This window comes from Embiotoca jacksoni, unplaced genomic scaffold (assembly GCF_022577435.1).
Source record: "Embiotoca jacksoni isolate LCO1_2020_lvr unplaced genomic scaffold, fEmbJac1.0.p SCAF_66, whole genome shotgun sequence".
Lineage (NCBI taxonomy): Eukaryota > Metazoa > Chordata > Actinopteri > Embiotocidae > Embiotoca > Embiotoca jacksoni.
In genome coordinates, this window is record NW_027185421.1 from 1,166,319 (window position 1) to 1,310,497 (window position 144,179).

The 144,179-nt window shown below is 45.4% G+C and overlaps 4 protein-coding genes across 4 annotated transcripts; all 4 read left to right on the plus strand.

Annotated features, from left to right (window-relative positions):
- Positions 1 to 2,773: 2,773 nt before the first annotated feature.
- Positions 2,774 to 28,364, plus strand: mtmr11 (myotubularin related protein 11). Its single transcript, XM_069175331.1, has 17 exons — positions 2,774 to 3,314; positions 9,978 to 10,047; positions 15,526 to 15,662; positions 15,774 to 15,843; positions 16,182 to 16,321; positions 16,422 to 16,506; positions 18,709 to 18,856; positions 19,161 to 19,248; positions 19,685 to 19,773; positions 20,881 to 21,008; positions 21,741 to 21,819; positions 22,038 to 22,108; positions 23,618 to 23,790; positions 24,846 to 25,016; positions 25,164 to 25,382; positions 26,339 to 26,656; positions 27,804 to 28,364. The coding sequence occupies exons 1-17, from the start codon at positions 3,258 to 3,260 to the stop codon at positions 28,263 to 28,265; spliced, it is 2,505 nt and encodes an 834-aa protein (XP_069031432.1). The 5' UTR covers positions 2,774 to 3,257; the 3' UTR covers positions 28,266 to 28,364.
- A 6,541-nt stretch (positions 28,365 to 34,905) lies between these two features.
- On the plus strand, positions 34,906 to 70,892 carry sv2a (synaptic vesicle glycoprotein 2A). Its single transcript, XM_069175367.1, has 13 exons — positions 34,906 to 35,043; positions 48,847 to 49,640; positions 57,731 to 57,911; positions 58,980 to 59,131; positions 59,374 to 59,507; positions 60,285 to 60,374; positions 60,833 to 60,940; positions 61,952 to 62,040; positions 62,519 to 62,683; positions 63,008 to 63,141; positions 64,564 to 64,770; positions 65,328 to 65,487; positions 66,713 to 70,892. Exons 2-13 carry the CDS (start codon positions 49,013 to 49,015, stop codon positions 66,894 to 66,896), a joined length of 2,232 nt encoding a protein of 743 aa, XP_069031468.1. The 5' UTR covers positions 34,906 to 35,043; positions 48,847 to 49,012; the 3' UTR covers positions 66,897 to 70,892.
- A 471-nt stretch (positions 70,893 to 71,363) lies between these two features.
- On the plus strand, positions 71,364 to 73,474 carry bola1 (bolA family member 1). Its single transcript, XM_069175369.1, has 2 exons — positions 71,364 to 71,470; positions 72,010 to 73,474. Exon 2 carries the CDS (start codon positions 72,036 to 72,038, stop codon positions 72,486 to 72,488), a length of 453 nt encoding a protein of 150 aa, XP_069031470.1. The 5' UTR covers positions 71,364 to 71,470; positions 72,010 to 72,035; the 3' UTR covers positions 72,489 to 73,474.
- A 37,091-nt stretch (positions 73,475 to 110,565) lies between these two features.
- Positions 110,566 to 130,563, plus strand: nr2f5 (nuclear receptor subfamily 2, group F, member 5). The gene is made up of 4 exons (XM_069175359.1): positions 110,566 to 111,879; positions 120,705 to 120,985; positions 123,559 to 123,805; positions 128,158 to 130,563. Exons 1-4 carry the CDS (start codon positions 111,513 to 111,515, stop codon positions 128,475 to 128,477), a joined length of 1,215 nt encoding a protein of 404 aa, XP_069031460.1. The 5' UTR covers positions 110,566 to 111,512; the 3' UTR covers positions 128,478 to 130,563.
- Positions 130,564 to 144,179: the final 13,616 nt, after the last annotated feature.

Below are 144,179 nucleotides of genomic sequence, written 5' to 3' on the forward strand. Positions count from 1 at the left end.
CTGTCGAAGGGCGAAACCCCCACGTGGGCCTTTTGATACTTGAGGCTCTCTCATTTGCAAACTAATTTCCTCAATGCTGACCTAATAATTTGAGAATATATATTTATAGTGAGATTTTTTTAATAGGTTTCCTTGTGGAATGTTTAGTTGAGATGATTCTAGGATGTTCTTTCTCACGCGGCTAATTGTCTCGCAGTCTGGCTTTTATTTGTTTGTTGCTTTTTCTTTTTTTTCTTTGTACATTTTGTTTACTTTGTATTTTCTACAGCCACCGATCCGTGCTGTGCTAAAAAAAACAACAACAAACAAACAAACACACACGACAGAAACGTTCTCGTTGACCAGAAGAAGAAATGGCTCAGAATGATTTATTTTTTTTGCGACACAACCGACCCGATATATATTTTTATATCTTGTACGACGCTGTCATTTCTGTGCGAACAGAAAACTCATCATCAGAAACATTAACATGGAATATTTCGAGTTGCATGAGACTGGAACTGTTGCACGTAAATGGAAAAAACATTTTACCAAATTTGTGCATTATTTTGGTTCTGTCTTTATTTTTTATGCTTTTAATGTTTTTGTTTTGTTTTCTGGAGAGGAGAGCCCTAAGGCTGTGTGACAGTGCAATCTGGATAGAAAGAACATCAGATTTTATGTTAGGTTATTATTATTATTATTATAATTTTTGTTTTTGTTTTTTGCACCGTTTGAATAAATTCTCATTGTATTTCAAGAACGTTTCCTTTCTCTATTTGTCATCAACAAACTTTTTGTTATCTGCAGCCATAAAATCAGGTTTAAGGAATACTTTACTATATTTATTTTTTTTTAACAAAAAGGCTTTTACACATTTTATTAAGAGCACATAAATAATATCCGAGCGCTGTCTGCAATAGTAGAAATAGCTTTGAATTATGGTCAGTCGACAAAACTTTTTCAAGTAAAAACTAGTTTAAAGTGACATTTTTCACACTTTCCTGCCATTTTATGGACTAAACACAAAATATCCGACATAATACGATCATTAGAATAATCATCAGTGGCGATCCCTCTTAAAATGTGCATTTTTTTGTAGTTTGCTCCTTAAACTGGGCTCATTTGATGCATTCATGTGGAGGTTGTTCCTGTAACTGGACAGAAAACATCTGTCATGCAGGAGTGTCCTAAAAATAAATCCCTCTTAACTCCGTGTAAAGCGAGAGAGAAAGAGAATTTCCTTTAATTATTATTAAAGCGGCACCACGGAGACATAAAAAAACATGGAAACATCTAACTGGAAGGGAAATAAACTGGATGAATAAAGAGGAAGAGAGATGGATTATATTCTTCGTATTTCTTTTTTTTTGTGTCGCTCTGTATTACATTAACCTTGTTGCATTATACATCGTTGAATAACTGCAGCTCGGATGATGCAAGGTTCCTGTGTCTGCGACTGTTTTATGTATCAGAGAAATCGGAGACCCTTATGTAATATTGAACAGTTTCCCAGGTGGTCAAAAATCCAGACCTTTCTCTTTTATAGTTCACGAGGACAGCGTCTCCCCACCTGCTCGGCGGGGCAAACTACCACTCGGGACTGTTCAAACATTTTCCCTGATCTCGCTGGGAAGGAATTTTCCTTCTGAATCAACCTCCTGTGTTTGTCTGAAGAAAAAAAAAAAAAAAAAAAGAGTTACCGCTGGTTTTTTTCTTTTCCACAAGTTTGGATGAGAGAGGCGAGGCGTCTGTCGCCGCACGGATCTGCTGAAGGATCAGAGAAAGGTAGAAGCTGGAGGTGGTCGACCGGCGGGATCGATTTCTTCTTCCTTTGTGTTTTTGCAGGTTTGAGACACCAGCTGGTCGAGAGTTGACGGGTTTTTATAGCTGTCGTCTCTCTGGCTCAGCTTCAGGAGCACTCGTTCATTTTATGAACTGACGTGTGCATCACAGAAGCTGCTGCGTTCCTCGCACGTCATTTAAGCCCCAAACAAGTCATGTGAGAAACAACCACTGAATTTAAGTTTACTCTACTCTGTATGTGAAGCACTTTAAAAGAAACAAAATTGGCACATGTACAAAAGAAGGACAGAGACAGAACAAATTTACGCTCATCTACATGATCTTATCTAAATTTGTATTCCTGTATGTTTATTTCAAAGGTATAGTTAACAATTTGCATATTTATTCATGCATCTTGTCTATTTTTTTTCATCTTACAGTCAGGCACCATGTAGATCCATTGTTACACACAGCTGCAGGGCATCTGTCTTAAACTAATTTAAAATTTAAGTTTAAAATCGGAATTAAAAACAGCAGCGGCGGGACTAATTTAAACAGATTGTGTGTGCGGGACATCTGATGAATTTAAACAATGTGATGCACTAAAGATAACAGCATTACAAAGTAAATGAAATCAGCTTTACAACAGACAGATCAGCAACAATCCATTCATATAATAATATTATAACATAACTAGTACTTTTCCTGTCTTTTTGTACTCTTGATGCATGTTGCAGATAGTACATCTGTGTTTTTACTTCTTTAAATGCAGTATTCTTACTCGTAACGGAGTATAATGGTTTTTTTTTAACTATTCAACTGTATTGAGTGGTGGTGAGTTCACGGGACCTGAGTAAAATCAGGGAAAACTGAATTCCAGCTTTGGGCTTCAAACTGTTGTCGGTGTGGGCGGTCCCAGAGGTACTGTCTCTTTAAGAGCCCCGCCCCCCTCCCCCCATGCCCCACACACACACACACACACACACACACACCGCTGCACTTTTCCACCAGTGTGTGTTTCACTATGGCAGAAGGGATAAACAAACAGACGGCGACGGGCAGCGGAGCGGCGGTTAACGGCGTCTCTCCGGTTTAGTGAGTGACTGAAAAACACCGGAGGGAGCGAGGAGGGTTCCCCTGAAAACGGAGTGGACACACACACACACACACACACACACACACACACACACACACAGATGCTTGTCAGCGCCATGAAAGCAGTTCGGGTCCTTCCGTGAACACCTCAGCTGGAGCAGCCGGTGACACCGAGACGAACCGAGACGAACCGTTACTCGGTTATTTATTTATTTTTATTTATTTTTTTGTGTCGTTTTAACGGTTTTCCGAGGACACCTCTAACCCCTCGCGCGGCCGGTCGAGTAAAACGACACCGTTATTAATTATTTCGTCTTCTACATTTTCGTTTTTTTTTTGTTGTTGTTTTTTTTTTTTTTTTTTAAGTCGAGTTGGAAGAAGAAGAAAAACCCGTAAAGATGTTGACGGGATCTAAAACCACGTTCAAAGTGAGACAGATGCTCCCCGACATCAAGGTAAGAACTGACGCTAACCAGCACTGCTGACACTGTTTCACACTATAAACCCGGTCTGACCCATTTTAATCATTTATTATTATTATTTTAATCTTCTCATCAACACCTGGTTTTTTTGTGGGGAAACGTGGTTCTGCATAGTTTTGCTTTTTCTGTCTTTTTATTATTATTTTTTAAATAATATCTTCATGTGTTTGGTGGTTTTGCCACTCTGATAAGAGCACGTAGTTGAATGATGATTTGAGATAATAATCAACTTTATTTGTCGAGCAGCTTTCCGACAAAGAAATGCGGCTCGAAGTGCTTCAAGGAACATTTCAACAATTCATAGAAAAGAAGACCGGATGCTGTGAGATGTTTGTTTCATCTTTTCTCGGTGCTGGAACTCATCAGAACTTCTTGGAGGTTTTGATTTAAGAAAAAAATAAACACAGGAAGCAGTCATGATCGCAGGAAACAGGGCCATCGTTCACCGGGCCATCGTTCACCGGGCCGGGCCATCGTTCACCGGGCCATCGTTCACCGGGCCGGGCCATCGTTCACCGGGGTCATCGTTCACCGGGCCATGGTTCACCGGGCCGGGCCATCGTTCACCGGGGCCATCGTTTAATGGGCCACCGGGCCATCGTTCACCAGGCCGCCGGGCCGGGCCATCGTTCACCGGGTCATCGTTCACCGGGCCATCGTTTAATGGGCCATCGTTCACCGGGCTGCCGGGCCGGGCCATCGTTCACCGGGCCATCGTTTAATGGGCTGGGCCATCGTTCACCAGGCCGAGCCATCGTTTAATGGGCCACCGGGCCATCGTTCACCGGGCTGCCGGGCCGGGCCATCGTTCACCGGGCCATCATTCACCAGGCCGGGCCATCGTTTAATGGGCCACCGGGCCATCGTTCACCGGGCTGCCGGGCCGGGCCATCGTTCACCAGGCCATCGTTCACCGGGCCATCATTCACCAGGCCGGGCCATCGTTTAATGGGCCACCGGGCCATCGTTCACCAGGCCATCGTTCACCGGGCCATCATTCACCAGGCCGGGCCATCGTTTAATGGGCCACCGGGCCATCGTTCACCAGGCCGGGCCATCGTTTAATGGGCCACCGGGCCATCGTTCACCGGGCCATCGTTCACCAGGCCGGGCCATCGTTTAATGGGCCACCGGGCCATCATTCACCGGGCCGCCGGGCCGGGCCATCGTTCACCGGGCCGGGATATTAAAACATCAGCCAGGTCGTCTCCATCTGCAGCGCCACCAAGAGGAACCTTTAGTGTACAGCTGCCGTTTCCTTCAGTGTGGGTTAAACAGGGAAGCTGCATAATTACAGGAGATGTCCAATCTCTGGTTCCGGCCTGATTAAAGGTCAGTGAGTCAGAGTTTCATTCTGGGATTAAATGATGCTCTTTTTTTAGTCCGTCCCGTCGCTACAACGAAGTTCCTCGACACGCCGAAGCTTAAATCCTCCTGCTGCGTTTCAGACGATCGATGAGGAGGCTCGGCCTTTAATCGGCCCCCCGGGAGGACTGAGGGCTGGAAGGACTCGGGACGGGGTGATGTCCTGAATATGTCCAGAACCAGAACCGACTCTCCGTCTTTGTGTTGCCTGACTTTTTCTTTTTTTTTTCTCTGTCTGGTTGTTTTCAGCAGCCGCAGGGGAAAATGGTAACAGATGCTTCTTTGCTTCACCCTCGGGGGCGAGGCTTACAATGTGTAGATTGGGGGGGGGGGGTGCTGCTGCTGCTGCTGTGCTACTGCACAACATCTGGCATCTGGCTGTCGCCATGGAGACAACGGTTGGATGGGTCCAGGACTTTCTTTTGAATTTGATTTCCTCAGATTCAGATTCTCATGTGTCCCGAGAAGGCTGTGAGCTTGAGATATGATGGAGTCGTAGTGGGACGGGTGGAGGAGACCAGGGGGGAGGAGACCAGGGGGGAGGAGACAAGGGGGGAGGAGACCAGGGGGGAGGCGACAAGGGGGGAGGAGACCAGGGGGAGACCAGGGGGAGACCAGGGGGGAGGAGACCAGGGAGGAGGAGACCAGGGTGGATGATATGAGATAGGGTGGAGGAGACGAGGGGGAAGGAGACGAGGTCAGGTGGAGGAGACGAGGGGGAGGAGACGAGGCCGCCCACTCACTCCTCTGGTTCACCTCCACCAGCATGTGTTGAGACTGAATCCAGTCCAGCGATCATTTCTGACCAGATGGTTTTGCAGTTTTTTTTCTCCAGTTGATTCTTTCTTCTTCTTCTTCTTCTTCTTCTTCTTCTTCTTCTTCTTCTTCTAACTTCTATCTTCAATCTTCAGTTTCTCAAATCTGAAATCTTCAAGTTGCTTTTGTTTGCACGCCCAAAAAACAAATCCAAAGAGAGATAGTTTATAATCACACGAGGTCACGAAGCAGCAAATCCTCACATTACAGAAGCTTTGAAATGTTCTGGATTTCTGCCCCCCCCCCCCCCCCCCCCGGCCCAGCTCACTATATCTGAATCTCCCGGCCTTTGAAGCATGAAAGGAGCGAGCAGCACAAAGCTGAACAGAAGCAGAAATGCCAGCGGAGGTTTCGTCTGAGCGCCATTCAGACGGGGCTGAAGATCCGAGGCCGATATCACCCGACCCCCCCCCCCCCCAGGACCGGGACGTACCCGTCCACCACACCCGCCCCCCTGGGAGCGGGACGTCCCCGTCCACCACCCGGACAACAAAAGGCTCTCTTCTTAACACCGGGGCAGATTTACGGTCTCTGCCGGGAGGCTGCATCGACATGGCGTTCGCTGATAATTAAACCAGCAGCGCGTGGGGGGGTGGGGGGGGGGGCTTTTGGTCATTTCACTGTAACATGGTTTTGTAGCGTCTCTTTCACACTCGGCGAACATACCGGTTCCTTCTTTCCAACACGAGTACGACAGTAAAATAAAAGATGTTTTTCCACAACGCTCCGCTTCGTAGCCGCGACGGCGACCATTGAGGTTTCGAAGTGTCTAATTAGTGGACTGATGTAATTCCTCCATTTTATTACTCATTTTATTACTCCGTGTTTCCGTGTAAATACAGTGATTGAGGCTAAAGTCCTTCTATGGAAAACAAACAGTTTTATTTGGCTTCATTTGACCTTTGAACCCTCCTGCTATAAACATGACGTGAGGTTTCACGATGAAACGTCACAACAGGCTGCAGCAGAGAAATTAGGTTAAAAGATGGATATTCGTGGCGATGCAGCACATTTCACATTAAATATTAACCAGGAGAATTCCCAATTCATGAAACATTGATTTATTACTTTATTCTCTATTTCACAACCGGTTACTGTGATTCCTGTTCGTTCTCTTGTTTTTCTTTGCGCAGTATTTTGGTTCACTTCCACCGCTGATCACTACTGAAGGCAGGTTTTTGTTCTTTTTTGTTTTGCCTTGTTTTCTCTCTCGGTGTATAAATATATTTAAATGTCAGGTCTCATGTTTCATGTGAGGAAATGAAACGCACAACACTAACGAAGCGTCGGCAGCGAAACGCTAGAAGCTGATGTGGATCTTCAGAGCGCCGAGCTCAGCATTATTCAGGAGGAGCAGCTTCCACTGAACACTCGGATCGGTTCGTGTTAAGAAGAGATGCAAACATTTACATTTGGGTTTTTTGGGATGTGGCAAAGATATCAGTTATTCAGTAACTCTGAACATCATGTTCTGGGGTCTCGTCTCTGCAGATGTTTGAGGTGGCAGCGTTTAGAGAGGTAGAAACAAGATCTTATCACACCATAAAGGGTTTTAATTTAGTCTAAACGGGTTTTAATTTATTCTAAAGGGGTTTAATTTAGTCTAAGGGGTTTAATTTAGTCTAAAGGGGTTTAATTTAGTCTAAGGGGTTTAATTTAGTCTGAAGGGTTTTAATTTAGTCTAAGGGTTTTAATTTATTCTAAAGGGGTTTAATTTAGTCTAAAGGGGTTTTAATTTATTCTAAAGGGGTTTAATTTAGTCTAAAGGGTTTAATTTAGTCTAGAGGGTTTTAATTTAGTCTAAGGGTTTTAATTTATTCTAAAGGGGTTTAATTTAGTCTAAAGGGGTTTTAATTTATTCTAAAGGGGTTTAATTTAGTCTAAAGGGGTTTTAATTTAGTCTAAAGGGGTTTAATTTAGTCTAAAGGGGTTTTAATTTAGTCTAAGGGGTTTAATTTAGTCTAAAGGGTTTTATTTAGTCTAAGGGGTTTAATTTACTCTAAAGGGTTTTAATTTAGTCTAAAGGGGTTTAATTTAGTCTAGAGGGGTTTAATTTATTCTAAAGGGTTTTAATTTATTCTAAAGGGTTTTAATTTAGTCTAAAGGGGTTTTAATTTATTCTAAAGGGGTTTAATTTATTCTAAAGGGTTTTAATTTAGTCTAGAGGGGTTTAATTTAGTCTAGAGGGGTTTAATTTACTCTAAAGGGTTTTAATTTATTCTAAAGGGTTTTAATTTAGTCTAAAGTTGTTGTTTTTTAGAGCCCCGCCCACAATCTGGTGAGTTTGTCCTCTCTTTGGCGGAAACAAAAGTTTTGTTCCCGACAGCAGGAACCAGCAGGAGTCTGTAGTCTGGCTGCAGCGACCGGGCGAAGCAACGGAAACGCAGAAAACCTCGGCCACCGTCTCCGAGGATGAAAGGAGGCAGCCGTGATAGTGAGATAGTGGTATAGTGAGATCGTGGTATAGTGATATAGTGATATAGTGAGCTAGTGAGCTAGTGGTTTAGTGAGATAGTGAGATAGTGATATAATGAGATAGTGGTATAGTGAGATAGTGATATGATATAGTGGTATAGTGGTATAGTGATAGTGGTTTAGTGATATAGTGGTTTAGTGATATAGTGGTTTAGTGATATAGTGAGCTAGTGGTTTAGTGAGATAGTGAGATAGTGATATAATGAGATAGTGGTATAGTGAGATAGTGATATGATATAGTGGTATAGTGGTATAGTGATAGTGGTTTAGTGATATAGTGGTTTAGTGATATAGTGGTTTAGTGATATAGTGATATAGTGATATAGTGGTTTAGTGATATAGTGAGATAGTGGGTTAGTGAGATAGTAGTGGGGACTCAGCAGCCACACAATGAAATCAGAAGTGAACAGTCAGCAGAAACACGGCCCTGGAAATGTGGTTTCTGAGTGCTGTGTGACTCAGAGACTCGAGGCTCCGCCCACTCCGGTCCGCTGGGTCTTTAAGTTTGTGCCTCGACGTGATCTGATGCTCCTTTTCCTGATCTTACTTCTGAAGTGAAGGTGAACTTCCTGCAATTCACATTTCAGTTTTTGCTTTATGGTCTGTTATTTTCAGTTGTTTGCCAGTTGAAGCGAGAGCCTGCAGCTCAGACGCACATTTATGACTTATGAAATGAATAACTAAACTAGATTTGAGTCTCTTTTGTCGGACTTGAGAGGAATTCAGCTGCGGCTTGTCTGAGAGACAGCACGGCAGCACCGACCATGTTAAAGCCAGATGGAGAAAAAAAAGAAGAAATTAAACAATGCTCTGGCTGAAACTCAGACTTGTAAAATATTTTAGTGTCCTGCCTCATAATCCAAAAAAAACTTGTTTTTCTCAGTGGGTTTGCGAACAGAAATCTTTCTGCCTCTTAATTTGGTCTCTAAAAGTGCTGAAACTGTGATCTTGTTTTGGAATAAACACAGCAGAAAAAAAAAAATCCCTCCAGGCTTATTTCAGACTTTATTGTTTTTATAATCATTTTTAAAGCAACAGCTTTTTTTCCCCTGGTTTTTATTTCGTTTTTAAAGACTTTAAAAAGTCACATATCTAGATATTTCCCAGATATCTCACTGCTGGAACAACCAGACTATGAAGAAGTGTGATTTTACAACCTTTTCAGGGAGCAAAGCTTCTCTTTGTTAAATGTTTTTTTTTTTTTTTTTAAAGAGCTCCGGCTTCTCTAACGTGGCGTTCTCTCAGACGTCGTTAACTTAAAGGCCTTTCCTTTTCTTTTTTCTCTGTTTCTCCACTATTTTAAAGCTGGTTTTCCACCTGTGTAATCACACCGCTGCAGACCTCGGCATATTATGGGATTTCAAGCCGATAAATGTAAATGGACTTCACAGAGGGGGGGGGGGGGGGGGGGGGGGTTCAGTAGTAGAGTTAAGTGGAAGCATATGTGCTGGAGAGCCCTGTTGTAGAAAACCTCTGCAGCGTTGAATCATGACTGAAGTTTGATTATCAGACAGAAAGTAAAGAAGGAGGAGGAAACCCAAACGGAGACGTGGAAACGAAGAATCCCAGAAGAACCGGCGCGATCGTTTTTCTCGGCGTTTGTTTCTCGGTCTTTTGTAAACGAGTCAAGAGTTTGATGAGAGAAGAAGGCGTGGCCGTAATCTGAATATAACGAAGCTGTTTAGTCGGCATGTGGACGGCCGGCGTTACACAGGACACGGTTACTCTTTACTCACTACAACACAACTTTACATTCTCAAACACAAAGTTATTTGTCATTTGCTTTCTAAAGGGAATTAGATGAAGAGATGGATTCAGGTCAGGAGCTGCTAACTGACCACAAAAGATCAGAAATCAGGGTTTCTGTCCAAAAGTAAAATCACAATAAATACACAAGATATAACACGGTGGTGTTTTGATATTTGATAACTTTCTGCTGACGATGAACGAGTGACGATGTCCGCTGTGTTTCTGTTGAAGGAGAGGATGCTGAGTCAGACCGGGGTGAACGCACGGAGTCGAGACGTGTTCGGGCTGCGCTGTCTGCCAGGTGAGATTATCAGGTCGTGTGTGTGTGTGTGTGTGTGTGTGTGTGTGTGTGTGTGTGTGTGTGTGTGTGTGTGTGTGTGTGTGTGTGTGTGTAAAGATGTCTGAATACATAAAAGATATCGTAGTTGTTAACAAATCAACACATTTTCTTGCTTTAAGCAGTGATTCAAGCTGATATAACAAAAACAAGTTGGAACTGAACATCGTGAATAACAAACTCTCAATTCAGATCAGATTTATTTGGCCTGATAACTCTGAAAAAGAACCTGCAGCGTATTTCCTCCTCCATCATATCGTAACGACGTCGTCGTACCCGGAGAGAAGACGTCCCTCACTTCTGGTTCCTGCAGTTTCTAACAGCCTCCAAAGTTTGGGTTCGGGAGGCTTCTCTTGCTTTCAGGATTTGGCCTTAAACTTAATATTTTTATTAAGTTAGAGGTCTCTGAATGAGTCTCTGTGTGCCGATTTCACACTTAAGATTCAATTTGAACCAAAATCCAAAGCAGACGACGGTGCTGTGCGTCGTCAGGTGTTGTTATTCATCGTGTACCTTCTTGATTACACTTTATTTAATAAAAAAAAAAAAAAAGACTATTGTAGTAAAAAAAAAAGCTGAGATTCTGCAGGATGAAGCATCACCGGCGCTTTGATTAAGCTGCGACTCCGTTTGTTTATATATCAGCTGTTTTTACAAGATTAGGATCCTCCAGGTGTGAATCCTCTTCTACATGCTGGCATCACACAATTCAGCCCGACGGCACACAAGAGGGGAAGAGTGGCAGCAGACAGGAGATAACACTCACTACACGGCAGATTAAATGTGTGAGTGTGTGTGTGTGTGTGTGTGTGTGTGAGGATGCTTCCTGTACTGTTTGAAGGTTTTTCATTTTTTAATCTTCTTTGTGATGAATCTGGAGTTTTATTGAGATGCAGTTAGTAGGAGACTGTTCTTCCACTGACTTTACACACACACACACACACACACACACACACACACACACACACACACACGCACACACACACGCACACACGCACACACTTCCTTCCCTATGTTCCTTCAGTTAGTCAGTCCTAATTTGTTTTCCAGCAGTGTGTTTTCATCAAATACTTTCCAGACTCTGCAAGTGGCCCACAATATTCACACACACACACACACACACACACACACACACACACACACACACACACACACACACAGACTTCTATTCTTAGCGGTCCACATTTCTCTGTAAAGTGTTTACGGCACATTGTTCCCTCCCTGCTGGCGTTGAGCGTCCTCCTCATCTCACTGTTCTCTGAACCTTCATTCCAGCCAGATTAGAAACACAGCTGGTCACAAGAAGCCGTCTTACATTAAGACAGATGTGCACCAGCAGCACCGTCCTGTTCACGATCCTCCTTCTCTTCTTCTTCTCTTTTTTGTTTTTCTTTCTCCCGTGTGCTGAAATGATTGTAAATGTCTCACGTCTTTCACGAGCGGCTTCAGATTTCAGTCGGAGAGAATCGTTCGCTCTCCGCGGAGGACGTGTTGAGACAATTTGTGAGAACAAGTTCACTTTCAGACACAAAGGAGGCGAGTCGGTGTGAAAGGGCTCACGTTGCACCTGCAAACTCTCTCTTCTCCCCCCCCCTCCCTCCGCCCTCCCTCCCTCCTCCGCCCCATCCAGGTAGACACCCTGCAGGAGGACGGCTCATTGATCAGTGATGCTGTCAAAAAAAGTGCCTGAAACGTTTGCGGTCTGAAACGCCGACGAGCGTTCTGGGTCAAAGAATCAGAAATATGCGTGCAGCAGTCGTCCCGTCCCGTCAGTAGTTAACGGGAGCGCCGGCGCTCTCACGTGACACCGGGGGACACAGGACCTCAGAAACCGAGCCGGGCCGCGGGAGGGCGAACGGGTCAGGACGGCTCCAGCAGCCATAGGGTGGATCATGTCCCGTTTCAATGCTTGCGAGTGGGAGGGGGGAAGGGGGGGAGGGAGTTATACTGTCCAGTCACACACAATGCCAAGAGGCCAGGACCCCCTTCAGAGCCACTTCACAGTCCCCCTTTCTCTCCACGGTCTAATGTTACCGAGGGATTTACGGCCCGTCAATCAGCCTCATGCCTCGCTGAGTGATGGACAAGAGACCGCCGCCTCCATATTTGTAGACTTGGGTTTCCATCTTGACACCGAAAACGGTTTTAAATTCTCTCGTTACTTCGGGTGGATGTTTTAAAGGTCCCACGTTTGACACTTTGCTGGTGTTTTTTTATTTGCAGTCTCAATACCAAACGGCCTCCGTTTAGTTTTACACCTCTGTTGTTGTTAAAATGAATATTATATCACATGGAGGTCTGAGAGGTCTTTGTGGGGAAGACTCCCGACATTGAGGACTTTATTTATTTATTTTTTTTCTCCCTCTCGCTCATGGGGATATTTTCCGCCTCTGATATTTTCTTCTCGGTCAGTACAATGCTTCTGTTTCCATAGATTGAAACTATTCCTGGAGCTTCCTCTTCCTCCCTGTGAGCCGAGGAGGGCAGGAACCTTTTGGCTCCGCACGCGTCTGCAGCTGAAAACGAGGAACAAATGTGGATGAAAACAAATAAAAAGTCGAGGCTGAGAGCGTTCGGCTCGGATGTCCGTCAGCCGTGTTTTCTCAGGCCGAGCCTTCGTATCTCCATGTGGAGGAAAAGTCCTGCGTATGTTGATCCCGGTTCTGCCGGGCGGTCGGGTTCCTGAGATCTTATTGTTCAAAGATAACGCTGCTTTTTTTCCCCTTTTGCTCCTCCGCTGGTCAAAAACTCCAACCGAGCGTTTTATTTGTTGAGCTGCTGTCAGATGCTGATTTAGCTGCAATCTGAGGAAACAGAAAATGCAGAATAATATTTGTCTGCTTCATGACACATTTACTCGGGATGGGGCATGAATTTTAAATAGTCAAATAGTCATTATGATATAAATAAATCCATTAGGGCGTGCGACTATCGTTCTTCCGTATTTATTTTACCGGCGCCTGGTTGTAATGTGTTCCTCCTTTCAGAAGGTGGCGGTAAAGAACTGTCTGACAGCCGCCATTGAACAACATAAGGAGAAGAAGAACGCGTTGCTTTCAGGCTTTGCAGGTTCAGGGCGAATATCGGATTAATAATCTAATAGTTACCAATTTCAAATAGTCCTTTTGCTTAATATGCCCATCACCAACCTGTAATGTGTCTTTTCGTTAGTTTGAAGTGGCTGACTCAGCAAATACCCCCAAACCTCTAATAACGACAGTCTAATTTGTTATTTTCATGAGTTAGAGGAGCTGCAGGTGCAGTACTACTGTTTTCCAGCGTAGCTGCAGGGAGAACATAAAAGACTTTACTGGATTACAGACCATAAACACCTTGGTCCATCCGGCTGACCCACGCTGCGATGAATCACCTGCTTTCACAACGTGTTTAAACCTCCAGACGGAGAGTGCGAACAGGACGGCGGGCTCTTCCTTCCTCCTGTCGGCTCTGCAGGAATGTTTTTTTGGGCTCGGCTGCACCCGGGGCGACGCTAACGACGAGGCACGCTAAACCACAGCTCCTCTTTAACAGACGCCTAACAAAGGCTCCCTTGTGTTGCCGAGTGTCCTAAATCTCTGTCACCGCCTCGTGTGCTCAGGTTTAATCCATTCAAGTCCGGCCTTGTTTTTTTTTTTTTATTTATTTTTTTTTTTTTTAACGTGTGGTTTTTAAATGCGTGAGTATATTCATTAAAACCTGCTCGAAGGTTTTAAACTCCTCCGGTGAAATCAGAGAAATGATCTGCTTCTCCCTCACGGAGTAAACATGTGGAGAAATGGCCCGTTTCCTGTTTGTGCGTCGTTACATCCCCCAAAACATCCATTGAGCTGAGGGCGAGCAGCTGAGAAAGACTGCTGTCATCTTTAATTTAAGGGCCGTGCTCGTTCCTTCCACATGTTCACTGGAGGAATTCTGCTGTTTCCTCACTGTTTATTTTTATTTCTTTTCTTTTTTTTTCTTTTTTTTACCAGAGGAACCAGAAAGTCTTTTTTTTTTTTGTTTGTTTGTTTTTTTGTGCCCTTTATTTTTATTTTTAAACATTTGCCTCGTCATGTGTCCGCCCAAACACTCCCGTTGTCGCGGACAAAAAAAGACCATTTTCCACCACGTCCAACCCAAATCCTGGACTCTGTTGCCATGGAAACCCACAGTCTAGCTGGCAGAGGCTTTTGTATTCCAGCGGGAGACTGTTATAAATGTGCTGCCTCACTGCTCTCTGTGTGTGTGTGTGTGTGTGTGTGTGTGTGTGTGTGTGTGTGTGTGTGTGTGTGTGTGTGTGTGCGTGCGTGCGTGTGTGTGTGTGTGTGTGTGTGTGTGTGTGTGTGTGTGTGAAATAGTTGTTCCCTTTTTTTTCTCTGAGAGTGTTTGTGTACATCTGTGTTTGTGTGTTAAGAGATTATTTTGGGGGAAAGTTTTGTTTTTGGAAGCCTTGTGCTGGAATTTCAGAAGCTTCTTCAACTCTCCCTCCAACCAAAGATGAAGATCCATCACGGCTTCACAAATAACGTACATGTTTCATCAGATATCACCAACGTTGAACGAATGCTTCATTTTCTCTGAAGTTATTTCTGAAAATGTAGAAATAAAGAGATTTAAACTACATTGGATCATGTGAATTATCACCTCCTGCCCGTTACTGAATGAACAGCGCTATTAGCTCGGCTCTCATTGGTCTTTGATTATAATATAGATGACAGGTTATTAAATGATTCCCAAATAATCCAAAGGGATTAAATTTCTAAATCTTTGTTCCTGAGCAAACAGCTGGATTGATTATGAATCCTCAATTTAGAACAGATTTGAATCTACTCATCAGTTTAATGTTCATATTTTCTAATTTATTATTATTTGTGTATTTTTCCCAATAACTTTTATGTATGTGTATTATCTACACTGTGTACTTTTAAGTTATTTTGCTTTATATTTTTCCCTTTTCACCCTTGTTAAAATGGGAACATCATGTCAACTTTAATTTGGTCATTTATTTAGTATTTAGTTAAAAAAACAAATCTGTCTGATGTAACTCGGGACAAACGGAGTCGCCTCCATCTTTAAAGTTTCTTTGTTGACTCGCAACAATTCGAGGACATGCGTTGTTGTTTGAGGATGTTGTCACGCCCACGCGCAGCCGCCTGCTCTCTGTCATGCTGCTGTTGGTCTGTCTCTGCACTTCCTGTTATGTGTCCTCTCCAGAAACACACACACACACACACACACACACACACACACACACACACACACACACTCACACACACACACTCACACACTCACACTCACACTCACACACACACACACTCACACACTCACACTCACACACACTCACTCTGTCAGTCACTGCTTACTCAAGTCACTCTCAGTGGTCTGAAGCTTGTTTAAAACGGTGTATCACCCACGGAAACCTGTGTAATCTGTTGTCCTGTCCCCCCCCCTTGTCCTCTCCAGGTGAGTGTGTCCTCCAGAGAGCTGTGATGGTGAGGAAGAAGCTCACCGCCAGGGAAGGGAGAGGTTGGCTGTCCGGGACCCTCTTCTGCACCCACTTCAGAGTGGCCTTCGTGCCCCAGGACAGTCCCAAACTGGACGTGAGTCTCTTTTTTTTTTTTCTCTCTCTCTCTCACACACATTTTTTTTTTACAAACATAAATAATGCAAAATAAATTGGGAATATTTATTGAATGACCTTGGTGATGCAGGACAACGCCGATCCGGTGCTTCTAGGAGATCACGACGTGGCTTTGGCGTCGATAGAGAAGGTTGTCGTTGGTAAGTGAAACCTCGCACTCACCTTTTTACTCAGAGATCAGCATAAGTATTTTTAAATTAATGCCATGAATTAACCGATATCATTTTTCTTCATACTAATGATGCCACAGCTGGTACAGTGATCTGATCCCTAGTAACCCAAACTTCACACTAAGTTCTGGTTTTAACATTAAATTGGATTCAAAAGGGGCTTTAAAAGTGAATATATGAACGCAAACATGCTGCATGTACAAAATAAGAAGTTTAAAATCTTCTTTTTTACAATGTGCAGGTTAATTAACACCAAAATACTTCTGCTAGTCTGTGCTTTGTCTGTTTAATATTTAATTCTGTTGCAGTGGGCCCGAACAGGACCAAGCTGGTGACCCCGAACTCATCGCTGAAGTTCACCCCAGAGGAGCTGGTGCTTTACTGTCGGGACATGCGAGTCATCTGCTTCCTGTTCGACCGCCTCACCCCGGACGCGCAGGTCATAGAGGTGCGTCCCATCGTTTCATTCGCTGCTCTGACTCTGCGGTGCCTCGGCGCTGAAAGCAGACGATCATGTTGATGGGTTCACTGTGGTTTTCCCGTCTCAGATGACCTACACCATCGCCAAGACCTACCAGCCTCCCAAGCCGGGCTCCGTCCTCTCCTTCCAGAACGCTGCTCTCGGGAGCGTCGGTGAGTCGGTGAACGTGTTCGACCGTCTTCTGACTTCCTGTCAGTCGGGTCCGAAGCTCTGTGGCTCTCTGAGGACGCACGAGGACAGTTTATTAAAGCTCGTGTTTTACATTTATATGTATATATAACGTCATTAATTGGCACACCCTCAAGTATTATTGCGATGATGCAACAAGTTGCCAACTATATAGAATATGTTTTCATATTGTGGAGCAATTCACTCTCAAAATATAAAACCTTTTTGTTAGCATGATCTCTGTTTCCATGGCAACACACGGGGTATGACTAACAACTGGAAAACAATCCGTCCCGTCAGTAGTCTCGTACGTATGTCATGTTTACCACTCCAGGAAGTAGTCCGACCCTTAGCAACCACCCTAGCAACAGAGGATTTCTAGTCTCCAACTGAATAAATACAGAACATAGAAACACTAAACTGATCAGCTAGCTCAGTCTGGTTGGAACAAAGATATCTGATGAACAAAGATATCTGATGAACAAAGATATCTGATGAACAAAGATATCTGATGAACAAAGATATCTGTGATGTCATGATGATTTGACCACGTTTCAAATGTACAGTTGACCAATCAGATCTCTGAGTTCATACTTGTTGTATAATCAGTAATCTAAAGTGTTCATCACAATCTGTCCATCATCCTGTTTTTTGTTTTTTTTTCATGCATATTTTAACTAATGAATATTCATGAACATCACAGCTCAGTTAAAGTGAGAAAAAAAAAACAAGTCTGAAACACGGATGTGTTAGTCATGTGCTGCACTTCAAAGTTTCCTCCTCTCATCTCCAGGGACAAAATGTACCCAGAACCGTGATCACAGTTTGTCATCTTTGCCACAACTTCAGCTCAAAGTCGGTCCTTTATCTTTGTTCCTGTCTATTTTGTCGTAGCATCCGAATGTGATGCAGCAACTCTTAAAACACGATGACTTCTGTGCAGGATGTTAATGTCAAACAAAGCTCACATCCTCTCTGATTGGCCAGATTAGAAACATCCTCCTCTGTGATGATGCAATAAAAATAACTGTCTTTGAAACTGTAAGTGAGAAAATCTCTGCCGTCTGTGACGTCGCCCATTTTTTTCATTGACTGCTGTTCTGAGGTCTCGAGTCGCCATCTTGTTTTAGTTTTTTCAAGCCAGAAGTAACCATATTTGGAAAAGAGGGTGGAGCTAGTGAAGGGTGAATCTGACCTCAAGACACTATGTCCCGCCCACTTTGACCTGATCGCACACCAGGCATGTCAATCAAACCAGACACGCCCCCAAACATACCTCACTTTGAGGACTAATATTAAAAACAAATTATTGACTTTGTATTTCATGACAGTTGATGCTTTTTCGAATGGGAGTTTATTGGAGTCAGAATTTTTTTTGGCGCCAGCCCCTAGTGGCCATCAGTGGTGTTGCACTTTAAGGCTCTTATGCATTGGCTTCACTTTTCAGACCCGGAGACGACGTCCACTTTTATACACAGTCAATGTTTCAAACAGACGCTCACAAAAGGTTTCATCTTCACAGTGATTGAAAGGCTCAGTTTGGGAAAGATGAAACTTCCTAAATTAAATGTATAATTGAACTATCAGAGTAGCAATCCGTTTTTGTATTTTTATGGCAACTCTTCAGCTATAAAAGCAAATAAACCACAATTCACACATCACTGACAAAACAATAATGCCCCGTTTACAGTTATTCCCTCTCCATTCACGCGACCATATAGAGAAACATGAGCCTGTGTGTTCAACTCTGCCCCGGGGGTCAAGTGTGTCCGGTGTGCGGTCAGTGCTGTCTGCTCTGAGTATCCGACAATGTCACAGCGAAAAAAATCAATAGAATAACACGTCACAGTCAGTCAGTTATTCTCTCTCTGACTGCATCTATAGAATATCATTAAATGAGGTTGCAGTGTTTATTACAAGCCTTTTAAATTCAGTATCACATCTTTAAATGGTTTGTTTTGTCCAGTCAGCCATCCAGATCTTAAATATATGGAGTTAGCAATAATATCAAAGAGAGACAACATCAGAGAAGCTGGAAACAGAATTTTTATAATCATCTTTGCTGCAAAATGACCTCAACAGTTCAATCATTCCTCCACAGTAGCTGCTTTAAATACCACAGCTGAATGCATTCTGTAATGATCCAAACTTTCATTTGAAGTGCTTGAATCACTTTCCACCTCCAGAGATGAAGCAGTTTCTAAGCAACCGTCGCCGAGACGCCCACATGAACTGGTTCGAGTCAACCTCGGACTGGGAGCAGGAGCTGGAGAGGTGCGGAGCCGCGAGCTGGAGGGTGAGCTCCGTCAACGACCGCTTCGAAATGTCCACCAGGTAAACTCACCAGGTTGTGTTGGATCGGTTCCTCCTCGCCCGCAGCGTCCATAATCAATGAAATGTTGCTGTGCCATATTAAATCAGCAGAAACACACATTTCAGGAGTTCTTGAATACATTTCCTCGCAAGTCTTTGACAAAAAGAATGTTATTCGAGAAGCAAATCCAAGGATGAAATCATATAAAAGACCCAGAGAATCGCACTCTGAAAGCTCCATGGATGTGTTGTGTATGTTCTTATTATGAAATGATTAACTATTTGTACTCAGGTCAATAAAACCTTCTTCTCTGGTTCCTTTCAGCCTGTCGAGGTTCATCGTGGTTCCACAGAAGGTTTTAGACACCGAGCTGAAGAAAAGTTTCGCCCACTTCAACGAAGGTCGAATCCCTGTGAGTGTTCTCGGTGCTTTCATTTAAATCACCAGCGTTCATATTCAGACTGATTCATCTATTCAAAGGGAAACTCAGAGCCTCGATTTACTGTGTTTGTAACCTCTGATGGCGTTTGCTTTAAAGCGCCGCTGCTTCAGAATAAACTACATTTATGTGTAAATATTTCAGAAAACACTCTTTTCTTCCTTCGTGTTTACTTTCGAAACAATTGTAAAAAAGAAAAAGAAAAGGCCTCCTTCTTCCCTGATTGTACATTATGTAGCACGACAGAAGGACCTCTCAGCTACAGCCATGTATTATATGTGCGTTCTCCCTGCTTATTAACATTCCTCTGACGCAGATCAGAAGATGAACACAGACCACAGCCAGCTTCTTCTTTTCCAGCGTGGAACGTGTTATTAAAGAGGATGAAACTGTGTTTGGTGTGTTGCAGCGCTGGTGTTGGCGACATCCCCGAGGCAGCGATCTGCTGCGGATGGCCAGCTTCCAGAACAACATCTACCACGAGAAGGACGACATCAGGTGTGTGTGTGTGTGTGTGTGTGTGTGTGTGTGTGTGTGTGTGTGTACACATTAGCATTTGACCACCCATACTTCAGTCTGGGCTGCAGGGTGTCACGGTCGCTCTCTCACGCGGCAAATCACGGCTTCCAGTTAACTAATAACAGGTTGGTTGTTCAGATTTAAAGCTTTTCACGTGTAAACAAATCTCTAAATCGAGAGTCTGTTTCTGGGAACTCGGCGTCCCTTTAACAGAAAATAGACTTGATGTGCACATAGTTTATTAAATCAGTTACATTTCAGGATCATATTTTTCAAACTATTTACCTTTTCTTTTAGCTGAGCTCCAAAGGTAACTATTTTTACCGCCGACCTCCTCTCTGAGTCTGAGCCACCTTTTGGCTTCAGTCGATTTTCATCCTCCTGCAGAGAACACACACACCGGAGTGTTTTGAAGTTGTCTGAACACAGGAAGCAAATCAGACCAGCAGCAGCCCACAGGATTAAAACTGCAGCTTCTTACAGAAACAGAATCATGCAGCAATAATCAGCTTTTACCTTTTTTATATTGAATGAGAAACTTCGATCATCACCATCGACGGGTCGTTTGCTGCTCTGTCTTTTATTTTCCTCCCATGTAAAACATTTGATCTTCACTGTGGGGAAATATTAGTCTGCTATAACTGTTCTCAGAGAAGTGACCATATTTGGACGAGCTGGGGGAGGAGCCAGCGGTGGATCTGACCGATCTGATCGGAAACCTGACGATACTACGTCCCGCCCACCGATAGCTGTAACCTGACTGCACCACAGGCCTGTCAATCAAACAGACACGCCCCCCCCCCAAAACACATCTTTTAGAGGTTTATTTTCTAATGAATGAGGGATTATTTTCAGATGGACCTCCAGAAAACTAATAAGAAGGAGTGACTTTAGCTAACAACACCGAGATAACTGATGGACACATTTTATTCACTTTGGATTTGATGAGAGAAGTTGAATGGGAGTCTATGGAGCCTCAAGGCACTTTGAGTTTCTATACCTGGAAGCTCCGAACACTTTTTATCCGCAGTCTGTGATCCATCCACGTTTATCAGCGTGCTAACAGCAGCATGCGGTGCTCTGCAGGAACCTGGAGATGGTCCTGTTCGGCTGCCAGTCCTCTCTGTGTGTGGTGGTGGAGCTGGGCGAGGAGCTGCCCTCGCCGGCCGACATCCAGCTGGCTCACAGCCGCCTGCGCGCCCTTTGTTTAGGAGGTGAGAGAAGACACGAGCACACATCCACACCTCCGCAAATATGTATTCACACAGCACGCACAAAAAAAACAAGAGCACGCAGAGGGTTGTGACGAAAGGAGCGTCCACATCTGAGGGTTAAAGTTACAGCATGTGTTGACATCATGTTTCCTCACATCATAAATGTGCCGCTGATCCAAACGGGCTTCGTGAGACTCTTTATCGAGGTTTTTTGTCGTGTGAGCGCAGGCAGCACATTCCTCGGCTGAGACGACAAAACCTGCGGTCGTCTGCGGCTGAAACGCTGACCTATCTCACACACACACACGCACACGCACACGCACACACACACACGCACACGCACACGCACACGCACACGCACACACACACACACGCACGCACACACACACATGCACACACACACACACACGCACGCACACGCACACACACACGCACGCACACACACACACACACACACACACACGCGCACACACACACACACACACACACACACACACACACACACACGGTTATCGCGGTTCACACAGTCATCAGCTGTGTTTTGTCTCCTGTGAGAGTTTCACAGCTCAGAGGATCGTCTCATAAAAAACACTCGTGTTTGGTTTGTTGAGTTTGTGGTTTTTACTCATTTCAGATTTATATGGATGATTCATTTGTTTCGTGTTTTTTCTTTTGACATTAAAATGGTTTATAAATGTTGAACTTTGCTCCGTTTTATTGTTTGCTTTGCAGATATCTCCACATCTGTGTCAGTGCCTGATGACAAATGGTTGTCCACCCTGGAAGGGACCCACTGGCTCGACTACACCAGGTAACACCACGTCCTGTCGGACGTCCTGTCGGAGCGTCACGTTCTTCCTACTCGTGACTTCTGTTATTTCTAAACTTGTGTCTGCTCAGAAATTCAAAGAACTGCGATCAGTGTCCTTAAAAAAACCTGTGTGTGTGTGCGTGTGTGTGTGTGTGCGTGTGTGTGTGTGTGTGTGCGCGTGTGTGTGTGTGTGTGTGTGTGTGTGTGTGTGTGTGCAGGTCGTGCCTGAGGAAAGCCTGTGAGGTCGCCTGCCTGCTCCGCGGCGGTCACCTGACCGTGGCGCTGCAAGGTGAGTCACGTGACGCCCGACCCCGGCTCGTATTATTGGATCCATCCATTATTCACAGCGCCTCCGTCTCATTAATGCCACATTAGGGCTTTTACCTTGAAGGAGTCGTACCGACGACACCGCCACACTCCACCGAGCCTACGAGCACAATAGAGCCTCCGTCCTAACACGCTTTTAAAGGACACCATTACAATATCTCAGTAGGTCAGAGGTCAGCTGTTGGTTTGTTCTACGTCAGATGTGTTAATGAGCCGTGTGTTATTCTATGATGACGTGGTGTCAGCGTGTTGTTGTGTGATTCTCTTCTTAAAAACGAGAGCTTCACCTCCACCCACCTGCGCGCTCGCAGGAGGAAAGTGCCGAGTGGTTGTTTTTGTCGCGGACTCTGAGGTGTCAGCTGATCACCAGCTGGCCGTGAGTCGGATCAGGTGACGGATGTGTAAACCCGAACACGCTCGCGAGGGTGACCTCGGCGTCTGTCTGGGATCTCCTGTTTGTCTCGAGTCTTTCACGTCACCTCCAGAGGTCTCTAAAGCTTCGTTAGCCTCCAGCGAGCTGCGTCTCTAAAAGTGATTAAAGTGACTCGTTTCCCAGACAGTCGGCCGCTGTTGATTTCTGATTATCTGGTTTAGCGACACGCCGTCACTCAAACTGCTCGTTTGAGGTTTCACTTCGCTGCTGCTGTTTGACTTTCTCCGGCAAACTTCTCTGACGTCATCGGTTTTGGCTGAAAGACGCCGCTGCAGATCTGAGACCGACTCCATCAGCAGAAAAACGACCCGCTGCAGAAAAGAGTCGCAGCACGAAGACTTTCAAGGTTTCTCTCTGCTGTTCTCTCATTGGCGGTTTCTTCCTCTCTGTTTTGTATTCAGAGGAATAAGAGAGAAATTAAATGTTGGTTGTTCATAAAAGATTTGTGTTTCCCTCCAGTGCTCTAAAACTCACAAGTCTGGGGTGTGGTAATGAAAATGAAGTGACTCGTCATATATTATAAGAGATGTCAAACTCTCAGTCAGATTTAACACTCGCTGCAAACAGGCAGCATGAATTTATGAATATTATTCATGAGTTGAAAGAACTACAGAGTTGGTTCACTGAACATCTGATGTGGTGTGAACATTCAAACAGTCAAACTTTATTTGTTCCAGTTCAGGATTAACAAACGGAGCGATGGATGAAAGAAAGAAAGAAGACAAAATAAATACGTTAAATCAAAAGTCAGCATTAACAAATCGCTGAATGAGGAAGTAAATAAGCAAACATCAGGGTCTGACGTCAGAATACAGACACGTAGGAAACATAAAGCACACGTGGAATATTAAACAAAGAAAATGAAACAACAGGTGGAATTAAAGGTTCATTGTTTGTTTGGAGGGAAAAGAGGCTGTGCAGGCTAAAAGGGGCGGAGTCATATAGCGCCCACGTGTCAGGTGAGGTTCTTTTAGCGTATGAATTATGAAACTAAATGCCGGCAGTAACGAGCTCTTTATTTGTGTTTCGCCACCACAGAGGTGGAGGACCGGGACCTGAGCTGCGTGGTGTCCAGCCTGGTGCAGGTGATGTGTGACCCCCACTGCCGGACCCAGCCGGGCTTCCAGGGCCTGGTGCAGAAGGAGTGGGTGATGGCCGGCCACCGCTTCTGCAGCCGCGTCAACTACCACCGCGACAACGACAAGGAGGAGGTGAGAGGTCAAAGGTCATGAGTTTGACACCGGAGCGGCAGGCTGGTGTCTGATGGCCGGCGACGGTGTCCTCCTCCTCCGACACTTCACTGAATACCGAACCGACAACAAAATGTCACTGCAGCATGTTGCAGTTTAAAGTGTCAATCAGGACTTATTTCATTTCATGTTTTATTTATTCCGCTCATTATAATGCGACAAAATTCTCCAGAAAAATATTAACAAAACAAAAAAAAGCGATTCACAATCTTCTTCACACATCCGGTGACTGAAAACGGTTGCTCCATCCATTTTCCACCGCTCCTCCGGGGTCGGGTCGTCATGGCAGCAGGTTAAATCAAAGTCAGCCCAGATGTCTCTCTCTCCTCCAACGTTTCCCGACTCCTCCCGGGGGATCCCGAGGCCCTCCCAGATCAGACCAGATGTTTCACCCCTCCAGCATGTTGTGGGTCTGCTCTCCGGTCTCCCACCAGCTGGACGTGTCCACAAAAAACCCTCCAAAGGAAGACAGCCGGGAGGAATCCTGATCAGATGAAGACATGAGGCAGCAGCGTCTCCGAGCTCCCTCCAGGAATCTCATTTCAGCCGCTCGTATCCTCCATCTCAGATGAAGGTCGGAACGAAGGTCGACCGGTCGATCGAAGGTTCTGCTTCCTGGCCCCGCCCCCTTGTCACAGAAACGCCTCACAAATCCACCTTTAAAATCAACTTGTCAGCAGTTGACCTCATAACCGCCTGAAACCGATGATCCAACAATCACACGCAGGTCATGCAGTGATTGGTCGAATGTTTGGAGGAGACATGAAGGACGATTTGTTTTAACTTCTATCTCAAACTTTTCTTTATTTGTACCAAAGAAGTCGATGCTGTTATTCACATTTTAATGTTTCAGCTCCTTCACTGTGATACGACCGTCTTCATTCTTTCTCCTCCACCTCTCCCTCCACCTCTCCCTCCACCTGTCCTCCACCTCTCCCTCCACCTGTCCTCCACCTCTCCCTCCACCTGTCCTCCACCTATCCCTCCACCTGTCCTCCACCTCTCCCTCCCTCCAGGCTCCGATCTTCCTGCTCTTCCTGGACTGCGTCTGGCAGCTGTGGTCTCAGTATCCGTCTCGCTTCCAGCTGACGGAGGACTTCCTGTTGGCGCTCCACGACAGCATCCACCTGCCGCTCTTCTCCAGCTTCCTGGCGAACTGCCAGCGAGAGCGATGCAAACGCTCGCAGGTACCGAACACGAGGAACAGCTGAGAGGAACCTTTCATCACACTCTACAGTCACTGCAGACACTAACTGTTCACCTGTTTCTGGATCCGTGCATGAAAACAAGACTTCAGAACAGAAGTTTCTGACCCGGTTTCTTCCTCCACCCAGAACCTCGGCCAGTCCTACACCCCCGTCAACGGCTGGAGAGACACGCTGCATCCCGACTCTTCCTCGGATCCCTCCGACCCCCCTCTGCCCGCCGTGTGGGACTGGGCCCTGCAGTACAGCAAACCCAAACAGGACCGCTTCACCCAGCCCGTCCCCCCGACCCCCCCGCTGCAACCGCTGCTCAACGGCAACCTCAACACCAACCCGGACACACACCGGGTAGGTGGTGCGGCTTCCTTCACGTGGTGCAACATGCCCTCTGGTGGCCAACACGGGACGTCTCGTCAGCTGATACCTGAAAGTCTCAGTAGAGCTGAAAAACAATGGTGCGTTCAGGGCAGCTGGGACGTGGGAAAGTTCTGATTTGGGAACGTCTGACTTCCCAGTTGAGAGTGTTTATATGACAACAACAAAGGCAACATAGCAACATCTGGGAAATGTCACAGTCGTTGTCTCTCAGTTTAGTAATTAGTATTGTTTATTAAAATGACCTAAATTATCCACAAGGTGACTTATATTTGAGTTGAACGTTTGTATTTCTACTTTTCACCACAAACGTGTCGACCGACTTCTCTGAGCTCTCAAAAACGTTCCCAGTTCAACAGACGTTCTGGTGTTTTTTTCCCAGTCTGAGCTGTGAACTTTCCCACTTTCACAGCTGCTCATGAACGCACCAAAAAGCTGGTGTTTTTTTCTTTGCAGCTTCTGGCTGGTCAGTTAATTATAATTATATCATCAAGCGACAGAGATGATCAGAGACAGATATCAGATTGGATTCTAGAATGCAGCTGATTTTTCACACATATATCTATATATATCTATATATAAGTATATATATATAGATATATAGGTACAGATTAACAGTTTAATGAGCGTCAGCATCAGTTTGTTGCTGGTAAATTGTCTGATCTCAGTAAACTGTCATCCTTCAGTGCACAGCGCCCCCTCGTGGTCATAAAACACATTGAATTCACTCTGACCTCTTTGCATCCCGTTGACCATCAGCTGACGTGTTTCTCCTCTTTGGTCGATGAGTGCAAATCAGAGACATAAACAAGTGAAGTCAGTATGTTTGAACAAAAACCTGCAGAACCACCATCAAGTTATTCTGAGTTATTCTGCTCCTCCTGAAAGTGTTTTTGTCCGACTGGATCTTCACCTTTGTGCCCCCTCAGCTGACCGACACCATCCCCGGCTCCGTGTTCCTGCTCTCCCGCGGCACCTTCTCCTGTCCGGCCAACCTGCTGCCGTGGCGCAGCGGCAGCTCGGGCGTCTACAAGAAGAGCCACCGGAGGGCGCCGTCCTCCGAGAACGTGCCGGGCCTGGAGAGGCTGCTGAAGGCCTGGGCGCTGAGCGAGTTCCCCCAGAGCCTCACCTCCACCTCTGGACCTCAAGGACCGCTGGACCCCTACGAGCCCTTACTGCCCCTCCTGATGGGGCCCTGCATGGGCCTGTGGAGGGAGTGCTACCTGCGGGGGGCGCTGCACGCTCAGGTATGTGGAGTCCGTGTAGCTTCCTGTAAGAATTAGTTAGAGCTTGTTATGAATTTCAGGATATCTTCTTTCACTTGAAGCAGTTTTTTTTTCTAACTTAAATATCCACAAATGTAAAAGGAAAGTTTTCATTTAAATCTGAGAGCCATTTAAAGGGGAAATGAGTTTACATTTAAAGTAACGGAAAATACTTTACGTTAAGGGTGCATGAATTATGATGAATTCATGCATTAATACCTCATAAATCATCAGCAAGTAGCACGAGTTCAAAGTCTAAAGAACAACAGGTGAATTGAAGCATTAACTGAGGTGATTACATCATCGTTGATTATGATTTATCCAACGTGATCGATGTTTGGGCCAGTTTTTGCGCCGGCTCATTTTCATGCAGGTTACTATGGTTACAATGAATAGGACACAAACATAATAACTCAGACATCATAGTAGTTGAACAAACATGTCTTCTAACGCTTCGTTAGTGATGACGTCATGATGTGATCTCTGTTGCAGACTTTGGTGCAGAGGTCCAAAATGGAGTCATGTTTAATAAATCCTAATCAATGATGATGTAATCACCTCAGTTAATGATGTAATTCACGTGTTCATTGAGACTTTGAACTCATGTGACTCCCGATGAACCCTTAATGATTAATTCACCCTGACAATAACTTGGGTATGATTGACTGAAGCAGACGTACGAATATGAAGGATTAAAATCGAGAAGCGTCGGAGGTCTCGTCTGAATATTTCCGGCGTCTAAATGTCACCTTCATGAATGTTTTGTGAAACTCGATAGTTTCCGTCCTGTCGCGGCTGCAGCTTCGGCAGACGACCTCTGTGATGTGCAGATTCACAAGTCGATCGATAACGTCCCGATACGGACGCGGTGCAGCTTCCGTGATGTCCGTCCCACAGCGTTACCATGGAGACGTTAAGAGTAGATGGGGGCCGTGTGGGCGGGCGCAGTCGTCTATTTTCAGGAAGCTGTAGAGGAAATCAGATCTAACCGTTTATAGATCTCCTCTTCGTGTTTCACCTTCTTCTCCTCTGATGTGATCTGTTCGATCAGAACGTCAGTTATTAAAACCTTTAGGATAAAAAAGTAAATCTGAGTTGACACCGAGACCTTTAATATGTCCGTCCTCAGGCCTTCTCCCACCCGTTCTCCGCCAACCACCCCCACCCGGTGGAGCGGCTCGCCCGCGAGGTGCTGCAGCTCCGGGACAAGCTGGCGCAGGCGTCCACCGCCGGCGAGGGTTCCACGCCGCCCGCCGTGACGGCGGAGCCGCGGCGGCCCGACGCCAACCTGAACCAGAACACCAACAACGGCGGCACCTTCCTCTTCCCGGCGGCGCCGAGGTCTCAGGGGACGGCGGCGCCCAAAGCGGCCCCGCCTCCTACCTCCACCAACCAGCACACCTCCCGGGCCCCGCCCCCTGGCTCCGCCCCACCGTCCAGGCCCGCCCACAAGGACGCCGGCGGCAGCAACAAGCACACCTTCCTGTTCGGGCACTCGTCGGCGAGCGAGGCTCGACCCGAGCAGCGCTACTACCCGCCGCCCAACAACGCCAAGCTGCCCAAGAGCAATGGGCCCTCGCTGCCTTCCTGAGGCTCCGCCCCCCCTCCTCCTTACTGTTCCCATCAGCCCCCACGACCAGGTACCGCATCGCCCGCCACGGCGAGACACGTACGTATCCTTCGGCAGTGTCACGACCCGAGGACGTAACCACGTGACATGAAACGATCGGCGCAAGAGATGCCGACTCGGCATCTTATCGTCTGTACTGTATTTAAAACACAATGTGACAACCGCTTTTGTATATTTGTTTAAATCCTCCAGTTTAATTATCTAACAGCAAAGAAAAAAAAGACACAAAAGGGCTGAAGATGCTCGACAATGAAAGCACACCTCGTCGTCCTTCCAGGAAGAGAGGACGCTTTGTATTCTTAGCTTCTTCTCCACAGACACCGGACCGGGTGGAGATAACGCTGTCGGGAGGCGCCGGTACCGACCTCGGACCTGTGTGACGAGCTTTTTATATTTGATCTTTATTTTCTCCTGCCGATGTCCAAAAACACATCTTACATCATCGTTGAGCATCTTTTCTTGTTTGTGGTGATCCGCTGCGACCGCCGACTCCAGCGAGGAATTTAGGACACGGATCTATTTGTGGCGCCGCTCTGCTCTCGTATCTCGAGCGCTCGTAATCACGCAGCAGCTCCAGGCCTCCGGAGGCCGACGGCGTTCCCACCGTTTTATCAGATCAGTGAGATTCTTCTGACCAAAGTATTATCTGAAAGTGTTTCCGCCGTGTTTAAAGCTTCCTTCCACCCGTTGTGTTTTCATTAATATGCAGCCGGCGTTCAGGTGGAGGACTCGGACGTGTTCACAAGTATTCTGCTCTGCACCTTTAAATCCAAACAGGTTGTCGTCGGTACGACGTTGGATGAATCCACCAGAAAAGGTTTCCTCTTTTCTTTTTTTTTTCGGTGTGTCAGACGTCGACCTTCTCTCATGTCAAAAAGGTACCTCACTTGATAGCACTATGAATTATTAAACTCTTGTAAATATTCATATCAGCTACCGTTTCAGAGCTTTTCCAGGTGTGATGCCAACGTCCGCTCGTCTTCCGTGGAATAAACAATCACGTCTCGTGGAAAAATAATAACCGACCCCGAGCTCACACCTGCCGCTCCGCATCCTCGTAGGCTTCTTTTTTTGGTACGAATGTCACTTACAATTTTGCCAGATGTACATATATTGTTGTTTTTTTTTGTATTAGCATGTTTTGATCCTGATAAATAAATAAAACAAAAAAAAATGTCTTTCACATCTCACAAACTTTATTTTTTAAACAAAATAAATATTTACAATATGATCTGGAACACTTGGACGTCGCACCGTTACAGCAGAAGTCAACTTTGAGAAGCTGCATGTCGGGGTAAAACCATGTTTTAGGATCGTTTGCAAAAAAAAAACGCTCGACGCTTTCACATTAAAATGTGCAAAGTAAGAAGAGGAAATGTGGAATATATAAAATGTCTGCTGCGGTCGGCGCGTCTGAAAACCGGCATGCTGCTCGCAAAAAATACCAACGAGGAGTTTCACTTGAAGGACGGGCGATCTGTCGATGGAGATGCACGTCGGCGTCACGCGTTCTCACGTCTCACCTGGTTACCGCGGACGACAGAGCGATGGAGAGGGAAGTCGTGGAGTCAGCAGGTCGTCGTCGTCATGGCAGCGGCGGTGCTTCAAAACTGAAGAAAAACCAGACGATTTAAAAGTCCGGCGTCGGAGGACGAAGAAGCCGTTTTCCTTTCAGCTCCACCGGCTGCCGTGCTCCTGCAGGAGGCCGTACGGCCCGCAGAAGTACCCGGAGGACGAGGGGCCCAGACCCCCCAGCTGCCGGACGGACTTGCACATGGGGCAGGGGTAGTCGGAGAGGCCTTCGATGTCCTCGAAGGCCAGGTTGACGATCTGGTCGCAGCACAGGTCGCAGTAGAGGTGGCCGCAGGAGAGGCGCTTCAGACGCACCTCGTAGGAGATGCAGCACTGGCAGTGAGGCACGTCGGGGCCCAGAGACAGGGAGCCCGTCAGGGAGCTGCTCTCCAGGCTGCCCGCCGGGCTGCAGCTCAGCTTGGCGGGAGACCTGAGGAGGAGGAGGAGGAGGAGGAGGAGGAGAGGCAGGGTGTGAAGGAGGTCTGAAGGGATGGAAACGACGCAGAGCTGACAGACCGACTCCCCTCGTCAGATGATTGAAGGGCGATCGTGGTTCAGTGGTCACAAAAAAACAAAAACAAATATTCAGCAGCTTCTTGAATGTTTCTCTATTTAAAACTAAATTGACCAGAAATCTACAAGCAAACCACATTTTATCCAAAAACACAGAGCTGTGAATCTGTGAATCATTTTGTTCTTAAACCTTCTTTAGCTGCAGAAATCGACGTGATTTTTAAAAACATCCTGATGCGTTAACGAGGCGCATTATTTTGTTTTCTGACATTTTACAGACGAAATCTGCTGGAAAAAAAAGCTGCAGCGTGAAAGAAATCTGTTTTTTCTGCTGCTGTGATTCTTTCCAGCGAAAAAAACTGATGAAAGAGGACCTGAAGAGATCCCAGGATGTGAATATTGTGCAGTGATTTAAAGAGTGTGTGTGTGTGTGTGTGTGTGTGTGTGTGTGTGTGTGTGTTGGCTGCAGTGGAAACCTGTTGACGCAGATCACGGAGCCTCGTTCTGATCAGATGTGGCTGCATGTGAATGTTAAAGAGCTGCAGGTTCACCAACGTGATTAAAATCAGACATTTCTGGATGGAGACGCAATAAAAAATAAATTTAAAAAAAAATCATTTCAGATTTCTAAGTTGTGTAACGTAAAAGATGGAGAACAACAAAATGCAATGAGTCAGGAAATCTGTTGTCATAACAACAGGGAAGTGAAGGACGAGTGTTTAAAAGGCGTCTCTGCTGTGATTTGACAGTAGTCCTCAAATCATGGTTATGGCGCGTGACCACACAATAAAGGATTCCACTGATTTCTAATTCTACCAAACAGGGAGGACAAACATGCGCGTTATTAACATATCCCAGTGGTTGTAAAGCAGGACACCTTTCAGAGATTTTATTCTGAGGATTTGGGTCGGTACCGAAAAAACAAGCACAGCCAGGTGGATGAACGCGCGCGAGCTCACCTGGACGGCGACGAGTCTTTGAAGCAGTCGAAGCTGAGAGCCGCGAGGATCCTCCAGAGCAGGTCCATGCCGGTTCCTCTCATCGTAACATCCACAGCTCCGCGACCTGCTTTCTGGAGCGCGTCATCATGTGGAAAAATCGCGACAGCACGCGAGCTCTGCCTCCACCCCCCCCCCCCCTCCCACAAATATTACATCCAAATCTCCCACGATGCGTTTTTTTATTTATTTATTTTATTTTACATAGACGACAGCATCATCATCATCATCATCATCATCCTCCTCCGCAGGAATGTGAATGGAGGTAAACAAAGCGCCTCTGAGTGTCCTGCGGTTCCCCTCTTCCTCCTCCCCCTCCCCCTCCTCTTCCTCCCCCTCCTCCTCCTCCTCAGCAGTGGAAATAGGACGCACAGAGGCGCAGCTGAGGTGTTTGATTTGCATCAATCAGAGAGAAACACGGCGGACCAATGAGGTCCAAGTGGAGCAGCAGACCGAGTTGGCCTCAAAAGACTGCAAGTTTATTGATAATGATTAAAAAAAAGAAAAAAAAAAAGCATACTATCCCTTTAATTGTATTATTGTTATATCATTGAAATATGCAGTTAAAATAAAATGATTCTGCTTGTGTCATCCGTTTTCATTAAAAAGTTAAGAACAATCTGTATTACAATTAGAATATATTAGAAAATATAAATACATATTTTGTTTGAATATAGTTTCATACCGTAAGGTTGGATTCAATCCTCAGTTTCAACGACAGGAAAGGAGATGTTTTTACATTTTGAGATCATAAAAGAATATTTTTATTTATATTTCTTTTTAAAATATGTGCAACTTTTAGCACACTGTGGAAAGAAAGCAAACTCCTCCCACTGATCCGATCTGAGATGGGTTTTTAATGAGCAGGAGTTGTGTTTGAAGGATTTAATGTAGGTGCTCAATGAACGTTTCCTGTGACAGTTACCTGATCTGACCACCAGATGGCGACAAGTATTCACCCTAAAATTCAAAACCAAAATTCATGAAGAGCCTCGAACATGATGATCATCCATCACTTCAGGAAAACTAGACTGAATTTAAATGCTTCATGAATCTTAATGAGAAATGCAGAAACAAAACACAGTTGCAGTTTGTTAGTCTTTTTTTTTTTTTTTTTTTGGTGTTTTACATTGGTTTTTTGTTGAGTGATTGAAAGTTGCTTTGTTGACAGTTAGAATCAATGATTCACCAGAAAAAGTCAGATTCATGTTAAGAAAATGAAACAAATATGAAAAGAAAACGTTTGGTGCTGAACTTTGAACTTTAACCTGAACCAGCTGATATTTCTGGTTTCAGCAGAAACAAACTGACTTCACGAACAGATTCAAAGATTTCTTTCTCCCTTTGTGTTGAACAATGTATTTAAAAAAAAACACATTTCAGATAAATTAAACTTCCCTTTCTTTCTTTCTTTCTTTCTTTCTTTCTTTCTTTCTTTCTTTCTTTCTTTCTTTCTTTCTTTCTTTCTTTCTTTCTTTCTTTCTATTTTTGGGGTGTTAGTATTCCGTGCCACTAGGGGGCAGTAACGTGTCACACCACACGGTCAGGTAATAAATGAACACAGGTGTGTGTGGCCGGAAGTTGTGATGTTTGTACAGCAAAATGGTTTAATAAATACTAACACCAGGAAGTTACACATGAAATATCGGTTTTATTGTAAATATTTCACATCTGAGGAAACTAAAATGTACAACTGCAGCAGGAAAAGAAGCACACAGGACGAACTACAGTTGGCTATGAAGAATGTTTTTATTCTCCACGGGACTTCCGGTTTTTGGCCAATTAGTCACAACAAACATCAAACATGCAGATTAAAGCTGTCAGCTCAGAAGATATTTGGACAGATTTGCATTTTCGACCTGACGAAGATGTGAAATACGTTTCTGAGGAATAAGTGTGAATTCTTTTGACAATCCATCCAGTCGGTGTTTCATCAAATGTGAACAGTTGTTTGGGGGAATGTGATGAAGATAATTTCTCTTTCTAAGGTTCCCGCTGCTTCGTCGCTCTCCGCTATCAGATGGAGGCGCTGATAGCAGCTCTTCACTCAGCTGATCAATAGATGAACCCGACAGACAGCAGCTGGAAGGACTCATCTGATGGAGCTGCTGCCGACGACAATCACACGACAATCACACGACAGCTGCAGCGTCAGAGGGAATCTGATTGGAGGTCAGAAGTACTGAAGACACACACACACACACACACACACACACACAGTAGATGGCTGTGAATGAGCTCATCTGATTTTGGTACCACGTGAAGGTTTTTGCCAAATTTAAAGAAATTCCCTCAAACTGTTTTTGTGATGTCGCGTTCACGAGAACGGGACAGACGGATGTGAGGGGGGGGGGGCTTGAGGTTGCTGTGACCTTGAACTTTGACCTTCAGCTACCAAACTTTAATCGGTTCATCCTGGAGGCCGAGTGAACGACTGTGTCACATTTAAAGGAAATTCTATCCAGGCGTTCCTGAGATATCATGTTCACGTGTATGTGTAAAACCGTGACCTTGATCTTTGACCTTTGCACCCCAATATCAAATCAGTTCATCCTTGGTATCAAGTGAATGTTTTTAGCAAGTTTGAAGAAATTCCCACAAGGTGTTATTGAGATATTTAATTCACAAGAAGCTGTTGAATTGTGAAAATGTGTATGTTGACCACAAACTGGATATAAAAATGGACGTAGCTTCTTAGTTCCTGAAGCTGCAATACCAGCGAGTGCCACTAGAGGTCGGCTCCAAAAAGCCTCCGGCTCCATAGACTCCCATTCAACTTCTGTCATCAAATCCAAAGTGAATAAAATGTGTCCATCAGTTATCTCGGTGTTGTTAGCTAAAGTCACTCCTTCTTATTAGTTTTCTGGAGGTCCATCTGAAAATAATACCTCATTCAAGCTGTTATTGTTTAATTTTGTCAAAATAGTTCTCAGAGGAGAAAAATGTTTTCTTGTTCATCCAGCTGCAGAAAGAACATGCTGAGTCATGGTTAACCGGATCAAATGATTTCATGTTAATGATTTAATCTTCCTCTATCACTGCAGTATCATATGTATCCCATCCAAACATTAATAGGATTTCAGCTGATCTCCACCAGGGGCATCCTTGTCATCTCTTTTTTTTTTCTCTCCTAACGCGGCCAATTACAGGCACGAGCTCGAACACGTGCAAAGGAGAGGCTCGTCTTGCACACTTCATTGCACCAACCGTTTGGGGCATATGGACCAAAAAAAAAAAAGACAAGTCCAACCGGAGACGCACCGAGCAGGAGAAGGTGCAGGGCGCGCGCTCCCACCTGTGTTGATTGCTTCCTGTATAAAAGTGAGACTCTTTTAAATATTCATCAGTGGTGGAGTCAGAGAAAAGGAATCACCTTCAGAGCTTCTAATTACCCCCCTGTTTGTGAGAGGAATGGTGTCTGCTGGAGGAGGAGGAGGAGGGGGGCGGTGTCTCCATGCAAGGAGGATGCTGTGTAGTAAGACACGGGGGAGGGGGAAGAGGGGGGAGGAGGAGGAGAGTGCAGCGCTGTGCTACTACGTCAGTGTACATCACAGGAGCGCACAGGACCTTTCTGCTCCCAGTCCTCGGGGTGACTCCCTGCACGAACCGAACCCCGGTCACCCTCAAAAAAACAACCCACCTTCCTCCTATCAAAGGTAAGAAAATAATCCTTTTCATTAGACATTTCTTTAAATCCTTTTTATACCATTAAAATCCTCTAATTTACGCATCTGCTGCCGCTTTCCGAGCGCGCATCCACGAGCAGGAGCACGTTCAGGGATGTTTCGGAGTGTTTTTTAATACGCAAATTTGACGTTTATTGATCAGAAAGAGGAGTTTAAAGGCCTCTACTGCGCAGCACGATGACCCCTAAATCTGCTCTCAAAAGGGGGAGCCGATGGCACGAGGCGAAATATGCAAAGAAATAAAATATATTTAATAAGAAACAGAACTACGAGACACGATTTGAAGGCTTCTGACTGCTGTGGGTTTTGTTTTGTTTTTTTTAGAAATGCGCCCTCCGTGCTGGTTCTTGTTCTTGTTCTTGCGGGGAGGTCTCGTGCGTTAAGAGCCATTATCATCATCATCATCATCATGTCTCCATCCATCCCAGCTCAGGGACAGAAGGGCAGGAGGTTACATGAAGGGATTTCATGTTTTTAAAACATCACAAACCTCCAGCTTCAAACCATCGATGCGTAATTACCGCTGTTTTGTTTGGCACCGATGCCCTTGTCTCTCTCCCTTCCGCCTTCTCTCACCACCACACGGTCATAAATCAGCCTCAGTTCTCCCCTCAGATAGAATATATATAAAAAAAGTTTCCCTGCTTGTGTGTTGTTATATTTAATCTATGAGGTCTGTGCAGGCCGAAAGGTGCCGCTGTATCCGGGGTGTCCTGTCTTGCGTCGTGCGCCAGAATGACCTTGTAGAGCCCCATCGGGGAGAATGTGACGGAGAGAAGAGTGATGAGCAGGTTGTTTTTTTATCCTGCTGTGGTTTTTGCTTTGTGGTGGTCTTTCTGTAAAAGCTGCTGAGACGCATCTCTGGATGCTGATTGGTTGTAAACTGCGGTGTGAAGGTGCAACATGGAGCCTCGTGGCTGTTTGGAAAACAGATTTGTGGATGTTTCTCTTCTTTCTTTTTTTTTTTAACAACTTTGCATGTGTTGCTGTCTCCTCGTGGCAGCCATCACTGCAGCTTCGGAGCTATTTCTGCATGCAGCCTACAGGAGGGGTTTCAGTGAGGGGAGCAGCTCTAACCTGCAGCTTTACTGAACATATCATTTATATAGTGTGTGTGTGTGTGTGTGTGTGTGTGTGTGTGTGTGTGTGTGTTTTTGCTTCTGTTGTTACTGGAGCTTAAATTTGAAACCCAGAGAGCAGCAGTGCATTTATGAGGAAGCCTTTTGTCTGTGTTTGCGTGTCTGGTTGTTGTTCATGCAGCTCTGTTCACCTGCAGCTTGTGTGTGTTTCCTCTGAAGCACCTGCAGGAGAACACGCCCACACCGACTTCTGGCCTCACACACCTGCTAACTGCTATAATTACGGGTGAGAAATATTCAGCACATTCCCAGTTGAACTGTCGTTAAACACCACATGATGTGTTCACCAACGACTCCGGCGAGTTTAAAACCATAATCGGCTTCAATTTATAGACAGAAAATGTTTTCTGTGTCATATCTGATAATACTCAGTTGAGTAAAACAAACTAACTGCGGACGTGTTTTGCTATTTTCTGCCACAAAACGATTGATTAAGAGAATAATTGGCAGTTTGAAAGATGAAATAATCCCTGGTTCCTTTATGATGATGATGTCACTGATTGTCTACAGATTTGTTTACTCATTTGTTAAGACGGTCTCTGAACGCATCACTCAGGACAAACAGAGTGTCTTCTGCAGGTGATGCCGACGCTCCCTCTTTAAAGGGCCGCTCCCTCTTTAAAGGGACGCTCCCTCTTTAAAGGGCCGCTCCTTCTTTAAAGGGTCACTCCCTTCTTTAAAGGGCCGCTCCCTTCTTTAAAGGGCCGCTCCCTCTTTAAAGGGCCGCTCCTTCTTTAAAGGGTCACTCCCTTCTTTAAAGTGCCGCTCCTTCTTTAAAGGGCCGCTCCCTCTTTAAAGGGCCGCTCCCTCTTTAAAGGGCCGCTCCTTCTTTAAAGGGCCGCTCCCTCTTTAAAGGGCCGCTCCCTCTTTAAAGGGCCGCTCCTTCTTTAAGGGCCGTTTGCTTGCCCTGCTGCTCAGGAGTAGCTGAGGGAGCTGCTGTTTGCTGTTCTCATTTTCTGCCTGCTGCCCCCGCTGATTGGGCCACGCTCCGGTCCGTCCTCTGAGATTAAACCCCCCCTAACCCCGTCACAAGTTACAACTTGCCTCTCTCCGGAGCTGGGAGCAAATGGAGCCGGGTGTATTCGCATAACGGATGTCAGATTCAACAATTAGCAGAGCTGCTCCACCGTTCAGACGCTGAAGAGCTTCGTTGGTGCCGCCTCGTTTTTTTTGTTGGTTTTTTTTTCCAGATCGGTCGGTTTTCAGCTCCAGATTTTGCTGCTGAAATGTTCTGCTGAAGATTTACTGTGAAGCTGACGGAGACCAATCGATGGCCTTCTCCCTCGTCTGCAGATGTGAGTGTGTGTGTGTGTGTGTGTGTGTGTGTGTGTGTGTGTGTGTGTGTGTGTGTGTGTGTGTGTGTGTGTGTGTGTGTGTGTGTTTGTGTGTTTTTGGGTGTCGAAGCAATGATAAGTATCAAGCACATAACTCTCCATTAACAAGTGAGAGCTTTTGTTTCTTATCTGCAGGAGAGCTGTTCGTCCAGAAGCTGCTGCTTTCAGGAGAAAATACCAATGAAATGTTCCTTTTTATATTTGTGACATGTGATATTTAAATAGTACTACAGCTGTCAAACAAACCACAGACCAAAGAACATTTCATGGAGCTTATATTTAACTATAATTTCTAAGGAACTTTAGATTTTTGGGGAATTATTTCCTTTGCTTTCTTACAAAATTAAAGCCGAAAGCTGTCAAGTATGTCGAGGGCAGTTCTGTATGAAAACAACAGTCTTCATTTGAATTATGTAATTTAACAGTATTTCTGCAACAATTAAAAGAAATTGAGTGCAGATTTATACATTTAACATTTTAGATATGAAATCTAGTTAAATTGGACCATAAAAATGCAGCGAATGTTGAGATGACTGATCTCACGTTTGTGTGTTAAGTTAGAAAACAGTCGGCTTAAAACTGAGAAGAGCGTGCTGAAACCTCCTTAAAACCACCGTCTGTCACGTTTATGTTTCTCTTCCAGTGTGAATGAAGCAGATAAAATGTGAATTAGTGAACAGAGCCAATCAGCTCCTCACTTTAAGCCACAGGAACTTCCTCGTGGTACCGATCGACCCGTCAAACTCTGTAGAAGGTGTTGCAACCTAAAGATATTTGGACGTTATGAAGTTCACCTAAACATTATGAGTTGTGACAGAAATATGTATTTTTATTTCTGTACATTGTTTAACATTTTCTCTTCAGTTGAATCTTGTTTTCGTTTGAAGAGACAAAATGTGTATTCTCGTTCAGAGCGACAGCGTTTCATCAGTCGGCGTGCAGCTCTGACGCAGTCATTGAGACAGTTGTTTGGAGCAGGAAGTCACCATATTTGGACTAGCTGGGGGAGGAGCCAGCGGTGGATCTGACCGATCTGATTGGAAACCTGACGATACTACGTCCCGCCCACCGATAGCTGTAACCTGTCAATCAAACAGACACGCCCCCAAAAACAGGTCTTCTTGAATCTTCTTTTCTAATGAATGAGGGATTATTTTCAGATGGACCTCCAGAAAACTAATAAGAAGGAGTGACTTTAGCTAACAACACCGAGATAACTGATGGACACATTTTATTCACTTTGGATTTGATGAGAGAAGTTGAATGGGAGTCTATGGAGCCGGAGGCTTTTTGGAGCCGACCTCTAGTGGCACTCGCTGGTATTGCAGCTGAAGACCTCATTTTTCAGACCCGGAAGCTACGAACACTTTTATATACAGTTTGTGGGTGCAACATAAATTATTTCAATAGATAATAAATAAATATTTGAAGCTGTCATATAGCGTCTCCTCTCTTCTCCCCTTTAAAGCCTGTTTGGTTGACTGAACTCTGTAATGAGACAAAACACTGCAGCTACAACGCAAACAGCTTCGATGCAGCAGCGGACGCTCGTAGTGGCGACGATCGAATTCACACGAACGTGAAAGAACATTTGAGCCGTCGTGGAGTGGGAGAGAAGAGCTGCAGCAGAGTGTCTGCAGAGTGAGTTGGGCCTCCAGCAGCTCTATAATCTCCTCCTGTAATCCCTGCAGCACATTTCGGGGGTGTTCGCAAGAATTCGGCTCGACACGATTCACCGTAGTTACACAGAGCGTGACGGGTCATCACACCGGACCTCTTTGTTTTTGGTCCTGAGTGAAACATCTCAACATCTTACAGGACGGATTGGCAAATATTCACGTTCCTCTGAGGAGAAATCTGCAGACCCAAGTTCAAACATCTGTGCCAATAATGGCCTTCCTGTTTAGTGCTAATTAGCACATGCTAACATGCAGATGCGTCACCATAAGATGGTGAACGTTATGCATGTTAATGTTCTCATTAACTCTTAATACCCTCTTCATTTTCTTCCTTTTAAAACGGATGAAATGACTTGAAGTCTTAATTGTTTGTTTTCTAGCTGACTTGTTTACCTGAGCTTATTGTGGCGGTGACTCCTAATTTTCCATGTTTTTAACTCATGTATTTTGTCAGCTTCATGTTTGTAGTTTGCAGCTCTGTTGTGAAGGCTTCACACACTGGTGGTGAATGCTAATGAGCCCAAATGATAAGATGACACTGATGTGACACACAGTGTTTTTCTGCTGTTTTTTTTTGGCGCTGCAGGTTTGGAGCAGCTGCCCTCAGTCTGACTCCTCTTCAGTCCATTTTGCACCGAGCGGAGCCAAAATGGATGCAGAGCGCTGACGTCACGGGGTTTGACATGGTGTTGCTAGCCGCCTCGGTGCCAACGGGGTGACGGTGCATCGCTGAGCAGTGATGTGATTCATGTTAGCGCTGCAGACTCTCACCCACAGGGGACTCGTGCATGTACGGCCAAAGCGTCGGGGGGTGGGCGGAGCCTACGACCCAGTAGGCTACTAACAACCAATCATCACGCCCTGCTGTTGTCTCTTCAGCCCGGAGGCCACACGGGAACGCGGTGCAGCTTGACTGAGTGTCACTTCCTGTGCGGTCGGTGCAGATGAGAGTCGGTACGGCGGAGAGGAGAGTTTTATGGCACCGATACATCACCGCTGAGGGCCGAGCCGACGCCGGCGCCTCCGTCCTCGTGGCCGCAAAACAAGACATGAATAATGGAGGATTTATTCACACGGTCTCAGCAGGAGTTCCCAGAATGATCCGACCGGAGAATCTGATGGAAAGATGATGGATGAAATCCAGAGCAGCCAGGAGGAGAAGTGTGTGTGTGTGTGTGTGTGTGTGTGTGTGTGTGTGTGTGTGTGTGTGTGTGTGTGTGTGTCCACCTCTCCCTGCTTCAGGCTGGAGGGCATTTCAATGACTTTACCACCGAAGGTACCAGCAGCAAACAAACAGGGAGTCCATGTTGTTTTGATTAGCTTCAGAGGATGATATTGATTCAACCTTTGACCCCTCAGACTCACAGGGTGATTATTAGAAATGAGCCAATAGAAATCACTTTAAAAACAGAAGAGTATTTATTTAGTGGGTGCGTAGTTGTGACTCAAATGTACGTTACGAATCCTCCAGTTCAGATTCTGTCCGTCACCATCTTTGTTAGTTCGGAGCGGTTTGTAGCAGGAAGTGACCATATTTGGACGAGCTGGGGGAGGAGCCAGAGGTGGATCTGACCGATCTGATTGGAAACCTGACGATACTACGTCCCGCCCACCGATAGCTGTAACCTGACTGCACCACAGGCCTGTCAATCAAACAGACACACCCCCAAAACAGGTCTTCTTGATGCACATGACAGTAATACCAGACTTCATCATGAGGTTTTAGAACTTTGAATATCTGCACAAATTTGGTGCCAATCCAATTTTGTTTGTATAAATGAACAGTTTAGAGCTCTTGTTTCCTGCGTCGTCCTCCAGGTCATGTTACATCCATGTAGACGATCAGCTGACTCGTCTGTCGTCTCTCTTCTCTGGCGAGCCGACATGAACCGAACATACGGCTGAATCTGAACTCCTCCGGTGGCCTGAGCCCGTGATGGCGCGCTTTAGTTTGTTGACTGAGTCTTTGTGGGGAGGAAACGTTCACACAGGACAGGCGGGTGGGCCGAGCCGACCCGACCCACAATGCAACGCTCCTGATGCGCCCAGGAGAGCAGAAAGACTCTCTGTGTAACCGAGACGTCGGTGAGCAACTGAGAACGAACACAGACAGAGTTTATCGACGTCTGTTCATCTCAGAGAGCTGCAGGGAATAATTCGATGAATACACCAGTGTAACCTCGTTTTAAAGAAAAAACATATGACAGCACTGCTGTTAAGCAATTATGATGCCAGAGTCCCACTGATGCTGCTCAAGAGCTCCAGTCGGACTTTAAATCGACTTCGGAAAGGTCTTTTTTTCTGACTGCAACTTTTTCTGTTCTCCATCAGCGCTGCGGTTTTCGGTGTTGCTAAGAAACTATGAGATTTGTGCCAAAATGGCAGATTAACAATGAGTCTGACAGAAACAACATTACACACCCACTCAGTCCATGAAAATCACGGATGGAGAATTTAAACAGTAATTCGAAGACCGACGTGTGTCTGAAAAATTGAAAATACCCTAAAATATACTGAATATTCCCCAAATCTTAAGATTTTTTGATCAAAATGTTTATTTTTATACGTACATGTATATCTGCATGTGAGCTTGATCAGGATGCCGCTGAGCCTCCGGGACGATCTTTCAGAGGAGAAAAATTCAGCGCACACGTCACAGCGAGAAATCAGAGATGTCAGGAGAAATGAATTCTGCGCCGCATGACATTACCAGCCATCTGCAGCTCGGAGGAATCACCACCGGTCCACACACACACACACACACACACACACACACACACACACACACACACACACACTGACTGTCATCACTCCCGCCCATCTCTGCGACGCCTGCTCGCTGCAGCGTCTGTGCCGTCAAATGAGCATCAACATGTAACTCGGTGTGTAAATAGGAGCGGACAAGAGAAGCCGGGTGATAATTCATATTTTTGGCTTCACGAACAGTCTGCAAAAGGAAAATGTACTTTTGATATAATGCTGTAACAGCTGACCACAGTTCATTAATTTATTATTTTTACTTAGTTTACACTCTACTTGCCTTTAGGTAGTTTATGAAATTGTTTATTCCGTTAAACAAAAGGAATATTTGTTCATTTCTTCATAAAACATGAGTAGAGTAAGAGCTAACGAGATCTGTTGATATTTTTTTAAGTGCTGGGCAGTGATTGGACGACTGAATGTCCAGACTCGGTTTTATTGAAGCTTGTTTGTTTCGTCTAGAAACCTGAATTCCCTCCGGCCTATCCATCTAACCAGTTGAGTGCAATACCACCGAGGGCCGCTAGGGGTGGCTCTAGTAGACTCCCATTCAAACAGCACTGAGTCCTCTTTTTCTTTTCTCGTGTGATGGTAAACTAAAAATCCTGGAGTTTTAAAATGTCATTCAAAATTTGGGCTTTTCGACTCATTTCTGACATTTTATCTTCCGAGAATAATCAGCAGATTAATCGATAATGGAAATAATCGTTGGACGGTGATTTTCTCGTGCATGAAGTTGTGTGTCTGTGTGGCAGTGAGTCTTCTGGTGATGAAAGCCGAGGTAAACATTGCAACTTATAACACCATATATTTGAGACCGTAGTCATTAGTTTTTATTAGTTGTTGTTTTGAGAGTTTCTTTAAACATCCAGCAGCAGTAATTTTGCGTTTTTTTTGGCCACATGATGGTTTTTATTTGCTTCAACTACTCAGGAAATGAAGTGTTGCTGCAGCTGCTAAATGCTCTGCGGTGTTCACAAACTTAGAGCTGAGCAGCGAACAGCCGGTTTATCGGAGTTTTTTGTTTTTGTTTTTGTTTTTGTGCTGAATACGTCTGCCAGCGGATTGATGAGAGCTGAGAGACTCAAGCGAAACAGTGAAGCTGTGGTGCAAAACAAAATGATGAGCTGCAAAGTTTCTCTGCAGGTTTTTCACTAAAAAAGTAGAGTCATCCGGTGTTGAGGCTTCTTGACGTCACACGAGAGGATTTACAGATGAGAACATTTTCTACTTTTTATTTATTTGAACTGTGAAAAGACGCAAATTTATTCCGCTGATACCAAATATTTTCATCTGTGACATCTCGGCTTGTTGTCCAGCTCGAAAGAAACGTGTTTCTTGGCTGTTTATAAAAGATAAGATAAAATAAGACTTTAGTAATCCCGCAGTGGGGAAATTTTGTTGGAGGAATACAGGTCAGAAAAAATACAAATACACATGCAATAATATATATATATATATATATACATACATATATAAATATATAAATAGCCGTTATCTGACTCAAAAAGGTGCAGTAGTCAGGTGAAGGCGTTACATAACAGTAAAGTCTATTGATGAACTGTTTTTCATTGGTTTTATTTGCAGTAAAGTAACTCTGCTTGTGTCACGTTGTGCAGAAAATAAAGAACATTACAGGTTTTCATCAACTCCAGTTTATTCAGACGATGTGTGGAGATGATCGTCGGTTTCCTCCGAGCCCATAAAACCCGCTCGTCTCGTTTCTCTGCCAGAAAACTGCCCGCTTGCTGAACGGCTCTCATGTTACCACAAAATTAAAAGCTCCTGTCGGTGAGTGCCAAGACCCGACGGAGGAGAGGAAATCTATTAAGAGCCTGGTTTCGGCAGACTATCGACAGATGAATTCTAAAGAGTGCCAGTGTGCTCCTCTGCTTCATATTAAAACACCTCCAATTGAACCACAATCACAAATAAGATGAAACGGTTACGACAGTCACATCTTTATAGGCTTTATTTTAAAAAGCTCCCCACGGACCTGAAACGTCCAGTTTCACAACGACAACGTATACGACAATGTATATACCTAAACTTTTTATTTTGGGGAACAGAAAATAAGCTTTGTGTAGATTGTGTTGTCGAGGGCGAGAAAGTCGCGGTCGTCAAGTTGGAGAAACCTGTTGTGGTGTGCAGCGAATGTTTTTCCCTCAGACGTCCTTCAACATGACAGCTAGCTGCTAACAAAGCAAAAAAGAAAAAAAAAAAGCTTTTATCGCTAAAAACCAGCTGTTTTTTAAACAAGATTAACAAAGTGTCTTCAGTGGAGACTGTGTTGGCAAACAGCTGCTGGTGCAACAGTAGTGTCCGTGGATTGATGTTTTCTGGCTGCACGGCCAACATACAGTAAGTCCAACATCAGCCCTCCTTCCAGCTGCGTTTTGGTCTCCACCAGCTGCAGGAGGAACATTTCTTTTAAAATTTGGATGAGTTCATCCTTCTTAGAAGAAAATAAATTGAAACTGTTGACAGAACGAACGAGATGTTTTAGTGTTTTCTGAGACGATATCTTCGTCCCGGTCGATCCGTTAAAAACAGTTTGATTAGTCGGTGCGGCGTCGACTGCAGCGACGCGTCGGCCATTCGGCTCCTTCTGTCTTTTGTTAGCGAGCTTTCAGTCCTCCTCATTGTATGTTGTACGTATACGAGGTCGTGGTCCGCGTCCCTCTGCCGTTTTCTCTGCTCACTGGAAGCAAATGGGATTACGTAATTAAAGTCTTTCATCAGCGGCTGACGAACCCCCCCCCCCACCCCCCCACCCCACCTCGCTCGACTGTTAATTTATCGTCTATTTACACTTCATTAAAGATGCCAGAACAGTTTGGAAAACGCTTTTTGTTTTCACAATATCTCATCACATGACTCCAAGCAGCGGTAAACGCCAGCTGCATACAAAAGACGCGTAACACAGAAACTGTGTACTTGTTGGAAATCAGTTGCCAGAGTGATGTTTTTTCTTTTTTTCTGTGCTCTGGGAGCCACAGCTGCACGGTGAGCCGACATATTCACACGAGGAGAGTGTTTGTTATTCATAGGCAGAGAGACTCGCTCTCCTCTCCGTATCTCCGGCTGGTGAAAGGCTAATCGGGACGTGATGGGCCGCTTCACCGCATTCACATCGGCCCCGAGAGCCCTCACCGGTACAAAGGTCGTGACCATGGCGACCAATCGAGGGTCAATCAGCCTCAGAGAGAAATAGAAAATTGATCGCGGTGCAGAGATAGATGGAGCAGATCGCTTTATAACGGCTCAGAGACAGAAAATAGAGACGGCGGGCCGACTGACACGGGACTGAATGAAAAGCCTGGAGTTGACTCCTCGCAGCACAAACCTCTCGGGAAATCAATAGTTCGCGTTTTGTCCGTCGGCGCAGCCTCCGCTGAGCTCTGACCTCCGACGGAGGTGTTAGATGTTATGAAATGAGCTCGGTTCACTTCAGGGAGACGTGATGGGATGCAGACAAACTGTGATGCTTTAATATGCACGTCGACATCATTTCTGAATATTTTTTTATCTGAACGGAACGACATTATATGGAAACCAGTATTATACAACAAGTAGCTCCGCCCACAGAGATCTGATTGGTCGACTACATCACACCCTGCTCATCGCTAGAAATATAACTCCGCCTCCTTCATAAGAATATATAATTAGCGCAGTTTTGCCGGCAGCTCACAGTGTTGACAGATGACAACAAAGCTCAATAATGATAATACATCTCTTTTTAAGCACAGTGACGCATGTTGATTGATTATTTCGGCCGGCGGCTGGCGTTTCCGGAGAGTTAATTCTCCCCCTGAAAGGATTTCTGTGGAGTCTCAACGAGGATGAATCAGGTGTTCGACACGTCTGAAACCCGTCGCTGCACTCTTTCCCTTCTCGTGTCGTTTCCTTGTTTCCTTTTTGTCCTGCACAGATTGTATCTTTGGATGCTGCAGGTTTTACTGCAACACAACACAGACGGCGATAAACGTCCGATTGGATTCTTTATCGCTTGCTGCTCTCGTGGCAGTTTGTTTTTCAGCTGTGAAATCCAATTTCCCTGCAGCAGGACGGAGCCGAGTGGCGTTAGAGAGCGCCGCCGTCACGGCCAACGTGGCCGACGTGGCCGACGTGGCCTTTAATGTATTCTTAATGGAGTCAATCACTTCCAATGCTGCTTTCAAGACACAGATTAGAGGAGGCCAAGTTTGACTCTTAAAGGTGGGAAATGGTGTTTCCAATGATAGCGACTCGATGCAGAAGTGTCTTCAGCTGCAATCCCACTGAGTGCCACTAGAGGTCGGCTCCAAAAAGCCTCCGGCTCCATAGACTCCCATTCAACTTCTCTCATCAAATCCAAAGTGAATAAAATGTGTCCATCAGTTATCTCGGTGTTGTTAGCTAAAGTCACTCCTTCTTATTAGTTTTCTGGAGGTCCATCTGAAAATAATCCCTCATTCATTAGAAAAGAAGATTCAAGAAGACCTGTTTTTGGGGGCGTGTCTGTTTGATTGACAGGCCTGTGGTGCAGTCAGGTTACAGCTATCGGTGGGCGGGACGTAGCATCGTCAGGTTTCCAATCAGATCGGTCAGATCCACCACTGGCTCCTCCCCCAGCTCATCCAAATATGGTCACTTCCTGAGTCTCCGGACTGCAGCTTTGTGAGTCGCTCGCTGATTTCTCACAAACGCACAACGAGTGAAAACTGAAGTGAGCATTTCACAGGAGGAGATCTCGACACACCAAATGTCTTTCACAGCGTTCGCTCACGACGTCCTTCGGAGTGAGAAAACGTTTTAACGGGAGATCTGCAGCGTTTTAAAGACGAAACACAAAATGAAGGCTGATCGATCGATGGAATAAACTATAAGAGATCTTTACTGATCCAAAGATTTAACTCCGTTATTCAGCTAAAAAAACGAAAACAATTTGTTCACAGAAGCTGGTTTGAAGTGAGAAATTGTCTCCGAAGGCCGAAGCAGTGAAATCGATTCCACCTCGTCGCTGCAGTTCGTCCTCGAGTGTTTGTGCGTTTGACCCCCAACACGTCGCTCACTGATGCTGTGACCTGTAATCTGGACTAATAATCTATAAACATGAAGAGAAAACGTCTCTACCGACAGCTTTATGACGAGAGGAAGGAACTTCTGTACGTGTGCCACATTTTAAATGTCTTCCTGTCCTTCGGCCCATTAGTTTGATCCGACTGCTCCTAAATTTAGACATTAATAATGTTTAATAATCTTTGATGATTTCTGGACTTTTCTTTTAACACGACAATGAAGTGAACATCCAACGTCAAGAGTTAAATAATGTGATTATTGTGTTTTATTATGTTGTTTTGATCATTTTAACCTGTAAAGTGTCTTTGAGTATCTTGAAAAGCACTTATACAAATACAATGCATTGTTATTATTATTATTATTAATTATTATTAAATGTCTGGACACTATTATTCAGATAGCCATCAATTTTGGTGCAAACGTTCCCGTCGACCTCCAGATAAACTGTAGTCACTTAAATTGATTAAAAAAACCCGTTTCATTCGTTATCATCCAGTCAAAATCTTAATTTTTCCAACACTTTGCTGCTTTTTTTCTTTTTATTTATGTCACCAAACTGTGGAAAAATTTCTTTGTTTGCCTACAATGATCACAAAGTGTCTTATCACTTTAATCTACAACTAAATACCTGAGAAACTATCGTCATGCCGACCGTGCCTTGTGCTAACACGGTAATGTAGGGTGCTGAACATGGCTAACATCGTAGCATCAGCCCCTTAGCGTTATTAGCATGTAGCTAAGAGTCCTACAGAAAAACACCCAAAGCTCTTATCATAACTTCTTTATTTTTTAATGTATAAATCTGAGTATTTATGTATTTAAATTGTTTAAATAATCTGAAATCTAATCCCTGAAAAAGTCTGAAAAAATTAGATCAACCTCTTGAGAGAAAGTCGATTTCTCACAACGGATCCTTTAATGCCAAAATATTCCACGTGACCAGCTGATGGGGATATTTTATGGTATTTTTTGTATTCATCGTGTGCAGAGAATGAAACAGGATCTCACTGATGAACGTTTCTTGCCGTCTTCTCGGGTTTTACTTTCACCGAGCCCGTTCTTAGAAACTCAGGCGTCCCGGCAGACCTTCGGGTCGTATGATGTTGGCTCGGCACTAATCTTGTCGGCTCGACATCCCCGAGGCCGCACAGGAAGCTTTCAAAGATTCCCTCCCTCCTGCTGCCTCCCTCCTCCCCTCTTCTTCCTCCTCCCCTCCTCCTCCTCCTCCTCTAGTTACATCTGCCGCTCTTCCTCCCAGAGCACTTTTACAAATAGGTTAAATATGTTTTAATGAGCAGCCATAATAAGTCTGGAGTAAGTTACGACCGCCCTCCTTTGTGCCGCTATTAATCACATGGCTCATTGATTTATTGACTGTCGAGGCTGATCACCTCCTGTAATACCGAGCAATGTGTCCTTTTACATTTTATCTCAACAGCACACGAGGTTTGCTTTTAGGAACACGTTAAACTGGACCTGTGTCGCAGCACGCTCAGGTTGTATGTTAGCGCTGCTCTGCTGTATATGCCACACTGTGATTTGCGTTGGACGTCGAGATATCTGCTGTTCGCTCCACGCAGGCCGCTGAGCTCCTGGACTCAGATGTCAGCTCCTTAAAGCTGTCATGTCCTCTTTGTTTTTTTGTTTTTTTTCAGCCGGCAGTGCCGAGTCAGATAAATGTGTCAACGCCATGTGATCACTATTAACTACCTTTAATCTGGACTGTTTAAAAATGTGCTTACGATGGCTGTTTCTTCCTGACATGCATGGTGACTCACTAAGACGTCGTCTCTTCCACAGGACGTGTGAGCGCGCTCAGAGTCGTGCAGCGGAGCGGGGAGCTGTCCGCGGTGCTGAAGTTAGCAGCTCACAGAACATCCCCCCCCGGGGCACACTCATGTGCTTGGGCCGCTCCTGATACCTCCCACTCCTCGCAGCAGCTGACCACCACCTCTACACATCCACGATGGAGGACGACGGGCGCTACAGGGACGGCCGCTCGGACTTCATCCGCGGCGCCAAGGACATCGCCAAGGTCGCCAAGAAGCAGGTCGGCAAGAAGGTGGGGCGCGGCGTGGACAAGATGACCGACGAGTACACCAAGCGCTCCTACAAGCGCTTCGAGGAGGACGACGACGACGAAGACTACGGCGGCGCGCCGGGCAACGACGGTGGATATTACCGCAACGACAGCCGGGCCAACGACGACGAGGGCCACAGCGACTCCACCGAAGGACACGACGAGGACGACGAGATCTACGAGGGCGAGTACCAGGGCATCCCGAGGGGCGAGTCGGGCAAGGCGGCCGGCGTGGAAGGCGAGGACGCCGTGGACGGCTTGGCGGCCGCCCAGGCGCGGCAGTTCAGGGACCGCTCGGCGTACGAGGCCGAGCGGAGGAAAGACCAGGAGGAGCTGGCGGAGCAGTACGAAGCCATCCTGCAGGAGTGCGGCCACGGAAAGTTCCAGTGGACGCTCTACTTCATCCTGGGCCTGGCGCTGATGGCGGACGGCGTGGAGATCTTCGTGGTCGGCTTCGTGCTGCCCAGTGCAGAGAAGGACATGTGTCTATCGGAGCCCAACAAAGGCATGCTGGGTAAGACGTCCAAATATCACTCTTCTTGTTCCCCCCAAAAAATAAGCTGCTGAAAACAACAGGAGGACGGATCTTCTGGTGTTTCTGTCCATTCAGCAGCTTTTGTTTCAGCTCGTCTTCTCTCTGTTTATCGCCACCACTTCACATTTTATCACTTCACCTTTTTGCGTCTCTCTCCCGTGTAATTGCTTCTCAACACCTTGTCAGCGGTGGAACTACAGCTATTTAAGATTCAACTGGCCGTGCAGCAGCCTTTTAAATCGAAGCCTCAGCCAATCAAAACAGCTCGTTCTCCGCTTCACTTGAGCTGTTTCCTGGCTGGACTGTGTGTGTGTGTGTGTGTGTGTGTGTGTGTGTGTGTGTGTGTGTGTGTGTGTGTGTGTGTGTGCGTGTGTGTGTATAAAAAAGCAGGCGAAGAACCAGCGATCGTTTTCCACTCCCGAGGCTAACGGGGTCCAATCAGAGTCCAGCGCCTGCCTCGCCATCTGTCATTGGCTGCCCAGCCAGGACACCGCGAACGGGGCCGGAGGTCTCCTGAGGAAAAGTGCTGTTTAGATATAAAGTGTGTGTTTCATCGGAGGTGTGAGGAGACACGACTTCAAATCCAGCCTGAACTTCCCGATATCAAATGTCCAGTTACATAATTCAACGTCGATGATTTCGACGATCTCTGCTGAGATAATTATCCACTCAGAGGGTCGTGACCATTTTTCGCATATTTACTTCGATTTGAGGTCAAAGCTGAAATGTTGTTTAACCCTCAAAGATTTTTTTTTACCCCTAATTTTTAGCATCTTAGCATTTCAAGCTACTGGTTTCCCGTCTTGCATCTTTTTTTCCGGTTTTGTTTAAGTCTCCCAGCTCGTTGTTTTGTTCAGCCACGGCAGCCAGCTGTTTCTTCGGAGTAAAAACCTCCGAGCGACTCGCTCAGTGGTCGCCACGCCGTTAGCAACAAGCCGGCGAACACACCGGAGCGTTGAGCAGCTGAAGAGCCAGACGTTTCCCTCAGGGAGCCGAGCCGAGAGGTAATAGAGACGTAAATATTGAACGTACATTCAGCCGGGACAGAAACAGGAAAAGATCATGTTGCTGTAAATCCACAGATAGTTGCTCAGCAGTTTTCACGATCAAAGCAATTATTGTAACGAAGATGAGCATTTTTTTTTTCCACAGTTTTACAAAAAGAGGAAATGAACAAAGAACGATGCACAAAAGTAATAAAGGAAGAAAATAAAAGAGACCGAAGGTTGTAAGAAAAAGAAAAATAGACCAAAAAATATACAAAAAGGAGAATTATGATGAGAAATTGCCATCAGAAGGTAAAAAGCACAGAAGGACGACAAATCATTTTCCAGAATAAACATTTAAAATAAATCTGAACTTCCATAAAAAGAGTGGAGATAAAAAAAAAAAGCAGAAAGTAGTAGTACTGGATTAAAGCCCCTCCACCCCCTCCACCTCCCCCCCTCCACCCCTCCGGCTGGTTTATGTGTTATGTTGAGGGGGGCGGAGCCAGTAGGGAGACCCGTCAGGCCTCCGTTGCCACCCCCCTCCCCCTCCCTTTGTTACACAACATGCCTGACTCATGCTAGAGCGCCTCATACCTCTCCGCATCCCATCATGCCTCAGTGTCCTCCCCTCCCTACACCCCCCCCCCCCCCTCTCATCATGCTCCATCTGAGCACCTCCTTTAAACTCATGCTCTCTCTTGGTTTTCACATCATCATGGATCCTGTGGTTATGTCGGGTTTTTAAACAAAATAAGAGAATTAAAAACCAGCGTGAGTCTTTCACACGAGAGTCTGCTGCAGCGGGTTTTTTCTTTTTTTGAGGAGACAATGTGATGCTCAGAGCGGTCGTCACTGGTTTGTCCTTGTTGTGACGCTGCAGAGGTTGCAGCTGCAGCACGCTGTTTGTCGTCATGGAAAGAAGAAGAAGAAGAACAGTTGTTCCATTCAGCTGTCTTTGTGACTGTGTTCATTAAATGCTCCTAAATGCTCCTGAATGCTCCTGAATGTTCCTGAATGCTCCTGAATGCTCCTGAATGTTCCTGAATGCTCCTAAATGCTCCTGAATGCTCCTGAATGTTCCTGAATGTTCCTGAATGTTCCTGAATGCTCCTGAATGCTGCTGAATGCTCCTGAATGCTCCTGAATGCTCCTGAATGTTCCTGAATGTACCTGAATGCTGCTGAATGCTCCTGAATGCTCCTGAATGTTCCTGAATGCTCCTGAATGTTCCTGAATGTTCCTGAATGCTGCTGAATGCTCCTGAATGTTCCTGAATGCTCCTGAATGTTCCTGAATGTTCCTGAATGCTCCTGAATGCTCCTGAATGTTCCTGAATGCTCCTGAATGTTCCTGAATGTTCCTGAATGTACCTGAATGCTGCTGAATGCTCCTGAATGCTCCTGAATGTTCCTGAATGTACCTGAATGCTGCTGAATGCTCCTGAATGCTCCTGAATGTTCCTGAATGTACCTGAATGCTGCTGAATGCTCCTGAATGCTCCTGAATGCTCCTGAATGCTGCAGCCTGCTGGATGTAATTAGCAACACATTTTGATGCACATTATTTTAAATGGAAATTAAATTCAGCCTGCAAATTAATATTCAACTAACGTTGGAGAATAAATATGCGAGCGAGCAGGTGACAGATTCATGTTTTTATTCTGTCGTCTGGCAGAAATGTTTCAACATGATGGAGCTGTTATTCATGTAGATGTGGAGGAAAAAATCAGCACGTTTTACGTTCTTGTAAATGTCAAGAACACCTCGAGGGAATTTCTTCAAACTTGGCAAAACAGTTGATTTGATATCAAGGACGAACTGATTTGATTATGTGGGGGGGGGGGTCAAAGGTCAAGGCCACTGCGACCTCAATTCAACACATTCACGTGAACGCGACATCTCAGGAACGCCCGGGAATTTCTTAAAATCCGACACAGTTGTTCACTCGGTTTCAAGGATGTTTGGTGGTTTAAAGGTCAAAGTTCAAGGTCACCGCGACCCCATGTCCCTCTCGTCCGTCTGTCCTGTTTTCGTGAGCGCGATATCTCAAGAACGCTTTGAGGGAATTTCTTTAAACTTGACAAAAACATTCACTTGGTACCAACTGAGAAGTGATAACATTTTGGTGGGCAAAGGTCAAAGGTGAAGGTCATTGTCCCATCACATTGTCCTATGCTCATGCGATGCTTCAGGAACGTCTGAAGGGATTTTGTTCAAATTTGTTGCAAATTTAACTCACTCGTGCTTTCTAGTATTTTCTAGTATTTCATTTGCAAGTTATCGGTGGTTTGCTGCTACTTATAATCCAAAGTAAACTCAACAATAAAGCCCATCAGTAGAGGACGGTGCTGGAGTATCGATGTACAGATCCTGCATCCAATAAGCACCTTTATAACGGATGCTTTGAAATACCATAAAAACACACAACCTTTTTTAGAAGTCATTGCTTCCACAAGGTGCCGAAAATAAAGCTGCATGTAACCAACCAACCGGATTATTTCATGAGTTATTTCCCTCCTTTTTTGGGGGGGTGAAAGGGGGATCCTGCATTCACATCGCAGTACTAAGTGATTCTGCTGCGGTTGAAAAGCGTTTATGTCCTCGTCATCTCTCAGCGGTCAGCAGTGAGCAGCGTGATGGCGCCCGGCGGAGTCAGCTGATGAGAAGCTGCAGCTCCACCGGCGGCGCGTTCAGAAAGGCCTGCGCGCTCTGGCAGAAAGGGGAAAACCAGCTATTAATAGTGGCCCTCCTCCCACACACACACACACACACACACACACACACACACACACACACACACACACACACACACACAACACACACACACACACACACACACACACACACACACACACACACACACACACACACAGAAACACAGCCCTGCAGTGACACACACTTTTTTTTCCCATGTTCGTGCACACTCAGTTTCCCCTGGAGCCTTTGGGAGCTCTGCCACAGTGCCGACTGGCCACCCTCCCCCCCTCTCGCCTCCCCCCTCGCCTCCCCTCTCTCTCTCTTTATTTTTGCCCTCTCTCCATCTCCCCCTCCCCCCCCCACTTCCTCTCCAGTGTACGGAGGTGCTCAGCTGTCTGGAGACTCCTGCCTCTCCTCTTTCTCGTCCTTTCGCACCTTGTCCCGCTCGTCTCTGTCACATGACTTATTAAAGTATAGCATGGAAAATAAAGGTTATTTGAGATGTTACTGCCCAGTGTAGAAAGTCAGTGGAAATAAATATGTAACAAATCCCCAAGGGAATTAAAAAACAACCAAAAAAAACAACCAAAAAACAACCAGTAAAATAATTTAACAGAACAAAATGCATTATTTAAGACTCGCTGTGTTAAATAGATATAACATGAAGAACTGGTTGGCCTGAACACTAGCTGTAAACACAACTCGACATATCATCACTTTTTTGTTTTTGTTTTTTAAGAGTCCTTTTGGCAAATAATTGTTCATTTAAACATCCAGCATCTGGAAGGTCATTTGGAGTCGTGGTTTTGGCCACCAGGTCAATATTAACGCTCTCGTAGCTCCACTTTTGGTCTCCACCTGCTCCTGAGTAACATATCTGCTTCCTTAGCAGCCAAACATTGCGTAATGTTCACCAGTTCGCTGCTACTATCTCCTGCTGAGGTCCAGATCAACGAGATGAGAGCAGAGAGGGAAATATTCAGGGCTGCACTCCATTCAAGATTCTGCTCATAAACGTTTCTGTCCGTCCGTCCGTCTCTCTGTCCGTCCGTCCGTCCGTCCACCTTGATGCTGCTGCATTGCGGTTGCTGAGCCCATTTATCATCCTCATCCTCATCCTCATCCTCATCATCATCATCATCATCCTCCGCTTGTAGTCGCTGCTCTGAGCTGTGTTGTCAGGAGAGGAGGCTCACAGCTGGGGCTCTACACACACACACACACACACACACACACACACACACACACACACACACACACACACACACACACACACACACACACACACACACTATGAGTCACGTTTCCATCCCTTCAGGTGACATTGCACCGACTGAATGTACATTTCCACAGCCACTACTTGCACAAACCTAAATCTAACAAAGTCTTAGGATTTATATTCTGGAGGCTTCTTCCTCATAAAGCAAACTTTGTGCATCGTCAGGGCATGAATCTGCTTACAAAGACACACACACACACACACACACACACACACACACACACACACACACACACACACACACACACACACACACACACACACACTATGGACATGTGCCAACATAAACACAGAAATTCTTTCTGCAATCGATCAAACGTGGGAGTGAAAGTCACCTTCTTCCCCAATTCAGCACTTCAGTGTTTACATGGAAATACACAGAGGACAGAACACACACACACACACACACACACACACACACACACAACCTTTCTCTCCTACCTCAGCATCACGAGTCCAACATCTTCATCTTCATCTTCTTCACTGATCCATCAGATCCCTTTAAAGCCCACCAGGCTGCTTCTTCTTCTTCTTCAGTGTTTTCCTAATTGACCCCTCAGCAGCTCGTCTGTCGGCCTCGTTCACGCCACAAAACCAACAAACAGTATTAGATGTTGTGCTGTGATCCCACTTGTTGTTGTTGTTGTTGTTATTATTGCTGCTCGTGCTTTGAGGTGAGGAGCAGCTGTCATACCTGTTACATCTCACTCCAACGCCACCGTCTCAGGCCTTAAAAATAAAAGTGACGATACAATCGTTAAGTGGAATTATCTGCCTCATATTTTCCTTCTTAATCTGGCTCCACTCTGGAGGATGATCGGGATGATTTTAGATCCATTTCTTCCCTCCGGACAGTCGAGGAGTTCCTCATTAGAGGTCGAGCTGAGCCGATTATGATCCCGCAGAGTGAAGAGTTTACGGACAAACTCTTCACTTTCCCTGATGAGTCTTCTTGGTTTGGACTTTAAATCTTGTCGTGTTTTTCAAGACTGTTATTGAACTGCAGGTGTTTGAACTTTGCTTTATTCTGAACACTTTAAAGGACTTCTTATTAATATTTGTGTCAAAGATAAAGCTGCAAAGTTCCTATTAGACCCTTAAAACCTTTTTTTTTTGTAAACACAAAACAACACATCTCCACAAAACACAACAAATGCAGTAATACAATTAATAAACAGAAACCGTAACATCACGCACACACAAATATACAATAATACAACATAATAGATCAAATTAAATGCTGCAGCTTATAGCAAACAACTGAAAACAAATATGAACATGGTTTCATAGGGGGTCATAAATATGTATAACTCAGGGTCCCAAGTCTTTGATATTTTCCATTTATTTAAACTCGAGTTCTTTGTTTACCTTTCATAATTCATTTTTCCTGAATGTTTAAGATATATAAACTTTTCCAAGTAACACAACCTCGTTCAATAATAGACGACAAAATGAACTCAACGTGTTTCAGATGTGTTTGAACGTTCTGGAACAAGCGGACCGTTTAGTTGAAATTGTTCTGCCGTGTGTTTTTCAGTTTCGCCTCTTCAGCTTGAGATTTTATCACTTCAATTGATCAAAAAAAATCGAGGATATCGACTCGCTTGTGTTCACTGATTATTGACCTTAAACGTACAGAAAATAGTGATGATGAGGTTGAACTACAGATGTCACCAGCAGGCTCCGCCTCCTCCCTCCTGATTCATTCAGTGTGATCCCACCAATAAGTTCTGTCACTGGAAGCTCTGACAGGACGTGTGTGTGTGTGTGTGTGTGTGTGTGTGTGTGTGTGTGTGTGTGTGTGTGTGTGTGTGTGTGTCTCCAATGAGTCATGTACACACTTAGACTGACACGGCCGCATTGACTGAGATGCTGTTTGTTTCCGTTATCGACCTGTCTCCTCCCGGCCGAGACGTCCTGACGGATAAAACCTGTTTTTTTTCCTGAGATATTCACCGTGTTACTGTTTCGGCATAATAATGTTGTCGGTACAAAAAAAAACAAAAAAAAAAAAAAACACAATGCAGAAGTTGTAAGATGTTCTGTGCACAAAGTATGAAGTTATAAAGCTATAAGTATATCGTATAAATCTGGTGCACTTTAATTATGCTCACTTCCTGAATCTCCTCATTTCTGAGATCGTCACCGGACCTCCAGACCTCAGATTGATATTCATCTTCTGATCTAACTCGAACTTTTTCTCTCAATCAGAAGTTGTAAGATGATTGATTCCAGTCGTTCTTTTGATTATCGTCTTCATAAAGTAGTTCAGTCCTGCTGTTTATTATTATTACCGTATCGTGTGTATGTTTTTAAAGATTTTTAAAGATAATTTTTCTTCATTTTTGTTTATTTTCTTAATGCTATTCTTTCCAGATCAGAGAAAATCATAAGTTTTACTTTTGAGATGGAGTTGTTATTGTTTGAGTGAGTTTTATTCTCTCTTAAATTGTGATTTTTGTAGATTTAAGAACTTTTGTTTGGTAATTGTGATTCATATCTAATGAGATAATTATGTGCCTGCTGTCAGGGACCTCTTCAAACACCTGTTGGTTTACATCCCTTTTCATTTCTTTGTCGCTTTCTCTACTAAAATACAATTTAAACGGTTTTACGGTTTCTGTTTAATGCGCTTTTAATTATGTTTTAATTTTTTGGCTGAAATCTAAATTGTTCCTGTTGTTGTGATTTCTCTCTGTGAGGTTCAGGTGATTAAATCTCTCGCTCCGTGTTGTACTTCATGCAAACTGCTCATTTATGGATCGTTGGGAATCTAATGAGTGGAAGTGAAGGCTTGAAGTAATATCACTGTTTACTGATGAATAATAACTCATTACCATGTTCTCTGTTTCTCTTCTCCTCATCCTCCCTCCTCCTCCCTCCTCCTCCGTCCTCCTCCGTCCTCCTCCATCCTCCTCCCTCCTCTGACCTCCTCCCTGTCCTCCTCCGTCCTCCTCCCTTCTCCTCCATCCTCCTCCCTTCTCTTCCATCCTCCGTCCTCCTCCTCCGTCCTCCTCCCTCCTTCGTCCTCTTCCCTCCTCCCTCCTCCTCCGTCCTCCTCCCTCCTCATCCGTCCTCCTCCCTCCTCCTCCGTCCTCTCCGCAGGTCTCATCGTGTACCTGGGGATGATGGTCGGCGCCTTCGTGTGGGGCGGCCTGGCCGACCGGATCGGTCGACGGCAGACGCTCCTCATTTCCCTCTCCATCAACAGCGTGTTCGCCTTCTTCTCGTCCTTCGTCCAGGGCTACGTCTCCTTCCTCTTCTGCCGCCTGGCATCCGGTGTCGGGTGAGGAGACCGATGAGTCGCGGAAATGAGACGACCGCTGTGGACTTTAATAGGAAACAAACCTCATCCTGAGATGTCGCTGCATTTATTGCAGTCAACAACTTCCAAACAATAGATCCAAATGAGTTCTTAACGACTGAAGCTGGGAGTACAGACATGTAGCTATGGCAACGAGACAACTCGCTTGTGGAGAAAGGGTGATTGTGCTTTACTGCAGGGCAAAGATGATTCTTCTTCAGCACCACGGACAGCGACTGCTGCTGGTAGTGGTGGCTGAAATGACAAATGTATTACCGTTAATCTAACTTCCTGCCTCGTGCTCACGCTGCCACAACTCTAATTTCTCCATCTATCGAACATCTGAAACAGCGTTACCCGATGAAGAAGTGTCTTAAGCTGCAATACCAGCGAGTGCCACTAGAGGTCGGCTCCAAAAAGCCTCCGGCTCCATAGACTCCCATTCAACTTCTCTCATCAAATCCAAAGTGAATAAAATGTGTCCATCAGTTATCTCGGTGTTGTTAGCTAAAGTCACTCCTTCTTATTAGTTTTCTGGAGGTCCATCTGAAAATAATCCCTCATTCATTAGAAAAGAAGATTCAAGAAGACCTGTTTTAGATAAAATGAGTAAATGTTATTTTAGCTTCAGCCACACTGGAAATATTTCTATATGACATCATGCTGTTGAGGTTTTGACGGTGACGCAGAGGAAAAAAAATTTAAAAAAAAATTCCCCCAACACAAAGTGGACTGAAGACACAGCGCTCCTCTTCAGCTGGATTTATCTCTAAATTTAGATAAAACCTCCGGGGAATACTTGTTTCATTTGACTGGTGGATCGGATATACAAAATTATATAAATACTGTAGGATACAACCAAGTATGTTACTGTAACCACATGATATAAATGGTTAAAAAAACAAAAACAACTGCAGACTGTAGGTTTCTATTATTCTTCCCCAGCGCTTGCTTCTCCTTCATGTGGATTCCTCCTCTTGTTCCTCCTTTAATTCTCCTCCTCTGCCCCCCCCCTCCCCCCCCCCCCCCCCCCCCCTTGTGACTCGGCAGCATCGGCGGCTCCATCCCGATCGTCTTCTCCTACTACTCTGAGTTCTTGGCCCAGGAGAAGCGAGGGGAGCATCTGAGCTGGCTCTGCATGTTCTGGATGATCGGCGGCATCTACGCCTCCGCCATGGCCTGGGCCATCATCCCGCACTACGGTGAGGACAACATCCCTGTCGGTTAACGAGACGACTTCATCAGTGGTGTTTGATCCGGGTGTAATTAGATCAGTGATTTCATTGACTCGGTCGTTCTCAGGCGATGCAGCTGCACACACGACACAAATCCCCGCATTACAAACAGGCACCGAGCTCCACGGCATCAGCAGAGGAAGCTGCTCGCAGGCAGAATTAACGTCTGTCCGCGGCCTCCGTGCTCACGTGTTCCTCTTCCTGTGCAGGCTGGAGCTTCCAGATGGGTTCGGCCTACCAGTTCCACAGCTGGCGCGTCTTCGTGTTGGTGTGTGCCTTCCCGGCCGTGGCGGCCATCTCCGCCCTCACCACCATGCCCGAGAGCCCCCGCTTCTTCCTGGAGGTCGGCCCCGTCGCCTCGCACCACACTCGCTTTATCGTCTGCATTAATTCTGACTCTGAATGCATAAACGGCCCCTGAAGTGCACGACACGCTGCTGCAGACAAAGTGCTGCTCGCACACTTTTCCAGGAGATTTTGAATGACTAAATAAATACGTGCGTATTGTGCGTTCACCCTGGAGCAGGCTGAGCATCACCACACTGTAACGTACTGGACATAAAGATGCTTTGAAGTGCTTTTAAAGGTGATTGACATTTAAAATGCCTGTTTATGTGCTGATGAGACACTTTCAGCTCCTGTAAACAGCAGGACTTTGATTTGGATGCTGGTTTATGCAAACAGAGGTTCTTTTCTTTAGTTGTCGTTCACTCACTTCTTCCTGCAGGAACTTTGATGTTTCAAGACACGCGCGCACACACACACACACACACACACACACACACACACACGCACACACACACACACGCACATGCACATGCACATGCACATGCACAGCCACAAACACACACTTTTCACTGACATCAGCAGATATCACTCAAACATGGGAGTAAATAAAGGTCAAACATTCTTGATCTTGTGGTAATATTTCCTTTTACTCGCTGTTGAATTTAAAAGTTCAAAAGCTTTAATATCGGAGGAAACCCTTTTTCTAAATATCCGTCAGATCGTTTTTACCCTGATTTCTGGCTTTCATCACGACGTCTTATGGAGCTGCTGCAGAAACTCTCCACAAGCTCGCTAACGTACGACGTTGTATTTGTGACTTTTCCTCCTCCAGAACGGGAAACACGACGAGGCGTGGATGATCCTGAAGCAGGTCCACGACACCAACATGAGGGCCAAAGGTTACCCAGAGAGGGTCTTCTCCGTGAGTCATGAAGGATTTATAAATGATGCATATATAAGCAGAATATTTACCATCAGAGGGTTGATCCAGTGCAGCAGGTTTACAGCTCTGTGCTGCATAATTCTGCATGTTAATAAGTTTCAACAGATGTGCTTTAAACTTCTGTGATCTCTTAATGCCTCGAGCTGCTCAGCGCACATTAACACTTAAATGAAACAAGCACATATTTCATAAACTCTTCTTATCATTGACTCAAATCAATTATAATAAAGGGCATGTTTGAAATATTATTGTAATAAATGTGAGACATTCAGAAAATAAAATGATAAAAACACTCAAATGTTTGCAGATTAAATGAAAACTGTACATTTAATTTTTTAACAACATCTAATTTGGATGTCGATGAATATTTGAGAAACTTTCTGTCCAACGTGTTTTGAAGAAGAATCGGCAACTTTCCAGTTTTCTGCTCCTCACAGGTGACCACCATCAAAACGGTGAAGCAGATGGACGACATGGTGATCATCAGCGAGAACGCCTCCTGGCACGCCAAGTGGAGGCTGAAGCTCACGTCCATCTTCCATCAGGTGACCGAGCCCTTTTTAAAAAAAAAAGTACTAACTATTTTTTTTTTGCAAAATGACCTGTTTAGATAAATAAAGAGAAACAAGGCAAAACATCTGGGAAAATTACGACAAAAAACAAATCTACTAATAAATGAGAATACAAGTGAGAATTTGTGAGATGATGAGCAGGAAATGTGTGATATAACCAGGAACTTGTCTTTCTTTATATTTTCTTCATATTAATGAGAGCCAGATGAAATGTGAACCTCCTCTTCCGGTCTTTAAACTTTACGAGATCTTCTTATTTAACTCTGCAAGTGAGGGAACCGTACGGTGGCCCTGAGGGTCAAACGCAAAACAAATTTCACAGAACACGCAAACATTTCATCAACGCAAAAACATTTAACAAAACGCTACGACATTTCACAAAAACCAAAAACCATTTCCCAGCGTGAGCCCGGAGAGTCGCTGCGATCGCGGCTGATGATGATGTGACACTTCAACTATCTGAAACAGGAAGTGTGAAATAAAGCGACCAATTCAACTCTTCTGTGTGACGTGCTCTGGTTTTATCGGCCTGCCAGATACTGTGAGGAAACTCAAACCTTTAAACCGTCACAGATTTCCTCATAATCAACATAGTCTGTGTTATTGTATTCAGCTGCAGATAAAATGTTGTTTATAGCAGTAATTTATTTCAGAGAGGAAAACAACCTGCAGTCACAACTGAGATGAGGTTTTCCTTCAGCCACGGCTCTGTTTTTGTTGTTGTTATTGTTGTTGTCTCTGTGGACGGTGTGTATTTGGTGCCAGTGTGTGTTTGTGGTTTGTTTACTCGGCGCCTTGAAGCGGATTCTGGGACTTGGTGTTTACGTCCTGCACTTAATGAAAAGAAACTTGAGCTCCGAGACGTCTGCTTGCTGCCGTGTTGACTTTTTATGAGTGTATCTGATATTTATTGTTTTTTCTCTGTGTGTTTCCACTGTGTGTTTGTGTGTTTGTGTGTTTGTGTGTTTACGTGTGTTCCTGCAGGTGTGGAGTAACTTCCTGACCATTTTCTCCCCCGAGTACCGCCGCACCACCTACATGATGATGGCCGTGTGGTTCTCCATGTCCTTCAGGTACCATCAGCTTCCAGAAAGACGCTTTAATGCAGGAATTTACTTGGCTGCTAGTCGAAAAGATCTGTCGGTGATCAGAGTTCAGACTGACGCCCAGAATTCACTAAAACAAAATAACATGAAGGTTAAAACTAATGATGTCATGTCTTCTTGCATCAGTGCTGCTTGTCCCCAAACTTTTTTATATCTGTGACTAAATAAACAGCAGAAATACAGCAGCAGAGGGTGAGAGAGCGTCGGTGCAGACGGGCTAAGAGAATGTTTTTACATTCATTGTATTTACTTCATTTATCAAACGTGCACAACGACGTCCTGAAGATGACAACATGTTTAATATTCTGTGAGAAGAACGATGATCAGAGACCGACCGCACCGGAAGATGAAATCACGTCCGTCTTCAAAAAAGCGTCATCTTTAATCTGCAGGTCTCCTCCTCTTCCTCCCTCTCCTCCTCCTCCTCCTCCTCTTCCTCCTCCAGCTACTACGGTCTGACCGTGTGGTTCCCCGACATGATCAAGTACCTGCAGAAGCAGGAGTACTCGTCGCGCACCAGGACGTTCCTGAAGGAGAAGGTGGAACACGTCACCTTCAACTTCACGCTGGAGAACCAAGTCCACAAGCAGGGCGAGTACTTCAACGACAAGTGAGTCCAGACCTCCTTCACAGGACATGAAGTTTATTCATTAATACTTTGTGCTGGACGAGCTACAAATCAGATGGAAATATGAATGTTTTATTCTGATCGCTGCTCTGATTGGACGAAAGCCCCGCGGGCTCCTTCATGTTCAACCAGCCGCTCTGTGATGTTTCCTTTGACTTCGGCTTTTCAACCTGAAACTCTGCATCTGATCCGAGATGTTAAAACTCGCAGTAATATGCTCATAGAATATCTAAGTTCAACGCTTGTGATACGACTCGTCTCTCTTTGCACCCCCTCCCCCCTCCCTCCTCCCCCGCCCGCCTGCAGGTTCATGAACCTGAGGATGAGGTCCATGGTGTTCGAGGACTCGCTGTTTGAGGAGTGTTACTTTGAAGACATCACCTCCAGCAACACCTTCTTCAAGAACTGCACCTTCATCGCCACGCTCTTCTATAACACGGGTAGGCATCACACACACACACACACACACACACACACACACACACACACACACACACACACACACACACACACACACACACACACACCTGAATGCTGTTAATAATAAGGTGGGAAACTGTCGCATTAAATATGTGTTGCGCGAATCCATCGACGAAATAGAAGAGGAGACATGTGCCTCCGTACAGCCCTCATCTTCGCCTTGCAGGCACCTGCAGGGAGAGGTCATGCAGTTTGGAAAGTTTGTTACATTTTCAGGAAAGAAAGAGTTTATTTAAATGTATTTTCAAAAACGTACATCATTTTAAAAGCCGAGCAATCCCTGAAAAAAAAAAAAAGATAATAAAATCCACTCTGATGACAGAAATGCGGTTGTGTTGCGATGGCGTCTGTGTGCCCTTCTTCTCTCCTTTCTATTTATAGTAGCTCCAAAGATCTCCTTGTGAATACCTTCTTTCTAAGCAGAGCTGGTGGCACACTTTCACCCTTTTTGTGTTTGCCGTGTAGAAGTGAATCTAACGAGGCCGTTCATCACATCGTTCTCGTAAAAACAGGCTTTTATAATGTGCACAGTCTCTTAACAACAGCTCTGTTTGTAGAAAATACCTCGATTAATTCCTTTTTTTTGCTCCTCCGCTGACTGACCGGCTGACTGGCACTTCACCAAATGCAGTGTTTCAGAGCTGCAGAGTCTCCTAGCAACCCCCCGGTGACTCATCCATTATGTTAAAATTACAGAGCCGTCCCTCATCTCCAACTATCACGCTGTTTCATCCACTGAAACGATGTCACATGACTTCTAATGAGGTCTGCAGCATATGTTGTACATTTCAGCAGCTGTGTCCACACACACGAAGACAATAGACGCGCCGGCAGCAGAAACCGTCTCCGTCTTTGTTGTCTGTCTGCGGTCGCTGACGGCTGCTATCAGCGCTCGCCAGGAGCTGCTCGTCGCAGCGGGAATTAGAAACTTGTTTTTCTTATTAAGGCTTAACGTCGCTGCGAGGAACTTAACGCAGAGTGATAGTTTCCATAGTGCACCTTATTTTTTTATACGCTGCTGCATGATGGGAATAAAACGCAGTAATTGGTAGGATGATTATACGGATGTTTACTGCAGTAGAGTCTTCACTAATTACACTGAGATTCCTATTTCATTAAATAACTTGTAGATTCGCCCTACTACCACATTTCCCCCCAAAAAGTTTGGCCTCTGTGTAAAATATGTATAAAAACAGAATGCAATGATTTGCAAATCACACAAACTCATCTAATTAAAATGCTCATTTTGAGTTTGATGCCAGCAACACTTCTCCAAAAAAGTGATGCCGGCATCTTTTTTCTTCCCTCATGGCAATAGCTTTACTGATCAGTCCCTTTCTGTCCCCCCTCCCTTCCCCCCTCCTATTCCTCCCCCCTGTCAGATCTCTTCAAGTACAGGCTGGTCAACTGCAAGCTCATCAACAGCACCTTCCTGCACAACAAAGAGGGCTGCCTGCTCAGCGACATCAGCGACGACAACAATGCCTACATGGTCTACTTCGTCAGCTTCCTGGGCACGTTGGCCGTGTTGCCAGGCAACATTGTCTCCGCGCTGCTCATGGACAAGATCGGACGGTTGAGGATGTTAGGTAGAGCGGGCCACATTACTTAGAATATGAAACTCTCCCTCGTTTCCTCGTAAACCACCGGGAGCATCTTCAAGGCACTTTTTCCAGTAGATTTAATAGAAAGCAGGATGAGTTCCAGATTTCCTGCTGAGACTTGAGGATTAATAAAATGGTAATCTCTTTAGGAGAACCTTAAAAAATAAACGTCAAGGATCGTCGAGGAAAGCCCTCGTAAAACGTGCAGCTCAAGGTGGGAAATGAAATCTGCAGGATTCAGAGAGGTTGAACAATGTCTTCCACGACTTCATACTTGCAGGGCGAGAAAAACGAGAGCTTCAATTTCAATTCATTAGAAATGTATATGTTCTTTAAGGGTTTCACATTGTTTCATGTGCCCAAGTATTTCTATTATTTGAATAAATGCTCCATTAAAGAGTGAAAATTATGATAATGAAATGTTGTAGACAATAAAATGATCCAGTTTGCATAATTTTGATTTAATTGTTCGTCTGGTGTAATATTTATTGGCTTCCCGTTGAATTAAGTGTGATTTCCTGTCTCTCTCTTTGCATCTGCAGCGGGCTCCAGCGTGATCTCCTGCATCAGCTGTTTCTTCCTGTCTTTCGGCAACAGCGAGTCGGCCATGATCGCTCTGCTCTGCCTGTTCGGGGGGATCAGCATCGCCTCCTGGAACGCCCTGGACGTGCTGACCGTGGAGCTCTACCCCTCCGACAAGAGGTGGGTCACTCAGGCGAGCCCTGAAATCTCCCTGACGCCGCCGAGGCAGAGTGAGCGCCGCCGGACGACACGTTGAATGATGTCACAGAGAGCTGCTCCGCCGCGATTGGTCGGCTCGCGGCGGTGGATGACATTGTGGGGTGAAATTGCTCTCGGTGCCTGTGATGTAAAGCAGACAGCTTCCCTTGGTGCCGCCTCATGGCTTTAATAGGATCTTAATTCTTATTATAGTAAAGATTTTTTTCATGTTAATTCAAAACTTATATCAAATCAAATTAGACTGCTTATGTGGAAGATCATTAAACAATCTTACCAAAGCAGGAAAATGTATTTTTTGTGTTTTCAGTTAGAGGAGAGCTTTGCAGAATTTAGTTTTAGTATATTTAGCACCATCTTGTGGTTATATAGAGTCCCTGCAGACTGCAAACAGAGGGCAAGAAAATGGTTGTACCAGGGGTGCAAAGGAAAGCTGAATATACTATTCTATTATTTTATGCATAAACATTTTCCATGTTTCAAATACAGAATGCAAAAAGGAAAAAAACGAAAGAGAAACCATGAACAACAAAAAATGGAAAAAGATCAATGAGGTCATCAGTAAATAAAGGCAAATTCGCCCAATTAGTAAAATAATAATAATCGAAGTAAAACATCGTACATGGTAAATCCAGGAATTATGAAACATCTGTCTAATTGGCTTAAATCAAAATGTTTTCCTCGTATCGAATAGTTCATCTGTTCTAAAAGATGGAAGTGTTTCACAATATTGAGTCAAACACTGGGACAGTTTTCTGAAGCCAGTTTTTTGTAAATGCTTTTTTTTTTTACTCGCTGCAGTTAAAATCTGTAAGAGACATTTATCTTACAAAAGAAACATATTTGCTGCACACGGTTTTGCAATCTGGCAAATCTGCAGCTGAAAAAAAAAAAAGGAATAAGACTCATTTGTTTTCCATAAAGTCAGACAGACGTTTGTCACAAACCTAACTTGCTTTTGAAAATATGCAAATCTTGCTGCAACGTGTCCAAATATTAATCTCAACTCCAGAAACCTCATATTTTCTAAAACGAAGGGATGTGAATGTCGAACTGATACTAAGAAGATCAGGTGATTGTTTTTACGTCCTTCCAGAACGTCTCCACCGGTTTTGTTGCATTATTATTGTTATTATTATCGTTGTTATTCCGATGGTCAAAGTGACTGTGCTCTCCGTCTCCTCTGCAGAACCACGGCGTTCGGCTTCCTGAACGCTCTCTGTAAGCTGGCGGCCGTGTTGGGTATCAGCATCTTCACGTCGTTCGTAGGTATCACCAAGGCCGTGCCCATCATGTTCGCCTCGGGGGCTCTGGCGGTCGGCAGCTTCCTCGCCCTCAAACTACCGGAGACGCGGGGTCAGGTGCTGCAATAGTGCGGCGCTGAGGGCTTTTTTTTTTAGGTGGGGGGGGCAGGAAGGTGGGGAGGTAGGGTGGAGAGGGGGGAGGGGGGTCAGGCGGAAGAGTTTCAGCTGCACTGTGAACGGACAGCTCAAGAGCCCTCCAGATCCTGCCCTTGCCACACACACACACGCACGCACACACACACACACACACACACACACACGCACACACACACACACACACACACACACACACACACACACACACACACACACACACACACACACACACACACACACACACATCCAGATGATTGAGACAAATTATTGATGATCCCTCAGAATTGGAGCAGATTGAAAGACACGAGACATATTTCATCACACACACACACACACACACACACACACACACACACACACACACACACACACACACACACACACACACACACACACACACACACACACACACCCGTGTGGGGTCGGAGGTCAGGGGACGGGGGGGCTCTTGATAACGAGCCATGCAAAACAGACTCATAGAAATATGACCACTATCCATTGTTGCAGAGTTCTCCGTAGTCACCTCCATCCTTCCTCAGAAAAACTTCTTTTCCATTGTCGGACTCAAAAATGCAACATTTTCTGCCTCGATTTGAAGCATTTTTGACTTTGCTGGGGGGTCAAACCAAGACGCTCCTCTTCTTCTTGGCTCCCTCTGTCCTCTCATCCTTTTGTCTCCTATGTGTTGGTGTACAGACTTTACTGCCATTTTATAGATTATAGAACATTCCAGGTTTTCTTTGTTTCGTTAGCGTTGCGATAAGGAGCTCGATCCTTCGCCTCCCTTTACGATATCGTTTTGTTTAAAAAACAAAAACAAATCAGAGCAGCGGACACGTGTGCCGTCGTTTCATCGCACTGATGAAGCTGTTTTTTGTTGTTGTTGTTGTTGTTCAAATGTAAAGCACAACCACACATCGGCGTGAACATCCCCGAACATTTTCTCCATGAAAATGTGTGGAAGCTCACAGTCCATCATCGGTCTTCAATCACGCTGTAAATCCCTTTGTGAGAAAAAAAAAATGCCTTTTTTTTATTTCATTTAATTTTTTTTAGTACTTCTCCTCGCAGTATGTTTGTCTCTCGTGTTTCGGAGGGTGTTATGCATGTCACAACGTACGTATGTAACTTTACGAACAGTACAACATGTAAACAGCAGGGTTTTTGGGACATCTTACATTTCTTCCTCATCGACGAGTTTTTCGAGACCGAGAAAAGACGACGTTTAATCTGCCGTCTGTGACGTCGATGAGCCGCACACACACACACACACACACACACACACACACACACACACACACACACACACACACACACACACACCAAACACACACACACACACACACACACACACACACACACACACCAAACACACACACACACACACACACACACACACCAAACACACACACACACACACACACACACACACACACACACACACACACACACACACACCAAACACACACACACACACACACACACACACACACACACCAAACACACACACACACACACACACACACACACACACACACACCAAACACACACACACACACACCAAACACACACACACACACACACACACACACACACACACACACACACACACACACACACACACACCACAGGAAGGTCTCTGATTTCAAATTCTCACAACATGTCGGAGGAAAAGAAAATAATCTTAAAAGTCTTAAAAACATTTCTGAATGGTTTCCGACTCGACTCGTGTTCGGTGCGCGAGCTAAAACCTAAATACGTATAATCGAAGTAACTGTGTGAACTGAATGTTTATATTAACGTGAGTGTGCTTCTGTGCAATATTGAACCTCTGCAATATTGAGATTTTTTTAAATTTTTTTTTAAATTTATTTATCACCATTTCATAAATGCGTTTGTTTGTTTGTTTGTTTGTTTGTTTGTTTGTTTTGTTGATGGATGTGAGGTAGCCGTCTTATATAGATACTGTAACTGAACATGGTGTGATGTCATAGAGGACGTGCTCAACCCAACGTCAGGAGAGCACAAAATATAAGTGATGGAAAAAAATTACTGTACTCAAAGTAAAGAGAAAAAAAAAGATTTGCTGTAGAGTTTGTTATACTTTATATTTTCTTAATTTGGGGGTCACGTAACATGTCGCAGGATTAGTTGCATTCGAGCGGGATTATTGTGCCGTACGCGCCGGGGACCTCGTGTGCACTCGTGCTTTATGACACAAACGTGTAACATGAAATTCACCGTAGAGAACTCACTGCCAAGGGCTGACTGTCATACATGTTCCACACCGGTAACAACACGGAGAGACAAATCTCACATTCCCCCGATCGAGAAAAACTGACACTGATATGTTCACAATTGCATGATTTAAAAAAAAAAAAAAAAACAACAATCAACAAACAACGTGTCAGATTAACAAAACAAAAAAAACCTTTCGTGCCCAAACTGCCATTTTTTTTGTAGGATAGCAGCCATAACGTAGACTCCCGACCGCAGGATTTAAAAACAACCTAAAACGGACGACCCGTTTTGCACAATGATGAACGCCTTCAGTTCTTCGCTGGGAAACGTCGCGAGGAAACAAGGTTTTTAGCAAAAGAGCACAACGACTTCAAATCTACCAAATCACCACTTTTGTGAAAAACACGAGTGCAATTGTGAACATCGGTGCTTTTGAGATACCCCGCCCCCTCCCCCTCCCCCACCGCCCCCCGCCCGCCCCCCTTCCACCGTCTCGCCATCATCGCACCAGTCCGACCCGTTAGGAGTTGCCACGACGACCGCCTCTCGTTAATTATTGCCAAATATTTTGTAAGGCCTGAGTTTACACATCATACCATCGATTCTCTGTTATACATATGAATATATGTAAATAAAAAACACCTATAATGTAACTAATAAGCTAGCTTTTTTTCGAGCCTTTTGCCCCCCCCCACCCGCTCCCCCCACTCGTGGATGTACTCGCTGCCACTATATCAGCACCTTGGACCCACGAACTGGATGTGGTGGTGAAGAACTCACCGAACAGCCGGCCGGCAAAGTCACACGGTCGAATAATTCAGATCCCCTCTTTAAAAAAAAAAATTAAAAATTAAAAAAAAAAGCACATGGATAATCTAATAAATGCACATGAACTGTACAAATATAAAAGCTAAGCGTTAGCGGTCCTTTTTCCTCCGTGTGTCGTCCTGTATCACCGACGAAAAGTAAGAACAACGATGTCGAGATTAACTGTCGTATTTGTTCGGCGTCGTCTCCGCGACTCTTAGCTTCTGTTACAGGGTTTTTTGTTTTGTATGAAAATTAAAACTCGTTGCCCGGGCAACAGTCCAATCATGAGTGCAAAAAGTTAACAAAGCAATAAGTGTTTCGGGGGGTATTTTGTCTCTTATTCTCTCCTTTCGAAGCTATCGGGAGTCGGAGGACGTCACTACATGTTGGCTTGACGATGACACGGGACTTAAAACAGCTGATATTCGCGTACTCTCTAAAAACAAACCCCCCACTAGGTCTTTGAGGCTTTTGTCGATAAGAATTGCATCGCCATTAATTAAATGTAACAAAGAATTTATCACCTTTGTCACTGTACCGTGCTGTAGAAACTGTAGTTGTTTGTTTGTAAGTATAGAAACTGTGGAATCATAAATATATTAAAAAAAAAAAAAATTATAAAAAAAAGAAGAAAGAAGTGTAAATGAACAATGCTGTATGTTGTCTTTGATTTTGTGTATTTTGTAAATGAGAATGAAATATAAGTAAATACATCAATGTTAAATACCGGTAATGAATCATAGTTAGACTAAATGTTGGCGACATCAGTTCTGTTTAAAAGGTGTGTGAGATTTTTTCTTATATTTTTTTCTCATTGTTGATTTTTAATTGGGTTCGCACTTCGTTGTGACCCTCTGGAATCACAATGGATAACAGAGAACCATGAAGAATAAATAAAGGGGAAAACAATCACTGCAAGCCTGCTCCTGTTGTTTCTTTTTGTCTGATGGAATTATTATATAATATTATCATATTAAACAAGGTACAAGAAGTTGTGATTATTGTGGTCAACAAGAGTAATTAGGAGAACCAGATGAGCTTAAAGAATATGCTTTTGAATCAAATTTGATTCAAAATGGCAATTAATGTTATCTAATTGATTAATATCTACTAGACAGTAGATATATAATTAATTCAAGTCAAGGAAAGGTGGGAAAATGCAGATTTAGTAACTGCAGAAAATACATACACAGAGGATGTACAAGTGTTTACGGATTGATCAAAAGACCCAAATAACAGACAACACATATTGAGACGATGTCCCACATTGTGATTAGTTTTTAATCATCAACACGTTTTTTTTTCTGTCGAAAGACTGAAGAAAGCGAGGAGGGAAACCATCCGGGACGCTGTGGGAGTTAATGGCTCCTGTAGAGGGCGGTAGTGCGCCACTGCGGGTTGCGAGCGGCCGTTACACACCAACGAAGAAGAAGAAACAACAACAGCAGCAGCAAAGCAGCAAACGAAGAAGACGCAGCTGATTTTACTTGAACAAGGTGAGCAGCTAAATTACAATTTATCATACTCTCCCTTCATTAATCATTATTTATATGTTCAGTTAAACACAGGCGGAAGTTTGTGTTTAACGGAGCAGCTCGGTCTCAGGTCCGCTTCTCACGCGCTCAGATGTTTGTTCCGGAAGCTAGCAAACAGCTCGTGCTCGTAAACAAACAGCGAATTAACGGAAGTTTAACAGAAATTATTGAACTTTAGAAACGTGTTCAAGTGTATGTTGTTTTAATGTGTACATATGTCGAGAGTTTATTTATATATGTATTTGAAAGGTTTACTCTATTATTATTATTATTATTATTGTTATTATTATTGTTGATATCAGGTTGAGGTACAGCTGAGACCGACTGAATGTAAAAACATTGGAGAGCATCAAAACTAACAAATAAAAAGACTTTGTAAAGGTTGTAGTTTTCTCTTCTCTTTCTCTTTAATGAATTAAATCACAGAAAAGGCCGGAGCACCCCGTTTCTTGTCCATTAAATGTCTCACCATCATGTTTGTACCCTCCTGGTTCTTCTAGGTGGTCTCCTGCCTCCGTCCCCCCCGATGCTTCCCAGCGTCCTCCGCTGTGCCCGGCCCGCCTCCACCCGCCTCGCCTCCACCCGACCTCTGGTCCACTTCAGACCCCACATGGCCCCGGACCCCAGCCGGCCCGTCGAGACGGCCATCAGAACCAAACTGAGCGACGCGCTCACGCCGGACCACCTGGAGGTCCACAACGAAAGCCACATGCACGCCGTGCCCGCCGGGTCCGAGTCCCACTTCCGCGTCCTGGTGGTCAGCTCCCAGTTCGAGGGCCTGCCGCTGATTCAGCGCCACCGGCTGGTCAACGGGGCTCTGAAGGAGGAGCTGAGCAGCTGCGTTCACGCGCTGGCCATCCAGGCGAAGACCCCCGAGCAGTGGGGCGGCGACCCGACGCTGGCCAAGAGTCCCGCCTGCCTGGGGGGGTCCAGAGGAGATCGCACGGTGGAGGAGAAGCTGAAGGCCGGACGGGAGTGAAGTGTTGGGACTGAAATGTGGAAGAAAGCAGGTGAATCCTTCAAGACACAACGGTTTTCCCTCTTTAACCTCACACAGCGGTGACGTTTGGATTATTTCTGATTCCTTTAACTGCTTGAATTCAGTACAAAAAAATGTGTTGCTATGGTTTTATCATCATGAGAAACTACTGCACGATGTAAGTACAGATGATGACGGGTGTTTTTACCACACAGGGAGGTCTCGCTGGAAATCCATAACATACCATAATAAGAGTTCCTGCTGTTTAGCTCACTGATTTCAGATCGGTGAAAAGAAATATTGGTCAGAAAAAGCCTCTGTTGCCTCAAGATTTACTGTCACCGAGGTCGAGGCTGAAAGTCTGAATGTGAATCATAATAAGCAGTATTCTTTAAATTCTACTTCTTAGATTGAAGATTGAGAGTTTGAATAATATACGAGTAAAAGTGGATCAAATCGATGCTAATAATGACATCGATAAATGTTGCATAAACTGTAACGCCACTCAAAAGTCTTTATTTCCTGGTTCCAAAAGACCCTGAAGCTTAATAAATAACTAAATAAGTAAACAAAACAACAAACGCTGTCAGCTGACTCACTGTTTCAGAAGCGTTTCAACTTCCCGATCTGGTCGATCTCGTGAGTTAATGTCGAAATTTTTTTTATTTTCTTCTTAATTTTTTTGCCGACAGGCGCCGCCGTCTTCCTCGTTGAGTAAACAAGCATCGCCTGGCTGTTATATTCTATCATGTTATTCTCAAAGCAGATTTAACAGATTGAGATGACAACTTCCTGTCATTTTACAAGTGTAGAATAGTGAACGTGTTTTTGTTTTTATCAGAAGTTAAAGGTACAACAGCACTTTACATTTAATTGCACAGTTGTTTATGACAGCTGCCTTCTTTAGTGTTGCACTCTGAGGATGCAGCCCAAAGAAAAACTCATAAATAAAAACATTAACAAAATAAATCACATTACAAAAAGCACTTTATTTCTAGTAACTTCTTTTCTCGTTGCCACAAGAGGGCGCCACTTACAAGTAATTTACTAATAAAACTGCAGTTCTAATTATAATGTGTTAAAATCTATTTTAGTAAAAGTCTGGCTGATTCCTACTTTATAATATATGAAGGCCTTGTGTGTGCTGGTGAGGACCGTCGCAGTGCTGCTGGCTCAACACATGAGGGCAGCATGTCCACAAATCATATGACAAACTGAACCGAGCCCATGAAAAGAAAAAGATGTCTTCATTATTTTCCCTTAAAGTCACACATCAAGTATTCAAAAAAAAAATACTAGAACTTAACGGCACGACTAAACTGTAAGAAGCTGATATATAGTTTAAAATGGTATTACAAATTCAATACCGAAAGCAAACTAAAGGATAAAAGAAAAAAAAAAGTCTGAATATGAAGGTAGTTATAGTTTTTGGAGTTAACCTGTAATTCTTATCTTGAGTTTTACAGCGAGTGGTTGAACACATACCATGAGACAAAAGTACAAAACATCCTATAGTTTGTTGTGTGTGTGTGTGTGTATGTATGTGGGTGGGCGTCTATTTCGGTCTCGTCTCGTACGTGTCACCGTGAAGGTCTCGTTCTACTCTCGACCCCGACGATGGCCAAAAATCACTCATTAGGTCTGAGAGAACAAGATAAGACGTCAAAAAAATTCATAAATAAATAAAAATTCACTGGTGGGAGTCTTGAGTCGACATCACGCTTACCCTCCTGTTTCCACTCATCTGCTGTGCGTCATTTATAAAGACTTTTTTTTTTTTTTATCCGGATTTGATGCAACGCGACGGCGCCGAACCGCACGTTACAAGAACTTTCAGTCTTGCTTTCTTTTTTTTTTTTTGCTGCGAAGCTATTTGAAAGTTATTGTCGTGCTCATAAAGAAACCGGCCTCGGAGAGGAATGCGGTGTCACCTCAAGGTAACGCGCGTCGTCTTCTACGACCAACCTCCGCCTGGAACTGACGAGCCTGTCAAGGCCTCACAAAAGGCTGCTGGTGAGGAGGGAGAACAACTGGTGTCACTGGTTTGGGAAGAGGAAAACACTAACACAACCACTTTATGACCCCCGCTCACCCTTTTAAAGGGCCGGGCCTGAGGTGGAGGTGGAGGTGTGTGTGTGTGGAGGGGGGGGGGGGAGCTGCCCCAGGGACCTGCAGACTGTCTCTGCCCCACCAGATTTATGTGTCACGACTCCAGGTGCTGCTGTGAGAGGGACGAGGAGCCGGAGTGCACCGACTCGTCTCGTTTTACATGAAGTGAGCAGAACATCAGCTGTTCAGTCGTGGCAGGTAAACGGCCAAATAACAGGTTCGCCCGAATGGATCGTGACTCGTTGTAGCCGGAGGTGGAAGTCTTCTAATGAGCTGCTTCTCGTGGTGCTTGTCTTGTTTTCTGGAGCATTATTCAGTCATTTCTCACTTGGCCAGTTGCTGACGAGGCGAAGCTGTGATTTAGATGAAGTACTCATCCGAGTACACGAACAAAGTAGTGTTGTTTCAGAGGCATCGGCCTCCGATAACATCTGCAGCTTCGATTATTTTACCTACAAATCAGCGTATTTTCTGTCTCAATAAACAAACACTGATTCTTCCTCAGACGCTTTTCATTTGGAAATTCTGTACGTCAGTGGCCCCGCCCCCTTCCTCTGTTCTGAGTGCATCATCCTGGTACTTGTGGCGCCCTCAGAATAGCGAGTGTTAGTACGCGAGTACGACATCTGGAACACAGCGGGAGTCTGTTCTCAACCCGACTGGACAGCGTCTGAGAAAACCTCCGTATAAACCGCAGGTGGTCACTTCTGCATCACCGCGAGACAGCTTGGGGACTCATTGACGATCAGGACGCCACGCTGACCTCTGACCTTTTCTATTTCTAATCGAGTAGCTTTTTCACAAGTCACCTTTTACTTTTAGCTGCACGTATAGTTGACGTACTTTCTGAGGACGTTGTAGTCGTCTTTCCGGCGTTCGTTGAAGTCGTCTTCTGCAGACCAAGAGAGAAAGTTGAGATGTTGCACAGGTGTGAAGTTCGTAGCGCAGCGGGACCGTGCAGGTATGTTTATGATCAAATCCTTTTAAATCTCCAATTAAAAACCCAAATTAAAGCTGTGAAGTATTTTATTTTATATTATTAAACAAAAAAACATGTATGTTTGCAAAAACATTAAGTTTGAAATAAGCATTATGTTCTAAAAATAAACAAAAATTAGGTGATGTCGAGGTATTTTACAGATTATTGACAAAAAAAAGTGATTAAAATAGCTGTGTAGAAAATATTAATATTAATTTATATTTTCCAATTTTTGTAGACGTAGTGCTGGCAGACCAATTCTGAATTTGCCTTTGACTTTGTTTGTGTTGAGTTAGTTTCACCAGCTGACTCAGAGCTGAGCTACTGTACGGAGGAGGCCTCCGTCATGGCCAGACTGCAGCCTTGATGGATCTGTCGTCGGTCCCAGGTTTCGGTCCGGGGGCCCACGGATGTCCCGGAGGGTGCAGCAGGTCGGTGGGAACCCACCTTGGTGGCGCTGCTCCTGCGTCAGAGCCCTCCGGGACAGATGGTGCCAGGCCCGGGCTGGGACCTCGGGCAGGGCAGGGTTCCCGCGATGAGCAGCCGCTGATTTACACCGCGGCTCCGGACCGAGGGCCCGGAGAGCAGGGGGCTCCTTCTGCACAGATGACCCCTGCTGGTTGCAGGGTCATCCATTGGTAGAGGTGGGGTGGGGTGGGGGGGATTTTGCTATACGACAAATGGGTGTCTGAGAAAGGGTGGTTTGGCCGTCCCAGGGGACTGGCGTCGTCTTCGGGCACCCCCCCCCCCCCTTGCACCCCTCTCCGGGCAGCTGCAGGGTCTGTGCAGCATGTGTGTCGTCGAGCAGCCTGTTAAACACATTTTCACCAAAAACAACACTCATTACATTTATTTAGTCTTTAATGTTAAAACCTGTAAAAGTTTTGTCTGTCGTGAAGAAAAAAAAACGGCACAAGCGGGGCAGCTCGCTTCTGTTAATGTGCGTCGTTAAGTGGAGCGGCGCTTTTATGTCGCACACTGTATTAGCAAAACCCATTTCAAGAAGCTGCTCAGAAACCATCAGTCCTCATTTACAGTTTAATAATCACAGCACGGCGTTTAAAAGCTCCCACGCTGCTCCGCTGATTAATCTTTAGCTGGTTTCATGTTGTAAAACAAAACAGAGGTGAAGTTAAGGTGATGGTAATAGGCTATTAAGGCTCTTTAATTGGAAAGCTACCCCCCCCCACCCTCCCTACACACACACACACACACACACACACACACACCCCTCCCTTCCCCTCCAACTCTCTCTCTCACACACACACACACCGCTGACTAATGAAATCAGTGAATGGCTGCCTTGAAAGAGACGGACAAAAGCAGAGATAGGGAGAAGACAATATCCTTGTGTGGGAGAATTAGTTACACTCAGTAGTCTAAGTATTCAAAGCAAAAAAAAAAAAAAAAAAAAAAAAGATAGGAGGGGGGGGGGGGGTGTAGGGGGGGATTGAAGGGGGATTAAGAGAAAAGTCCACACAGGTGGGCTGCTGGGAGGGGAGGAGGGGAGGGGGGGGGTCACATGACAGGACGTTACCTCGTTTGATAAACAACAGTTCGGGGCCCACAGGAAGGAGGAAGGGAGTTATTTTATAGGCGGAATTAACCGCTTCACCACATCAGGTATTCATTATGGTAAATCTCCCAGGTGTGCTGTACATGAGCACGAACCGGGGGGGGGGGGGGGGGGGGGGGGGGGTGATGCTAAACAACACTGGCCTGATTGGTGTTCACTGTGGACGGTAACCAGCAAGTTGTAAAGTGTTATCATTGAAAATGATATTTCAAATGGGATTAAAAAAGAAGTCTTAATTGCATAATAACGACCCTCAATAATGCAAAAAAGTTATGATTTGCCCGAACTGTTGATGATTTGCAGGAAGAATGACAAAAATTATTCTCTTTTTTTATGTAGAAGACTGTAATTTATTTAATTTACCTTTAGACTGATAAACTACTAAAGAGGCTGATCTTTTCAATGCAGAGAAATAAAACTGTGTTTGGTAAAATAGTCATTTATCTGCAGCATATTTTCCACATGTTCAAGAATCTTCAAATTATCTCATATCTCGTCACCTTACTTGCATTTAATGAAGTCCAAAAAAAAAAGTTGTTAGTTTACGGAGTAAAGAAAAGAAATTTTCAGGCATTACGTGCTTTTTTTCTTTGTTTTTAGATCCGTAACAAAATAACCGGTGGAAATTAGGCGACATCAGGTTTTTTGTTTACTTTTTACGATTTTATAACTGGGAAAATTGCCCGGATACTCGTGTGGTCGTCGGACGGCTGATCTGGTAACACCCCCCTCCCCCACCCCCCACCCCGTCCGTCTCCGAACGAGCAAATAAATAACATAAAACCCGAGATAGCACTGACGAGAATTTGTGACAAATCAACTGACAGCGGAGATGAAAAGTAAATTGTCAGAGAGTAACATCTGTATCTTCACTGATGTGTGACAGCCTTTTTGTTAATGCGTGTTTTTTTTGTTCCCCCGGTGCAGCTCAGTCTATCACATGATCCTGGCAGTAAGTCATGGGAGTTTTTCCTGGGGGTGTTGAGGCATGGGGCTGGTTAGGCTGGTTTTTTGGGCCAGAGTGCACAGGCCAAGGCCTTAGCCCTAAGCCCTGCGCACTCGGTTACTGACACGCATGCAGCTCCCTCCCCTCCCTCCCCCCTTCTCGCCCCCTCCCCTCCGGGGCACTCACCAGGAGGAGTGTGCATGTCAAGACAGATGGGTCACAGATAAGGCTGGTTTTTTTTTTTCTTTTATAAAGGCCTCTCGACTCCCCCTCAACCTTTTTCGCTCGCCCTCTGTGATCTTCCCACTCCCCGCACACCAGCTTTGAACCTGTGCCTCATTCCTGCCCCCCCCCCCATTCACCCCCCCCCCACACACACACACACCTTCATCTCCTCGTGCTGTCAATCAAATCCTTTTCTGTGCAAGTCGTGACCCGGTTTGCACACTTAGCCTTTTGCCTAAAATGTGCGATTATTGAAGATTTTTAAAATCCCACCTTGTAATACCACTTTGTACGTTAAGTGGCGCTAGCGAGTCGCTGTCTGATTCGGGTTTGAGTTTTGTGTATTCTTGCCTTTTATTTAACAACTAATTACTGTAAAGTTCGATCATTTCGATCCAGTAGTTTCTTGGACCTCTATGCTGCTCTTTTCTCTCTCTGCTCTCCCCTCACACCAACCAATCGAGGCAGAGGCTCCGCCCACCTCTGAGCCTGCTTCTGTCGGAGGTTTCTTCCTGCCGGTCACGTGAGAAAATGTTTTAATTGTTGTGTTTCCTTTGTTTAATGTTGTAAAGTTCTGTTGAAAGAACCCAGAAATAAACTTGTGTTGTGATTTGGTGCTTTATGAATAAAGGTGGATCGCTAGATGACGAAGCTAATTCTGCTTCAGTCACGTACGGCTCGGTATCAACCAACGGCTAACCTCACATATTAACGGTCAGTAATCTTATCCAGTTAGTTACCTTTATGAGCTACGTAGCCAATGTTAGCATTAACATCTGTTTACCCGCGTCGTGAGTTCGGCATCAAACTTCACTCCTTTAGTTTCCACGAGTTATTTCCAGCAGCAACGCCGATGCTAACTCTGACTTCTAAGAGTTTTAGTCATCGTTTCGTTTACTGGTTGATTTACAATACGACACGTCTTCTTCCACTAATGTTGAACCGGTCGCTACAGTGACTCACGAGCGCCTCTTGAGGCGGCGGGTGGTATCACGAGACAGGACAGGCCGGGGGCACAAAGCAGAGACATATTTTATATAATGCCCAAACTTTTTTCTTTTTTGTTTACATTTTAAACTAAGAAAATCGTACATATTGCACCTTTTAAATTGCTTTCACTTGGTAAACTTCTCCCGACCTCTTTTTTTTTTATTAACTTTCATCGAGGACTTTTTGAACAGGAAATCTTGCTGAGCTCAACGTGCTCCATGTTCTGCATAATTCCCCCCAAATCTTCCCTCGGCCTCTCCGGGGTTCCCAGTTACTCATGGCTGAACCCTGACACATGATTTTCTCTGCACCCCCCTTCCCCTCCCCCCCACTCCTGCTATTATTCAGCACCGCGTCTCAAGGAGGATTACATTCACTTAACCGGAGTACTCAACGCCCTATATGATCATGTTTATATCTCACACGCAGCCTGAGGCTATTTTCATATCACCGTATTATGTTATTGCTTCCTCCCCCTGGGTATCACTCAGTGCTGATGTTTTTAGTCGTAGAGGTTGTAAGTTATTCAAACATCAGTGTTTAGAATATTTTGTGGGATTTGACTGACGGCCAGCCGTTGAGGAACGAGCAGCTGAACCCCCACGCGGAAAAGCACACCATATTCTCAGAGCTGCGTTTACGGTCGCTGCAGAAAGACTCGGTCACGCCAGTAAATCCTCCACTCAGATATGTTTATCATCGTCAAACAAAACCAGAGTGAGAGTTAACAGAGATTGATCGCATTTATGGCTTCAGATGTCATAAAAAAAAGAATTGATTAGCTTCAGGTTTGCTCATGAGGTCAGCGGTGTCACTTTGCAGCTGCTCTTCTACGGTTTTACATCGCATGCATAAATATTTGTCATAAATGGGAGTTAGCTGCGCTAACCAATGGAATATTTTAACAACTGTTGGTCGGATTGACATTAAATTTGACATCAGTTTTAGTTTTTAACTCTGCTAATTGGAAAATGTCCAAATATGTGCTAGTTTGTGTTTGTTATCGTTCGTCTTCGTTCTACGATGATTAACATGGACGTAGCGTCGTTGTGCTTTGACTGCTGTTGGACCAAAGTTGGTAAAGTTTCAATGGAGTTTTAGGAAAAGTTTTTTTTTCATTGTTATAAGGATGTTAATTACTCTTTTATTTAGTTTTGATTAGGCTGAAATAAAAGTGTTTATTTCAGATTTTCAACTCCCACTCTGTCCTGGTAATAAATTAAAAGAGACTCATTGTATTTTAATACTGTTATTATCCATGAGCCCATGTTGTTCATTTTAGAGTTGTTGACTTGTTAATAACTGAATTTGGGAACGTTATTTTGAAAATAGATGAGGATTTCAGAGGTTTTCTGCACATTTTCAGTCTCACTGTTAAAAAACAGAAGCCACACATCCTTTCTCACATTTTTCCAGCAAGTCAATCAAGACGTAAAAAACAACTTTGGCTTGTCAAAGTCAGAAATTGCCGGCCGCGGCCTCCTAAATCTTCTGTCAAGCGGTTTTGCTGAAGTATACTAACAGCTTAAGTACAGCCTCGAGGCTAATTCATGCTTCCTCTGTCTAAGTGTCCACGAGGGTCCGTGTGATGTAGATTGTGTCAAGAGGAGTCCACACAAACCGAGAGGACTCTCGGCACCGCAAACCTGTCAACTGTGAATACGCCTGAAAACTCGTTTCTCGTTGTGTTTGGGACGGGAAGGCAACAATCAGTCAGGAATCCGTGACTCGGACCTTTAGAGAACCGCTGGCGTGAATCTTCCTTTCCTCCCCCCCTCCCCCCAAATGGAAAACGGCCGGTTGTTTGTAATCTCCCAACAGCACGCAACACTTTTTGTATCGCTTGTATCCCATTCGCATCTGAGAGCACGATTCTGTCGGCCATCTTTGATAAGTGAAATTGTTACGACCGCGGTTTCGGGTCGGACGGGTCGGCCGTACGCGAGGCCGGTAAACGCAGGGTTAATCTTTCCTCTCCCAGATGTAGTCGCCAACCTCAAAGGACCCGCGAGGGCTCCTCTCGGACTTCCACAGAACGTGATCTATTGTTCGTCTGTCAGCGGCGCGGTGATATATTCTATCCTCCTCTCGTGGACAAAACGTACCCCCGCCGATTATAGAAGCGGGGCCATCGGCCCGTCAGCAGCGCCGGCCCGGTGACTGTGGACACCAGGCAGCTTGACCCCGGGGTCTCGCACTCCTTTTGTTTCCACTGACCTCTGTTTCTTTTACCCCCCTCTGAACCTAAAACCTCTGTCCCCTCCAGCCCCCCCTCCCCCACTCCATTCCCCTTGCCTTCGTCTCCCACACACTCGTCACACACATACAAATAAAGAAATGGGGCCCCCTTCAGTTTATTTTATTAGCACTTTGAAACCCAGGCTTTTTACAGGGGAAAAATAATAGGAAAGAGCTTTAATTAGGAGAGTTATTAGGGCTCACATAGAACAACAGGGTCAGGGGGAAGCGCTGGGTCAACTGGGAGTGTTGTGGGCTTTGATATGAGGACTTTGTCATCTTTGGGTTTGACCCTCACATCCACAGAATAGGACCCGGCTCAGGGTAACGCCGGCGAGCTCACGGGCTCGTCGTTGAGGAACGGGCACACTTTCTCTGGAGTGTGTTTGTAGTGTCGGAGGAGCGAAGCCCCTGAATGGTGGACGAAGGAGTCCTGGGTGTTGCAATGCGGTATCACGGCAAAACGTGAGATAGCCACGCTTTGGGCCGTCCAGGAAAAATGTACTTTTTGCAAAAAACACATGGTTGTGGTTAAGAAACAACAAAACAACTCAAGAATAACGTTGTCACCTCCTAGATTAGAGTCTCATCGCCCTGCATGCTGACTAATGCCAACAAGACACCCCCCCCTCCCTCCAAAAACCTCCCAAAAAATGTCCTTTGTACTTTGTCTCAAAACCTGGACCTTGGTCACATGATCCCGCGTCTCATGACATTTTTGTGTGTGTACGTTTTCACGCTTACAAAACTTGTAACTTCCCCACCTCGACAGGCCAAAGCGTGACTATCTCACGTTTGTTTCCGTCCTGGACGGGCGTGTCTTTTCACGCTTTGCCGTGATGCTTTGGTTTGGTGTGTTGTGTACCGCTGATGCGATAGAGCGGTGCGTACGGTTCCAGCTGTGTGTTTGTATACATGTTTGCTCGGTGCCAGGTGTGATCGTCCCATCTGTGGATGGTGACGTGGAAGTCCTCTGCAGTTTCCTCTCACTCGACTCTTCACCGGCTTCCGACTCCCTCCTGTCCCCTCGTCTCACGTTCCCTCTCCTCCACTTCCCCTTCCCCTCTTCCTCTCCTCCCGAGTGGCCGCTCCCTTCGGCTTTCTCACTGTTTACCAAACACACTAGCACCCCCCCCACTCCTCTCCCCCCCCACCCCCGCCCCTCCTTTCCGCCTCCCATCTTCCCTCGCTCCTGCACATGCATGTCTTTGTTTGCGCTCATCTGAGTAGAAAATGGTTCCCAACTACCGGCGGGGCTGCAGTGAGACAGGAGGCCTTAAGTGGTGCTCGGCATGGGGGGAAGAAAACGGGGGACTCTGGATGCTGCTGAGTGCTGCAGACGCTCCGTGCACCTCCTCTAGGGGAGGAGGCGGGAGGGGGGGGGGGGTGAGGGGAATCCCCAGAGCTTGGCACAAAGAGACGGCCGCACTGTGATCGGCGGAGGCAGCCGAAGCTCATGATGAATAAACCGTCACGCTTCGGGCTGATTTACTGTAAATTTTCTGAAACAACAAATTATCGGATGATAAGCGTGACTTCCTCCCGGTTACCACCGCAGACCAAACAGTCCCAATATCTCCAAGGGAAGAAAAGCAGCTCATGTTTTTTGTTTTTTTTCAAGGAAAATCCTCTCTGTTTAACTTGATGTGAGTTTTGTAGCCTTCCTCAGATCACCGGAGATTTGGATGTTAAAACATAACTAAAGATTTGCAGGTTGTAAAATGCATTTTTCCCCCAATTTTTTTTTGTTGTAAGCGGTTCAAAACCATATTTGGCACATGAAGGGATTAAAGCTTTATCCCTGAACTATTACATCAGATGCTAAAGAGCCACGCAGATGGAGAAAGAGACAGTCAGATGTGTGAGACAGATGTGTACGAGGGGGGGGGGGGGGGGGGGGGCTCGCTGGATGAGATGTAGGTATTATAAGTGGCTTGCTCCGGGATGACCAAGTAGGTCAAGAGAATCAAGGCGGGAGTGAAGGGGCTCACAAAGCTGTGAGGGGAAGGTCAAGCGTGAAATCCCTCCCTCCATCCCTCCATGCCACGGTGACCCCCCCCGGGGAGGAGCTCTGGACGGGCAGTGAGGCGTGTGTGTGTGTGTGTGTGTGTGTGTGTGTGTGTGTGTGTGTGGCAGCGGTGCCAGCCACGTACAGTAAATACAAATCCATGATGGACACATAATCGCACCTGTAAGACCGATTTTAGGGGTAAAAACCCAGACTGCGTGTATCAAACACATCGTAATTGAAGTGTTTTAATGTAAAACTCACCAACGGAAAGATTTATTTTCCAACTACATTCGTCTGCAAACGAGCGCTTTGATAAACCGTCCGACCTCAGCGACGAAGTGTTGAATATTAGTGAGAATATCTCTGTGAACTCAGAATATTCTCGAGGAGGAAATCCATCAGACCGACGGCTTGTTGAGGCAGAAATGTATTCGGTGCAGCTGGTTCCTGTAACGGAGGTAGTCTGCTGCAGGTCGTCGCAAGAGGCCCAAAATCCTGCTTTCATTTGATCCTCTTTGAAACAGTGTCAATTAACAAAAGTTAAGCTGTATTTATACTTAAATTAATTCTAAAAGTAAATTAGTTGCATTTAATAATAATGATAATAATCTTTATTTGTATAGCACCTTTCATACAAAAAAATGCAGCTCAAAGAAAAAAGAAGAAACTGACATGCAGTGCATCACATAAAAACAGATATCAAAGAAAATGTATATAATTTAAAAATGAGAAAAATAAATTAAATGCATACGAATATAAAATTAAACAGAAGACATTAATAAGATAAAATATAGAAAAAGCAACATGCATTTTAAAGTTGCGGTAGAGCGAGAGGACTTTAGGTGTGTGTGTGTGTGTGTGTGTGTGAGAGAGAGAAAGTGAAAGATTCCTACTTGTGTTCCTGCAGTCTGATGGTTCATCCTGTCACACCCTGTCGCCCTCACGTCACCATGCCCTTCTCACCCTCTCCAGCTCAGCGCCCGGCAGCAGAGCCCCGCCCCCCGCCACTCACTCGCCCTCCCCGCCCCCCGCCACTCACTCACCCCCCGCCACTCACTCGCCCCCCCCGCCACTCACTCGCCCCCCACCACTCACTCGCCCCCCCCGCCACTCACTCGCCCCCCCCGCCACTCACTCGCCCCCCCCGCCACTCACTCACCCCCCGCCACTCACTCGCCCCCTGCCACTCACTCGCCCGCCGCCACTCACTCGCCCGCCGCCACTCACTCACCCTCCCGCCCGCCGCCACTCACTCACCCTCCCACCGCCACTCACTCACCCTCCCACCGCCACTCACTCACCCTCCCGCCCCCCCGCCACTCACTCACCCTCCCGCCCGCCGCCGCCACTCACCCGCCCGCCGCCACTCACTCACCCTCCCGCCCCCCGCCAATCACTCACCCTCCCACCGCCACTCACTCACCCTCCCACCGCCACTCACCCGCCCGCCGCCACTCACTCACCCTCCCGCCCCCCGCCACTCACTCACCCTCCCACCGCCACTCACCCGCCCGCCGCCACTCACTCACCCTCCCGCCCCCCGCCACTCACTCACCCTCCCACCGCCACTCACTCACCCTCCCACCGCCACTCACTCACCCTCCCACCGCCACTCACTCGCCCTCCCGCCCCCCGCCAATCACTCACCCTCCCACCGCCACTCACTCACCCTCCCACCGCCACTCACCCGCCCCCCGCCAATCACTCACCCTCCCACCGCCACTCACTCACCCTCCCACCGCCACTCACCCGCCCGCCGCCACTCACTCACCCTCCCGCCCCCCGCCACTCACTCACCCTCCCACCGCCACTCACTCACCCTCCCGCCGCCACTCACTCACCCTCCCGCCCCCCGCCAATCACTCACCCTCCCACCGCCACTCACTCACCCTCCCACCGCCACTCACCCGCCCGCCGCCACTCACTCACCCTCCCGCCCCCCGCCACTCACTCACCCTCCCACCGCCACTCACCCGCCCGCCGCCACTCACTCACCCTCCCGCCCCCCGCCACTCACTCACCCTCCCACCGCCACTCACTCACCCTCCCACCGCCACTCACTCACCCTCCCACCGCCACTCACTCGCCCTCCCGCCCCCCCGCCACTCACTCACCCTCCCACCGCCACTCACTCACCCTCCCACCGCCACTCACTCACCCTCCCGCCGCCACTCACTCACCCTCCCGCCCCCCGCCACTCACTCACCCTCCCACCGCCACTCACTCACCCTCCCACCGCCACTCACTCGCCCTCCCGCCCCCCGCCACTCACTCACCCTCCCACCGCCACTCACTCACCCTCCCACCGCCACTCACTCGCCCTCCCGCCCCCCGCCACTCACTCGCCCACCCCCCCTCACTCGCCCGCCCGCCGCCACTCACTCGCCCGCCACTCACTCGCCCGCCCGCCGTTCTCCTCTTAAACACTAACAACTATTTATCCGAAGTATTCACTGTGGTGGTGAAAGAAATAAACTTTCCCAGTGAACTGCTTGGACACTGTTGGTGGACGCATTTTTTAAAAGGAGAAATTCACCTTATAAATATTATTTAATTGGACACGAATCATTCGGCTCCCGGCATTCCGGTTCCTGTTCTTATTTAATTGTATATTTTTCGTGACGAAGCCTACGTGTTTATTTCCATATTGAGCGGTGAAGTGAGGTCCGATGTCAAGCGGTCGTTCAGGACGTGTAGCGGCTCAAAACTTGGCCACTTGTGATCCGATCTCGCCGGGAGACGTGCTGACGCCAGGTTGCCGACGGCAACAGCATCCAGTAAAACCTTTCTCGTTAAAATTCATTGCAGCAGAACGATTCAGCTTCTGTTGGCATCGGAGGGCAGTTTGACCCGTCGCTGTTTTACCTTCAGTGTCTGGATGGACTCGGATAATACCGCCGTTAATTACCTCCAAATCACGTCCACCGCGTCCTCGTCACCGGCTCGAGGTGATCCAGCTCCGACTGCTAAACTAGCCGATATGTGGGGCTTTCTTTGGGTAGCGATACATCATCATCACAGAGACGGACGTTACATAACAGCACGGAGGCTGATTTCCCCTGCGAGGGAAGGTGTTGCGCCGCCTCGGGCTCCGATAATGAATGAGCAGGAAGCTCTTTTTAAACCTGTGAGTGACGACTCATAAGTGGTGACCTAAAGGTTTCCTATAACCTGCTGTCCAGGAGAATAATGCAGCTGTCACGGAGGAATGTCCAGCGGGACATTTCTTTTTTCTGGTGTTTTTCTTTACTTGAATTTAACAGTTTATGTTTGTTTCGTGACCACTTGGGCACGAAGGGAGGAGGAGGAAGAGGAGGAGGAAGAGGAGGAGGAGGAGGTGGTTCACGTCTGTCAGCGGCCAGAAGCTGAGAGGTTGGATGAGGTGAGTGACAGAAAGTAAAGCTCACAAAGAGGAAGACGTTACACCTGTCGCATGACAAACTGCTGCTGACAGAGCTTTCTTGCTCCGTGGAGAGTGTTGTGAAGATGTGAAGTCGTTAAAGCATCTGCATGGAAAACATCTAACAGCGTGTTTGTAACTGAAAGATGAAATCCCCTTTTCTTTAACATAATTTAACACTTGTGACAACTGTAACATAGTAATGATGCATTAACATGAAAAATATTGTTCAAATATAACAAGTGTCATCCACAGACTGGATATAAAAGTGTTCGTAGCTTCAGGTCTGTAAAATGGTTCCAATCCAGAAGTGTCTTCAGCTGCAATACCAGCGAGTGCCACTAGAGGTCGGCTCCAAAAAGCCTCCGGCTCCATAGACTCCCATTCAACTTCTCTCATCAAATCCAAAGTGAATAAAATGTGTCCATCAGTTATCTCGGTGTTGTTAGCTAAAGTCACTCCTTCTTATTAGTTTTCTGGAGGTCCATCTGAAAATAATCCCTCATTCATTAGAAAAGAAGATTCAAGAAGACCTGTTTTTGGGGGCGTGTCTGTTTGATTGACAGGCCTGTGGTGCAGTCAGGTTACAGCTATCGGTGGGCGGGACGTAGTATCGTCAGGTTTCCGATCAGATCGGTCAGATCCACCGCTGGCTCCTCCCCCAGCTCGTCCAAATATGGTCACTTCCTGCTCCAAACCGCTCCGAACTAGCAAAGATGGTGACGGACAAAAATTACGAACTGGAGTTCTTTATTTTCTTGGATATTTCAGAGTGCATTACTTCTCCCAACGTGGCATGCGAGAGTTAACTGGTCACATAGCATGAAGCAAACTGCAAGTACTGTTGCCATGGTTACTTTACAGATTTAGAAGTTGACTATAGATTTTTGTCACGTGTCATGCTTCATCTGTTTTATCGCTGCTGTAGCAGAAGTTGTTTTTTTAAATGAAATAGTCATCCTGGTGTGAGAAGATGGAGAACGAGAGGCGGGAAATAAAAATGCAAAACGAAGGTCTTCAGTCTGATTTGAACCATAAATGCGAACATCTTTAGGTGAGGATGCGCAAACAATATGAGTAAGTGTTTTTTATCATTATGTCTGAAATGTCCAGAAGGATCACGATCACTTGTTGGAGTGCTGATTTTGTAAATATGCTTCGTGATTTTTCTTAATGTAAAGTAACGATAACTGTGAATCCTTGGCAGTAAAAAGGTGAATGTTTCCGTGAGCTGCTGCCCGCCGCGCCTCCTGAGGCAGAGTGAAAGTGTGTATGTATGTATTAGTGAGCGGGAGGCGGGCCCATCGGCGGGCAGAAAGGCAGTGGGCCAAGCCAGGAGCCGCGGCCCCTCCCCGGGGGGTCGGGGCAAAGAGGATGAAACCTGTCATTAGGGAGGTGAGGGGAAGAAAGCTCCCAGCGGGGGGGGCATTGTCCCGGGGGCGGGCGGGTGGGACGGCTCTTTAGTGCCTCAAATAACACGGCCCCCGGCGGCCATTGTTGCGGAGTGAAAGGGCCCAATGGGAGGGGGGGGGGTCAAAGGGGTGAGGGGGCAATCCTGAACACTGGTCAGTGGGAGAAAGGGCTCTATGGGTGAGGAGGGAGGAAGGACGGGAGGGGGGGGGGGTTCTATACAGTTGTTTTCCTCTTCTTTGTTGACAGCTCATCCAGATCAGAGCTCCTCTGGTTCATCAAGTGTGTGTGGAGCCACCAGAGAACAACAATGTGCACTTTTCATTTTTTTTTTTTGCATTTATAATTTGTGTTATTTTTGCATTTAGTGCTTCCTCCTGCAGTGGGAGGAGGAGGAGGCAGAGGAGGAGGGAGGGGGAGAGGGAGGGTGTTTATCGGCGTGCAGGTTGAACAGCCGAAAGGTTGACATGTACGCTGCAGCTCGGTGCAGAGTCAGGACCTTTCACTCATTCAGAGTGTTTTAAGGGGACGAGGTCACAGATAATAGAGGAAGCCCAGAAAAGGAGACCAAAGAGCGAAGCGTTCCTCTTTACTGGAGGTCGCCGACTGCCTGTCACTCCTCTGAACACCGCGCAGCAAGCAGGCCTCAATACATCTCCTTGACAGCTCCGCTCGGCAATTCATTTGGCAGCAATTTTCTGTCAGGACCAGGAAATGCTTCTTTTTTTTTTTTTTTTTTTTTTGAAAAGTGTGTGTGTGGAGTTGTCAGATGATAAATAAATTAATAATAATTAAAAAATAAATTTGGATTTCTTTTTTTTCTTTTTTATATATATATATTTATTTTTTTTGGACCGCAAACCTGGAAGTTTTCCAACATTTAAAGGTTGAATTTTAAAATTTGTGAAGCAAAACCGAATTTTGACATTTTGACATTTCCTAAAGTCTTTAATTTTAAGATTCCTGACTCCTTGTTTTCCGTTTTCTTATAATCTCTCCCAAAACCAACAACAAAATATTTCTTAAACATTAGTATTTTCCGAGACAGATCTGTTTCACCCCGAGGAGCCTCGTCTCCGCAAAGATGATGTACGCTTCACTTTATCCGCCGAAGCTGTTCCCACAGCCAGAGCAGCTAATAAACTGATAAACCAAACCAATTACTGACTTCATTAGAGGCCTTTCATCCAATCCCACCACACTGATGACTTTAGAGGGCCAATAAAACTGCTAGGTTGTGACCTTAACGTTAAGGGACCTGAGCAGAACAGAGCCGGGGACAGACGGGGGTCAACGGCGTCTCACACTTGTCACGCCCCGGTGTGAAAGTGTGTTTACGTCTTATTTCTGTTTAGAAGGAAATGAAGCTGTTTAAAAGGGAAAAAGAAAAAAAAAAGGGGTTTAATTCATTTGATTTGTGGATTATTCATCGGCTTTGTTTGCTGCTTTTTGGAGGGACGTAAAACGTCTTTTACAGCTCTATTAATGTGCCCGCACATCTCTTATCGGAAACTGTTTGAGAACGCTCCTCACTTGTGTTTAAAGACGCTACAAATGTTATGAAAAAGCCGTAAAAGAGAAAAAGCCATCAGTTTAAACAAGTGCGGAGAGTTGTTGCCGTGGAGACGTTCCATCGTTTCATCCTGCTGCTTTGATGTAAACTGGGTTTCAAGCTGTTGCAAACTGACCAATTAAAGAGTCGTTTTCAAATCATTGATCTGAAATCATCCTGACAGGTTTTGAGTTTGTTTAATAATTGCAAATTTATGATTATTTGCAACGGCTTGACCAACCAGCAACCAGCAGTGATGTCATCGTTGGTTTGTGAACGTTATGAATCCTCCAGTTCAGATTCTGTCCGTCACCATCTTTGTTAGTTCGGAGCGGTTTGGAGCAGGAAGTGACCATATTTGGACGAGCTGGGGGAGGAGCCAGCGGTGGATCTGACTGATCTGATTGGAAACCTGACGATACTACGTCCCGCCCACAGGCCACAGGCCTGTCAATCAAACAGACACGTCCCCAAAAACAGGTCTTCTTGAATCTTCTTTTCTAATGAATGAGGGATTATTTTCAGATGGACCTCCAGAAAACTAATAAGAAGGAGTGACTTTAGCTAACAACACCGAGATAACTGATGGACACATTTTATTCACTTTGGATTTGATGAGAGAAGTTGAATGGGAGTCTATGGAGCCGGAGGCTTTTTGGAGCTGACCTCTAGTGGCACTTGGTGGTATTGCAGCTGAAGACACTTCTGGATCAACCTGGAAGCTGGAACATTTTTGAGAAAAAAAAACCAACCTTATTACCTTGTTGTGTGTGTGTGTGTGTGTGTGTGTGTGTGTGTGTGTGTGTGTGTGTGTGTGTGTGTGTGTGTCGGTTTAAAGTGTTTCTCTGTAGGAGGAGATCTGCATCAATCGTACGTTAGGGAGGTGAAGAAATTAGCAGCAGGCGTCACAAAGAAGCTCCGAAACTGTTACAACCTGCTTTAGAGGGGAAAATGGAGGGGAGGAGGAGGAGGAGGAGGAAGATGAGGAAGATGAGGAGGAAGAGGAGGAGTGAGGCAGGGCTAATCACTTTCCCTGCTGACTTCACAGGAGGGAGGTAGGTAAAGATCACAGCTCCAGCAGCACTCTGCAGCCGTCCTCCTCCCCTTCTCCTCGCTCTCTCCTCCCTCTTCCCCTCCCTCCTCCCTTCCCTCCTCTCCTTTTGAAGGGGGCCCGGGGTGCCTGCTCCTCTGCCTCCTCCCACTGGGCCATTGAAGGAGTGATGGATGGCTTCATAAGGAGACTGATCCATCTCTCGGTGACAAAATATGTCCCTCTTCATCTTCTCTGCGTCTCCTTTCAGCATCTGTCTGACGTCCTCTGTTCTTTTTATGAACCTATCAGCTCTTTCTTTCTTTCTTTCTTTCTTTCTTTCTTTCTTTCTTTCTTTCTTTCTTTCTTTTTCTTTCTTTCTTTCTTTCTTTCTTTCTTTCTTTCTTTCTTTCTTTCTTTCTTTCTTTCTTTCTTTCTTTCATCCATCTGTCCTTCCCTCCCTTCCTCCTTCCTTCCCTCCATCCTTCCTCCTTCCTTCCTTCCTTCCTTCCTTCCCTCCTTCCCTCCTTCCAACCCACGGATGAAGGAATGTTTCCCTGTCCGTCTCCTTCCTGAAGCTGGGGACAGATGTGGAGGCCTTCTTTTCCCAGCATTCCCTGGGGAGAGCGGGGACAGGTCTTAACACCCTTTAGGAGGGGGGAGGAAGGGGGGGGGGGGAGAGCAGAGGGAAGTTTGTTGTCCGAGGGGTCGTGCATTGGGAGTCCAGTGATGCATAAGTAATGCTTTGTTTGGACTGATCCGGGGGAAAGAATTCACTTCATTTGCTTGTAATTGGGTTATTTTCCTTTGGAGCGGTTTATGAAATAAAGATGGGGGAGGTGAAGAAGGTCAGGGCTTCATGGGAAATGTCACAAAGTCTGCAGAGTGTCAAATATGTCTGATTTTATGATGATTTAATCAGTACAGTACAAAAAAAAAAAGTCTTTGAATCCTCCGATGGTGGAACCAACATCCTCCCGGTCCTGTTTGAGTTCAACCGCAAAACTCAAACTAAAAGTGTAAAAACATCTGAGATGCTCTCAGTGTTTCATGTTTCCTGCACACGGAGGAGGAATCAGACATGAAGTGTGGGTCAGTAATCAGATTTCTCTCCGACTGCGACCTTATTCGGAACCCAACAGCTGACTTATATAAGCGTGAGTCACACTGCTGCTTCTTGACTCTTTGTTTATTTATTTCTCTTTGAGAAGAAGCTCGGCGGTGACAGACGAATGCTCAGCAGAGAAAACCGTCTTAAAACAAACATGTGGAGATCTCTCCTCCGCTCCGCCGGCGCAGCGCCGATATTTCTGTCTGCAGTCTTTTTCACGCTCACATTCAAAAAGGATTAGAAATGTGATTTAAAACATCTGTATTTTAAAAGACATCTAAAAAAAAACATGACCCTAATTACTGAAAATTGGCTGTAAAGGAATTATTATTGTAATCTAAATGTTTGAAGTATCACACATGATCTCCACTTAAGAAATGCACATTGACATTCCTGTGAAATAACAAAATGCAGATCAGACTCGAGCAAATTATCACCGAACATTTGAGACTAAAATAAAAGAAATGACTACATATTCGATCATATATTATGATTCCGCAGCAGAAACCTCTAACCACTGTTTAAAAATCAAATAATTAATTCATTAACTACTGCATGCACAATATCTTTGTTATATTAATAATATCTTTGTTGTCATTGTGTAAAAAACACAAAACAGCGAAGCCACTTCCTGAACCACACAGTGCAAAATAACTACTAGTAATAATTAATGTTTTACACCATGAATAGAATACTTAAAACACAATTAATTAATTAATTAATTAAAATCAGCGGGAGGAGGCTCATAGAAACATGTTGGTAGGTAGGTGGGTAGGTAGCTCCTTTACTTTTCATCACTGAAAGGTTTTTATTTTTTTGGACCTTGTAGTAATTTAAATTCAGTTTATCGGATGTGACATCATCCAACGTGTCTTTCACTTCTAAAATATTTAAATATATTTAGAATTTGCACCGTGATGTGAATATATAATAACCGTTGACTAAAAGTTTGAATTAAATGTCTGTTTTTCTTGGACTGGGACCGGGTGGTGTGCAGCCGTGTTGCTGCTCAGTGAGGCTGCAGAAAATAATAACAACGCTGACGCTTCACAGGTATGAAGTCCGTTTAATCGTGGTACCGCGCTAACGAGCGCTAACGAGCACTGACGAGCACTAACGAGCACTAACGAGCGTCGCACCAATCAAAGTTGGGAGGATTCCCGCTCCTGTGAGCGTCGACTCCATCCGGTAGTTGTTTAAAAAGCCGACTCTGGACCTCTGAACTGAAGAACGGAGCGTGACGAGACGGCTGAAAAAGCTTCCCCACTTTATAACTCCGCGGTTACTGTGAAGAAGAAGTTTGCAGGAAACGTTTTTGCCGCAGAAAAGTGACCTCAGGTGACCTCCGGCGGTCTGCATGTGGACGGGAGCCTCCCGGGTCTCTAACTAGGACTGTCAGACCTCCGGCTGGCCTCCTGCTCAGCTGTGAGCAGGTCATCATCTCCTTCCTCCTCGGACCGGTGAAGTGGCAGCGCTCTGCGAGGAGCCGCCGAGGCCTCCGAGCCGGAGCGGCACAGGCGTGAAAATCGGCTACATTTAATCAGCCACGGTGGAGGATTTAAAGAAAGGGATCAAGAGAGCTTCGCTCTAATGGATTGGCTACAGTTTAGGGGTCCAGCACACCCTGTTCTACCTACTTAAAGGCACAGCACTCGCTAACAATATAACTCAAACCACATGGTGCTGCCCTCCAACATTCTCGCCGTGTTCCCACATTTGGACACAAGAAAAAAAGAAAAAAAAAATATTTATGGTGTTTTTGGACATTTGAGAGTCAAGAAAATGTGTGCAGTTCAATGCTTTTTGATTGATTGTTTAATTAATCATTTCATCCCCGTTCAAAAAAACAAAAAATTAAACGAAGAAGTCCGCTTTTGTTCGTTGGAAGTACATCAAGTGAGTCACGCACACAGTGGGCCGATTCTTTGGTTCCGTCTGTACATTAGAATTTCAAGCTTACGGCCATGGCAATTCTTACCAATACAGTAAGGCCATACAAGACGCAGGCGACATTTAGGAAAAGGGCTCAGTGCAGTCAAACAAAGCAGTAAATCAAGTGGCCTGACACATGCTCACCAGACAGTTTGCCGTTTGTCACAGCGCCTGAATGGAACTAAAAGCAAAGTTGTGGACGCATCGGGGTGATCGGCATGCTCAGATGCTGCACAAGAGGCCTTTTCAGACAGCTGCAACACTGATTACATTGTGTGAAGGCCAATCAAAGGGGAAAATGACGAGAGCAGTCACGCCGGACGCACACAATGCACAAATGGCAGTGGTCAGATGGAGGAGGAGGAGAGAGAGAGAGAGGTGGCGCTCCGGGGATTTTAAAGACGCACTTTTCTTTTTTCTTTGGGGGGGGGGGGGGATTCGGGGGGTTGGGAAGAAGAGGAAACTCTCAAAACAGCCGACGTATGGAGTCACAGAGTAAACGACTTCATAAGTTTAATGCATTGTGTTTCATTTTATGGTCTTACAATCTGCAGGGAAAAAAAACCATTTCAACCGTGCAACTCAAAATTTTAGGAGAGAAAAACAACTTCCTCCTCCTCTAAGACAATTACACGTCTTTGTTTGTGTTGTGATTTCTGTTTTTTTTTTTTTCTTTTGGATTCTTCCATTACATTCATTAGAAACCGTTTTCTGTGGAACAACTTTTACTAAAAGAAAAAGGGACGTGTTTTCTGCACAGCGACGCTATCGTGGGAAAGTGATGTTAAAGGTCCAATATTTGCATTCTGATCTCCATGAGAAGATATTTTTGTGGGTTTTAAGAACCAAAGAAAACATCTCAGTAAACATTTACAGCTTCTCTCTGCAGCTCGACGTAGAACAGACTGTTTTGTGTCTGTGACATTAAGGTGCACTGATATCCTCTGATTTATGACTCTTCTCTCACTACCAGAACCAACATTTCTTTGGTCTTGTAGCTTTCCAGCTCTGGTGTTTTCTTCTTTTGAAAGTTTGGAGACTTTATCACTCAGACCGATCCGTGACCAGTATCGGGGGTTTGGGGGTGGGGTGTGGGGGGGTTTAAGTGCAAAGACGGTAAAATCTTGCGTTTCTTTTTTATCCACGCAGTAGTAAAGTTTCAGCTGGTTTTCGGTGCATGCTGATTGGTTAAAGCTGCTCCAGTAGTTTCAAAATCAACCTAAAGGTGCAACGACTGGAAACAATCTCAGAGCTGTATGTTCATATGTTCATGTTAAAATGAGCAGTTGTGACATCACAAACTTCTGGAAGTCCAAACAGCATTTTGACACTTTCATAGTCAGTTGCATGGCAATTGTGATCCTGTACAAACTTTGTATGATTTTGTTCTTTTTTTTTTTTTTTTAAACATCTTTTTTTGAAAATGAAATTTTGTTTGTTTCAGTGCAAAAAAAACAAGAATCTATGTCTCTCTTTTACTTGCTGAGTAAACGGATGTTCGTACGTAGGAACTTCAAAGGTAGCCTACAAACAGCACGTGCTCGAAAAATATATAATCCTGCTGGCACAACTGTTGACAGTATTTATGTACCGGAGCATATAGACCTGCTTTATAATCAATATAAGAAACAGAAATCTGAATTCATACAATATGGGACCTTTAAACTTGCAAGTTTTAAATGTTACTTTTAAAAAACTAAATTTCATTCGACTCCATTGTATTTCAGCGAAAAACAAACAAACAAAAGCAGCACCAGACACCATCAGAGGGAGAAGTGACCCTTTAAAAACGACATAATGACTAATGTCTGTCAGCTGCCGTAAACATCAGACTTCCAAATGAAACCCTTTAACGAACCTCGTCATGCCGTCGCTGTTAGAAACATCTGGAGGCTAAAGTAAAGACGCACGCCACTAAATATAGAGTTCATTTGGGGAGATGAGGACGTGCGGATTTAAAAATATAAATCAACCTGAAAGGACACTTCAGGTTCGAAGATATTTCCTCACTGACACATTTCAGTCATTTGTGAAGATCAGAAGCAGCTGAGACTCAGAAAAAAAACACCCGAAATGTTATTTACAGCGACGCCACACAAACACACTCTTCCTTTCTGTCCATCAGGACAGTGAGGACGATTGTGGCGATGATGATAATGGTGATGATGGTAATGATAACTTTGTTGTGTTGGAGTCCTTCTCTTCAAACTGAAGCTCTCAAAGCTTCTTACAGCTCGGTGGAGTCTCTGCTATGCGAGCGATGCAGCGACGGGATTTTAGAAGTCAAAAGTTCCTCTCGCACACACACACACACACACACACACACACACACACACACACACACACACACACACACACACGTATCTGCTACCTACATATCAACAATCATTTTGATCATGTGCCTCACGGGAACCAGAGAGAGTGTTTGGCCTCAAGGCGTCCCAAATGGGAATCCGTGTGTGTGTGTGTGTGTGTGTGTGTGTGTGTGTGTGTGTGTGTGTGTGTGTGTGTGTGTGTGTGTGTGTGTGTGTGCCCGTTCATGTGTGGGAGGGCTGCTAGAACAGGGGATTTTTTTGTGTCGGGGAAGAGAGAGGGCTCGGGCACTTCATCTTCTCTTCTGTGCACTGCCAAAAAGGTCAGAGGTCAAAAGTCAGGGCGATCGGAGAATTCCGCGCTGCATGCCGACAGATCGGGTTTCAGAGGGTTGGGGGATGGAGGGGGGATAGGTGCTTGTGTGTTAGTGAGCTCGTGTGTGTGCATGTGTACATACTATGTGCACGCATGCACACGTGTTTATGTGCAAGCTTGTTCGGGCAGCCTTTTTTAAAACATCTCGGAGCATTTGGAACTTTCTCTTGATGTTTACTGCTTTGTGAGAGTCATTCGGAGGAGACTCGGCCGTCAGGAGGCAACACCTAAAAGCTCCCCGACCTCCGTGTTACATCGTCTGCAGTTTTTAAATCACGTCTGTTCCAAAAATGCTTCCGATCCATTTCTGGGTCGTTTGTCCGTCGGAGCTGTGAAACCTGTCGCGACAGGTGAAAAACAGAAACGCTCCACTCGCCGAATATCAGCCATCTTTACTGCAGCGCCGCTTTAGATAACGGATAACTCTCAAAGCGCCTCGGTGGCTCGGACGTTACTTTTTTTTATTTCGTGCCTCAAACCTCCAGAGAAAACAGATTTTAGTTGTGTTTGCTGTAATAAAAAAAACAACCTGTCTGTATTAATTAATGAATAGTTGAAAGATCCCAAAGCTGCACTGTAAACAAAAGCCCTTCAGAGATGTCCGACCGGCTGACTGACGAAGTCTCGAGGCTCTTCGTCGCCAACAGAAACCTTTAAAGCGTCACTCAGTGAGAGTTTAAACTGTCGACTCGGCCGCAATCAATCCAGGCGGACACATCTCGGGTTTAAACATTCAGCAGAAGGTGCGGCCCTTCAGCCGGTTTGATATGCTAAGCGGTACAGACCTCGGCGACCGGCGGCTCCCATTGTGGCCTTTTGTAAGCGATCATTAACGAACATGTGCTCCGGGGGCCTCCGGTGGCTCCCGGGGAGCCCGGACTGATCGGCACAGCTGTGTTTCTATTGTGCTTACCCGCGGTGCCGAAAAATAACACAACACTCCCGGCTCGGGCTACGTGCTGGAATTTATTGTATTTACTTTCCAAGGCGTTAAAAAAAAAAAAAAAAAAAAAGAAGCAAAGGTTGAAGGAGGAAGAAAAAAACCCTGCGGCGGTCGCGCATGTAGGAAACGTTAGGAGGGAAGAACCGGAGCGCTTTTATGAAAGTGAAAAACAAGGAGTGATTTATGGTGGCGGGATGCAGGCGTGATTATCTCTCGTTAAGGAGATGCTGAAAAGTTTCACCGTAAAAAAAACAACCTTCACAAGACGCATATTTAATGTTCGCAGGCCGAAACGAGCTCTTGTTAAATCAGGTTTAAAAAAAAAAGTTGTATTTTCACCTCTAACTTCCTCTGTACTTCACGGAAATTGCTTCGTCAGCTCTTTTATTGTGATGAACCGGGCAAAAAAAAAAGAAGGACTGTTTTTGGTGGTTTTTGTGGCGGACAGGGGAAATGTTTTACTTCCACAAAAAGTCATCTGGCTTGTTGAGTTTACAGGGAAATGAAAACAGGGTCAGACAATCAGTTTAATCTCACAAAACTAAAATATGGAGCTGTAATATTGTAGCACAACTTTTTATTTAATTCCCAAACTGTGCAAAGATATTAGATATGATTTATGTCATGATTTATTTAAAGTTATAGACGGGACGTGTGAAATATTTCCATTAGTTGACACGGTACAGCCCGAAAAACAGACTGCAGGTGAGCAGGGTAAAAGAAATTTAATAGATATAACTGCGACACTTATTTTTTTTCTATTGCAAGTTCACTGAAATGTTGTGGTTGAATATGCAAATGAGGCATTGCCTAATTAAATATGCGCTCATTTTAATAACTGTCATCAAAACATTGGCTGAAAACAGGTTCAAAAGTTTCATTTTGTTAACAGATCAGAGCCGAATGTTTCTGCAGAAAGTCGTATTTTTCTTTTATCACTCCGTAAATCAGAAAATACGATCCGCAGCCATAAAAGATCCATTTTTGCCACATTTTGAGGAATAAAATGTTCAATAAATCAGCTTATGAATGATATATGATGAAATCCCCTGCAGGGAAAACCTTCAGAATGTAGACGTGAATAAAACTGCAAAGTTCGGTGAATGTAAGTGAGAAAAAAAAAAAAAAACAGCCTTCAAAGATGCGTGTTGTAAAAATACTGGTTTTTTTCTCCAAATGAGTTTTTATTCCTTCTCCGATCCAAAGATCTTCACTTCAGCAGCGTTTACACACCAAACTTTTCAGTTTGATTTCTGTCCACTGGATCTTCTGAAGGGTTTCTACATTCATCATTTATAGATTTACACTTTTTTTTTTATATGCTAACTTTTTGTGAATTGAAGAGAAATCCACACACGCAAATCCACAAAATGTAGTAAAATAAACCCCTAAATGTGTGTTTTGGAAGTTTTTCTTTCAACTTGTGTGACAAGAAATAAGTTATTGCTGCAAAATAAGCTCCAAAAATCTGTTTTTTTTTGCCTGCAGAATCTAAAACCATCAGAGAAGCTAGAAGAAACACAAAACGTGAAAACTGTATTTGAAGTAGCTGATAATTACTTTAACAATTAATTATGAATTCTATGAGTTGACTTGCGACAGGTCAGTCAGGTTCCTTTAAAAAACAAAAACAGGTGTAGAAATAGAAAAGATGTGAACCCGAAGGTTTGGAGGGATTTTACCTTTGTGATGATGTGTTGTGTTAAATAATGAGTTTAAAGGTGCACGGAGGCAGATTCTGTCACTTTTGGTTCCTCGGTTGCATGCCAGCACCTGCACAGCTGTTCACCGCTCACACACTCCACCACACACCTTCTTCTTCTTCGTCTTCTTCTTCGTCTTCGAGCTGTTTTTTTTTTTTCTTCCTTGACTGGATCATGAAAGAGTGCAAACGAGTCATTGATGGATCGGACAGAGCAGTCTACACGTGGGATTGAACCCCCACCCACCCGCTCACCCCCTCACCCCCTGGTCTGAGTGTTCGGATCAGCACCGGCTCTCAGGCCCTAATGGAGGGCGACTCATTTCAAGGGGTGCTCGTATCTTTTGATGCGGCGCCGCTTAACAAAGCGTCCTTTCTGCGAGCGAGTAAGAATTGGCCAGCAGGGTTCCAGCGAGAGAGGAAAATGTAAACGTGGGATTAGCCGGACTAATGGCCCCCCGACTTGTCGTTGATGTTAATTAGCGTTAATTAGGACCCCCCCCCCCCACACACACACACACACACACACACTACCCCCTCCCTTCATTTTAGCAGGTCGGACTGAAAGGCGGCAGAGTTGCGAGCTTCTGGTGTTTTTGTTTTTTTGCAAACATTCATTGCACAAGTTTGTGAAAACTTTGACACACAACTCGGAGCGACTTCAGGTCGGTCGCAGCGTCTCGGCGACACTCGTACACCGACGACTTCCTTCTGTTTGCTCTCCACCACAATGACTCCCTTTCACTGCGGTTTAGCCATTTAGCCGTCTTCTTTTTCTAGTGGTCAAGAGAAGAAGCCTTAAAGCCCCTCCCTCCCTCACCCTCCCCCCATGTGTGTGCTTGTGTGTCCACTGAGGGGAAGGACAGCGATCGGATTTGGGTTCTTTCTTTGCTTCCAAGGTTCCTCCGCTGAGACATAATCGGCCACTTTGTTGGGTCGGTTAACCCCGTATTGTCCTGCAGGCCCCTAAGAGCTCCAATGCCATTCAGCTTGCTAGTACTCCCCCCCTCCCCCTCCCCAACACACACACACACACACACACACACACACACACACACACACACACACACACACACACACACACACACACACACAACCCTGTGCTTCTGGTGGTAGCTTGTGTGCATGTGCAAACCACAAACGGTATACAAAAGTGTTCGTTAAGCTGCAATACCAGCGAGTGCCACTAGAGGTCGGCTCCAAAAAGCCTCCGGCTCCATAGACTCCCATTCAACTTCTCTCATCAAATCCAAAGTGAATAAAATGTGTCCATCAGTTATCTCGGTGTTGTTAGCTAAAGTCACTCCTTCTTATTAGTTTTCTGGAGGTCCATCTGAAAATAATCCCTCATTCATTAGAAAAGAAGATTCAAGAAGACCTGTTTTTGGGGGCGTGTCTGTTTGATTGACAGGCCTGTGGTGCAGTCAGGTTACAGCTATCGGTGGGCGGGACGTAGTATCGTCAGGTTTCCGATCAGATCGGTCAGATCCACCTCTGGCTCCTCCCCCAGCTCGTCCAAATATGGTCACTTCCTGCTCCAAACCGCTCCGAACTAGCAAAGATGGTGACGGACAGAATCTGAACTGGAGTTCTTTATTTTCTTGGATATTTCAGAGTGCATTACTTCTCCCAACGTGGCATGTGAGAGTTAACTGGTCACATAGCATGAAGCAAACTGCAAGTACTGTTGCCATGGTTACTTTACAGATTTAGAAGTTGACTATAGATTTTTGTCACGTGTCATGCTTCATCTGTTTTATCGCTGCTGTAGCAGAAGTTGTTTTTTTAAATGAAATAGTCATCCTGGTGTGAGAAGATGGAGAACGAGAGGCGGGAAATAAAAATGCCACTCCGAACTAACAAAGATGGTGACGGACAGAATCTGAACTGGAGGATTCATAACGTTCACAAACCAACGATGACATCACTGCTGGCTGGAAACACACATTCAGGAAGCGGGTGACACAAACGCTACCTAAGGCTTGTTTTTAGTTTGACATGCACGGCCACCTCTTCCAGCGCCGCCTGGACGTCCCAGCAGGATTCGCTGGTGTGAAATAGGGGGGCCCACCGTGTGCTGCTGGTGGGAGTTCAGAAAAGAAGGAAGGGCGGGGAGGGGGGGTGGGGGGGAAACACCTGGTATCACTTTATTAACCCTCGGCTGTCTTGACCCTTGAGAGCCGAGGAACAGTGGGGCCGAAGGGGGCCGCGAGGGAGTGAGAGGCAGGGGGGGCTGGAGGGGGAGGGTGGGGGGGTGTGGGTGAGGGGGAGAGAAGAAGGGGGTGCACGGACGTCACCGCGCGGCCTTTGAAGGGGGAAGCGATGCCCCTGCGTCGGAGGCCCTGCAATGACTTTACCAGTACTCTGACCCCCCTTGACCCTGACACCCCCCCCCACACCACCTTTAACCCCACAAACTCCGCCCACTCTCCTCGCAGCTGCTGGATCTCATTGGCCCGGCGTTGGCAGAATTGGAGGGTGGGGGGGGATGGACGGACAGACGGATGGACGGAGAGGGAGGATGGGGAGCGGTGAGAAGGGGGCCGCGCAAAAAAAAAAAAAAAAAAAAAAAAAAAGGTCAACTGTTGGTCAGAGGTTTTTATTGGGATGCAGGAGGAGGGAGAACGCGTTAAAGACCACCGTCTGAGATTTTAACTGCAGGGAGGGAATTTGGCCTTTTTCCACCCCTGCACACGTTTAGCCGTGAGAGACAGACTCAGAGGACCTGCGTGCTCGCCGCCGCACGGCTAAGTACAGAGAAGTGAAGTGAAGTGAAGTGACGCCCCCCTTCCCCCCCCCCTCCTCTTCCTCCTCCCCCCTCCCCCTCCTCTTCCTCCTCCCCCCCTCCTCCCCCGGGCACCGCGGGGTCATTTCGACCTTCCTTTTTTTTTCCCGGAGGATTTTTCCGCCGCATGTCGACCGTCGCACGCTTCGCTTGTTCAGGGTACCGTGGATCTCCTGTGGCATGTAATTATACCGTCGGATACGTGTGCCCGGTGGAAATTCCACCGCGGGGGGACGTCATACTGGAAGATTAGCGCTGATCCAATCACAGGCTACAATCAAGTCCGGTTGCAAGACTGAAAAACCGAGTATGAGCCTGCGATTAGTCGCTGGCACGGTCGATAGGGATTCACGGGCCACAAATAGACCCCTCAGGAACAAGTCGGCTCCGCTGACCTTTCAGGAAAAGTAACATCAAGATGCAGGCGGACAGTCTCACCTACGTTTCAGACAGCTGATGCACATTTACCAACATTGTTATTGACGACGAGGCTTCAGATTTTACCGATGAAAATAGAGTCCGATGTTTTGCAACAGAGTTTTTCTCTTTGTTGTTCAACCGTCGGATGAATGTCGATGCAGAAAAGAGGAAAACATACTTTTTGTGTACTTTTTTTGTAACATGAACATCTCACCGTGTGTCAAGCGCTTAAAAGTCTTCATATTAAATTCTGGATTTTTTTTCAAAGTAATATTTATTTTTTTACATATGGAGAGGTGACCTGTTATTTAAAATCATAAATGACATTTATAAGCAGCAAATTCTTCACATGGGAGAAGCTGAAACCAGGAAGCACGCTGCCCTGCAGACTGTAAAATACGACCGGATGTAGTAGGAGCATCCTGGTACTTTTGACGTCCTACGTTTAACATACTATGTACTGGGACGTACTAAATGGTTTTCCGGCGTACTAAATAGTTTGGTAGTTTGGATACTGGAACGACTTTTTGAGTGAAATCTTTTGGAGCCAGCCCCTAGTGGCCCTCAGTGGTATTCCACTTTAAGGCACTTCCGCAATGGCTTCACTACGTCCAAGTTTTATACGCAGTCTAATTCTGAGAACCGGAGGACGCTATGCCCCGCCCACCTAAAACTGAACACCAGGCCTGTCAATCAAACCAGACACACCCCCAAACATTTACTGACTTTGTATTTCGGGAGAGAACTTGATGCTTTTTGAATGGGACTCTATTGGAGCCATGTGTTTTTTGATGCCAGCCCCTAGCGGCCCTCAGTGGTACTACAATTTCAGGCACTTTGGCTTCACTTTTCAGACCCGAAAACTACAAACTTATTTAGAAACAATCAATGATGCTTGGCCTTTTTGCGTCAACAAACTGACTAATCGACTTAATTTTTCAGCACTCCATGTAAGAAAATCACCCTGGTTTTAAATTCTTTCATCAAAACACTGTTTTGGTTCCAGATACATTCATCCAGTTCGCTCCAGGCAGATTTTGGAGATCAGGGTCCACAAGATGACTCCTCACTTTCTCCAACCTCTTTGTACTGAACTGACTTATCAAATTTTTACTGGCTTCCTTATCACAACCCGAGAGCACATAAATATGACATCTGTCTAAAGACACGAGTCCTCGGTGGGACGGGGGGCGGGGGAGGGACAGATTACAGAGTTTCTCCGGGTCACGTTGGGCACGCATCCAGACTCTGGTGCTCCATCAGGAAGACACTGTGAAAAACAAGGTTATCTCCCGACTCAACCCCCGTAGTGCAGCGTCAACGCTGTCCGGCTCGGCTCATCTCCACCGGCCGGCTGGAGAGTCACAAGGCTTTCAGACTTCAGACTTCAGACTTCAGCTTTCAGCTTTCAGCTTTCAGCTTTCAGCCTGCAGCCTTCGTTCAGCAGTTCAGCATTCAGCCGGGTCCAGAGGTTAATTTATGGCCAGATCGCGTGACCGCAGTCTGAGAGTAAAGATGGCCGTAAAGGTTGTATTAGGAAGGAGAAAGAGGAGGAGGAAGGAGGGAGAGTCAGAGTCTGCTTAGAGGATAGATAGATAGATAGATAGATAGATAGATAGATAGATAGATAGATAGATAGATAGATAGATAGATAGATAGATAGATAGATAGATAGATAGATAGATAGATAGATAGATAGATAGATAGATAGGTAGGTAGGTAGGTAGGTAGGTAGGTAGGTAGGTAGATAATAGGTAGGTAGGTAGGTAGGTAGATAGATAGATAGATAGATAGATAGATAGATGATAGATAGATAGATAGATAGATAGATAGATAGATAGATAGATAGATAGATAGATAGATAGATAGATAGAAAGATAGATAGATAGATAGATAGATAGATAGATAGATAGATAGATAGATAGATAATAGATAGATAGATAGATAGATAGATAGATAGATAGATAATAGATAGATAGATAGATAGATAGATAGATAGATAGGTAGGTAGGTAGGTAGGTAGGTAGGTAGGTAGGTAGGTAGGTAGGTAGGTAGGTAGGTAGGTAGATAGATAGATAGATAGATAGATAGATAGATAGATAGATAGATAGATAGATAATAGACAGTCAGTCTTTTTTTCCTTCCATCTCTCCATATCTTTTTCTCTCTGTAGGCATCTTTTTATGGAGCTGACATTCCTGAAGTGTTCGAAACAGAAGCCCTTGTTTAGAGGCGAAACCCCTCCCTCCCTATTCCCCCTTTTTTCATCTTCCTAGTTTTGGAGCCCTGGGGTCAAAGGTCGAGACCCCCTCCAGCTTCAGAGACATGTCAGGTCATGCAAGCCACATAGCATTCCCTGTATAGCCTCCCGCCATCGGCCCACCGCACCGCACCGCCCTGCCCCCCCCTCCCCCCTCCCACCACCACCACCACCTCTTAACACCGACAAACCTGCTTACACAAGAGGTGTGAGTATGTGCGGCCCAGTGAGTGTGTGTGTGACATTTGGAGAGATAGTGAGTACGAGCAATCACTTGAGGGTTTCACATTGTTGAAGGTGAAGCCGCCTGATGGTAAACTTTTAACTAAAGTTCTGTATATGAAACATTTAATGACGAAATATAGTTAAAATCAGTAAAGAAATAGATTTCTCTCCTCAGAAACTGTTTTTGATGCTCTGACAGTGAAGAATCTGAACGCTAAAGTACATAAACAGAAGATGACATCAGTATTGATGATGTTAAAACCAACTTTTCCTGTGTGAAATGATAAGCTGGAGTTTCCTTTTTTTTCTCTGCCTTTGTGAAACATATGCACGCACGCACTTTGATGAAATAACACAAAAATAGGAAATAAACGTCCATAAATCAAAGCGCAGCTGAATTAAAACTGTCAGGAAGCAATTAAGAAAACACCATAACTCCTCTGAATGGGGCCAAAGTTGAACAGATAGCAAAATGTGTTAAATGAAAATAACCAATTTTGGGAGTGTGTGTCGCTGCCAGATGTCAAAGGTCACGAGACTCGGCGGGGCCTTCACTCGTGTCCTCTTCGCTTGTTCAGCAAAAAAATGGAACCAGCGCCGAAGTCCCACAAGAAACGGGATGAAAAATGGGTTTGGAGACGCACAAACAGGGTCGAGATGTAGTGCAGCGGAAAAAAAAGAGGGGGCGACCCCGTCCAACAGATAAACAAATAACTAAATAAATCCTGGGGACACTGGGGGTGAAGGAAGCTACCCCCGAGGGGTCAGAGCAGGAACAGATAAATCTCCCTTAAAGACGCCATGACTCTCCACAGTTAACCTCTTAATCAACCCCAATCGGCCAAAAGGAAACAGCGCGGACTTTTAAAAAACGCAGCTCTGCAGCGTCTTTGCAGCGAGTAAATAGCCCGTACAGAAAACGAGAAGACGTTCACTCTCATGTTGAACAGTAGGAGACACCAGGGAAGGTCGTAACACCGTGAACACCTCCAATCAGGAACCGGCTACAGACGTCACCGAGTTTACAGATGCTCAAATACACTTCCTGCTCACGAAAAGTGAGCCACGTGAAACTCCCACAGAAAATTACAAGTAAACGTCTTTTTTTTTTTTTTTTGATCAGATTTATATTTTTTTGGAAACAATACTGAGATCAAATGTGTAGAAACTAGAAATGTGTAACGTGAAACAACCAATACATTTCATTTAAATTTTAAAAACGCCAAAAGCCTCCACGACACTGAATTACATCCTAAATGAATGTTAATCATAATAATAGTCAGTAGAAACACGTGATCTGATCGTTGCAACATCGATATGAAGCTATTTGGTCAGAAATATCTGCCCCGTGATTTATGATGTTATCAAACGGTCACTACGATGTACATGATGGATGATGTCTCTCTTTTTTGAAGATTTGATTGAATAATTATGTTTATTTAAATCATCTCAATGGGAGGTCAGTATTTTGAAACCTGTACATATTTCATAAAACCATTGTTGACACGTTAAGGTTTGTAACACAGCAAGTTGGCTGATCCAGTGTAAATGTTTTAGGGGATTTATTGGGAAAATGCTAAAAAGAAAAGTCTTCCAACTGTCTTTGAACTCAACTCCAACGTGCTCAAACAGTGGAACATGAATTCAGGTCACTCGCCTTGTTTTTTGTGTGTGTCCCCCCCCCCCCCCCCCCCCCCCCACCTGACGTCCTTCTGCTTCACACACACTTACTTACTTACATTAAAGTGCGATTCCCCTTCCTCCTCGTCCGTCCGTCAGCGGGCCTCTCCGAAGCACCACGTAAGCAATTAACCTCCCGCGAGCACAAAGCCTCCAGATGCTATCTGAGACCTCCTCGCCAACGTCCACGTCATTCTGGGGCTTTTTCAGTTTCTATTTTCGGTGTTGGCGCTCAGGTTGCATACCTGCTCTCTCTCCTTGACGGCTTCTTTCCTCAATGGGTCATATTTAGCGCCGGGCTGAATGCGGAGCGTTGCATTGTGGGCGCTGGTGTTGTCAGGCCCGTCCATAAATTAACAAGCGAAGCGGTGGCCTCTGCGCTTCCTAGGCCATCCGGTGCGGTCATGTTTACCGTCCCGTGGCCCTCTCGTGTGTCGGAGCCTTCCTGCAGCCAGTTGGTCGAACCGTCCGTCACCTCAGCATCAGATGGACGAGGGGAAACTGTGCTTTCGTTTTCAGATACTTTAGGGTTTTGTATGGGGAAAGTTTACTATGATGCAACCCGGTAAATCACGGCAAAGCGTGAAATAGACACGCCCGTCCACTTCAGGAAAAAAATAAAAAACGTGAGATAGCCACACTTTGGGCTGTCAAAGCGTGAAAGTTACACGTTTTCCTGCAGTGGATGAAAATGAAATCTACTGCATGCTTAGAGTCATGTGATTTACAGGAAAATGAAACTTAGTAGGTTAGGAAACAAAAAAGAACTTAAGAAAAACAATGTCGGCTCCTGCATTCGAACCTCATCAATCCCACATGGTGACTGATGCCAACAAACCGCCCCGCTTTACCTCCTAATGCTGCCAAAAAAATGTCCTTTGTACTTGGTCTCAAAACCTCTGTTGCTGGAGTTTGGTCACATGATCCCGCATCACATGACATTCACGTGTGTAAGTTTCACGCTTACAAAATGTGTAACTTTCACGCCTGGACAGCCCAAAGCGTAGCTATCTCACGTTTTGGCTGAAGTGGACGGGCGTGTCTATTTCACGCTTTGCCGTGATGCCGTGTTGCGACATCAGACGGTTCAGGTGAAATATCGGCCACAGATAAGACAGCCAGCATGTTTTTTTTCTCCGTGTTGGATCATGTTGGCTCTGCTTCGTGGCTTTCTGCACCCGGCAAGCCTTCCTCACAAAAACATTGCTGCACAAATTGTGATCTTATTTGATCCATGATTTAAAAAAACTAAAATCAATAATTAACAAAAACTCTGAGTGAGTAGAAATGCATTGCACAAGGCTAAACGACATTCACTTGCCTATATTTACACATAAACAAGTGTTTGGTCTCTCATGCTGGCAAAGTGGTGATCCCTTTATCTTTTTTTACAAGATAGGAGACACATCCACAAAAAATCTCAAGTCTGAATTAGACAAATAATGTTTTCCCCTGTTTTTGTTTCCTCTGACAGAGTTTTGTTGCTGAAGGAGAAGAAACTCTGATCTGAAAAAAAGACTGACTTTGGGAAACTTCAGAAAACTTCAAATGACCTGCAGCTGAACTTTAAAATGCAGAAACGGCTCGTTCCTGAGGAGGAGCAGTTCTAGTGTCCGATAACTTTTCCAGCACAAATGTGAGTATTATTAAATAACTGACATTTGTAGCCATTTATCAATCTGTACAGTTATATTTCATTACAGTATGAATGATTTTGTCTCACTCATTAGTTGAAAAACTATGTAAAGTATTAATTTGAGCATGGATGCACACATCATCAGCTCATTAATATAGAAGTTTGACATAAAGATTTGACTTTTAACTGCAGTTTTTACAGAATTTAAAAATGACTTTGAAGAAGAGTGACTAAATTCTGCTGGTATTATCTTTATTGGGGGATTAATAAGTGGACATCTCCTACATTACCAGACCTCAGCTTGATCCTCATTTAATTAGCCTGTTTCTAGCTGAAGTCCTGCTCAAATTGATCATAAGCCTCGCTTGTATTGAGTTACACTCTAATTATTAGCCCCCCCCAAACCCCCGAGGTGCTCTCGGTCACAGGCCCTATAGCTCACGGAGTCTCCTAATAGCGAGGCGCGGGGCTAATTGGGAGACAGGTAAGGTTACATGTGACAGCAATTAAGCCGCGCGCAGGGCCAACTTCGTGGCTCGAGGCGGTCCGCAGCTCGGAGAGAGGGTTGGTCTTTTTCAGCGCTTTATTTCCTTTCAGCAGAAGCAACGTTGAGAATGACTGTTCTTCTTTCAGCCCAGAGTTAATCATGTAAGTGGATTATATCCTTGTCTGTTTTGTTGTTAACAGCTTTTGTTGCACTCTCATAAAATAGAGACAAAAAAAAAAAAAACCGTTTTTAGTTCACTATTATTATTAATATTATTATTAATATTATTGTTGTTATTATTATTATTATTATTATTATTATTATTATTATTATTATAGGGAGAGTCGACTCTCTGGAATTGCCTTCACATGACAATCAAAACAGAGCATATCTGGGAGAATAATCAGGTCCCTGCTGCGGCTCTCGGCGAGAACCCCCCCCCCCCCCCCCCCCACCCTCCATTAGAGAACAACACTGTCACTGTTAATTACCGCGACGTCCTTTTGTGCATGCGCTAGCACACACTTTAACTGTAACACAACAAACTCACACACAAAAAAAAAAAAATCAAAAAGACTTTCTCCGCCGGGACGATTGAGTTCGGTGAGAAGTTTGACCCCTTTTCTTGTTGTTGTTGACTTTGTGGAACCGTTTTAACCCGCAAACACGACTCTGGATGGGAATTATTATTTTGTCAGGGTTGTTGGGTTTGTGCGGTGTTTATCTGTGAAGTGAGGAAACTGTATTTTTTTTAGTTTTAGTTTTTGGAAAACATCATTAATATTTGGTGCTCTCTGGACAGCAGCCCTGAGATTGATTACAAGGCGATGCTGCATGGGAGATAAAACGGCTGGTAAACGGTGACCTCTGGTCGTTCACCGGAGGGCAAGTCAACACCAAATTATATTTTCAGAATAAACATTTTTTACCTCGTGCCATCAAAACACCAGTCAATCAGTTTAATTCCTTATTTCTTAGAGCGTTCTCATACGTGATTTGGGCTTAAAAAGAACTAATTCGTGTCTCTTATTGTTTGTTTTTCCACTAAAAGTTCAATTTACTGATTTCAAATTTTCTGAAAAATATGTCACCTTTCTCATTAACAGATCATTCATCTATAAAGATAAAAAAAAACCGGTTTATTTCACAAGTTTAAACGCTGCACAGATAAGATGTCTAATAGAGGTCCAGCTCTGCCGCTGCAGGCTCCACACTTGTGTAAGTTACATAGCAGGAGAGTTTCTAAACAAGTTGTGATGCCACAAAACTATGCACCTCTGAAACTTTAAAGTGCAACAGAGTTTCAAACCCTGTGGGTCAAAAAACAGTCTGCTATAATTCAGGTTAAACATTTAGATAATGAAAAGTCAAACTTGTGTGGAGGAACTTTAAATTCCTCTAATCCTCATGACATAAAAAAAAGTCCATTTAAAAAGATAAACTGGTTCATATTAGTCCATGAAACAGAAATAATACTCAAACTTCATTTTTTTAAACTAAATATTTTTTCTTTTATGCCCGAACCACAACATTTTATTTCCAAAGCGGCTCTAATGAAGCCCACTTAAAACTACTTGTATCGCAAACCTTCCCTGTCACTCAAACTCATCCTAATGGACCACCAGCCAATCAGAGAGCTCCTTACTTTTTTTTTTTTTACCAGACTTTTTGGGGACCAATCGCGGCCGGACCTCCGTCTCCCACTTCCCCCGCCGAGGGGAGGGGACACGACCTTATTTGGCATTTATGACCGTATATGGAGAGCCGCCAGGGGGCGGGGGCAGCCGGACGAGGCAGCCAACGAGTGACACTTTCCCCAAACTGGAGCTTTGACTTCTCCGAGACAGGACGGACACGCGAGGAGGGAGGCGAGACGCTCGAGCGTTTTTCTTCTGCGCGTGGGACCCTCTCTCTGTTTGAAACTCTCCAACACGGACGATCATCCGGAGAGCACGGAGGATATTTCTGCCGTGTGTGTATTTTTTTTTTAGGGGGGTAAAAAAAGACATCAGCTGACAACAACGCTGTCCAAATCCTCGCCGGGGCGCGCGAGAAGAAGAGACACCAGGATCGCTACTCTTCCTCGCGAGTTGTTACCAACCGTCTCCACGAGCTGGGACGAAACAAACCATTTACAACGATCAGTACTAAATCCGACGTGTGACTGAAGGATTTATCCAGACTCGGTCCACGGCGGGTTTTGGGGTGTGTGTGTGTGAGCACGCGAGCACGAGACGAAATATTGTCCTCTGAAATTGAAGAGACGAGCAGATAAAGAGATCCGCTTTTCTGTTGACAGCAGAGACGCTGACTTGTTGGACTGATTTTTTTTCCCCGAGAGGTTCCACTCGGAGGAACAACGTGTTTATGGATCGCTGCGCAGCGACGAACACCGGGAGTTGTCGGCAGTGCTCGTCGTGTGCATCGATCATGTCGATACCTCTCCGTTGCTGTAAACTTTGATAGATGTTTACAGAAAGAATCCAGTAATCCGGACGAACCTTTTCGCGTTGATAAGCTCGCGCTGACCTCTGGGGGAAAGTGGGAAGCGCCTCTTCGCCCTCCCCGGGTTTTTTTTTTTGGTTTTTTTTTTTCTGTTTTTTTTCTCCCGAGACGTCAGGACGGATCTTTATCACGCAGCCTGACTCCTTCTGTGATTTAAACAAAGACCAAGTGTTTGTGGGATAGCATGGCAATGGTAGTAAACCAGTGGCCAGAGAACATTTCTGCAGATCCGGGGTCTCAGCTCCAGATATGCGGCCAGGAGCCCGCCGGGGCACCGGGGACGCCCAACGGCTCCACCCCGGGGAACGACGGACTCTCCGGGGACAAGATCCCCAACGTGGACTGCATGGTGTGCGGGGACAAGTCCAGCGGGAAGCACTACGGTCAGTTCACCTGCGAGGGATGCAAGAGCTTCTTTAAGCGCTCGGTGAGGCGGAACCTCACGTACACCTGCCGGGGGAACCGAGACTGTCCCATCGACCAGCACCACCGGAACCAGTGTCAGTACTGCCGGCTGAAGAAGTGCCTCAAAGTCGGCATGAGGAGAGAAGGTAAGCCCGGGGACCCCGTATTTCTGTGCGTAAAGCTGTGCGTAATATTCTCCACAATATCAACATTAACAGGCCAGAAAGTCTGGAAGTTAACTGTAAACGATTTTATTGGTTTAAAACAAGAACTCTTCACAAGTTTCTTTTGTTTCCAGAACTGTTTCACTTTTTTTGTATGACTCTTCCAAAAACATATTTACAACAAAGAGGTTTATTAATAAGGCAGATTTTCATCTTTGCAACATGAAAAATATATATTTTTTAAAACAATGTGTGATTGGAAGAAGTTATTTAATCTGACAGCTTTTCTTTTAAGTTTAAATATGACATACATTTATGATTTACATGTGTGCGTAAAACTTTGCGCCATGTTCTGTTATGTGCGCCTTATACGGTTCATGTGGACCGTTGTTAGGGGTAAGTAATCAGCCAGCACCTGCGGCACCACGATGCTGAATTTCACATTGATTTAAGCAGATCTGAAGCATTCATCCCGGTGCGCTGAAATCCTCCCTTTTGTCTCTCCGCCTTAATCACGCTGTTTGCTCACCGACACCCGGAGCCGCTATAAGAGGATGCCGCTACATTTGTTGCATTGTGTTGGATTAACAACGGGTCAGTTGGTGCCGAAGAGGAGCAGTGGAAACGTGTTGGTGGAGAGGAGCGCTTCTTCCCTCCTATTAATTATCATTCAGCAGCGTTCACGAGGCGTGCGATGGTGCGCGTTCAAACTCAACCGAGTCACGAAAGGTCTCTGCTCACTGACAGAGATGGGCTCATTTTTAAGTGCTGGTTTTGGATAAAAAATGACTCCAGCCTTTCCATCAAAACCATTTGACTCTGATGTAGAGGAGAGTTTGTTTTTTATTAGATAGTAGAAACATTTGTTGGGAAACAAAACAAGCAATCACGCTTCTTTTGTCGTATGAGTCCGTTTATGACGTCAGTTATCCTCTAAAGTCTTTTTTTTAATTTTTTTTTTAATAATGAGATGTCACACTTCTTCTCGTTTTCCCTCTCAGAGGACAGAATTAGGGTCAGCAGCAAACAGTAGGTGCTGCCCTGCTCATGGACACTCGGGCAGTGGATGTTAAAGTGTCTCCACAACGACCCCGTCGCCCTTTGTTCTTTACAACAGTCCAGATAAATACAAAGACGGTGGAAATACTCAGAAGAGATGAGCTGATCCCTGAAGGGTTCCCGCGAGTCAACTCGTGTGTGTGTGTGTGTGTGTGTGTGTGTGTGTGTGTGTGTGTGTGTGTGTGTGTGTGTGTGTGTGTGTGTGTGTGTGTGTGCGGACACGGTCTTTACCTCGTGTAAAATACCCGTAAACCACACCGACTCGGTCCTTTCCGACTGAATGAACCGGAGGAAATCGCCTCTGACGCACCACAGCGTGTTTAGTTCAAGAATCCGAGTCAATCTGACGATGCACACATTTTTTTTTAAAAGAACTAAAAAAAAAAAAGATGTCAGTTCATCTTGTTTTGTTTTGTTTTGTTTGAAGAGTCAAATAGTATAAAAGTTACGTTGTGTGGCAAATAAAAGTATTTTTAAAAGCTACTTTTGGTTAAAACTGCCATTTTTTGGACCAGATGATGTCATCTGACTGAAGGAAACTCTTGAAAATTGTCTCTAAATGTTTTAAAACAATAAGTTTGGAGCTATTTGCTTCTTGACTTGCAGTTATAGTCGCGCAAAAAAAGGCTTAAATGTGGAGCAGGTCAACTTACACTCGATGAGCTCATCTGGTGCATTTGAGGTCAGTTGGATTAATGTGTGTCCTTAAATCCTCTTTGTTGGCTGACTTCTGTCCATCAGTGGTCATTAGGACTGTTTTTTTTTTTTTTTTTTGCAAAGGCCCATTTATTCAGCACATTTTTCAAATGAGGATAATGAGGAGTGAACAGATTAAGTGATGCTCCATAAATAATTATAAATGATATGCTTTTGCACTTTTTTTTTTAAATCACAGAAATTCAGTTGATTTTGATAATTTAATTTAAAATAGTATTAATTTTACATTATAAAACTGCCCAGACAAATGCTGCAAAATAAATATTAGTAGAAACATGAATATTTAAACAACAAATCCTCACATGATTATTTTATTGTGACATCTACAATAAGTTTCAACACACACACACACACACACACAGGTCATACATAAGTCATGTGTTCTGTATATTATTGAACAGGTTCACCTGAGGTTGTCAAGGCGACGCCATGTTTACTGTTATGTTGGAGGTGAAATATGCATCGGTCGGCTCTTCCGTCTCGCTGGTGTTTAAAAGTTGTTGTTTTTTTTCAGCTCCTCTGAAGCGAAGCTGCAGCAGATCTGACAATTCACATGTGAAGATGGAGTTGTTGTTTTTTTTTAGCTGAATGACTTTGACACGCTGTTAATTATTTACAGGAGTTTTCTTGGGTTTTTTTTAACTTCCTTTTTGAAATGTGCTCCATCACCGACATATAGGTCATAACGCGAGTGCTGCTGGTGTTATATAATCGTCATAAGTATTGACTGGTTACATCCACGCGTGTGAGGATTACGGTTTTAGGATAGGATGTTTCTGTTCTCTCTTTAATCCCCATCATTTCCTCTGCAAAAAAAAAAAAGGAACGTTTTCTCGCAGATATGAGAATTAAAGACATTTTTACGACCACTATCCGCCATAAATTCGTGCTCAAAGTTTTGGTGAGTGGGTTTTTGTCCTCCCTGAAGGGGACGTGCGACCGTCTGTCTGCGTTGGACATAATATTATTTGTCGGAGACTGCGGCTGTTTCAGCGCCGGCATCGGTGGGAGTGAATCCCCGTTAGAAACCCTTCAGTGTCATCGTGTGACGGCGCGGCGCCAAACGTCGTCCACTTGTTTCCCCGTCAGAGAGCTTTTCCAGGAAGACAATCCGCCCTGACAGCTCCTTTTTTTTCTTTTTTCTTTTTTAACTGCGGTGAATGTTTTAATGTTTGAAACGCCGACGCGAGTCGCCGACTTCACCGAGGACACGGAGAGACACCCGCGGTGGGCTGATTAATGCGCCGTGATAAGGTCATCTTTTGCGCGTCTCGTGTCTGCAACACGCGGCGCTCCGTAGAACCAGGAGGAGGTGAGTGATCGTAAACAGACCCAACATGGAGAAATCTGCGCAGCGGGAAAGCTGCCGCCTCCTCCTCTGACCCACATTGCTCTCTCTGACATAAAACCACCTCCAACAGCAGCAGAAAATATAGGTCAACCCAAACTAAAACATTAACAACAGACCGGCTGGAGTCAAAGTCCGAGTGTATGAAGCGTCTCTGGGGGCCTCGGGAGGCGAGTAAAGTCCAACGCGGAGTATCGACCGATCGGAAAAAAAAGCTTCACTTCTCCCCGTAGTTCAGCTGTCGAATTCAAAATACTTAAAGACGGTTTCAATCCACGTACACGTGGAGTTTGAAGTGTGATATCACAGAAAGGCTTGCGGCTAAATAAATCGCTGCTTTTCAATGCTTCAGGTTGCCGTGGACAACCGACAGCAAGCGTGACCTTCTCGGCTGCAACAAACCGACTCGGCCGCCTTTTAAGCAGCTCAACCTGTTTTTTATGTGTCACTCGGGTCACTTGTAATAACTCAGGGAACATTTAAAAGGATTTTCTCCTTCAAGCTGACACACACACACACACACACACACACACACACACACACACACACACACACACACACACACACACACACACACACACACTCTCTCTCTCTCTCTCTCTCTCTCTCTCTCGCTGCCTTTAAAGTGGCACCATGGGGGGATGATGCCGTGCACATTCATATTTTAGGCATCTAGCTGATGATCTTATTCCTGCTCGTGGGTGGAGGTGTAGAAGAAGTGATTTTAGGAGAGGATGTTGGTCCTGCAGTGTGGTAAATACAGAGGAGGGGGGGGTAATAAAGTGTAAATAAACAGCGTGAATCAGACTCGCTGGCGTGAATTTGGTTTCACTAATTAATTCAGGAAGTGCCTCATCAAAGTCTGAGACGGAGGCGACAGCAGCCCGCCGGCAAAAAGCTCCCAAACTTCCTCACGCAAAGCTCCTCTGCCCTCCATGTCTCTGTCTGTCTCTGTCTGTGTCACTGCCCCCCCTCCCCTTCCTCCTCCCCTCCCCTCCGGTTCTGTTCGTTTCTTTCCTGTTTGACAGACAGAGTCGGTCGTCCCTCCGCTTTTTATACGATCAAATGAAAGTTTGTGTGCTCTGTTCCTCCTCTGAAACATTCGTTCATCTGACGCCGCTCAGAAAGACTTCGTTGCCCTGCAAAGATACACGCCGTACCGGCATCACGGCAAAACGCGTTTGACCTGTCTAGGCGTGACAGTTACACGTTTTCCTTGCAGTGGCGGAAAGGAGGGATTTTATAGGACAATGACACGTATATCTGAAACACGTCGGTTGGGGTACAAAGCGTGTAACTGTCACGCATAGACGGGCCAAAGTGTGTCTATTTCACGCTTTGGACTGAGGCTGCGATACACACACACACACACACACACACACACACACACACACACACACACACACACACACACACACACCCCTCTGTTGGAGGTTTTTCTTCCTGTTAAAGGAGAGTTTTTCCTTCCCTCTGTCGGAGGTTTTGCTCCTAGCATCCTCTGTATAATGTTGTAAAGTTCTGTGTTTAGAGCCTTGAAATAACCTCGTTGTGATTCGGCGCTTCATAAATTCCATTTTCCAGGTTTGATTTATATTTCTGGACGTTGCAAAGTAAAACCACCACCGAGCGGTACTTTTCTGCTCAGTAACGCCACATTGTTCCTTCTATCTTTGTCCATCTCATTTTTTGTTGTTTTTACCCATCAGCTCCTTGCTGCTCTCTGACTCTCCGGCCTGCAGCGGTGACCTGCAGGTCAGAGTTCAGGGCCAAAATAAAACTACAGGAGCCACAGGGATCTCACCTTCGGTGTCACGTCGCTCGCCGCCCGGATCACACGTGTACACACAAAATCCTCCTTTTAAAAAAAACCAACTTTGTACACGTATTTATTTTTTTTGTAGGTTTTGACAACAACCACGAGTTGGTTACGTTGTGATTTTGTAAGTTTGACGTCGGTTCGTCGTGTGTTTTATTTCCTGCTCACTGCCGGAAGCTTTTTTTCGAAATGGAAAAAAAAGCTACTTATTAAACGCAACTGCCAGACTGAGCCAAATCTATAATGCGTCTGTGTTGCCCCGGCACCGTGACCTTTTAGTCCAAATGTTGATAGGCCTTAATTGTATTTAGCTGCTGTAATTCCACTAACAGTCTGACCCAGAGGCTAATCCAGGGCAGCCGGGCAGCCGACCGTGCTCTCCGCCGGCTGCCATTTGCTGAAGTGGCATTTTAAAAAAAGTCGCAGCTGAAATGTCCCGTGGTACACTCTCCCTCCTCTCCCTCCTCCCCCTCCTCTCCCTCCTCCCCCTCCTCGCGCTCCTCCCCCTCCTCTCCTCTCCCTCCTCTCCCTGCCTCTCGGTCTTCTGCCCTCATTTCGTGCCCTACGCGGGACGCTGTTTTGTTTTGGGGGATTTGTTGGCCCTGAATCAGAATCGTTTTTGTTTTGTAAAATTGACTTCACGCATCTTGAAGTTTTCCAGCTTTTCTCTCCACTTAGTGACTGACGAGCTCAGTAAATTGCATTAAGCAAAGCCACAGTGCACCAATTAAAAAGCAGGAAACGGGGATTATGGCAGACACCCAAATCTGTCCTTCTCCACCCCCTTCCCCGCTTTTCCTCCTTTATCTCTCCGTCTCTTTCCTTGTTTCTTATCCTCGGGCTTCTATCTAATGTCATTTCTGCCTCCTCCATGTCCAGATCCCACATCGTCTCTGTCTCCACATGCAGCGTCTCTTTTTTCCCCTCCGTCTGCTCCTCGTGTCGGCCGGCTGCAGGCGAGCAGGAAAACAGAGAGCGATGTGTCTCCGCGACGTACTCGAGTGCTCGCTGCCTCTCGGGCACGAGTGACCCCAACAATGAGGCTTTTGAAAAGTCAAGTGGATGAAGTAGATCCAAGCAGCGTCTGCAGGATTAACCACTAATCAATATGAGAGCCGATTATTCGGGTGTGAATTCACGAATCGGAGACGCGAGCAGCGGCAGAGTGACGGAAACACGTCGGCGAATCCATCGAGGTCAGGGACGCCGTGTTTCTTTACTTCTTCTTCGGTACTTCAGGGAGAAACTTCAAAAGTTGCTGAAAGCAGGTTGTTGAAGCATGCGGAAGATTTTTCAGCAGAAACCAGGACAGAGTGACAGTTTGAGGTCGCGGCGGTGCTCTGATTTAGATGTGGACAGTCAGGGAGGAGTCTGTCGAGACCGTCCTCCCGACCGGGTGGTCAGAACCGGTCAGGTCAGCGGCCGTCGTGCCGCGCTCCGACGTCGGTTCACGCTCGTGCGGCAGCGACCTCTAGTGGCATCAGGAATCATGACTCCCTCCAGGGTTTAGCTGAGATTTTGTTTTGTGATTGTTGCGATTAAAAATGATTTTCATGTAATTACTTCGTGGTGACTTTCAGCAGAACGTCTACAGTTTTTTGTGGAAAAAATTGCAGGAAAATTACAAGCTCCTGCAATTACTGAAAAGATAACTTGAATTTGCGTTAATTATTGCGTTCACAAGATTTCCTGGACTGAAAAAAAGGAAGTGAGGTGACGATTTTTTTAAAGTTCTGGGTGGGGAGCGTAGACTGGATATTAAAGAGTTCGTAGCTTCCAGGTCTGAAAAATGGTTCTGATCCAGAAGTGTCTTCAGCTGCAATACCAGCGAGTGCCACTAGAGGTCGGCTCCAAAAAGCCTCCGGCTCCATAGACTCCCATTCAACTTCTCTCATCAAATCCAAAGTGAATAAAATGTGTCCATCAGTTATCTCGGTGTTGTTAGCTAAAGTCACTCCTTCTTATTAGTTTTCTGGAGGTCCATCTGAAAATAATCCCTCATTCATTAGAAAAGAAGATTCAAGAAGACCTGTTTTTGGGGGCGTGTCTGTTTGATTGACAGGCCTGTGGTGCAGTCAGGTTACAGCTATCGGTGGGCGGGACGTAGTATCGTCAGGTTTCCAATCAGATCGGTCAGATCCACCTCTGGCTCCTCCCCCAGCTCGTCCAAATATGGTCACTTCCTGCTCCAAACCGCTCCGAACTAACAAAGATGGTGACGACCAACAAAATATTGACTTTTAACAAAGTCAAACTCACACTTTTCAGTTCCTATGACTCTAAACGCTGCTTACTTTTGAACTAAGACTACAATTGTTTCCTAACTTTTATCACGAGATCATTACCGCAACTACAAAGTCAGCGACGCACTTATTTTAACCTGAACCTGAATGTTTTTACACGTTCTACAAAGCAGCTGCAAACATTTCAGTCAGCAGCACCGTGAGATTCAGCAGTCGTTCCCTTCACACTCAAAGATCGCCCGAAGTGACTGAAAACATGTCGGACCTCCCCTCCGTTTGTGAGCGAGACCCTGCAGAGACGGACACGTGCGGCTAATCCCGACAGCCGTCCCGCGAAGCAAGACGAGAGCCGCCGCCGCGAGACCAGGAATGTCCCGTTGTGCAACGCCGTCTTTTGTGACAGGCAACACCTCCTCGCACACACAGCTCAGCCCCAGCGAGACGCCACTGTTTGCCAAAGGAGGCCGCATTCTTTCCCGGGAACCACGGGTTGACACGAGTTCACGGGGGCAGAAAAAAAAAAAAACGTTTTTAGAATTAAAGGCATTTTTATAACGCTGTGGTTTTTTTTGGTGCCACAGCTGCTGGTTGAGGTGACAGGTGATGGAGAGTTGGAAATAAAAAAGCATTTTCCAACCCCCCTCCCCTCCACCTGTCTCTCTATGTAAACCACTGCTCTCCATCTGCAGCCTCGCATTCAGACACAGTGAACTCTGCCCCCCTCCCCTCCCCTCCCCCTCCCTCAATCTCCCTCTTCTCAACTTTTATCACCTTATCTCGCCATTTCAGCCTTTTACCTCATTTTCCCCCCCTCCCTCACTCCCTTCCTCCCTCCCTCCCCCCACCACCTCCCCTCTCTTTGCATTTTCATCACCTCCTCTCTCTCCTCTCTCTGCCCTCGCTCGCCCGCTCTGTGTAACAGTAGATGGAGTTATTAGTCAGACAGTGGGGATGACCGAACAGGTGTTTTCCAAATGGGCCTTTTGAGCACTCGCCGCATCATCATCATCGCTCCAGTGTGTGTGTGTGTGTGTGTGTGTGTGTGTGTGTGTGTGTGTGTGTGTGTGTGTGCGTGTGTGTGTGTGTGTGGCCTCTGCGTGCCCTTTTCGCCTCAGGCTGAGCCATTTGCCAGTACAAGGACTGTAGGAGGAGGAAGGGGGGGTGAGTGTTGGGGGAGGGGAGGGGAGGGGAGGGGGTGTTGCCGTACGTATGCATGACATATGTAGGTGTGAAGACGTGTTATATCTTTACCAGCTGCTGCTCGTCATTACTCATTGATGCGCTGCAGCCGGCCAAGGAGACGAGCCGGCTGACATATTTAAGAGTCGGAGAAATGTTCAGTCTCCACTTTTTTGACCCCATTCTGCAGCCCCCCCTCCCCCTCCCCCTCCCCCGCCCCGCCCCGCCCCGCCCCCCTCCCACCGCCTCCCATCCGACACATTTAACATGCCCAATTTGCTTCTTTCTTCTCGGCCTCCTCTCCGCCGCTGCTCCTGCAGGCTTTTTAGGACTCTCTTCCTCTTTGGACGTCGTCGTGTTATAACGCTCCTTCTAAGGCGTAAAACTTTAATAAGACGGACGGAGAACATGTCACTGATTCGTCGTCTGTCTTGTTCCCAAACAGCTGTGCAACGAGGACGCGCGTCCAACTCCCAGACCAGCCCGGGTCAGTACCTGACCAACGGCACCGACCCGTACAACAGCCAGCCCTACCTGTCCGGCTTCATCTCGCTGTTGCTGCGCGCCGAGCCGTACCCGACGTCCCGCTACGGGGCGCAATGCATGCAGGGAAACAACCTGATGGGCATCGAGAACATCTGCGAGCTGGCGGCGCGGCTGCTGTTCAGCGCCGTCGAGTGGGCCAAGAACATTCCCTTCTTCCCCGACCTGCAGCTCATGGATCAGGTGAGGCGGTCGCCGTGACAACCTGACAGGCCGTAGTAAAAAGAGAGCTGATCCGTTGGAGCTGATCTCCTGTTTCCTGTCTTTAAGTTAAGCTAAGATAAACTAAGCTAAGTGGTTTCTGTCTTTTTAATCATCCTGCAGCAGGAAAATAAATATGAGTTTAAGTGTGGCGCCTAAGATCCATTACAGACTTAGAGATGCCACTAAGAGGTGGAGTTAAGCTCAACAAAAAACATCCTGAAGTCCTCGAGCCTTTTACAAGTTTTATTAATGTTAGCTAAAGTCACTCCTTCTTATTAGTTTTCTGGAGGTCCATCTGAAAATAATCCCTCATTCATTAGAAAAGAAGATTCAAGAAGACCTGTTTTTGGGGGCGTGTCTGTTTGATTGACAGGCCTGTGGTGCAGTCAGGTTACAGCTATCGGTGGGCGGGACGTAGTATCGTCAGGTTTCCGATCAGATCGGTCAGATCCACCTCTGGCTCCTCCCCCAGCTCGTCCAAATATGGTCACTTCCTGCTCCAAACCGCTCTGAACTAACAAAGATGGTGACGGACAGAATCTGAACTGGAGGATTCATAACGTTCACAAACCAACGATGACATCACTGCTGGTTGATGACATCACTGCTGGTTGATGACATCACTGCTGGTTGACGCTTGAGCTTCACCAACAAACAGATCCAAAGTAAACAAACTTGTTTTGTCTCCAACAGTAAGAATACCTCCAAAATATGAATCCTTCAGTAAATCACAGAGAAAACCAGAAAGCTAATCCGATTCCTGAGGTATAATAATCTCATCCTGTACTTACACTTTGAAAAAGAACCGAGCCAATAAACGAACCATCACTTACTATCACATAAAAAGAAATGTGTGTTGTTGTTCACTGAACAGTCAGTCAGATTTACAGCAGCTGTAAACTCTCAGCTCAGTCATCGCCTGACCTATAAATATTCACCTTTGGCAGTCATCACCAACATGTCCTGCTATATTTGCACCAAATCATTAATATATCATTAATGTCAACATGAAGACTATCAGCGCTGCTCGTGTGCTTTATTTAAACTCGGTCTGTTCAACATGTCGTCAAAAAGCTGCTTTTAATCGCATCTTTTTCTTATCTTATTTCAGAATGAACAGATTATGATAAACGATCTTCTCTGACCCAGTTTTGTGTTTGTGGTCACCTCCGAGGAAAAAACTCCTTCATAGCATTCTGTCAAACCACGTCATTTTCGAGCTCCGTTTTTCAAAATAAAAGCATATTTCTCCTCTTAACCTCGTGTTGTCCTTGGATCAAAATAACCCGCAGCTGTGTTCAACCAAGTTCTATTTTATTTTCATTCTTTTTGGGATCATTGGTGACAAGGAGGCTGTGAGGGTTTCTTTAAAGAATGATGACCAATGATCCCAAAAAATATAAAAATATAGAAATAAAATAGAACTTGGTTGAACAGAGCTGCGGGTCATTTTGACCCGAGGACAACAGGAGGGTTAAAGTCACGCTCTCTTTATTTGATTTGCAACCTTTTAAACTGACTATAAACTCTCATCACATCACTTTCAATCATTTCTGTCAGTGAGGAGCTTTTAAGGTTTCACTTTTTCCTTCCTAATATTTTCCTTGTTGGACTGACTGAAGCTGTTGAGTAGTTTTTTTTGAATGTTTTATTAATTCTTTGATCGATTCTGATGTTCCGGCCCGGTATCACGTCAGGGGCACGAAAAGTACACGCACACGTATGACCCGGGGTCGAAGAAGGAGGCCATGTCACGCAGTGCAAAGAGAGATAAAGTCAGAGTGAGGGGGAGGAGGAGGAGGAACAAACAGGACTTTCACCAGAACGACTGCTGTTTGAAGCTAAAGTCAACGTGGATTACAAAACGTAACATATTTAACTTGAAAAATGTACATTAAGTAACTTATGTAACATTACTTGTGTAAAATGACATATTTAACGCAAAACATCTTGTTTTTGGTGCCTGAACCACAACTGGACTGTTGTTTACTGGACTCCAGGCTGAATCATCTCTAAATGTGGCTCTGATTATTGAATATCTAATATATCTTGTGTCCTTTTTTCTGGTAGTATGTTGCTCTGCGGTCACGTGTTCATGCTCGGTGTAAACAACGTCTAAATCCGTCTGAACTGTAACTAAAACACACACAAAGTGTTTCAGTCTTGAACGATCCTCTGAAGGGCTGTTACAGTTTTATTTTTGGCACTGTTCCTGTCAGACACATTGTAGGGCAAACTCTGCCCTGTAATCAGATTTATGAGTAAAAATAGAAATCTCAAATACAGATCTGTTGATTACATAATCAAATTTATTGTTTTTGAGACAACCTGCTGAAAAACAGACTTGAAAACCATCATGGAGTAATTTCCTCTTCTTTTTTTTTTTTTTAATTTGCAGTTTAGGTGCGTATATGTCTGTTTGTGTTTTATATGTCTATTCATATCTGTTTCTGTGTTTGTACACTGAGAGAGAAGTTACCACCAGAGTCCACCTCTGTGTACCTGTCCAATAAATCTGGTTCTAATCGCTCTCCACTTCCTGTTTCCTCCAGGTGGCGCTGCTGCGCATGTCGTGGAGCGAGCTCTTCGTCCTGAACGCCGCCCAGTGCTCCATGCCGCTGCACGTGGCCCCCCTGCTGGCGGCGGCCGGCCTGCACGCCTCGCCCATGTCGGCGGAGCGCGTCGTGGCCTTCATGGACCACATCCGGGTGTTCCAGGAGCAGGTGGAGAAGCTGAAGGCCCTGCAGGTCGACACGGCCGAGTACTCCTGCCTCAAGTCCATCGTGCTCTTCACGTCCGGTGAGTGGCGACGAAAACACGCACACGTAAAACAGAGGGAAGCGAAGTCCAGCTGTTGTCTTGGTTACGCCTGAGCGGGATGCTGCAGGTGGAAATGATTGACTGGAAAGTTTGGAAACGGTTTGCAGATCATCTCATGATGCAAGAAGTTCTTGTTCTGGTTTCAAGGCAAAACAAACTCCAAACAAACTACCGGGTTTACTCATGAAAACACCTCTTTTCTACTTTCATTCTTAGATTGTTCAGTTGTTTGTTTAGTGAAGCAACAGTTTCTGACCCAAAAACTCAATAACAAGAAAAAAAACAACAACAACCGGGAGAAACTTTGGGAGAGAAAATTGAAAGAGATTTTTCCAGATGGGGAAAAAGTTGAATCAAGAAAAATAAGGTTCACACAATTAAAATTCTAATTCTAATAATTGTGATGTAATAAATGAAATGAGGTCGATTTCATCACCTTTGAGAGCCGAAACACGTCAGTCCTTCCGTTTGTTTTGTTCACCGCTCAAACACCGAGAGGATTAGCAGCCGAGTCCGATGTCAACCAAAACACCGGCACCTCTCCGCCGTGAGGAACTTCACTGTTGGAGGAATAAGCTGGCGGCTAAGCTGACTCCTGTTGGCACGGAGAACATCCTGGTAATTGGTTTGTTCGTGTAAACAGGAACACTTGATCACACAACATGTCAACAACTTAACCTGAATCTGAGAAATGGCCAGTTGGAGCTTTGCTCTAATAAACTAATGATAAAACTGAAAACTAGTGAACGCAGTCAGAAACGGAGCATGTAAACATGTGTTGACGAGTTTTTTAATAAAACGTCATCATTTTTATGATGGAATCAAATAAAAAGCCTCAAATCTTTAACATCTAACTTTGAACTGAACTTTTTTTTTAACAACTATTAACATTTCTGTGGGAAAATCTGAAGCGACAGCCGTCAAATTAACGTAAAGGACAAAACAGCACAAAGTAAAACTGACAGATTTAATAATAACGGTTTAGTTTGTAAAGAAACCCCCTAAAATCACCCCGTCATTGAGCCCATTTTAAGTTGTTTTGGAGATTCTTCTCAGTTTGTAGACCTGAGATTTTATCTTGCTCACAAGACAGGACGATTACGGTTAAAAACAACAACTAAGTGTTTTATTTATGCAAATTACACGACATTTTCTTGAAATAACAGCAGCCGACTTCTCTGAAATGATCAGCGGAGCAGTGAAAGTGCGACGAAACAGACGGCCGCTGTACGTTTAAATGTCAGAGCGCCGAGCAGCAACCTCTTCACCTCGGCCGGCTGCGACCTCCGGACGACCTCTAACGCTGCAGCAGAGATGCTCGCCGGCTCCGTATGGAAATGTCGCTGCTCCGCTCGGTCACGGTCTCTGAATTTCACTGTAGTTTGAAACCGTAAAAAAAAGGCAGCTATTGACTCCACGAGGTGCTTTGTGCATCCATTTTTTAAAAGTGAGATTTTACCTGAACTTCATGTATTGTTCACGTTGTTTTTTTGTGGGGGTAAAGACCGAAGAAGTCATTTATTCATTTATAATGTGCAAAAAAACAACAACTTTAAATGGAGACGGATTCAATATTTTCGATGGAACTTACAAATCCGTATTTTTTCTGCTGCTGACAACGTTCTTGTTTTTCTAATTCTGATCAGAATTTGTGAGTAAATATTCGACCGCTTGCATCCCGAGCCCTTTCAAAATAAAAGAACAGGGACTTGAGCCTCATAACCTCAAATGACATGGCAGCGTGTGTGTGTGTGTGTGTGTGTGTGTGTGTGTGTGTGTGTGTGTGTGTGTGTGTGTGTGTGTGTGTGTGTGTGTGTGTGTGTGTGTGTCCCGCCGAGATGCAGCTCTGTTTTGATTCTGCTGATACACAAACCCCCGTTGAGGTTTATCCCGGCCGTCACTGGGCTCCAGCGCCAGCCAAAATACTGTCACATCTGGGAGGCTTCACCAAGAGATCATGCTTTGTGACCTGGAGGTGGGGACGGGGGGGTGATGAAGCCAACACCGAGATGTCTCTTTTCCCGTGTTTTTTATTTTTTATTTTTATATTTTATATTCCCTCTTTTCTCATCACATCCACTCTGCTGCTGCTGCGGATCCACCTCATCTCTCCTTCCTGATCCCATCTATTATTGAAACCAGTCATCCACCCCTCCTCCCAACGTGCTCTCCCGAAAAAAAAAAAAAAAAAAAAAAAAAACGAGCCCCTCTCCACCCCCAGGACCCCCCCACCCCTACCTCCCCCACCCCCCTACCGTAAGGAAGCTGAATTATGTATGGTGCGTTTTCAGTGAGAAGGAGCATTCGCAGTGACCTACATAACCCCTGCAGCCCTGAGCGTCCCATGTGACTCGGCTGTAGGCTTCAGATACACACATGTACACACACATGTACACACACTGGAGAAAAAAAACAGGAAAAACCAAACGGCATCTCGCCAGAAGACGATGCAGTTAGTGAGAGCGTTGAACTCTGGGATGAACGGACGGGAACACAGACCTGCTAATAAACCTGATTTCTTCCTACCCCCCCCCCCCCCTTCCACCCCACCACCACCTCTGTGAAGCCCCAGTCCCATCAAGCCACATCAGGGAGTGGGCATCTCATTGCTGCCACCCACCCACCCCCCTCACCCCCGCTGACCCAGTGTGTGTGTGTGTGTGTGTGTGTGTGTGTGTGTGTGTGTGTGTGTGTGTGTGTGTGTGTGTGTGTGTGTGTGTGCGCCCAGGGATCAGACAAAAGAACACTTGGCGTGGAAGGAGGCGCCCACAGAGCTGTCGCTTCGGCACGCGAAGTGGATTCAGCCGCACAGACAGCTTCGCTAATCCTGAGCGGGCAGCGACTGCCTTGTCACGCAGGACCCAAAATGGCTTCCCTGATAAAAAAAAAATACCCCCCCCCCCCCCCAAAAAAAAAACAACAACTGTCCAGCTGCCCCCCCCCCTCCTCTCTCTCCGTTGAGTGGATGGAAATATAGCCAAAGTGGGAGCAATTATTCACCCAGGATGATGATCAATGGGGGTGGGAGGGGAAGGGGGGGGGGGGGGCACGTCTGATTAAAATATGAAGTAAATTTAAAAAAAAAATGTTGTGTAGCCCAGCAGGGTCGAGTGTTTCCACACGGGACGGATCAAAGCGTGAGATGACAAAAGGGATCTTATGATGCAAGGCGACGGGTTAAAACTCAAACAAAGAGGAAGAAAATTACCCTCATGGAGGAAAAAGAGAAGAAAAGAAAAGCTGTCTTCCAAACGAAGGTTCACTCAGGGGGCAGAGTCGACAGAGAGAGAGCGATCCCACACCGGGCGTACGTAGAGTACAGTAAAAAAAATAAGTGTCTTTGTTTGGAGTTCAAACATCTCTGACCTCGTTTGCTAAAATCCCTCTCGCTCGCCCGTCCACGCAGAGGGTGCGAAAAGTACCGCGCCGTGTTACAAACTCTCCCGATCGCACGAGACTGTTGCCAAGGTGGCGGGGTGGGGGTGGGGGGGGGGGGGGGAGGGGGAGGCACAACATGACCTCCAGCTGGGGGGGAGGGGGGGGGGGACTCTGTAGTGGGCTGTGAACACAGACCGACGTATCTCTGCAGGGACAACCTGGATTTTCTCAAATTTGAGTGTCAAAGGGTAAAAAGAGAATAAAGAAGCTCTGTGTTGCACGTTGTTCCTCTTCTGTAATCACTTTCTTCTCCTCGTTTAAATCCATTACGTAACTAACCGGGTCGAGACATCGCTCAAGCTGTCCGTCCGATTGCACGATATCATCATGACACGAATAACGCAGGACAATCAGGAGCACAAATGAGGAGATGAATGCTTCACAAGGCCTCCACGGGAAAATGAAGATGACAGAGTCCCGAACATTTAAAAACAATACTGAGAATATTCAGACGCAACAGGACATGACGAAGAAGCACTCAAAGGCTTCGCTAATGGAGACCGATAAATAACAGTAAAAGGTCACAACAATAAATAACCGCCGGCATGAAAAGGAACGATTTATACTAAGAGCCTTAAAAAAAAACAACTAAATGGGACTTGCAGCTGTTTCTGTGGCGCTTCGTCTTCAAGACGGGAGACTAAAAAAAGGGAAATTCACCATTTAAAGGGAGAGTCGTCATTTGGAAAGGAAGCCGGTTGTCTTCTGTAGCTGTGACTCATTTAACAAAAGATAAACCACCGACAGGATCCCACAGATACCAAGTCTCAACCATATGAGACACTAATCCTACATGTGGTCGCCGTAACTCACCTTTTATTTCTCTGTTTCCGGCTTTTCGACGGTCTTCCTCAGATTTATTTGGGTAAAGCTGTTTTCTGTGTTTCCCGCAGACGCCATGGGTCTGTCGGACGTGGCCCACGTGGAGAGCATCCAGGAGAAGTCCCAGTGCGCCCTGGAGGAGTACGTGAGGAACCAGTACCCCAGCCAGCCCAACCGCTTCGGCCGCCTCCTCCTCCGCCTGCCCTCGCTGCGCATCGTCTCCTCTCCGGTCATCGAGCAGCTGTTCTTCGTGCGTCTGGTCGGCAAGACGCCGATCGAGACGCTGCTGCGCGACATGCTTCTGTCGGGCTCCAGCTACAACTGGCCCTACATGCCGGCCGTGCAGCGCGAGCGGCCGCTGTCCCTCCACTACAACGAGAACGGGCCCTGAAGGCCCCGAGCGCTCATCCGTCCGTCGTCCCTCCCTCCTCCCCTCCCCTCCTCTCGGCTTTCCCCCGGAGGAAGCGCCCTCCCCGCTATCCCTTCCTCCTCCTCCTCCTCCTCCCCACCATTCCTCTCTGAAGACACGTTACCGTCCCGGTTACGCGAGCCGACCCGTCCTTCCTTCACCGACGCCGACGAGACGGACGGCTCGGTTTGAACGGGCGATTGTTCACCAGCAGGTCTGTTGGACTCACCTCAGATGTCAGATCTCAAAAGAAACAAAACCCACGTGCACGAGACGTCGGCCTCGTGGTCGGTGCCTCCGGACGCCGTGCACGAGCATCCGTGCGTACAAAGCACAGAGGACGCCGAGCAAAGGGCTTTTGCCAACGGGGGACTCTTACAGCCAAGAGCGCGAGGCCCGCTGTACATTCACCGATTTTTGAAAAAAGAAAACCAGAAGCCATTAAAAAAAATTTAAAAAAAAATAAATAAAAAAAATACGACAAAAAAAAAAGACAAACGCCAAAATGTCTTGAACTTTCTTTTTTTGCAGAGGACATGTTTTATTGTGTGTGTTTGTATTAGCACTGTTTATATGGAGAGAAAAACTCATGATTGTGTCCATATGTACAGTATATCATGGATTCATAGGCATCTAAGGCATATTTAGGGTTCAGTGGGGAAAAGCTCAGGTTCAGAGGGCGGGCAGACAGACAGACAGACAGACAGACAGACAGACAGACAGACAGACAGACCGATATCAGTACGAGACCCGACATCACGTCGTAGCGCGTCACGCCCCCGTCAGGCTACGAGAGGACGTCGTGTCGGTGTCACGTTTTACCTCGCCGAGGTGGGAGGAGTAAGCTGACTCAGGTTTAGGCACCAAAAATATCCTGTGGTTAAAGTTCAGTAAAAAAAGATCCCGGTTTAGGTTGAAATAAGTCATTTTAAGTAAGTAACGCTACAAATGTCGTTACGTGAGCGAAATACGTTACTTCAAAGAAACCCGTGTTGACTTTTAGCCTCCTCGTGGACTTAAAGACGTGCTGCGTCCAAGTGGGAACTCGTTAACGTGGGAAGTTGTGTGCTCGGCGTCTCAGCGGTGAAGCCGTAAAAATACAGTTGCTAGGCAACAGCAACATGGACGGCGTCTAGAAGCCACGAGGCTATCAATGCCGAGCCACAGAGGGAAAAGACGAGGCCGTTGGGAAGGTCGACATTTTCCTCAGACGTCGGCTGTGATCTAAGTTACGAAGAAAAACTCGACGTGACTAAAACTACAATAAATTATCTTAACGTCCAGCGAAACATGAACTTCCACGACCTCTGACCTTTCTGTAAAACGTCAGCAAACACGGCAAAACTCGTGAACTCGAAAATGTCGAGTTCCCGACGTCGTGAACACCACAAGAGGGCGCCGTTCGTACGGACGGTAAATACGACCCCATTTGAACGCAGCAACTCTCTCAGGTGTCCCGTCGCTTGCCTTTTATCGATCTTTTTGTACGTCGTCGTTTCAAGGTGTGTCGTTTTCACGCCGAGACGAGGAAAAAACAAAAAAACTAAAACGTGACACTGACACGGTATCTTCTTGCGGACTCGCCGGTCCGTTTACACGCTTTTGGTGTGACATCAGGCTGCAACCAGAACACACGCACACACAAAAAAGACAAAACCCAGCAAATTTTACACTTATCAGCAGCCTGTGCCAAAGCTGAAAAAAATGCATATTGTTTGGAATATTTTTTGTGGTAGTATTGGTGATGAAAAATTGAATGTTTGGTTTGTCTATAATTTGACTATATACTTGTTTTTGAGGGTCTCAGGGGGGAAAGAAGGAGTTTATTAAAAAAGATATAGAAATAAAAAGCTTCTAGGCACTTGCATTGTAAACTAGTCAGAACCGACACTTAATCACAGCACTGGTAGATTCTTTCTACTCGTACCCATCTGATCGACCTGCGTTGATACTTAATTAAAAAGGCCCGTTTATAACTCCTTCAATGATGTCATCACAGCTCATCTTCTTTATAGTTTTTTTTTGTGTTTTTTTTTTCGTAATGATTGTCAATATTGGACCTTTTAGACCGGGGGAGGGATTGGGGTGGGGGGGGAGGGGGGAGGATTTTACAAAAACTAGCTGTACTTGCCTTAGAACAAAGATTTTGTCACTGAGCATTTATCTTATGACTGTGCCATAATCTCTCGTTACCTGTTATAACAGGTATTATGTCCTGTCAGGGGTGGAAATGAGCTCGCACGATGTTGAAATAATAACGTGCACAAAGTCGCAGATAATGCAGAGATTTTTTTTCTTCTTTTTTTTTTTTTTTTGAATGCAATCGATAACTTTGTTTTTTTTTAAAAAGAGAAAACTTCAACATCATCAGCACTTTTTCAGTTTGGAGACCTTGTGCAGGCTCTTTCCCGCCTCCTGGTGATATTGTCGTGTTGGGAAAACCCCCTCAACTCATGTCATTTGAGCTTATCGTACCGATACCATAGAGTAATGTATCACTAACCTCTGAAAACCTCAGTCTATGTTACAATATTATCCCCATTGGACTTATGACTGTGACTTAGCTTAGGACTATTTTTAAGTTTTTTTTGTTTTTTTTTCTTCCCTTTGGTGGAAGCAAAAGTTTGTTTGACAACCTGTCTCACAATTTTCCAACATGTCACCATGGTTACTGACATCAAGGTTATTGGTATTGGAAAAGCCATCTGGGACCTTTTATAGGAACGCTGTCTGTTAAATAAATTCACAGAAAGTTTCTATGAGTTTGTTTTAATCCCCTCTACTTTTGTTTGGAAATATGGATTATCCATAAATTAAAATAAAATTCTTTTGTTCACACTAAAAACTTCGTCTCTTACTGCCATTTGGGGGAAAAAAATGAATTCTGTAGATGAGGTGCGATCGACAAAAGCTCAGAGACTTTGCAGGACGGCGATGCACACGAGAAATATTCCAGGAGACACCAGGTGGGTTTTCTTAGTGTCACCGTGAATTCGTCCCCCAGAGTCAGACTGTCAACACCGAGTTCCACCGGGACCTTGTGAGGGAAAAACATCCGCTGCAAACCACCTGAACTGTGGCGCCATGGCAACCGGCTTCTCCAACGTGACAACAGCGTGTTGACAACAGCGTGTTGACAACAGGCGAGCTAGAGAACATAGTGCTGTAGCTGGTTCTGCCTTCTAGTTGTTGAGTTTCATGTTTTATTTTGAAATTACTCACCTGTCTAGTTTTACTTCCTGCCATTGTGTGTTTTAAACAACGCTCACATTGAAGCTATCGCTGGATGCAAGCTAACGGTGTCGTTAGTTAAAGTCACTCCTTCTTATTAGTTTTCTGGAGGTCCATCTGAAAATAATCCCTCATTCATTAGAAAAGAAGATTCAAGAAGACCTGTTTTTGGGGGCGTGTCTGTTTGATTGACAGGCCTGTGGTGCAGTCAGGTTACAGCTGTCGGTGGGCGGGACATAATGTCTTCGGGTTTCTGATTGAAACGTGTCAGATCCACCGCTGGCTCCTCCCTCCGGCTCGTCCAAATATGGTCACTTCCTGCTCCGAACTAGCAAAGATGGCGCCGGCCAAAAACTGGAAGCTTCATAACATCCGTTCACAAACCGGCGGGTGACGTCACTGCAGGTTTGCCGCTTGGTTTAATATTTTATAAAATATCTCACAGACCACATGTTGAACGATCTCGATGCAAAACAACAATCCTCTGATTGGTGCGGCTTCTTTCTTCTTGTCCAGAGTAGCCGTTCAAATTAAACATCATCGGCCACCTCAGATCATCGAGGAGAAATCCTTCTCCTGCTCGCTTACAGATATAAAACACTTTGATTCAATGAGGAGGCGATGGGCCGATCAATACTCTGGATCGATCCATGATTCTAAACCGAAAGAGTGTGTGTGTGTGTGTGTGTGTGTGTGTGTGTGTGTGTGTGTGTGTGTGTGTCTGTCTCTCACGCTGAGTTGCAGCCCAAATGTTGAAACAGGCCGGGTTGGTGCGTGACAGAAAGTAAACAAACACCATGACCCAAACAGAGGGAGACAAAGAACACACATGGTCTTTGACCTTTGGGTTCAAGGTGTGTCACCAGGTGTGTGTGTGTGTGTGTGTGTGTGTGTGTGTGTGTGTGTGTGTGTGTGTGTGTGTGTGTTCAGGTTAGAGTAAATATAGCCGGTTGCTCTCAGTGAACAGTCGGGACCGCCGAACACCGAGGAACAGACGAGGAAAGGTTTCGTACCGTTTAATCTCTCCAACATGATGTTGAGTTTCCCTCCTTCTCACACACACACACACACACACACACATACACATACACACACACACACACACACACACACACACACACACACACACACACACACACACAAAACACACACTCCCCCACATGGTAACCTTGTGCCCTTTACACCCAGCCTCCCCCCTCCTGCAGCTACCTCCCCCAATCCCCCCGTCCTAACCGCCCACCGTCATCTCGCCTCGTGCTCCAACTCACGTGTGTGTGTGTGTGTGTGTGTGTGTGTGTGTGTGTGTGTGTGTGTGTGTGTGTGTATGAAGAGTAGCCGATTGACTTATGCCTTCATTTCAGAGCTGTCACTCCTGGCCAAACACCATGACCCTTCAACCTCCATTTTGGAGGCGCACATTTTTTTTCTTTCCCCCACCATATGAATATAAAAAACACATGTGGCCCAAAGGTGTGTGTGTGTGTGTGTGTGTGTGTGTGTGTGTGTGTGTGTGTGTGTGTGTGTGTGTGTGTGTGTGTGTGTGTGTGTTTATGTGTACAGGTAAATCAAACTGACACAGCTCCTTTGAATGGCAGGAGCTGAATTACTTTTGCACTTCAATTTTGCACACCTGCCATTTACAGCGAGCGCCGGCCTCAGCATAAACCATAAAAGCAACAAACACGTCGCTGCGAGATACAAAATCAGAGCCAGTAAATACCACGACCTGCAGAGCCAGGTGCAGCAATTACGGGCTATTCCTTTGAAGGTAAATTACTCGGCACGTTGCAGATTTCGAGGGTTTATCGCAGGTTGGTCAACATTGTTGGCTAATGTGTGAGGATTTATTGAAGGCTGTGAATGTTTTGTTTGGAGAATAATCCGAGCGGAAATCACATGTTAAACAAAAATCACAATGACTTCAACCATCTTTTTTTATTTTTATTTTGGAGCATTTTTAGACTCTGGTGTAACGGGGGCTCTCTTGGAGTTTTTCATTGCTTTTGTATTTGTGGAAACAAATTTATCATATCAATGTGATAATCAGTCTACTTTTGTGGTAAACATTTTTTTAAATATTTCTTTAAACATATGAAGCCAGAAAATCTGTGTGAAAAAGCATTTTTTAAGTATTTTGACAATTTAAAAACAGTAACACGGTCTAACCAAGCAACAACCAACCAATTGGTTTGTGAACGTTATGAATCCTCCAGTTCAGATTCTGTCCGTCAACATCTTTGATAGTTCGGAGCGGTTTGGAGCAGGAAGTGACCATATTTGGACGAGCTGGGGGAGGAGCCAGCGGTGGATCGGACTGATCTGATTGGAAACCTAACGATACTAAGCCCCGCCCACCAATAGCTGTAACCTGACTGCACCTCAGGCCTGTCAATCAAACAGACACGCCCCCAAAAACAGGTCTTCTTGAATCTTCTTTTCTAATGAATGAGGGATTATTTTCAGATGGACCTCCAGAAAACTAATAAGAAGGAGTGACTTTAGCTAACAACACCGAGATAACTGATGGACACATTTTATTCACTTTGGATTTGATGAGAGAAGTTGAATGGGAGTCTATGGAGCCGGAGGCTTTTTGGAGCCGACCTCTAGTGGCACTCGCTGGTATTGCAGCTGAAGACACTTCTGGATCAGAACCATTTTTCAGACCTGGAAAGTACGAACACTTTTATATCCAGTCTGTGGCTCTAATTTAAAAGTAATTAAATGTGCTTTATCTATAAAATTGTCTTACGTTCAAATACGCAACATTTTTGCTCCCGATTGTTTTTGAAGTATTAGTATCACATTCAAGTCATTTTGACATCTACGTTTTCCCGTCATGGCACAAGACGACTTCACCTCAAACCGAGTGAGAGTCGGTCGGGTCGCGAGCGTAACGCTGCACATTTACATTCACACATGCAGGGACAGAAGCGACGCATCCATCCGCATGCAGGTGGGCGGCCGCAACCAATCAGGTCGGAGCCAGAGGTCGAGATGACAAACGCAATAAGGCAGCAGATACATCACCCCGTGCGCTCTGACAGTGATTGTCCCGGGCCCGTGTCACCGGTCCGCCCTGTTAAAAATACGAGGGACGCTCCTCTGACAGAGACAACATCGGCGGCAGTCACATGCGTTTGAGCCAGACACCTATTTGTTATGACACGCTTTCAATTTAGCAAAAAGGGCCCCGACCGAAGATGAACGGCGCCCTGCGTGGGAGGAGAAAGTGTGTAATTTAGTCGGAGGCGTGAGACATGTGGCCGGGGATTTTTTTGATTAATAAAAAGGCACATTTTGTCTTGTTGCTAAATGTGAGCGTTGGCAGCACAAGGGCAGGCCAGACGTTCGTCTCCGGGGGATACGGCGGCCCAGATCGATAGGTGGGATGTCAGATTGAATTGAGGTCACTCTTTTGTCTCCCCCCTCCAAAGAGGTCCCACTTACCGCTGGGCTCGCCATCCAAATAAAGCCGGGTATTAAGTGAAAGGAGGTGGTGGAGGGGGGGTGAGGGGGTGGGGGGGGTACTTGACTTGTATCTGTGACCCTTCTCTTGTCGGAGCGGCGAGGCTTTCTGTTCGCCAACATGTTCATTCTCAGCCGTCCTGAGAGGACGTCTGACGCTGACAGACTCACTTCTACGAGCGATCGATAACCTGATGAGACGAGGTGAGACGAGATGAGACGAGATGAGACGAGATGAGACGAGACGAGACGAGATGAGACGAGATGAGACGAGATGAGACGAGACGAGACGAGATGAGACGAGACGAGACGAGATGAGACGAGACGAGACGAGATGAGACGAGATGAGACGAGATGAGACGAGACCCCTGCCGCTATCAAAATGTTAAGATGTTGACTCTTTTTTTTTCTGTGTGTGTGTGTGTGTGTGTGTGTGTGTGTGTGTGTGTGTGTGTGTGTGTGTGTGTGAGTGAACATGGTTGACGGCGTGTGGGATGATTATTATACAACGAGTAGCTCCGCCCCCAGAGATCTGATTGGTCAACGGAACATTTGGAACAAATCATCATGACATCATCACCAGAAATATCGCTCCGCCTTCTCAATGGGAATATTTGACTGGATTTGAATTTCACATAACATGTAATATAATGTAGTTTCTACTTGTTATAGTTCTATTAAAAGACCCATTTGGTGAAGTCGGGTCTCTTTTGGTCGCTCCGAGCACCCGTACCGTAACACCACGAATAGTCACGCACCTACAATCTTTGTTCACCAGATATCTTTGTTCATCAGATATCTTTGTTCATCAGATATCTTTGTTCATCAGATATCTTTGTTCCAACCAGACTGAGCTAGCTGATCAGTTTAGTGTTTCTTTGTTCTGTATTTATTCAGGTGGAGACTAGAAATCCTCTCCGTTGCTAGGTGGTTGCTAAGGGTCGGACTACTTCCTGGAGTAGTAAACATTTGCGTACGTTACATAAGAGTCTGCTGATTGTTTTCCAGTTGTTAGTCATACCCCGTGTGTTGCCATGGAAACAGAGATCACACTAACAAAAAGTTGCATATTTTGAGAGTGAATTGCTCCACAATGTGAACACATATTTTCTTTAGTTAACTTGTTGTATAATTGCAATATTAGGCTCTAACGTCATAATTGGAGCCATATGAAGTAATATAAAATGTAATATTGCTTAAGAATCAATCATTTGTTCCTCAGGAAGAATAATTTCTGATAATTGTTTTGCCACTTTTTAAAATGAAGAGTGTTAAAATGTTAAAAAGTTTGTCGTTTCCTTCTGTTCGTTGGGTTTTTACGGTCAGTCGGTCAGTCACAGTGAACAAAAGAACAATCCGCCTCACAATTTCTAAATGGGCTTTAAGGCTTTAGCCATTGTAAGCTGCACTCGACACGGCCTGTTTGAACTCTGCGTGATCACTTCCTGTTTCAGGTCTCTCCACCTTCACTGTTCCTGTCGTCTGTTTTCCATTCGTGGCACCGGCTCATTGTTTTGGCTCCGCCTCCTGTTTCGCTGCCTCTCTCGGCTCCACCGGCTGTCGCTCACAGCTTTAGAGTTCTTCGCTGCAATTATGGTCGATGCTAATTGGTTAAAAGCTGCTCCGATAGTTTCAAAATGAGCCCGCTAGGATGCAACGTTTCACCGCGCAGCTTTCTGAGCGGACATTCATTAAAAGAGTAAATGTTGGACTTTCCTTTGTGAAACTGGCAGAATCACAGCTTCAAATTAACGCTAACATCTTTTCACATAATAAGGAGTTCAAACCTCCGTTTAAGTTGTCGTTCTCACATTTTTCGCTGCTTCCCGTCTGCGACTGCTTCTTTTAGCTTTTTCGTGGCCTTTTTAAAACTCTTAATATTTCACGTCGCGTGACCAATGCAGCTGGAAACCCCCCTCCCCCTCCCCCCCCTCACACACACACACACACACACACACACACACACACACACACACACACACACACACACACACACACACACACACACCAATGTGAACTCTGCAAACGGATTATGAGCGACAAGGCGAAAGCCACAGTTCATTTTAGGTTCCATTCATTTCCCCTTTTTATTTATTTTTTTGGTTGTTTCTATGATTTAGACGTGAACGCGTGAAAAGAGGCGGCGGGCCGAGATCACCCTCGGGACACTTGATATATGGAGCCGTTACATCTCCAAAACTAATATTCTAATGAATTGGATCTGTGTCTACGTGTGCGGCCCGACGGTGGGATGCTTGTGAAGATGTCCCAGAAGCAATACTCCCCTCTTCCAGAATCAACACTCCCCCATTAGGCATTCCCAGATCCCCTGAAATGAAATGTTCATTTTTATTTTTTTTTCCACAACTATCATCTCCGGCAAAGCATTGCAAGGGGAATTGGATCCGTCTGCACGCAACCCCTCTCCACTCAGATCTCATCAGGCGTGGGCTGAAGCCCCCACCCCCCTCCCCTTTCCTCCACCCCTCTCCCCACCGCCCACCGAAATTGCTCTGAACGGCAGGAAAATGTACATCATTGGAGTTGCTGACCAAAATTGGGGGCCCTTCTTTCGCATACAGCCCCCCCCCCCCCCCGCCTCCCCCCGCCCCCCGCGCTCCTCTTATAAATCCTTAAAAAGGGCCCTGACTCCAATGTATGGCAACACCATCAATATTGATGTGTGAGAAAGTTCCTCTAAAGCCGCCTCAGTCACACAACATTAATATTGATGGTGTTGTGCGCCGGCCCCGGACGCTCGGTGCGACTCCAAAATGGTAATAGCATCTGGACCGGGGGGTTAGAGGCCAATATCATCGCTGAATATGGACATAGCTGTTTAGCCGCGAGCATGACAGAGGGGGGGGCACATGCCAATCATCGTGTCCTCGTCGTCAACCTGAAGCAGCCCCCGAGAAGGACACGGGGCCGCTGAGGAACTTTTGACTCTCACTTCATTTGGTTTTTATTCCAGCAGTGAATTTTCGCTCCCAGGAGGCCCGGCGAGATTAAAGGTGCTTGTTCAACCGAGGTGTTACGTGATCGGTCGTTTCACGCGTGTGGCAGCAATTAATATGTTTAAAAACGAAAAAAGGCAGAATTTAAAGTATATCATTTGTTGCGTTAAAGCAAAGAGTTTATTTTTTAAGTTGGACTCCAGCTTGTTTTCAGGGATGCTCTTGTATTTCGGTGTTGCTTCGCTGGGTGTTTACTGTTCAGCTTTGTTTCCCAGCATGCCTTTGTTATTGTTTTTTGGCCGCCCTCGAGAATAAAATAAAATAAAATCTAAGTGATGGGCAGAAATTATATTGACTTTTGTTAAAACATGCTGTTTTGGGGACATTTCAATGACAAAAAAATGATACATAAAATGGGGTGATAATTCATAAGTGTACAAGGTAGGAATGTGATATTTATACCTGTTACAGTCACACTGCATTTAATTACACTGCATACATTTTATTAAATATAAATTTGTGATGAATATGTTGTAATCTGGTGGTCATTTCTATCTAAAACCTTTGAACAAGGCAAAGTGCTTCACGCGAAACACCAAAACATCAGGCAAAACAAAAAGACGTAAAAAGACATAAAGTACAGAAATAAGCTGCAGTGTCGTTCAAGAAATTGATCAAGATCTTAAAATGTAGTTTAATCTGGATTTACAGGAGCTGAAGGTTTCTGGGAGTTTGTTATATGTGGAGCATAAAAAAATGAACACTGATGTTTAGTTTTGACTCTGGGAACAGAAAAGCCAGTGTGAAGACCTCAGAAAGGGTCTGAATCAGCTGCAGCTTCATAGTTTGAGGAAATTTTAAATCCATGAGCGTCAAATAATACGCTCGTCGTGTGGACTGTTAACACTGTGAAAGAGTTCAAATTAAAACAAAAGTTGAATTTTCTTCTTCGTGGGATTCAGTGTTTTAACTCCCGCTAGAGTTCAGGTTTAACTCCAAGAAAAGAGTTCATTTGAACTCTCATTGAGTTAATATACATCCTGTATATCTGCATTTTCTAACAAAAACAATATACGTCTGAGTCCTTGGGTTCTTTAGCATTTGAATATTGCATTGTGGGAAATGTAGGATCCAGTTTGATCCAGCCGCTCGTGTGTTGTTGTTTTTTAAATCTTCCTCTTGTGAGTCCAGCTGAATAAAATATCCAATCCCCAGAGTTAATCTTTCAGAACATCTGATGCCAATTGACCTGATTTAATCTCTTTTAGTGTGATTTTTTCAGTCGTACATAACCGAGACACACACGCTTCATCCGTGCGTTACTTTGATGCATCAACTTGCGACAGACGCTGCAGAAAGTATCCTGCATTTCATCAACGGTATAAAAAAATTCAATAAAAAAACAACAACCCATCAGCCGCAATGATATCATGGCTCCGTCGCCATGGTGTCCTCGGCTTGTGCAAACATTAGATTATGCCGCGGTTGTTTTCTGGGTCAGTAAGTTAAATATTTCAGATGGTTTATTTTTAGCGCCGTCTGTTTCCACTTTGTGCATGCTCTGCACGTTCATGTGTGTGTGTGCGTGCGTGTGTGTGTGTGTGTGTGTGTGTGTGTGTGTGTGTGTGTGTGTGTGTGTGTGTGTGTGTGTGTGTGTGTGTGTGTGTGTGTGTGTGTGTGTGCGCACTCACATTAGCGCATCTCTTGCACTGTCTGCAGGCTGCGTTTGACCCACTAAGTCATCTTCACGTGGCCGTGGGGTTTATCAATTGAGCGTTGTGTGCAGTCGGGAGGAGGCGACGTTATAATTGGTTTGCTGACTGACTGTTAACACGACAACATCACAAACCTGCGTCGAGCTTGATTTTGTGTTTACAAATCAGCCAACCGATCAGAAGTCTTAAACCGGATCCTCGGAGAGCCGTTAGCGTGTCAACGAATTCAACGTGAACGCGGACGTGACGCCGTGCGAAAGCGTCCAGCGCGCTTTTGGGAAAACTCGATCACATTAGATCGCTTGTACGTGGCATTGAACTGTCAGGGCGCAAAGAGGGCATTGTAATTGCTGCAGAGCCGAGTGGTCATTGAACTGTAAAAAGCAGACGAGTTTTCCACAGATTATGAGAAACAGAATGATTGGAAACTGCCCAGGGGCAAAGCTCCCATGATAGTTTCTGACCTTACCACATATGTGGAATCAATGCAGGGCTCTGTTGTTGACCTTAGCTGTTCTCTGCAGCGCATACCGCCCGTTTCCTGAAGACGGCAGCTTGTACAGTAGCTCCGCTCAGCCCTCGCTGTTTCACCTCTCTCTGACTTTCTCTGGGTTTTTTTGTTTTTGTTTTTTTGGAGCTGCTGTGATGTTCGACCTCACCGCAAACTTTGGGAGTGTCAAGATGGAAGAATCGATATCTCTCAGCAGTATTTTGATATCCTGTATCTGTATCGGTGCTGCTGCATTGTTTGGTATTGCAGTTTTTGTACGGTTGCCCTACAGTGTGTGTGTGTGTGTGTGTGTGTGTGTGTGTGTGTGTGTGTGTGTGTGTGTGTGTGTGTGTGTGTGTGTGTTGTTTCAGTATAAACCAGATCAGTAACCACGGAGATGGAGGATGAGATGACGCTGACACGAGGCATGTGTGCAACAATCTGTCTCAGATGTTTAGTTGCTCTCGCTGGCTTCTGAACATGAATCATCCTGTCATGTGAGGATTTTTTTTTTCTTTTGTTGCTTTTTATGAAGCAAAGCAGAAAATGTTACTCCAATAAAATCTAAAACTAAACAAAATCAGTATCATCTGCAGAATTACAGACGCAGGAGATCGGCCAGCGTTTGTGGTAAACAAAAGAGAAAGTAGTGCTTCTTTGGAGTTTTGCTGAATATATTTCAGTTGGCAGTTATAATCCTGAAAAGTCATGAATGTAAACTGAAAATACTGAATATAACTAAAGGTTTTACTCTGTAAAAATACTTTGAAATAACTTTTTTAGACGGCACCAGAAAAAAAGTCTTAATCCCACTCAATAAGAACCATCAGCGATGTCATCGTTGGTTTGTGAACGTTATGAATCCTCCAGTTCAGATTCTGTCCGTCACCATCTTGCTAGTTCGGAGAGGTTTGGAGCAGGAAGTGACCATATTTGGACGAGCTGGGGGAGGAGCCAGCGGTGGATCTGACCGATCTGACCAAGATAACTGATGGACACATTTTATTCACTTTGGATTTGATGAGAGAAGTTGAATGGGAGTCTATGGAGCCGGAGGCTTTTTGGAGCCGACCTCTAGTGGCACTCGCTGGTATTGCAGCTTAAGGCCTCATTTTTCAGACCTGGAAGCTATGTCTACTTTTGTATACAGTCAATGTCCCACTATTGTTCTCGTACTGTCGGCGTGTGAAGACTATTCAAGTTTAAATATCTTTCATAGACCTTTGACAGTGAAATATCTCTTCTGAACAGCCCTGTTTGTAGAGCGGTTCTGGCCGAGCGACCCATCAGCGACTGGGTCCCGCAGCCGCTCCAAGCGATGCCACAGGGGCTCCATTGTGCGTCTGCCAAGCTGTGACGGAGCCCCGTCCAACTTCTCACCTGCAGCATTGTCCGCCCGGAAAGCTCAGTGCGGAGTAATTGGGAGCCGAGATTCCAGGACAAGTTTCTTTTTGTCCATTTTGTGGGACTCAGTGACCCGGACGTGTGAGGTCACAGCTGTGGTAATTGGTGCTGGGTGATGCAGCTGTGTGTATCTGTCTGTGTGTGTGTGTGTGTGTGTGTGTGTGTGTGTGTGTGTGTGTGTGTGTGTGTGTGTGTGTGTGTGTGGTACAGTCTGAGTACCATTGTTCTTCATCACACAGGTTGTGTGTGTGTGTGTGTGTGTGTGTGTGTGTGTGTGTGTGTGTGTGTGTGTGTGTGTGTGTGTGTGTGTGTGTGGACAGAATTAGCTACGTGCATGCTCTCATTGTCGGCTCCTTTTCTTTTTTTTTAATCTTGAAGTGTTTGCGTGCTTCACATGAAGTGTTTCCAGTCTCTCCCGCTTTCCTCGACTTTCTCTGAGCTACAAAGACAAAAACTGAGCCCCCTTCTGTGTGTGAGACATATTCGATTTTAAATATAAAGAGGGACGAAAACGAGGCACTGAAATGAATTTGTTGGAGTATTCAGACGGTGAGAAATGATCGTCATCGAAGTGATCCTGGCTCGTTTCCAACCGCCATCGTCTCCACCTGAGAGTCACCCGGCAGGAGGTCACACTCAGCAGTGAAGGGCGCTCCGGATTAAGGTTAAGGGTATAAATAAACAGGTTAACTGTGGGAGGCACTCATCTACTCGTCACCATGAGGAGGAAATGAAGGACTCTGACAGACACTTTGACTTTCCTGTTGTTAGTTTTGTTTTGTTTTGCTTGCAAAACATGAATTGCACCTTAAAAACAATTGAGCTTGCAGACAGACCTTTTCTTTGCTTACATGCTGAATGCATTTCCATTCACAAGAAAATCTAATGCACAATATTTAAATGTTAACATCTACTAATGCTTACATGCCGTCTTCTTCTCCTCCTTTATTTTTTTTTACATATTGTGATATTTATCGGCTCATTGCTGCCACAATCTGTCAGTTTGCAGAATAACACAAATCTGTGTGTACAATACAAACAAAACAGGAATCCAGTTGGAGAAACACAGCTGCATTTCAGTACCAAGAGTCAAAACTTCAACAGGAAACCTTATTCTGTTCTATTCTATTCTCTATTTTTTTTATTATTATTATTATTGCATGCGTATTTGTAATTTACTCTTTCTGTGTTTACCTTTTTTCTACCAGCATTCTTAATCTGTTGTGACAACTGAATTTCTCCACAGCGGGATTAATGAAGTTTTATCTTATCTTATCTTCAACTGAATTGACACACCTTGGATTTCATCTTTAAGTGAGATGAACACCAAACGAAAGTTCACAGCCTACAACAAGCAACATTATTTAAAAGAGTGCATCATTGGTTGTTGTTGGGTTTTTTCAGGCCAAATCTGATGATTAAAAATAGTCCACATTCATGCATCGAAAACACTCCGGTTGTTTATTAAAAATCTGGAAATCGTAGCACGCTGTTTGGCTTAAAAAGATTTGGCCTTTACAGGAGGAATTAATCAGAAACATTTAGTGATTAGTGAAATCAGAAACATTTAGTGATTAGTGAAAGTGTGCTGAACAAAACGATGCAAAGACTCCGTGAAGGTTCCGGCCCGGTCTTCATGCACACGGGACACACCGGGCTTATGGATGCATCCGTGTCTCTGATTATGCAACAGTTCTTGCAGATCTGGACACAGAAACCTCAGAGGTGGGAGGAGTTTGGGGGGGGGGGCGCGAGCAGAGGAGGTGTCAGACTAAAATTACACTCAAGCAATGGAAACTATTTGCAGGCGCAGAAATGTTGCTCAACAATGGAAACTTCTCAGACCTGGAAACGGTGACCTGCATTTGGCCCTGGAGGTGAAACCCCATCCCCAGGTCATGATAGATGGTGCTGACACCGGCCTTGCAACCTGCACGCCCCCCACCCCCACCTCTACCCCCCTCTCTTCAAATGACCACCTGTCAGTCTCCATGCAGCCTGGGTGTCCACAGCAGTTGTCCCGCCGTCACGGCTGCGGGACGCCACCACCTGTCGTGACCTCGGGGAACACACAACTTGTTTTTTTTTTGTTGTTGTTTTTTTTTGTCTCCCTCTACTTCCTTATTTCGCTCTTTAATGGAATATATTCACTAACGAATTGAAGCATCACTCCGGGAGGATTTAGGGGTTTCAATCCTGCAGTGTTGCGCTCGTGCACCATAATGGTTCAAAAAGAGATCCGTCCAAAGTCCTTCATTGAGAGATGGACACATGATTTCCCAGACAGACACTAATCCTTTTTACATTATGGGACCGGGCTTTAACAGGATATTGACGAGGGTTTGACCCGTATCGGGGCCAATTTACTGTGAGCTATCAACAAGGTTCAGACCCGGGTCATCACAGACAACATGAGGGG

Excerpts from the sequence above, each read along its gene's own strand:
- mtmr11 (XM_069175331.1), top strand. The coding sequence starts at position 3,258 with ATGTTGACGGGATCTAAAACCACGTTCAAAGTGAGACAGATGCTCCCC. Across the intron at positions 15,663-15,773 it reads AGGACAGTCCCAAACTGGAC|GACAACGCCGATCCGGTGCT; the intron begins GTGAGTCTCTTT and ends TTGGTGATGCAG. Across the intron at positions 26,657-27,803 it reads GGGGGGCGCTGCACGCTCAG|GCCTTCTCCCACCCGTTCTC; the intron begins GTATGTGGAGTC and ends GTCCGTCCTCAG.
- sv2a (XM_069175367.1), top strand. The coding sequence starts at position 49,013 with ATGGAGGACGACGGGCGCTACAGGGACGGCCGCTCGGACTTCATCCGC. Across the intron at positions 59,132-59,373 it reads GGCCATCATCCCGCACTACG|GCTGGAGCTTCCAGATGGGT; the intron begins GTGAGGACAACA and ends CTTCCTGTGCAG. Across the intron at positions 62,041-62,518 it reads TGGTTCTCCATGTCCTTCAG|CTACTACGGTCTGACCGTGT; the intron begins GTACCATCAGCT and ends TTCCTCCTCCAG.
- bola1 (XM_069175369.1), top strand. The coding sequence starts at position 72,036 with ATGCTTCCCAGCGTCCTCCGCTGTGCCCGGCCCGCCTCCACCCGCCTC.
- nr2f5 (XM_069175359.1), top strand. The coding sequence starts at position 111,513 with ATGGCAATGGTAGTAAACCAGTGGCCAGAGAACATTTCTGCAGATCCG. Across the intron at positions 111,880-120,704 it reads AGTCGGCATGAGGAGAGAAG|CTGTGCAACGAGGACGCGCG; the intron begins GTAAGCCCGGGG and ends GTTCCCAAACAG. Across the intron at positions 123,806-128,157 it reads CATCGTGCTCTTCACGTCCG|ACGCCATGGGTCTGTCGGAC; the intron begins GTGAGTGGCGAC and ends TGTTTCCCGCAG.